The 143,889-nt window shown below is 42.1% G+C and overlaps 3 protein-coding genes and 1 non-coding gene across 7 annotated transcripts; 3 read left to right on the forward strand and 1 right to left on the reverse strand.

Annotated features, from left to right (window-relative positions):
* Positions 1-4,834: 4,834 nt before the first annotated feature.
* On the reverse strand, positions 4,835-32,881 carry GPALPP1 (GPALPP motifs containing 1). 4 transcript variants are annotated; one of them, XM_030311112.1, is made up of 9 exons: positions 32,746-32,881; positions 29,170-29,302; positions 28,297-28,395; positions 25,821-25,929; positions 22,188-22,319; positions 21,576-21,740; positions 13,119-13,217; positions 9,771-9,989; positions 4,835-4,852 (listed from the first exon to the last, which is right to left on the reverse strand). In XM_030311112.1, the coding sequence occupies exons 1-8, from the start codon at positions 32,831-32,833 to the stop codon at positions 9,771-9,773; spliced, it is 1,044 nt and encodes a 347-aa protein (XP_030166972.1). In that variant the 5' UTR covers positions 32,834-32,881; the 3' UTR covers positions 4,835-4,852. The 4 variants fall into 4 exon arrangements, with proteins under 4 accessions (XP_030166972.1, XP_030166951.1, XP_030166944.1 ...); XM_030311091.1 differs by lacking the exon at positions 4,835-4,852 and adding an exon at positions 7,339-8,368; XM_030311084.1 differs by lacking the exon at positions 4,835-4,852 and adding an exon at positions 9,396-9,489 and having other exon boundaries at positions 9,735-9,989.
* A 140-nt stretch (positions 32,882-33,021) lies between these two features.
* NUFIP1 (nuclear FMR1 interacting protein 1) lies at positions 33,022-72,881 on the forward strand. Its single transcript, XM_030311153.2, has 10 exons — positions 33,022-33,458; positions 35,479-35,561; positions 37,356-37,454; positions 38,196-38,258; positions 39,051-39,127; positions 51,984-52,076; positions 57,888-58,081; positions 66,191-66,307; positions 71,063-71,280; positions 72,600-72,881. Exons 1-10 carry the CDS (start codon positions 33,056-33,058, stop codon positions 72,714-72,716), a joined length of 1,464 nt encoding a protein of 487 aa, XP_030167013.1. The 5' UTR covers positions 33,022-33,055; the 3' UTR covers positions 72,717-72,881.
* A 14,365-nt stretch (positions 72,882-87,246) lies between these two features.
* Positions 87,247-88,071, forward strand: LOC115519330 (60S ribosomal protein L37a-like). The gene is made up of 2 exons (XM_030323535.1): positions 87,247-87,267; positions 87,723-88,071. Exons 1-2 carry the CDS (start codon positions 87,247-87,249, stop codon positions 88,011-88,013), a joined length of 312 nt encoding a protein of 103 aa, XP_030179395.1. The 3' UTR covers positions 88,014-88,071.
* Positions 88,072-101,384: 13,313 nt separating this feature from the next.
* TRNAE-UUC lies at positions 101,385-101,456 on the forward strand. The gene has a single exon. It is a non-coding gene; the product is annotated as a tRNA-Glu (tRNA).
* The last annotated feature ends 42,433 nt before the right edge of the window (positions 101,457-143,889 follow it).

Below are 143,889 nucleotides of genomic sequence, written 5' to 3' on the forward strand. Positions count from 1 at the left end.
GTCCCATACATCACCCTTTCACTCCAGCCTTTCTGCCGGATTATTTTCTCTGAGTTACTCTTCCTTCCCCTCCCCTCCACGCCTCCTGCCTTTCACACTGGCCTCTCTCGCTCCTAGGCCCACACAGGACAGCAGCAACACCACACTCCGGCACCCTGGTGCCCCCTCCCTTGCTCTCAGCAGGTCGGGGGCCTCTCCTCTGTGGTCTCGCAGTATCCCGTGCATTTCTGACCTGTGCCCCCCGCCCTGCACTATTACAGCTGTGCTGTCTCTCCTGTGAGACTGTGAAATCGAGGACCACATCTTACTTATCTTTATATCTCTAGACCAATGTCTCACACACCATGGGAAGCTCGATCAATATTTGTAGTCAGGAGTTAATCGATTCAGTTCTTCTCTAGACCCTCTTCTCTCCTGTCTTTTCTTGAGGCCTAGAAATTAGAACAAGAAACCGTTTTCTGGGTAGGCACACGGCGGGTTTGTCCAAATGTAGCACCTCTTTTTTTTTTTTTCTTGTATCTCTTTTCTCTCTTACGTCATGCAGTACTCCACGAGCTTTAAAAAAAAAAAAATGTGTCCTTTTGGCTACAGCTACACAGTGCATCGGTCTAAACGACTCCTGAACCCTCTTCTGCTTTATAACGGGGAATTCAAAGCTCATACTCTAATAAAGTATAATTTGTATTATTAACACCTAAATTGATGTGATTACTGCCCCCATCGAAGTGCAACTGCTCGGGAGGCAGTACAAATACAGCTCATTGAGAAATCGTTACCTACATAAGAAAAAGAAAACCTAGGCCAGAAGTCCGAAATCAAGGTGTCAGCAGGGCCACGCTTCCTCTGTAGTCTCCAGGAGAGAATTGTTCCTCGCCCCTTACAACTTCTGGTGGCTTGTACAGTTCCTTTGGCTTGTGGAGAGTATCACTTCCCCTAAGAAGGATACCTGTCGTTGGATGGAACCCACCCTAAATCCAGGATGATCTCATCTTGAGATCCCGAGTTTAATTACATCTGCAAAGACCCTTATTCCAAACCAGTCACATTCTGATGCTCTGGGTAGATGTGACTTTTGGGGGCTGCGATGCAGCCACTACCCCTGGCACTTCTCCAGACCCAGGCCTCCAGTGCTCAGGAGAGGAATGTGAGACTCTCCCATCTCCCTTCTTGACTCCACCTCGTTTTATGATTTGGGGGTTTGTGGCCCCAACTTTGGTTAACCCCTCTCACAAGCTGCCCCAGACACTGAACACCTTCTATCCAAGATACATGATTAATTAGCAATGTCAGGCAAGCTTCCTTGTTATTGATTGGGTTGAAGCTGGCAATTCCTCACATTTTTTCATTTCTTTTTTCTCATCTTGTTTGTAAATAGAAAAGGCTAAATGAATCATTTTGAATTGTATTGTGTATTGAATTGTTATTATCCAGAGGATTCGATGGAAGCCAGTAAGTAGGAGACACGCAGAGCGGTCTTACCGGGTGGAACCTTACCTGTCTCAGGCATCTCTAAAGCACTTCAGTGCATGGATGCGCCCTCCCCACGCTTCCCCCAACACAGACTCATAACCCTGAGACCTGGACTAGACGATAACTGATGAAAAGGAGATTCACAATGGCCAGACACTAATACTGATAACCTGGGGAGAACTGACAGGTAGGTGGTGATATCCCATTATGGCAGACCACTGGTTTTCTCATTAGAAAATTGGTGGGGATGAAAACAGATGAGGGCTAAAGCAAGCATCAGATGTTTCTGCCTTTGTAGCGTGTGCTACCTTGTTTCCAGCTACAGCACCTCCATTCTCTTTTAGGGAACTGCCCTCCCAACTTTGAAGTCTGTGTGGTTGGGGAGGGTTTAGCTCCACAAGAGGGGGTGCGAACCAGCCTGGGTCATTGGGGATTGTGTCTCCTGACCATATGATCGATTCAGGGATGAGCAAATGACCATAGCTTGTCCTTACAGCCAGTTGGCATCAGTCCTTGGGCTTTGGCTGGATTTAATAAGTTTTCTTCTCATTGGGTTGCCAAGATGGTAGGATGTCACGTTAGAGGTGCCGCTATCCACATCTGTCATCGACTAGGAAGCCCACCTAATGAAGTCCACACAAAGGAAAGCTGGCTGAGGGACAGGGACAGAATCCTGATGGCATAGTTTAGGCATTCAGATCCAGTTGTCTCTAAAGCCAGGGCTACCCTCTGGACTTTGTATTACACGAAGGGATAAATTATCCTTTTTTGCTTAAGCCAGTTTGAATTAGGCTTCTCTCACTTGTTGCCAAGAGTCCTGGTAAATATAGGACTATTCTGAGATCGTAAGAAGTAAGCAGATCTGTCGCCAAAAGTTGTGTGAGTGGGCTTATTATCCAGGGGTCTACAGTGATAACCATCATTTATTGCTGGATTTTGTGCTGTTTCTATGTATCATCTTCTGTAATCCTCGTAACACCCTGTGAGGTATTATTGGTTTCATCTTAAGACCAATTACTGCTGAGACAGCTTAAGGAACTTTCTCGAGTCTATACAGCCAGTGGCAGGGCCAGGATTGGATTCCAGGCTGCTGTTTCCAATGTTTATGCTCTTAATTAGCATAACTTGTTAGTGAGGGCATTTGTGCCCAGTGATAAAAGGAGCACATTTGTTTTTGTCTCAGCACATGGACGGTACGAAGAGAAAACTTTACAACTAAATACCTTATCTTATGGCCTGTTTGTCCAACCTGACCTCATCCTAAAGAAACCAAATGGAAGGGCTGGACAGGAAAAAAGGTGCTTATCAGAGAGACTTGGAAATGAGTTTTGAAGTTCTTTTTAATATTTTAGCCTAAGTTCTTGAAAATTTTGTCTTAAAAAAATTTTTTTTTAATGTTTATTTACTTTTGAGAGGAAGACATAGAATGTGAGGAGGGGGGCAGAGAGAGAGAGAGGGAGACACAGAATCTGAAGCAGGCTCCAGACTCTGAACTGTCAGCACAGAGCCTCAAACTCATGAGCGGTGAGATCATGACCTGGGCTGAAGTTGGATGCCCAACCAACTGAACTACCCAGGCTCCCCACCATGCCTTTTAAGTTTATTTATTCATCTTTTGAGAGAGAGAAGGAAAGAGAGAGAGCCAGGGCGAGCATGAGCAGGGGAGGGGTAGAGAGGGAGGGAGAGAAATCCCAAGCAGGCTCCTTGCTGTCAGCGCAGAGCCCAACGTGGGGCTTGAACTTGAACTCTCCAATGACTGTGAGATCATGCCCTGAGCCAAAACCAAGAGTCTGAGGCTTAACCGACTAAGCCACCCACGCGGCCCCCCAACCTCAGGTGATTTTGATGGTGGCTCAAGGATTACAAATTAAGAAATAGATGGATTTACTGTATTCTTGTCCCTAAATGAAAATGTTCTTCCATGTCCTGGAACTCTAAAGATTAATTACTCAATTGGTATCTGTTGCATTCCTCTGGTGCTATTGAGCTCTTTAAAAGAATGTACATAATCCTTAATAATTAGGCCTAGGAGAAGGAAATGAATAATAATTTATAACACATTTTGACAAAAGAGAAAAACACAGATCTGCTTAAAATAATTACAGTTTCGGTGACAGGTGTGGGCACGAGTTCAATGCACTGATTTTCTGCTGATGACCATTATTAATGGAGTACATACAGTCTTCAGAACAAGGGCCTAAAGGGTGAACTCAGGCATGTTTGGGAAATTCTAGAAGGCCAGGTGGGCAGATTTTTGGTATTAGAATCCATCTAGGTAACTCCTCTCTGGTGTTTATGACTTGGCTAAAGTATATTCTCCTCTGGGAGGCTTCCTTCGATCTACTAAAAGTGGGTTGGATGCCCTTATGTGGGATTCCTAGCACCGGTAGCAAGGGCCAACCCTAAGCCCCCATAGTTCTTACATACCACCCACACTGGTGCGGTTCTTCAAACACCTCAGAATTAACACTTCAAGGCCTTTGCCTGTGCGGTCAGTCACTTTTCACACTGTTAGCACCTTTTCCTTTCTTTCTTTTTTTTAAAGTTTACTTATCTTGAGAGAGTGTGAGTGGGGGAGGGGCAGAGAGAGAGGAGAAGAGAGAGAATCCTAAGCAGGTGCCATGCTCTCAGTGCGGAGCCTGACTCGGGGCTCGATCTCATGAACTGTGAGATCAGGACTTGAGTCGGTCACTGAACCAACTGAGCCAGCCGGGTGCCCCAAACCTTTGTCATTTTTTGGGTTTCAGCTTCAATGATATCTCAGAGAGACTTTCCTTATTGCTTTCCCTAAAGAGGCATATGTAATACAAAATTAGGACTTGAAAAAAGGGGGGATAATGCCCCACTCCAAATTATAAAAGAATACATGCTTTTGCAAAGCATTTGGAAAGGAGAGAAAGAAAAAACAATCTGCTAATAAAACACTCCTGAAAACACCACCAACTGTTATAGAACCTTACAACATGCAGAACAATGGAATCTTAGTTATAACCCAGGATGACCCCTCTTGTGCCACGGTGCTCTTAAAAGCATTTCCAATTTGTCTTAAATGTCTAAGGAATATTACTATTTGTAGTTATGTTGGGATAAGGAAAACCTGGTAAGTGAGCCATCTTCCTAAAATGTTCTGGTTGGCCACAGTAGATTTTTGTGAAATAGTCTCTTTACTAATATTGCCTGCTCCAGATGAATTAATAATATTTAAGCAAAACAAAAATTGGGGCACCTGGGTGGCTCCGTCAGTTGAGCAACCAACTTCAACTCAGGTCATGATCTTGTGTTCGTGAGTTCAAGCCCCACATCGGGGCTCCCTGCTGTCAATGTGGAGCCTGCTTCGGATCCTTTGTCTTCCTCTCTCTGCCTTCCCCTGCGCGTGCTCTCTCTCAAAAATAAAAGAAACATTAAAACAAAACAGAACAAAAATAGAAGACCACAACTCCTGAGATATAGATGAAACTTTATTTGTACATAAAAAATTATACATCAGGAATTCTTTTCTAAAAAGTCTTTTATTGTAAAGCTCAAAATGAAAAGATTCAAAGAGGCAGTGGATAGCTCTTTGATTTTGTACATAATACAGTCACAGTTAAACAATTTTTTAAGCCACAAAAACATACACCTATCCTATAATAGGAAATACATGACCTCTAACTGCATACTTAAATCTCATGATGCCATTCAAGGCCAAAGTAAAATTACTATCATGATAGAGGAGATTTGGCATTGATGTTAGCACAGGCACTATCTCTGACCACTTCTCTCTATGTTAATTCTTCTTCTCAGATACATTAACAGCGAATTGTTTTCTAACAATACTTAGTACCATGGAAGAAGTGAAAGAGACATGACAAGGACTCTTGTAAATAGTTAGAAAACTATCTCCCAAGATCACACATTTCTGAGTAATAATATTAACATTATCCACCCTATGTAAGAAATATAAAGCGTCATAATGTTTGGGGACCAAATAATTTATAGAATAAGTATTAATCTATTCTGGAGCATGTAAGCCTCAGTACCAGGTAAATCTCAACCTCACTTCTAAAACAAGTCGTTAATTCATAGAACCATTAAAATTTCAAGAGATAAATTAAATGTCAAATGGTTGCTACATCCAAACACGATTAAAAACTCTTAGTAAGACCATGGCTTTTTTTTTTTTTTTTTTTTGTGGTTACTAGTGGAAGCAACTAAATCTATCTGAGATGACAATTTATACAGGCAGACAAAAATCATATAATTTCAGATACACTGAACTTAGATATCACCTTCAACAATAAAGAAAGCTGGAGTATCTGCTTCACCTTTTGAACTTAGTATTGCTTTTTTCTTCTTCATCTTTTTTAAAGTTTATTTATTTATTTTCAGAGAGCTTGTGAGAGAAGAGAGAGGAGAGAGCGAGAGAGAGCGAGCGTGTGTACATGTGCGTGAAAGCAGGGGACAGGCAGAGAGAGGGAGAGAGAGGATCCCAAACAGGCTCTGTGCTGTCAGCGCAGAGCCCAACTCAGGGCTCAATCTCATGAACCCGTGAGATCATGACCTGAGCCAAAGTCAAGAGTCAGACGTTTAACCAACTGAGCCACCCAAGCGCCCCTCTTCATTTTTAAGTTTCAAAAGACGTCATGGTTCTATAAAACTTGACCAAGAAATGTAGGTAATTAAAAAGTTCTTACTAGAAGATGTCAACAATGCCAATTTCCCTCCAGATGGATGGAGACTTGATTTAATTAGGCTTTTTACCATTTTGGAAGGGGGAGGGGCTGACATGAGCACCTTTGTATCCTGTGTAAATAGCAACTCTGTTCTTTTATTATCAGTGTTGTTATATTGGGCTTAATCTCTCACAGGGACAAAAAACCCTCTGGTATGGCCTTATATTTTATTAAAATTGTCCTCAGGTGGCATGAAAGAGCATTACATCTAAAGCGGCAGTAAGCTGGCAACTTATGGAAGGCATTATGCAGAAAGAAAAGGTTTTTCTTACTTTTGCTAAGGACAAAGACACTTCAAGGGTGAGAGAAAAAAATAGTAAATATGCGATACAGAAACATCCTATCCCTTTAAGATGAATAAAGCAAGGAAAAATAAGTAACCAATGGTGACATTTTTACTTTAAAAAATACCAAGTTTCCCTAAGACATAATGTTAGAAATTTATTTAAGGATGAGGAACTGGAAAACATTTCTTCATTTCACCAAGGAAAAAAATATAACCAAATTAAATGAGAGCAATGGATGCTTTTACACAAAGTTTTGTGTTCAGAAGGCATTACCCACTAAAAATGACATGTTTAGTTCAATTTTGCTTAGACAAGAAGCTTTTTCAATCTCCTTAGGAGAATAATTCATCTTTTTTTTTTTTTAAGTTTATTTATCTTTGAGAGAGAGCGAGAGCACGCGTGTGTGACCAGGGAAGGAGCAGAGAGAGAGGGAGAGAGAGAATCCCAAGCAGGCTCTGCACCGTCAGCACAGAGCCCAAATGTGGGGCTCAATCTCATGAACTGCGAGATCATGACCTGAGCCAAAGCCCAATCCTTAACTGATTGAGCCACGCAGGCACCCTTAATTCATCTATTTAATAGCAACACTCCTCGAGTAGGCTATAATATCTTACACTGGTATTAGAAGAGAGTAAAGAAGACTGATTTGTGCCATAATCTGAACAGTTCGCTCAATTTTCATAACGCCTAAAAAAACCCTAGGAATCAGAATTTTTTCCATTAAAACCCCACACTTCCCACCTAGTCTCTGGTTTGTGTTCTTTTTCCCCACAGAAAACAAAACTCCTCATACTTCATCAAAACTAGGACACAGAACTAGTGAACAATCAGAATTACTCTGTAAGAAAACATAATTTAGAGGACTTGGATTTAGGCTTTAACTATTTAGAATGCTCTATTTGACATTTTAAGAAACAGTACCTAAAGCATTACAAACTAATATACTTTCATTAGAGTGGTTATGATTAGAGTTTCCATTTATATTTTTGTATTCAGGGCTAATTTTGATTTTTAAAAAAAAAATATTCATGATTGATATAAAAGATCAGTCCCCAATAAATTAGCTAAAATCTGTTAAATACAAATGGGTTAAGTTAGATCATCTCAAAGCAAAGTTCAAAGACTTAGAAAGCTTTGATTGAGACCATAGAGACCAAGTCCTAGGCTTCACACTGTTAATGGTTAATGGCACATTTTGTCCCTCAGATTGCCTCCCCTAGAAATACTTATTAAAGTTGGAAAAATCGAAATAGTTTTTCCTTAGCACATGAGACAATGCAGAGGTCCCTCTTTCTGACTTAAAAACCAACCAACCAACCAACCAACCAACCAACGAAAAAACAAAAACCCAAACAACAGACAAAAAGCCCCGTTTGCCCAAACAAGCAAAATGTTAACAGGACAAAACCTCCAAACCCTCTATTTGTAAATGTGCATTCACTGGCTGAAGTTTAGAGGGAAAACCCAAATAACTTCCAATTCATGGATTTACTGCAAGGACCCGACACACTTACTCCAGGGCATGTTAATAGTGTCTCACGAGGAAGTCTAAGTTCTTGTGGAGATTTAGCGGATAGTCCTGACCAGACCTTAGAGGGTACTTAAGAGACGTCACACAAATTAGGAGATGGGGGGGAAGTCCTCAAAATAATTACTTGAAGAAAAGCCCACACTTCATCAGAAGCCAAAAGCACATGAAATTCTATTCCACGTAAGAAATACTGACTTTAGGTTTCCACGTGACTTTAAAGGACAAGGTAAAGGACAACACAAGGTAAGTTTGTATGGTTTTTAAGACTAAAATAATCTCCAATCTTAAACTCAAAACAAAGGAATGAAGGTGGACAGACAGATAATAGAGTATTCTTCAACTTTTCTTCATTGCACAGGGAAATCCCCCTGCAGTAAGAATAAGAAAGTTCAGTAAGTTGGAAAATATTTCTAACTTTAACTATATTTTCCTTTATTATTTTTAAGATTTTATTATTATTTTTTAAAGTTTATTTATTTTGAGAGAGAGAGAGAGAGCAGGGGAGGGGCAGACAGAGGGAAAGAGAGAACCCCAAGCAGGATCTGCGTGACCAGTGCAGAGCCCAACACGGGGCTTAAACCCACAAACTTTGAGATCATGACCTGAGCCCAAATCAAGAGTAAGAGGCTTAACTGCCTGAGCCACCCAGGCACACCAAGATTTTATTTTTAGGTAACCTCTACACCCAGTGTAGAGCTCAAACTCACAACCCTGAGATCAAGAGTCGCATACTCCACTGACTGAGCCAGCCGGGCACTCCTGTATTTTCCTTTAAAGCCACAATTCAATATTGATGTAGGTTTCATACAATTAAAAATGATAAAGGTTTTAAGAAGCAACCTCAGCTTTTACATAATTCCTTAATCACCATTATGAGCCCTTGTCAGATTGGGCTATGGATGAAGGATGTAATCATTTTGAACCTTAACTCATAGAGAAGCTTTCAAAGCACTAAACACGTTCTATGATCGTATTTAACACAGAGACTGCAAACACATTTCCTTTGTCCATTCTTTAAAAAAGCATGCATATTGGGGTGCCTGGGTGGCTAAGCAGGTTAAGCATCTGACTCTTGATTTTGGCTCAGGTAGTGATCTCGTGGTTTATGGGTTCGAGCCCTGTGTCACCGCAGAGCCTACCTGGGATCCTCTCTCTGTCTCTCAAAATAAATAAACTTAAAAAAAAACAAAAAAAGCATGCACATTTACCCCAGCCTCAAACCACTCTTTCCTTTGCCATTTCTTCTAAACTAAACTTAAATTTTAGTGTCTTTAATGGCAATGCCTGGTTAGGTTATTATGAGGACAAGGCTACTTTTCCAGTAAACTACATTTTTTATCACACAAGGCTGAATATTAAAAAAAAAAAAAATCACCGTTTACTTATAGAAAAAGATTTTAAGGTTTATAATCTACTTTATTATAAAAGGGAATTGATTTTTACATGCAATCATTCGCGGATAACAGATTATATAGAAAAGTTCAAGTTCGGGGCGCCTGGGTGGCGCAGTCGGTTAAGCGTCCGACTTCAGCCAGGTCACGATCTCGCGGTCCGTGAGTTCGAGCCCCGCGTCAGGCTCTGGGCTGATGGCTCGGAGCCTGGAGGCTGTTTCCGATTCTGTGTCTCCCTCTCTCTCTGCCCCTCCCCCGTTCATGCTCTGTCTCTCTCTGTCCCAAAAATAAATAAAAACGTTGAAAAAAAAATTAAAAAAAAAAAAAAAAAAAAGAAAAGTTCATCAGTTTGAAACTTACCTCACTGAAGTATACTTACTTATAAAAACATACTGCCTTTGCCGTGTGAAAATCTGGTGTTTAGTTCTCTAGATTTCTTTATCAGGGCTTTTTTCTGAGCTTCATCAAACTGATTAACTTTGAGATCCTTATCACGATCAAATGGTATTCGTTCTTGGGGCTTATTTTTCTCTTCAGCGGCCTTAGTCTTTAATTTCTTATGATGAATGTCCATAAGAGATTCTGATCTTTTTGATTCCTGGGGAGAGCAGGAGAGTAGAAGTGAAAATCTTTGTTGGTATAGACTACGGACCGAATACGATCACGAACAAAATGGTTAAGCAGTGATGACGAACACTACAGAGGGCTTTTCACAAACCCTAACAATTTTTGCCAAAACCAATACAGCATCTCTGAAACAAATACGTAACAGGGGCAAATTCAATCAGCCAAAATGAAGGTTATCTACTAACTACTGCCACACACACTCACAGGCAAGACAGAGGGGGAACACATGTTTAAATAACCATAATGAGAAGCATCCTGCGACGTGCCACAAAGTCCAAACCAAGAACACGGCTGAGAGAGGAAGAGCAAGTCCATCGTGGCCTAGGAGCCTGGTTAGAGTTTCACGGATGCGTGGGTCTGTGAAACCCGAACGAGCGGACGGGAATAGGAAGGGCCCTGCCAGGCTGAAGCGAGAACAAGGGCGAACCAGAAAAGTAATGGCACGGAAGCGATCAAATTCAAGGCCTGTTCGGGATATACAGTGGCATATTCCATACGCTAAGAGAGTTCTGTTCCTTCCGGTTTTGTTCTTTCTCCGACATCCCTTATTTTCTTTCTTCTTAGCTGGGACAGGTGCTCACATTTTCAAATATATCTAGTAGGATGAGGTCTGGGCAAAAGCAACTGGCTTCATCAATTAGAGATTCATTGTAGACTTCTCAGTATTGACCGAAGTACAAGACAGAAGGGCCCTAGACTGAAGAAGCAGGGAGTGGAAAGCAGCAGCAGAGGTAGGCAGTGTAGACCGGCAGCTTGCAAAGTGGGGCACGGGGCATATGTGGGCCCGGGGGCTACAGAGAGTGGATTACACATGGTGGGAAGGTATGGCTAATTTTAAGATTATCCACCCACAACTCTCAACTTCTTCATGTAATCTCACTTCAAATTGATTTGGTTGATGATGCATCTTTTTATCTCTCTAAAAAAATTTTTTTTAACGTTTATTCATTTTTGAGAGAGAGAGACAGAGCACAAGTGGGGGAGCAGCAGAGAGAGAGGGAGACACAGAATCCAAAGCAGGCTCCTGGTTCTGAGCTGTCAGCACAGAGCCTAATGCAGGGCTCGAACTCACTGATTGAGTGATCGTGACCTGAGCTGAAGTCAGATGCCCAATGGACCGAGCCCCCCAGGCACCCCTCTTTTTATCTTGATCTCTCCCCTTTTATTATAGCTCTCTGCCATTTAACAAGGGAGAGGCCTCTCAGAATCTCCCTGTAAGAATACTGCCTAGGAGAGCAAGTCTCCATGGTTTCAAACAAAAAATGTGAAATACTGGCACGAGGGAACTTCCTCTGACTGAGGAACTGTAAGCCCAGGACGGCTCTGTGTTCTGTATCTGAAACAAATTTCTCTTAAGTGTGTGGTGTCCCTCGGAAATTGATGTTTTGCTTTTTGTTGGAATGATCTGTGTGCAGACACTGAATAGACGGGCAATGGAAGAAAGGGCAAGTTTTGCTTAGCAACCACATCTCTTCCAGGCCCTACCTTGTTAAAAAATGTGAGAGCAAAGAAGTAAAAAGAGCTCTGTGAAAGCAACAGAAAAAGGCGTTGGTAAGAAACGTTAAAAATGGTAGCATCTTATTTCATCCAGGAGACAAACTCATGATATCTATCTACTTTAGAACTCAGAAGTGCCACTGGAATAATCAGGAACACATCTATTTGAATGGAAAAATGAAGTGAGAGTTTCTGATAGAAAGTAAGTCTTACTTGGCTGATTTGACAAATCAGAACTGACTTTGTCAATTAGGTTATATGGTAGTTATTCCCTATCCACTGAATAAGCTCAATCTGGAGCTGCAGGTTTTAGCAGAATGTACAAAAGATATTATGTTAGTTGAGTATTTATTTGAATTACCACTATTTCCATCTTCTTAATCCCTCTCACTCATTTCATAAATCTTGGTCAAATCTTTTAGAAAAAAATAGATATGCAAGTCAAATGCTTTCTAATTCTTTATTTTCAGGAAAATTGAAGGAAATTTAAAACATTCATTAGTTATTGCTAAGAAAAAATAAGCTCTCAATACATAGAGCGTGGAGAAATAGGAACTTAAGTTCTGGATTCAGAAAAATCTGGGTTGCAATGGTGGTCCTGCTAGTTTCAACACTGGTAACCTTGGGCAAACAATTTGAACTTCATTTTATCAGCTGTAAAATGGTAGTAATCATTTTCCAATATTTGGGTGGGGAGGAGTTAAATGACGTAATTAAAAAGGATTTAGTAGTGTCAGGTATATAAGAATCACTCATAAATGCCATGTGTCAGATTTACTGATCATTTACTATAATGTAATCTTCACATTACCTCCGCAAACTAAAAGTTATTCTCATTATATAGATCCAGAAAGAAAAATTAAGAAAATAAAGTAACTGGACCAGTGTGAAAAATAGTGAAGGACGTCCTAATGAGTTGACAGTTGAGAGATCATTAATAATTTCTGTTAATAGATCTCTATGAGGTTTAAGTAAATAACTCAGAAATTGTTTAAAGAATTGAATGGAGGGGCACCTGAGTGGCTCAGTCAGTTAAGCGTCTGACTTCAGCTCAGGTCATGATCTCACAGTTTGTGAGTTCGAGCCCCGCGTCAGGCTCTGTGCTGACAGCTTGGAGCCTGGAGCCTGCTTCAGATTCTAGGTCTACTCCTCTCTCTGCCCCTCCCCTGCTCATGCTCTGTGTCTCTCTGTCTCTCAACAATAAATAAGTGTTAAAAATTAAAAAAAAAAAAAAAAAAAAAGAATTGAATGGATCGCTATAATGAACTGCATTCCATTCTCATCCACTTCTTTATGTAAACATGATTCCTTCCTTCCTTCCTTCCTTCCTTCCTTCCTTCCTTCCTTCCTTCCTTCCTTCATTAAACTACAAACTGAAAACATTACATGAATACATGAAAAAATCCTACAAAAAGCCTATAAAAAGGATTTTATATAACTATACATTATACAACAGAATGGAATATTTCTAAGGGCAGATGTACAGAAAAACACTGAGGTAAAAAGGAAGACATATAAAAGAATGAGAAACAAGAAAGAAAATATAAGAAGAGCATTGAAGGATACAAAAAAAGAAAAGCTTATATATTTTATTCTTACTCACATTGTATGAGGACACCTGCTCAGCCAATCTCTTTTCCCTTCCTGACAATATATGTTCTTCATCCTTCTTATTGAATGACTTCCTTGCTTCTTGTGTTTCCTGAAGAATGAACACAGGTTAACACATTACTGAACCATATAGTTAAGTAAAAAAAAAAAAAAAAAAAAAAAAAAAGAAATACTATTATTTTTACTCAGATTGACTAAATAAGAGACTAGAGTAAGTTTGTTGAATCTTTTCCACTATGAATATGAATAGAGTTGGTAAGGGATCAGTTCATGTTCTACTCAGTGATTTTCTTGAAAACAAGAAGAAAACCTATTCAGATCAATAGAAAAACCTATTTACTTAGTTGTGTGTGTCAAATTCACAAAGGAGTTTGACAAATAATGATGAATTGTAGGAGAGGAAATTAGGCTTTAAAAGAAATCTGAGAGGGGCACCTGGCTGGCTCAGTGGGTAGAGCATGTGACTTTTTGAGCTCAGGGTTGTAGGTCTGAGCCCCACCTTGGATATACAGATTACTTAAAAATAAAGCCTTAAAAAAATAGAAAAGAAATCTTACATTATCTGTTTTTAAAAGTAGTAATATCATTCTTGAGGGAAAAAAATAATGAAAAAGAAAAGGTTTACAGTTTGGAAAAGAAATAATAAAACTATCTTTATTCACAGATGACATGACTATGTAGAAAACTCCAAAGCATCCATGAAAATACTCCTGGAACTAATAAGAAAGTACACTAGATCAAAGCTGCAGGATACAAGGTCAATATACAAAATATACCAACAACGAACAACTGGAATTCGAAATTAAAAAAAAAAATTAACAATAGTGTATACACAAGATGAAGTACTTAGATAGATTTCCAACAAATTTTAATTAGAAAAAAAAAATTCTAGAGAATACAGTCCCAACCAGGGATGAGAAAAGCCCACATAAAAACAATTTAAAAGCACTGTCACAAAGCATTTAAAAAAAATTTTTTTTTTAACCTTTATTTATTTTTGAGACAGAGAGAGACAGAGCATGAACGGGGGAGGGTCAGAGAGAGGGAGACACAGAATCCAAAACAGGCTCCAGGCTCTGAGCTGTCAGCACAGAGCCCGACGCGGGGCTCGAACTCATGGACTACAAGATCACGACCTGAGGTGAAGTCGGACGCTCAACTGACTGAGCCACCCAGGCGCCCCTCTCAAAGCATATTTTAATATTGTTGTTATCTGCTTAAGAAAACCAAAAAGGTCATCTATAATGTTTATCTTAATAATATACAAAACAGGGGCTCCTAGCGGGCTCAGTTGGTAGAACACATGACTCTTGATCTTAGGGTTTGAGTTCAAGCCCCACATTGGGTGTGGAGCCTACTTAAAACACATGTACAAAACAACACTGCATTTGCTAAAGTATGTTAAAAACATAGGCATAGCTCAGTTCTTATTTTCTCATAAAAATTTTCCTAGAAAACATGCTTTCGTTTATTAATATTAAGGGGAAAATGATATGGTAAAATGGCGATAAAAACCTGACCATTTAATATTTAAGAGTTAACAGATCTAATCAAGACTGGGAGGTAAGGTAATAATAGATGTCAGCGAATTTTATTTATTTATTTATTTTAAAACAATGTTTATTTATTTTGAGAGAAAAAGTGTCCGAGCGGGGAAGGGACAGTGAGAGAGGGACAGAGAGAATTCCAAATGGACTGTGCTGTCAGGAAGGAGCCCAACATGGGGCTTAATCTCACAAACCATGAGATCATGGCCTGAACTGAAATCAAGAGGCAGAGGCTTAACTGAGCCACCCAGGTTAGCCACCCTCTACCTAACATTTAAAGAAGAACTAATACCTATTCTCAAACTATTCCAAAAAACAGAAAAGAAAACTTCCAAATTCATTCCATGAAGCCAACATTACCCTGATACCAAAACCAAATAAAGACACCACTAAACAAGAGAACTATAAGCCAATATCCCTGATGAACATAGATGTAAAAATTCTCAATAAAATACTAGCAAACTGAATCCAACAATACATGAGAAAAATCATTCACTATGATCAAGTGAGATTTATTCCTAGGTTGCAAAGATGGCTCAGTATTTGCAAATCAATCAGGGTGAGACATCACATTAATAAAAGAAAGGGTAAGAACCATCTGATCATTTCAATAGATGCAGAAAAAGCATCTGAGAAAGTACAACATCCATTCGTGATAAAAATCCTCAAGAAGGTGGGTTTAGAGGGAACATAACCTCAACGTAATAAAGGCCATCTATGAAAAACCCACAGCTAAGATCACCCTAAATGGGGAAAACAGAGATTTTCCTCTACCATCAGGAGTAAGACAGGGTTGTCCACTCTCACCACTGTTGTTCAACACAGTACTGGAAGTCCTAGCCACAGCAATCAGACAGCAAAAAGAAGTAAAAGGTATCCAAATCGGCAAGGAAGAAGTGAAATTTTCACTCTTTGCAGATGACATGATATTCTATATAGAAAACCCAAAAGACTCCACCAAAAAACTGAACTGATAAATGAATTTAGTAAAGTCGCATAGTACAAGATCAATGTGTAGAAATCTGTTGCATTTGTATACACCAATAATGAAGCAAGAAAAAGAGGAATTAAGGAATTAATCCCATGTGCAACTGCAGCCAAAAAAGTAAGATACCTAGGAATAAACCTAACCAAAGAGGTGAAAAGCTTGTGCTCTGAAAACTATAGAACACTGATGAAAAAAATTCAAGATGACACAAAGAAATGGAAAGACATTCCAGGCTCCTAGATTGGAAGAACAGATATTACTATCCAAAGTAATCTACACATTTAATGCAATCCCTATCACAATACCAACGCATTTTTCATGGAGCTCGAACAAACATTCCTAAAATTTGTACGGAACCACAGAAGACTCTGAAGAGCCAGAGCAACCTTGAAACAAAAACAAAAACAAAAACAAAAACAAAAACAAAAACAAAAACAAAAACAAAGTTGGAGGCATCACAACTCCAGACTTCAAGTTATACTACAAAGCTGTAGTAATCAAAACAGTATGGTACTGGCACAAACATAGACACCTAGATCAATGGAACAGAACAGAAATCACAGAAATGAACCCACAAATATATGGTCAATTAATCTTCGACAAAGCAAGAAAGAATATCCAATGGGAAAAGGAATGTCTCTTTAACAAATGGTGCTGAGAAAACTGGATAGCCACATGAAATAGAATTAGCCTGAACCACTGTCTTGCATCAAACACAAACATAAATCCAACATGGATTAAAGACCTAAATGGGAGACCTGAAGCCATAAAAATCCTAGGAGAGGGGTGCCTGGGTGGCTCAGCCGGTTGAGCGTCCAATTCTTGATTTTGTCTCAGGTCAAGATCCTAAGGGTAGTGGGATTGAGCCCACTATGGTGAGTATGGAGCCTACTTAAGATTCTCTCTCTTTCTTTGCCCCATTTCCTTGCTCTCATGCTCTCTCTAAAAATAAATAAATGAAATGAAATGAAATGAAATAAAAATAAAATAAAATAAAATAAAATAAAATAAAATTAAATTAAATTAAAACACTCTAGAAGAGAACACAAGCAGTAACTTCTTAGACACTGGCCTTAGCAACTTCTTCTAGATATGTTGCAAGGGAAACAAAATAAAAAATAAACTACCGGAACGACATCAAAATAAAAAGCTTCTGCACAGCGAAGGAAACAATCAACAAAACTAAAAGGCAACCTATGGAATGGGAGAAGATATTTGAAAATGGCATATTGGATAAAGAGTTAGTATCCAAAACCTATAAAGAAATTATCAAACGCAACACCCCAAAACTAAATAATCCAATTAAAAAATGGGCAGAAGACATACAGATGGCCGGCCAACAGATACACGAAAACATGCTCACCATCACTTATCATCAGGGAGATACAAATCAAATCCACGTGATATTCCACACCTGTAAGAATGGCTAAAATCAACAACACAAGAAACAACAAATGTTGGTGAGGATGTGGAGAAAGGGGAACTCTCTTACACCACTGGTGGCCCATTGGTGGGAATGCAAACTGGTGCAGCCACTGTGGAAAACAGTATGAAGGTTCCTCAGAAAGGTAAAAATAGAACTACCCTATAATCTGGCAATTGCACTAGATATTTATCCAAAGAATACAAAAATAATAATTTGAAGGGATACATACACCCTGATGTTTATAGGAGCCAAACTATAGAAACAGTCCAAGTGTCCATCAATTGATGAATGGATAAAGAAGATGTGGTATATATATAAATGGAATATTGCCCAGCCATAAAAAAAGAATGAAATCTTGCCATTTGCAACAACATGGACGGAGCTAGAGAGTATTATGCTAAGCGAAATAGGTCTGGGAAAGACAAACACCATTATGATTTCACTCATAATGCAATTTTTTTTTAACGTTTATTTATTTTTGAGACAGAGAGAGACAAAGCATGAACGGGGGAGGGGCAGAGAGAGAGGGAGACACAGAATCAGAAGCAGGCTCCAGGCTCCGAGCCATCAGCCCAGAGCCCGACGCGGGGCTCGAACTCACAGACCGCGAGATCGTGACCTGAGCTGAAGTCAGATGCCTAACTGACTGAGCCACCCAGGCGCCCCACTCATAATGCAATTTAAGAAATAAATGAGTTGGGGCGCCTGGGTGGCGCAGTCGGTTAAGCGTCCGACTTCAGCCAGGTCATGATCTCGCGGTCCGTGAGTTCGAGCCCCGCGTCGGGCTCTGGGCTGATGGCTCAGAGCCTGGAGCCTGTTTCCGATTCTGTGTCTCCCTCTCTCTCTCTGCCCCTCCCCTGTTCATGCTCTGTCTCTCTCTGTCCCAAAAATAAATAAATGTTGAAAAAAAAAATTTAAAAAAAAGAAATAAATGAGCAAATGAGGAAAAAAAAAAAAAGAGAGGCAAACTAAGAAACAGACTTTTAACTATAGAGAACAAACTGATGTTACCAGAAGGGAAGTGGGTGTTGGGATGGGTTAAATAGGTGATGGGGATTAAGGAGGGCACTTGTGAGCACCAGGCATTGTATGGAAGTGTTGAATCACTATATTGTATACACTGTATGGTTAACTAACTAGAATTTAAATAAAATAAAAGCTTAAAAAAAAGATGGCATCATAAGAAAAAAATGGAAAGATGGAGAAAGTCTGTCAAAAAGGAAATTTAGCTAAGATCTGTGACAAAAACTAGTCATAAACTTTACACAGAATGAAATACACAAGAAAATGAATGGCTCTCCAATACTGTATAGTTTATACCATAAATATGAGTCTGTGGTACTATACGCTACTTTTTAAAGTTTTTATTTATTTATTTTGAGAGAGAGAGAGAGAGAGAGAGAGAAAGAGGAAGAACAAGGCTTCGACAGAGAAGGAAAGAAAGAATCCCAAGCAGGCTCCGCACTGTCAGTGCAGAGCCCGATGTGGGGCCTGAACTCACAAACCATGAGATCATGACCTGAGCCAAAATCAAGAGTCGGATGCTTAACTGACTGAGCCAGCTAGGCACCTCTGTGGTACTATATGCTAAATATAGTATCCCATAAAATTTAAGGAGTATTAATAATCCCTTTATGAATTTGCTGTAGAACTGAACAAAACACTTTTAAGTACTGAAAAGAAAAAGATCTGAAGAACTTAATCATAGGTCCTAAAATCACTGGGTTGTCTAATTTCCATTTGCTCCATTTTTCTGATATTTTCCTTGGAAGAAGAGTCCCTCCATATCTGGCTGTAGGCTAGACATCTATTTACCTATAGTGAGGAACAGAGGGAGAGAGAAAAGCACTACTAACATAGACATGAATAAATTCACGTAAACAAGGGAATGTCTTTTCTGGAAACAATCTTAAAGGCTAAATTACAAAAATGCCAATATATTATTTTTATAAAACACCAGTTAAGAAAGAGTAGACAGGCACCGCAACACTAGTCATTCAAAGCATGCAGCTTACTTCCACACCACCTCTTTTTAAAAAAAAAAAAAAAAAAATTTTTTTTTAAGGTTGATTCATTTTTTAGAGGCAGAGACAGAGCACGAGTGGGGGAGGGGCAGAGATAGGGAGAGACAGAATCCGAAGCAGGCTCCAGGCTCTGAGCTGTCAGCACAGAGCCCAATGCGGGGCTCGAACCCATGAACTGTGAGATCACGACCTGAGCTGAAGTCGGATGCTCAACCAGCTGAGCCACCCAGGTGCCCCCACAACACCTTTTCTGTTGCCTCTTCTGCCTCAGGTGTGTTGGTTCACCTCAACTTTCTATTACAACTCTTAGATTTCCCTTAATCTTCTGGACCAAAGAGAATTTACAATTTTGCCACATGTGCAAGGTAGGGTGCTAAAATCTGGAGACATTACATCCACATTTTAAGAATAACACGGGGGGCGCCTGGGTGGCTCAGTCGGTTAGGCATCCGACTTCAGCTCAGGTCATGATCTCACAGTTTGTAGGTCTGAACCCTACATCGGGCTCTGTGCTGACAGCTCAGAGCCTGAAGCCTGCTTCGAATTCTGTGTCTCTCTCTCTGGGCCTTCCCTGCACGTGCTCTGTCCTTCTCTCTCTCTCAAAAATAAATAAACATTAAAAAAAAAAAAAAAAGGGTAACATGGGGTATTTTATAACCAATTCTCCACTAAAATGAAAACTCCATAAGAAGCTTTTCCAGGGCACCAGGGTGGTTCAGTTAGTTAGGTGTCTGACTCTTGATTTCGGCTCAGGTCATGATCTCATGGTTTTTAAGATCGAGCCTGCATAGGGCTCTGGGTGCCAGCCTGGATCCTATTTGGGATTCTCTCTCTCTCTCTCTCTCTCTCTCTCTCTCTCTCCTCCTCCCCTACTTGTGTGCACATGTGTTCTCTCATTCTCTCTCTCTCTCAAAATAAATAAGCTTGAGAAAAAAAACAAAGCTTTTCCATTTTGCTATTACCTACAACCAAACTGAATGCCTGGCAGAGAAGGTATTCAATTTATAGTTACAGAATGAAAAGAGAAGGTCTCATAATTCTTGGTACTGATGGAGAAGATAAACAGAGTAGAGGAATGAATGAAGTGTGGAACTATGGAAGTCAAAACTGGAAAGCTGTAGCCTTCAGGTGCTAATTACTCAAGCATTCAAATTTGAATTAAAGGGAGTAAAAACCTTCGGATGGGGTAAATTTAAGAAGTAGTGCTGGGGGTATTTCTAATTTACAATGGTTCAATTCCTTTTTTTAATTTTTTTTTTAACGTTTATTTATTTTTGAGACAGAGAGAGACAGAGCATGAACAGGGGAGGGTCAGAGAGAGAGGAAGACACAGAATCTGAAACAGGCTCCAGGCTCTGAGCTGTCAGCACAGAGCTTGACGTGGGGCTCAAACTCACGAACCGCGAGATCATGACCTGAGCCGAAGTCGGACGCTTAACCGACTGAGCCACCCAGGTGCCCCACAGTGGTTCAATTCCTAATTTATAATGGAAGATTTTGTAAAAAGCAGAGTCAATAATGCATTCTATCCAAACTTCTTTTCTTTTTTAGCAAATTATTTAACGCACTAATGAAAGCATTTCTTTTTTTAAAAACTGAGGTTTAACTGATGAAACATTTTATTAGTCTCAGGTGTACAACATGATTCAATATTTGTTATATATTGTAAAATAATCAAAATAAGTCAACATCCATCACCATATACAGCTACCAACATTTATTCCATTTGTGATGAGGACTTTCAAGATCCACTCTCCTAGCTCATTTCAAGTACGCGATACAGTATTACTAAGTATAGTTACCATGCTGTACATATGTCCCCATGAGTTTTATTTACTTCCTCCATTTTGCCCCCCCTACCTCCAGGCAACCACCAGTCTATTCTCTATATCCATGACTTTTTTTTTTTTTTTCTGGTTTGTTTTTTTAGATTCTGCACAGAAGGGAGATCATATAGTATTCAGCACTATCGATGAAAGCATTTCTTGCCTATTTTGACAGTAACACAAAACATAGTGCACCTGAAGTAAGGTCATTTTGTGGGAGAATCTCTACGTATCATTTAACCTAGGTGAACCCGTGGCTTTAGTTTCATGGAGACAGTATGATGGTGTATAAGGACTAGAGAATTTAGAATTATAGAAAGGTCTAGAATAGAATTATTATTCATTACTAATCAGCCCTCTAATTCCAGAAAAGTGGACCTCATAAAAGTTAGTTTCTCCCTCTATAAAATGAAGTCAGTAAGTCCAGATCTCTGGGTTTTCTTGAGATTTAAATGAGATAATTCATTGGGAAATCGCAAGCAATTGGTGTCACTGTCCTTATTTTCTTTCAGGGAGAAATCTGTATTTTCCCTTTGGAATCATAATTTAAAAATAGTACCTTTAAATCATCATGCCTTCTATGTTTTCAAAATACAGCCAACATGGGCAGAAATACATGCACAAACAAGCTCTCTCACCTTAGCTCTCCTCTCCCTGTCAGCTGGGGTGTCTGTCCAGACCGATCGATCCCCAGATTTCTCATCGGCTCGTCTCTTAAAAGTTCTGGGCCCGAGACCAAAGTCTTTCATTTCTGGAGGAAGCTCAGTCATCCATGACTCTCTTGTAATTGGTTTGGATGAATTCTTTAACAGAAGTAAAAAATCAAACAGTCAAAAAAAAAAAAGAAAAGTAGCCCAGAAAGTGTTTGTAAGATACTGTATAAGTGGTCATGTTTCTCAATTGAGGCTTTAAGAGAAAGAATTTAATATAAAGGATTATATTTTGTCATATATGTTACAATTACCTCATCCAATTTATTGTTCTTTTGACTTTGTTATCTTTTGCCACACAGAAATTTTTAAATAGGCAAATTTGCCAGTCTTTTCCTTTTACAGCTTCTAGATTACCTTGCTCCTAAGTTTTCTTTATATACGTATTGCATATATTTTATTTATATTATTATATTATATTATTATTTATTTATATTACTTATACACATAATGTATATATTTTCTTTCATCTCGATTTTAAAATTTAGATTTTTAATCCATTTAGCCAATTTCTCAGAGTATAGTATATTTAAAACTTACATCATCTCCTCTGGTCAGTTTTTCTTTCATTCTCTGGGCCCTTTTTTCAAACTCTGTCGTGACGTTGTAGTTAACTGGTCCTTTTGCAGGCATGGGTCCAACAATGTCCTCATCTTCACTGCTATCTGTTTCCTTTTGAAATAAGACATTGCCTTTAAACCAGGAGCAGAGCCATAGGTTATAGAAAATGATCCTAAAATACTTAAAATTTCACTGCAACGGATTACTTAGAGACAATAAGACAAAAACGCAAACAATGTATTGCTGGCTAATCACTGAGCAACGAGGACCTTTTCCTCACCTAAAATCATTGTTGCACCATGTGCTAACTAACTTGGATGTGAATTATAAAAAAATAAATTATAGAAAAAAATACTCTCATGGTATCAGTAGTGAAGGTGTGAAGAATAACAACAATGACGAGAGCTATTATAAGTTGAAAATGTTCTGACTTAATCCTCACCAACAACCCTCTAAGACAAGGATAACAACCTGCATGATACTGACATGAAACTAAGCTCACCCAGGCGCCAATGGCTCTTGCCTTCTCTCTCCTGTTCTCTTCCCTCCAACCACACTGGACTTCTTTTAAAAAAAAAAATTTTTTTTAATGTTTATATTTTTGGAGAGTGAGTCGGGGAGGGGCAGAGAGAGAGACAGACACAGGATCTGAAGCAGGCTCCAGGCTCTGAGCTTTTAGTACAGAGCCCAACACGAGGCTCAAACCCACGAACTGCGAGATCATGACCTGAGCCGAAGTCGGGTGCTTAACTGACTGAGCCACCCGGGTACCCTCACAATGAACTTCTAAAGCCCTAACTTTCCTCCTCTCTACATTGCTTTCTCTTCAAATAAGCTATCTATGCTTTCTGGAACAATCTCTCCTGCCCTCTTTGCTGAGACATCTCCAACTCATCAGTCTTCAGTTTAGACATTTTCTCAGAGACAAAGACTTTTTCTCATTTCTTTAGGTTAGTTTAGATTCCCCTGTCATGGTTCCATAGTATTTTGTCTCAACCTTTTTTTAAAAAAATTTTTTTTAACATTTATTTATTTTTGAGACAGAGAGAGCATGAATGGGGGAGGGTCAGAGAGAGAGGGAGACACAGAATCTGAAACAGGCTCCAGACTCTGAGCTATCAGCGCAGAGCCCGATGCGGGGCTCAAACTCATGGATGGTGAGATCATGACCTGAGTCGAAGTCGGATGATCAACCAACTGAGCCACCCAGGTGCCCCTGGTCTCACCTTTTGAATCACTCATAATGTTAGATGTTTGTGTAATGTCCATATTCCCCACTACCCTGCAGGTTGATTAGTGTGATTATCTGGGACTATGTCTGACAAACGTGCTCATTCATTCAACAAATACTTCCGAATGTCCCCTAGGGAGAAGACAAAATCTCCGTCCTCAACATTCTAGTGGGGAGAGGTCAACAATAAACAGAAAGAAGCAGTAACAGATGGTATCTGAGGTGCTGACAGATGCTATGGAGAGAATTAAAGGCCAGAAGGAGAGACGAGTAAAGGGAAGAGGAGATAGTAATTTTGAGCTAGAAGGTCAGAAACGACCTCACTAAGGTGACATTCCAGCCCAACACTGAAGCTCTGAGAGGCAAGCCACATAGATATCTAGGGGAAGACCACTCTGGGGAGACTTTGCAGGAATGAACAGTCAGGGGCAGGAGCCTACTGGGCGTAAGTGAGGAGGTACAGCAAGGAGCACAGTGTGGTCAGATTGACGTTAAGAGAGAAAATCATGGAGCTCAAGGAGACATTACAATGTGTAGGGCTCTAGTTTTAATTAAAAAAAATTTTTAATATTTATTTAATTAAAAAAATATTTATTTACTTTTGAAGGAGAGACAGAGCATGAGTGGGGGAAGAGCAGAGAGAGAGGGAGACACAGAATCCGAAGCAGGCTCCAGGCTCTGAGCTGTCAGCACAGTGTAATGGCTCTGTTTTTTTATTGTTTTTATTTTTCATTTTTCTTAAGTAATCTCTACGTTTCACATGGGGCTCAAGCTCATGACACCACAATCAAGAGTCGCATGCTCTACGGAGCCAGCCAGGTGCCCCAGGGTTTGGCTTTTATGTAGAGAGAGGAGGAGCAGTGTGATAGTTCTGAGTGTGAGTGACACAATCTGACTTCATTTTACCCAGGCTGCTCTAGCTGCCGTGTTGAGAGGAGGTAACAGAAAAACAAGGTTTAAAATATCAAGACCAATAAACAGATGAACTATGATTTGACTTAGACTACGGGAGGAGCAGAAATGGTTGGACTGTGGATGTCCTTTGAAGGTGGGAGGAACTAGACTTGTTGACAGACTCATTCCTGTGACCATGTGCCTCATACACTGTAGTAGGTACTCTCTAAGTAGCTGTTGAAGGAAGGAGTAAATCACTCTGAAGTTCATGGTCTTAACCACTGCATTATATTTTCCTTGGTAACAGCCACAGTGTAACTGCTCAGTTCTCAATAGAGATGAACATCCAGGAAGTTACTACAGAATAACAGACTGAACAGGTGATCTAAAGCATTAAGAACTAGGCGTAAGGGGCACCTGGCTGGCTCGGTCAGGAGAGCAAGCGACTCTTTTTTTTTATTAAAAAAAAAAACAACACTTTTTTAATGTTTTTTTTTTTTTTTTTTTAATTTATTTTTGAGACAGAGCATGAGCACCGGAGGGGCAGAGAGACAGGGAGACACAGAATCCGAAGCAGGCTCCAGGCTCTGAGCTGTCAGCACAGAGCCTGATGCGGGGCTCGAACTCACGGACTGTGAGATCACGACCTGAGCTGAAGTCGGTTGCTTAACTGACTGAGACACCCAGGCGCCCCGAGAGCAAGCAACTTTTGATCTTGGGGTTGTGAGTTTGAGTCCCTTGTAGAGTGTAGAGATTACTTAAAAGTAAATCTTTAAAAATAAAAAACTTAAAAAGAAAAAAAAAAAGAACTGGGTTTAAGCTTTGGCTTTGATTAGTGCAAAGTGTGCAATCTTGGGTAAGTTACCAAATTTCTCTGGTTTTTAGTATCTGTCAGATGGCGGATAATATCTATTTCATAAGGTTGCAGAGAAAATAATATCCATATATGGGGAAAAAGCATTACAAATTATAAAGTACTCTACAAATCTCAGCTATTGGTAAGGACCAGGCCTCTAACAAGAAAACAGCTTTCATACTTGACTCTGTAATCATTGACCAATTTTTTCATAAAATCATTTAACCACCAGCTTTGTTAAATACAGGCACCAGAGATGGATGGATAAGAACTAATTTCAAGGTAGACCATTATCAAAAAATTCCTCAGCTGTCTTTTTTTCAGGTCAAATCACCATGATTCCTTAAACTTTTCATCATGTTGTATTTTCTGGCACTGTAAACATTGCCTTCAAGGATGAGAAGCATGAATAGATCACATTCTGTCAACATGTAACTGCCTTGTTATTTTTTTATAACATCTCAGTTCTGTGACAAGCTTCTGATTTAGTATACCTTACAATCCTAGATTAATGTGGATGCAACTGTGTGACTGTGTATTAGTTACATTTGAGCCAAATGATTACATAGTTATTACTCTGCAAAGTCTTGAGTTTGTTACATCTTATGCTTTAATCAAAAAATTTCCAAACCTCATAGTTGAAATATGATGATACTTGTTGTCCTGGATCATCTCGGCCTTTGTCACTTTTCTGAGTAGATTTAATAAAACCAGGTGGTAATGCAGGACCTATTATAGGCCTGAAAAATAAAATGTACCTTTAACATTCTCCCTGATTTTCAAAAGCAGTTTTTAGAATAAGCGTTCACAAAAAAGAAAAAAAAAAAAAACCAAATACTAACAAATGTTGAAGATGAGAATTTCATGTAACATATTATTTGTATTTTATAACCTAGTATTTTTCTATAGTATCTTAAAAAAATACAATTTTCTCATTTTTATTTTCTATTTGTTTGTCAATGCTAAGATACTAAACCAGTAATTCTCAATGGCAGTGATGTATATCACTTCCTAAAAGAACTCCATTAAATAAAAATAATATTTTTTAAAAATTCCTTATTAAGAATTAAAGCCTGTGAAGATATTTTTCTATTTTGTGCCTTGGCTTTCAGTTTTGATATTCACTGACCATTGACAGGTGCATTAGGCGTGTTATAGTTACAGTCAGAACTCCTTAAGTATAAATTGAGTTCTAAGAACATAAACGGTGCATGCATACAGAGATGTCGGCAATTTATGGTTACACGTGCCACGGGAGTATACAAATCTGAACGCTGTCCTCACTATGGAAGTGCACAAGAATGAAAAGTCATTTGAGACCTACAGACAAAGGAAAAGGTGCTGTGCTAGCCACATTTCAACCAGAGCACTTTTCTGTTTCCTTCAAACAACCCCTAAGTCGTTCCATTTTCTGGGTGAGCAAAATAAGGCCCAAGGACACCACAAACTAGCAAGTGTCAGTGGTGGCGTTTGAACCCTGGTCTCCTCGATGCCAAAGTTCATTTTCTTTCAAGGTGACCTATTGCTACGTTTCTGAGGGAACTGACATCAGTCCAAATGGGAGAAGTGCCTAAAATCTGGGGCTTACAAAGAGAAAGCCTTACTTCAGGGAAAAAATAACAGAGACAAGATATTTTCTACTCTCTTTCATACTTTACGTTTCTTAATTCTTTCTTTCATACCAATGTTTTCCCCAGAGATGTCGCTGTACCAGTTATTAACAAGCAAGATGGCAATGAAGTCCTAGGCTGACTTTTCCAGGTTGCACTGTGTTCAATCAGAGCCTCACAGACAGGCTTCCTAGCAGAGGAAAATTGGTACTGACTCAGAAGGTCTGGGTTCTGATCCTGGCCATTGAATAGCCAAATACAACTCTCAAGAAAGACATTGCTGTACTTCTAATAATGTGCTTTCTTGAAAGGAATGTTATGACCCAGGGGTTAGCAAATTTTCTGTAAAAGGCCAGAGAGGACATTTTAGGCTTTGAGGGCCATATATGGGTCTCTTAGGCATGCCGGTCTTCGTTTTTTAGATGACCCTTTAAAGATTATTCTTGGCTTGGTGGCACACAAAATCAGGCAGCAGAGAGTCTAGCCTTATTTCCAAAAGGTCCAAAGTTAACATGAAAATTGGAGCTGATAGATAGGATTGTAAAGTTTGAATATAAAATATACAATAGTTGGGGCGCCTGGGTGGCTCAGTCTGTTAAGCATCCAACGTCGGCTCGGTCACGATCATGCAGTTCGTGAGTTCGAGCCCTGCGTTGGGCTCTGTGCTGTCAGTTCGGAGCCTGGAGCCTGCTTTGGATTCTGTGTCTCCCTCTCTCTCTGCCCCTCCCCCACTCATGCTCTCTCTCTGTCTCAAAAATAAATTAAAAACCACATTAAAATATACAAAAGTCTTTTTGACTTGTTCTTGCATACTGGTAACAGTGCTCTGAATTATAAACAAGGTGGTGTGCAATTACATATTCAGCATTAAAAACTTTGTAATTCTGAGAAGATAGGAATTAAAACTTACTATATGCTTACCTGGGGTCAGGCATCATGTAAGAGGCGCGCGCGCGCGCACACACACACACACGTATGTGCATGTACGTAAATATGAAATCTCAATCATTGCAATAATTTTGAAAGGTACGTGTTGTTATCCTATTTTTCAGATGGCAATTCTGAGGTACAGAGAAGTTAGTCAAATTGTTTAACGTGGCACACAGGAATTGTTCTTTCTGTCACCAAATAACTAAGAAAGCATCTAATTTTAAAGGTAAATACCAGGATTCCAGCCCCAGGCCTACTGCTTACTCTGTGTGCAACCTTATCTATTTAAGAAAAGGGCGAAGAGGGATAATGCTGCACTCAGTCTATCACAGAGCACACTTGTGAGCATCAACTAGGGGATGTGGGGGTTTTTTATAAACTACAGAAGTGTTTATAGGCATGTAAGTAATCATTTTTGTTAGAGGAAACAGTTACTTTCCCCTATGCGTTTCAAGTGTTCTATAAATCTGTAAGTTAAAAAACAACTTTGGACAGCGCTTTATCGAATCAACAAACACCTACTGAAATAGTTGGAAAAGACTGGCCTGCAACACTACACATTGTCACCTTGGAGGAGAATCATCCTGCTTTTTAAATCCGGGAGGAAGAGCTGGTCCAAAAAACCCTTCATCATCGTCGTCATCATCCTGAGTTCTCCTCTGTTTTCTAAAAACACAGTAGTACAACGTTACGCAAATTTTTTTCACAGAGAATCTTAAGTTTTGAAGGAAGCATTAACTCCAACTAGTTGTATAAACACTGAAACAATAAATTCATCTTGCCCAATGAGAACAAATGGACACCACAGTTGATCTTATATCAACCTTTTCCTGGAATTTATTTTTGGCCTAAAATGGTGCCATATTTTCTATGGCAGTAGTTTTCTATATTTCCTATAGCGTTAAAGATTCCACTTTATTGAGGTTTCAAAGAGTCTACTTGCTGAATGTTTTTGAGCAAAAGGTTTGACGCTAGCTTTTTATCTCATGCAGGAAGGTTTTAAGTTGCTAGTTCTGTCTTATCTTTAAAACGCATCAAAAAACCCTTGCTACCCAATACTAAACAAAAATTCCACTTTTCTTTACATGGACCCATGGCAAGGAAGGGTAGTTAGAAGGAAATCATTCATTTACTTAAGCAAAAACCGTACACTGCATAAATAATTTCTAAAAGAAATCCTATGGCTCATCTAGAATATGTATTTAGACACTTCAGTAATACCTTAAGAAAAAATGTTTTAGATAAGAATTTAATTGAAATCCTAGATGTCTCCACAACTATCTACTACAATAAATTTCCTTCTAGAAGGTGTAGTTCCTGACGAAATGCCATATGAAACGATTTCTTCCTGTGCTGTAAAAATACAGATATGGCATTCCTGACTATCTGTTCCAGCCAAAGTATACTAGGTTTGAAGCTTGGTTTATTTAAGTGACTGACCTTGCACTTGGACCAGTGTCATCTTCTTCAGATTCTTGATTTCCTTCTTCGTACAATGAACTACTGTCCTCATCACTGTCTGATGACTCTGAGCTACTGCTTTTATAATTAGGGGGTAAAGCTGGTCCTGCAACTATAGGAAATTTCTTGTTTAAGTCACAATTGGTCATAATTGTTGCAATTATGCATAACTGTGCAATTATGCATAAAATGTTTCAATGAACCCCTTAGCCAACACTTTATACTTTATTTTATATTTTTATAAAAGTATACATTTTATATTTTCTTACACTATACATCTTCCCAGCACTCGCTGGCTATTACTTATTATGAACTTTTATCTCATTTGTGCACAAAACAAATAGGGGAAGGGATTCAGATTAAAAATGGAAGGACTAGCCTTAGAAGAAGGTAGTGCACCTTTTCTATTGTAATCACAGGGAAGACAAAAAAGTTGAGCAAAGATTCAGGGAACTTTTCAGGCATAGTGCAGAAAATAGAGTTAGCTCTTTTAAGATGGCATTTACTCTTCCAGTGAAGTAGAGGGAAAGACAGTCTGAGGAAGAAAAAGAGGCTTTTAAAAAACCATGGTTGAGATTAGGGAGAGAACTGCATGGGGAAACTGTCCGAGGACTGCTGGGCACAGCTGAGAACCCAATTAGGGAGGAGACTGTAATTTTTCGTAACATTAGCCTGTGGAGCTGTGAAGTTTTTTCTGGCAGCATTTGGAAGGCTGGATGTAGGCTCATGAGAAGGTAAACATTTGGAATGATCTAGAGCTGGGTTTTTGCCAGATGAGTTTAACAGAATACTGAATGGGTAAGGCAGCTGAAAACATTGCAAGAGAATGGATGAATTGATGGACTGTGAGGTCTAAGTCAAATAGGGGCAGAAGCAATTAAAAGGAGGAGGCCAAAAAGGATAGAAGGCAGGGTCTGCAGAGCTCAATGAGGTTAAACAACAACAACAACAACAACAACAACAACAACAACAACAAAGTCTAACAAGAATAACTGAATGAGAATGATAAGGGGTTCTTGCTGAGAAAGAAACTTAAATTTAAGTTTTCAGAGATAGAACAGAGTCCAGTGTGTGATTAGAAATGCAGCTGAAATTCGTGGAGGTGATGGTCATTGCAGAGTCTGAAGTTGGAGTCAAAATAGCAAAGGCTCCACCTATTTTCCACAAGGCAGCATCTGGAGTACATGGACTGGTCTTGAGAAAACATCTCCACACCCCTCTCCCCGAGTTTTCTTTTCTTTTTTTTTTTTTTTTTTAAATTTTTTTTTTCAACATTTATTTATTTTTGGGACAGAGAGAGACAGAGCATGAACTGGGGAGGGGCAGAAAGAGAGGGAGACACAGAATCGGAAACAGGCTCCAGGCTCTGAGCCATCAGCCCAGAGCCCAACGTGGGGCTCGAACTCACGGACCGCGAGATCGTGACCTGGCTGAAGTCGGACGCTTAACCGACTGCGCCACCCAGGCGCCCCTCCCCGAGTTTTCTAATGACATGATCTCAGGGGACATTTCCCAGCATTCAATATTCCAAGGTATTTGAGTAAAGTCAATTTGTTCCATCTCAGACCTGTGTGCTCACTCCCTCTTCCAAACTCAGTAATCTCTTTCAGGAGGGTAGCTGAGTGTGAGGAACACAGGACAGATATCAGACTGGGTTCAAGAATCCCCCACCTGAGAGCAATTCTGGTGCATGCTACAACATGGATGAACTCCAAAGACATTATGTTAAGTGAAAATGCCAGTCACAAGAAGATAGGTACTGTATGATTCCACTTATCTGAGAGACCTAGAGTAGTTAAATTTACAGAGACAGAAAGTAGAATGGTGGCTTTCAGGAACTGGGGGAAATGGGAACGGGAACAGGGACTTACTGTTTAATGAGTACAGAATTTCAATTTTGCAAGAAGAAAAGCATTCTGGAAATGGATAGTGGTGATGGTTGCACAATGTCAATGTACTTAGTGATGAACTGTACGCTTAAAGGTGGTTAAGATGGTAAATGTTATGTGTATTCTACCAGAATGAAAAAGAAAAAAACTAGATGCACATTTGTGGTCACATGATTTACAAAGAAAGTGACATTACAGTGCAGTATGGAAGGGAGGGTGATGGATCAATTAGAAACCTGTGAGGAAAAAAATAAATCTTCACCCCTACCTCACACCATATACAAGTATCAACTCCAGATGGACTGCAAATATAAACGTGAAAGATAAAACAGTAATGCTTGCAGGATAAAACAAAGGAGAGTAACTCTGTAACCTCAGAAGAGGCAAAGACTACTTAAATAGGGTACAAAAAGCTCTAACCATAAAAGAAGAAAAACTAAAAATCAGAATTACTGAAATAAAAAACTTCTGTTCATCAACACATACAAATGAGAGGGAAAAGGCAAGCCACAGAATTAGAGGAGATATTTGCAACATGCATAACTGAAAAAATGACTTGTCCAGACTACATAAAGAACTCAACAACAACAAAAACAACAAAGAACTCAACAGGCCAGTAAGGAAAGACAGATCAGTGGAAAAATGAACAAAAGACTGATTTAGCAGTATGTACTAAAGCTGAATGTAGACATATCCAGTGATCCAAAAATTTCAAAAGGAATGCAACATGTATTCACTAAAAGGTAGAGCAAACATTAAAGGAGATAGAAATGCATGAAGAGTCTATAAAGCATTTATTTGGCAAATACAAAGTGCCCACTCTGTATTAAGGCTAGAAGACCATACCATAATGGTGCAAGCAGATATGCTGACAAGTTATTCAAAAAAGTGTATTAAATATATGATGTAATTAAGTGGAAGAAAACCCTGTGGGGGAAAAAGAGGGCGTGACAATGCTTGGGAGAGTTTGGAAATGCTTCACTGAAGCCTTCGCTGACACTGAAGTTGGGCCTCGGAGGATGGGGCAGGAATTCGTCAGGTATGTCAAAAAATGCAGAGTGGGGCCAGAAAGCTCTTAGAGAATTTAGAAACTGCGCAGTACTGAACTAGTTCAATACTGGGCTGTGTGTGTCAGGTACAATGACAGGAGGAGAGGCTAGGAAGGCAGGTCGGGGGCTAAGGAGCAAAGCATCCCCTGCAAGAGCCATGAGCACTGCTCGTCAGAAGGCAATATGGCACAGAGGTTAGGAGCACTGGCTGTGTTCTAAATTGGGCTCCACCATTTACCAGCCGTGTGATACGGGCAACAGCCTGGGCTTCAGTGTTCCCGTTTATAACATGGAAATGATCATCTTTACTTCATACGGTTTCTAGGAGGATTAAATGACAATGTGTATCGATCGTTTAGCACAGGGTCCGGCCCGTTAACCGTTAAATGGGAAACATCTTCATTACAGTGATTACCATTCCCCCCCCCCCCCCCACGCTCGCCCCGTTCCAGCGCCACCTCCCCGCTACCGCTAGAAAAGCAAAGTTAGCTCCGGTCCTCCTCGCCCACTTGCCACTGCTCCACCGTTTCAGGCCTTAGATCTCAATTTCGAGAGTGGGACCGGGCCAGAAAAGGGGCGGACAGGCCTGGCGGGCAGCGTACACGCCGGCCGCTTACCAGGGCTGGGGTCTCGCTCCTCGTCCTCTGCTGTCCCGCGAGCCTTGAAGCCGGGCGGCAGCGCCGGCCCGATCAGATCCCTCGCCATCCGCGGTGGCGGACACCGGTCTAGCCTACAACCCTATCCACGCAGCGTCAAACCTACCCAAAAGGCAGCCCGGGCTCCGCCGCAAACGGCAGGAAGTTTTTCCGGCGCCGACCAATGACGTAGCAGCCCGTGGTTGGCAGAGTCCTGTAATTCACGAGACCGGAAGTGACGCATAAAGCTTGCTCCATATTCGCATGCTAGGTTCTCTACCTGGCTGGAGGCATGGCTGAGCCTGCTGGTGATTTCGTGACTTCTAACGGGTGGCTTCCAGCATCCGAGCTGACCCCCACGTTGGGGCCTCTGAGAGACACTGCTTCACTGTCCGACAACTGGATGTTCTGGGCAATGCTGCCGCCGCCACCACCGCCTTCGTCGTCGCCTCCCGTACGAGGGTCAGAGCCTTCCTCAGGGGAGCAGCACCCCCAGGAAGCCCAGGCTCTCCCCGAGGCGCCTCCTCCCTTCGACGCCCAGATTCTTCCCGGGGCGCAGCCTCCCTTCGACGCCCAGTCCCCCCTTGATTCTCAGCCTCAACTCAACGGCCAGCCTTCCTGGAATTTCCAGGCTTCTACATCGTGGTACTGGAGACAGTCTCCTGGTGTTTTTCCTGGATATCAGAACACTCCGGGTAGGCTATTACTCTTTTCCTTACCGCCCCTTTACTTTTCTTCTTCCCTTCTTCCCTTTCCCACTTTTCCCTTTCTCTACTTTTGATTCTGCCCTGCACTCTTGGGGGTCTGGTCAGTTAAGGTCTCACAATTTGACCGGAATGTTTGCTCTGATTGTTCAGTCTGTTTAGCCGCTGAGGAACTGGGAATATAGCAGTGAACGAAACATAGAAAAATCCCTATTTTTATGTAGCTTAACATTTCCTGGTGGAGACAGAATTAAAAAAAAAAAAGCAGTGTGTGTTAGAAGACAGTGAGCTACCTAGAGAGAGAAAGCAAAGAAGGTGATAGGTAGTTCTGGTGTAATTGTCAGTGTCAGTCATAATGAAGGTGACATTTGAGCGGAGACTTCAAGGAGGTGAGTGATCAGAGCTATGGGGACCGCTGGGGGAATACGGATGCAGGCAGAATGAACTGCAAGTGCAAAGAGCTTGAGGCAGGTGCTATAGATCAGAATGGAAGCCACTGTGGCTAGAGGCGAGCAATCCTGGGGTCGAATTGTAGAAGACTGGGGAAGAGGACAGACCTGCTAGGGCCTTGTAGACGATGGGATTTTGACTTTTTACTCTTGTGATAAGGATAGTGCGGGGGAGTGGCATAATTTATGTTTTAGAAGGATTAATGTGGCTACTCATGGGAATTGACTTAAAAGGAGATGAGTTAGGAAGCTATTGCAGTTATCCAAGTGAGAGATACTGGGGACTTGGACCAGGGCGGAGCTCTGGAGGTGATGAGAAGTGTTGGATTCTGGATCTGTTTTGAAGGTAGGTTTGGGCCAACACGATTTGCAGGCTGTGAGGTAAACTCAAGACAAGAATAACTTAGTTTTTTGCCAGTCAAGCAGAAAGATGTGGATTGAAGAGATTTGGAAGAAAGACCAGGAGTTCAGTTTGGAATACGTGTCAAGAAGATATATCAAATAAGCTGTTAGTTTGTGCTTTCAGGGGAGATTTGTGGCTAGAGCTGTGAATTTGGGTGTCATCTGCATACAGATCATATTTAAAGCCATGAGATTGTTTACTTAAAAGCTTCTCCAACTCTGCCTAAGATTATTTTACATTAACTTGATGCCAAATCAGCCCTTACTGTGTGCCAAATGCTGGGAATATGAATGCGCCTGAGACGGTCCCGAGACAGGTGAGATGGGTTCATAAATAATAACCACAACACAGCATGACTGGTGCTAGAGGCATATGAAAGGTGATTTCAGAGTGTGGAGGAAGTTGGGGAAAGTTTTTGGAAGAAGTGTCTTGGGACATGTTTAGGATTTTGGAAGAGATACTTTTGTAAGTCGGGGCAAAGAGGTGTGAGTACAAGGTGAGTTCTAAAGATTGCACTTTCTGTTGCGACTGAAGCCGAGTAAGTGGAGGGTATGGGGGAAGAGTAGCATGAGAAAAGATACCGGCATCTCATTGAAGGATTCTGGGAAGTCATTCGTAGATTTTCCAGCAAGCTTGTGACCATTGGAGGATTATTTTTCGGTGGTGTCAGTGCACAGTGTCTATTGGAAGAGAGGGCTTAGGAACTGGAAGACAGTCTGGGAGGCTGTCTAAGTAATCTAGGTGAAGGATCAGGGTTTCATAGCTGGATCACAGCCATAAGAAAGGAAAGAATTTGAGAGAAAATGTATTTCACAAGGTTGTTTTCCTGGTATAAAATTGATGCTGAAAAGCTGTATTGGGATAGTATTGTTTACATTTCTAATGTTTGAAATAACAAGAAATGTCATCAAGGTTAGAGTAGCCATTCCTTTCTTTGATGCCTTTGAAGCGTTGTATGGACATCTAATCTTACCAATTATGTGTTCATTTGAAAAATATTTATTTGGTAGACTAGTCTTAATCTTTGTTAGTTTGCTTGAACTACTTTTCTTCCTAGAAGAGGTAGTTTCTACCCAAGTATTTGTGACATCATAGAGCAAATACAAATTTAAAAAATTGTATAGTCGCAAATATTTATGGATTTCTTTTTGTTTCTTAGTTAAGCGTTCTTATTTTCCACGAAAATATGATGCAAAGTTCACTGACGTCAACTTCCCTCCCAGTAGAAAACAGAAGAAAAAGGTATTTTTAAAGATATTCTTGAATGGGACACTTCGGTCCCTATGTCACTGTTTCATGCCTTGCGTTTCTAACGTAACTGTTTCAGTGTTTTGCATCCATTATTGACACAGTGGGGCCTTGCTATAATAGGATCTTTAAAGACCTTAGCCTTAAGTAAAAACTTGAAGCAAAATCTTTTTGAGAAGTAAATGGAGAAATTGTAGAAAGAGAAAACATTGAATTCATTTCAATGTATTTTCAAAAATAAATATAACAGAATTGTGATTATGAGTAAATATAAATGTTATTAAACCTTGGTGAACTAAATATTTATATATTAGCAAATTGGAAGGGGAAGGATGGAATTTAGGGAGAAGAACAGAAGTCCAAACTTTCTCTTATAAAATTGAAAGTATGGAGTTAAGAACAAATTATAATGACATAAACTCTTTATTTTTCATTATCTTTTTCTTTTTGACACAGGGATCTTTTAGGAAAAAATACTTCTGTGATTGAAAAAAGAGCAGTTTCTTCTTCTTGTGTCAAAATCAATTAAAATTAAATTCAATGTTAATTTAAAATAGTTTATATTTAGTTTATCCTCTGTGCCTGAAATCATGTCTGAAATTGTTCAGGCAAGATTTTTTTGTGTTATTATTGTTACCTTATTTATTTGTTTATTTTAATTCATTGTACTGCTTCAGTTCTTTTCAGTAGTAGATATTTATCATTTTTAGGAACAAAGTTATTGTTTTTTAAAAATCAAGATCAACTCTTTGTTGTGCTTCAGGGACCAAATCTTAAAATAGGCTGCTTTCTGAGGAAATTTATAAATCTGGTCTGTTTTAAAGATGTGCATTAATTAGTGTCAGGGCATCTGACTGGCTCAGTTGGTAGAGCATGTGACTCTTGATCTTGGGGTTGTAAATTTGAACCCCGTGTTGGGTGTGGTGATTACTTAAAAATAAAATCTGGAAAACAAATAATGTCATTAGTTTAGAATGAGTCGAATAAAGTCTACAGCATGAAATTAGTATTCCTCATTTTGACATGAAAACTGTATAGCTAATACAAAATATTGTACAAGTATATTAACATAATCCCAATGTTAAACAATAGAAGGCCATTTCCTAGTCTCATTGTAAATAATTTTTTTGTTTTAAATTTAAGAATAAAAATAGCAAATTGGGAATAAGTAACTGACCTTTACTAAGTGATTCTTTTTTGGGGTTAAAAAAATCTGATATAGTTGTTTTTCCTAAAAGTTGAAATGCTGTTTTGTTTTTAATTTTTTTATTTTTAACATTTATTCATCTTTGAGAGACAGAGCTAGAGTGTGAGTGGGGGAGGGGCAGAGAGGGAGGGAGACAAAGAATCTGAAGCAGGCTCTAGGGTCTGAGTTGTCAGCACAGAATCCGATGCAGGGCTCGAACCCATGAACCTCAAAATCGTGACCTGAGCTGAAGTCAGACGTTTAACCAACTGAGCCACCCAGGTGCCCCAAAATGCTGTTTTACCATGAGTATTGATTAGACCATTTTGACATATGCTGTGCCCTTAATTAGATTACCAATTTGATCTACTCGCAGTTTATATTCTACTCAGATTTAACAATTTTTTTATAGTGCTTGTTTTTCCTAATATATTTCCTATAGAAAACAAAACAGAATTATCCTTTCATTAGAAACGTATTCAGAAGTTTTCCCCACATACAGGGATTATGTGAGAAAGTACATACTACTGAGAGGATAGTTATATTTTCATCATTGAGTAAACATTTTTTATCAAAAATCTAATGCTTGTTTTTGTTTGCAGAAAAGAAAGGAACCAGTTTTTCACTGTTTTTGTGATACCTGTGATCGTGGTTTTAAAAATCAAGAGAAGTATGATAAACACATGTCTGAACATACAAAAGTAGGTTTTTCTTGGTTGCCCTGAAGTGTCTTTAACACAATGAGTCTATTTGGTAGAAATTCTGAGCTTTTTTTCCTTAAAAGTTTATAGTTTTCATAGAAATGTCATTTGATGTCTTGACACATTGAGATAGGGACCCTGGGATTTGCAGTTGGAGGGTGGGGAGCCTACCGCTTCAGGAAGAGGCAAGATGGCAGTAAAGAAAGGAGGTCTGACAACTGTGAGTGCTCACCTCCTCTGCTTGGTAAGAGTGCTGGGCCTCACCCCAGTTGCTCTTTGTACCTTTGTGTGTTTTTTTCCCCTTTAAGGCTGCCCTTGACCATTTAATCACACTGTGTAATTTGCCATGGCCCATCACTCTCTAAGGTTGGTCTGGACCTTATTAAGTACTTTAAAAAAAATGCTCTTAATTTGGAAAGGTTCTTTTTCAGTTTATAGGAATGCCCCTTCAACTTTAGGAGTTAAGAAAATTTTGTAACATTGCCGATGTCATGTATATACTAAGTAGAGAAGTAAATGATATGTGTTACTGTACTATATGCTTTGAGAATGTCATTCCTTTTTAAATACAACCTGGTTTGGAGTGCTCTTTATTTTGCTATTGACATAGTTTGGGATGCTGTCTATCCCACATAGATGGGATAACTATGTAGTTCAGTGAGATTATGTTTGAATATGCAGTAGTAGGGTAAAATTAACACAGAAAACATTGAATAGTCTTTTTCTTTAAACTCTTGGCAGTGTCCTGAGGTAGATTGTTCTTTTAGTGCACATGAGAAGATTGTCCAGTTTCATTGGAGAAATGTAAGTTCTTGTGTGAATTTTTGTTTTGTTTTTTTAATTCATGTTCTTTTTAATTCACTGATTTGTTATCTTCACAGCTCTTCATTTACATAGCCTAGTAATAAGTAACATGGAGTACTTTGTATTATTCAGTTTTATCTTCACAGACCACTGTGTGAAATAGATAAATATTGGCCAGAATTAACATTTAAAAAAAAAAAAAAAGATTTACCGAGCGCTTTAGAACTGATTCCTGCACTTGAGTTTCTTGACCACAAATTCTTTGCTTGCTTTATTACGCCATGCTGCTCCAAATCGTTCTGTGTATTCATTATTTCTTTAGCTACCTCACTCAATTTTGGGTGATGGGTCATTCATTTGGGTACATGACGTTAGTTGAGATATGGGTGACATACCTACTTTGTAACCAAAAGTGCATTACTCCTTTTTTCCTTATCAGTTGCACTAATCTGAACACATGAGAAATTATCCCTTTTTCTTTAAAGGGAAAGTCACGATATGGATGGATAAAACCTGCTTACTTAGTTTTAAATTTGTCTCTGCTAGTAAATTTAATGTTGAATACAGAGTCTCCGTTATCCCCCATAATTGAAATTTAGTCAGAAACATACGATATGAGGAGGCCTGGCTGGCTCAGTCAGTACTGAGTGTGTGACTCTTGATCTTAGAATTGTGAGTTCAAGCCCCACGTGGGCGTGGAGCCTGCTTAAAGATAAAAAAAGATTAAAAAAACCCCAAAACCCAAACATGTACAATATGCTTCCTGATGTTCATCAGGCTTTTTCTCCCTAGATGCATGCTCCTGGTATGAAGAAGATCAAGTTAGACACTCCAGAGGAGATTGCAAGATGGAGGGAAGAAAGAAGGAAGTGAGTCAAGAGTTCAGAACTAGTGACGTAATTTTTTCTTCTGGGTCAAGGCTGAGTACTTCCAAATAATGGCCATTCTGGCTCTAATGAGTAATTTGAAAAAGGAGATTTGGCGTTTTTTAACATTGCAGATATTCCTCTGAAAATGACTAGTACTGACTAATTTTGCTGTTCTTCCGAGTTGGTATACAATGACTTTGAGATTGTTACTTGATGTTTCAAATATAAGCATTACAAATTTATTAGGGCAGTTTTGATTCATTGAATTCCCTTATGATGTTGGTGCTAGGGGATAGGACAGTAAGCTATATTATATGAGGCTATTATTGAATAAGTTTTTAGAAAACCTAATAGGAGTTCTTTGTAAATGACTGGTTACATAATGGGACTGTAGTCTACTCTTTGAGGGGAGCTACTACATGCCCCCTGTGTCAGAAGTTCAATGTCGAGGCAGTAATGAGTGGGTACTCTTACTAAAAAAATATATAATGCTTTGCTGTGTTTTTCCTTTGTTTTTTTTTTTTTTTTTTCCCCAGCAAAAATTTGTTGACTGACTGCAGCATGCTAGGTAGAGGGAGTACAACAATGATACATGGGTTTATCCTTAATTATAAAAGGCCAGGAATTCTTTCCTTTAAGTAACGTCTAAGAAATTTGGCCATGTGACTTAGGGCTTTATGCTTATTAAGGAAGAACATTTGCTAGATGTCTAGCTAGGATATTCTATGAAAAACCCCAGTGGGACACTGTTTTATCGTCCTCTCAGGAAGGACTATAATATCATCCTGAAGCTGAAGCTAAGGCAGAACTCTTAGAATGGTCAGACGCATTTTTAAGTCAAACAGTGTTTTTCTGGCATTAAAAAATGAAGAGAGCCTGAGATGAAAAAGGGGATAGTTCTCTTCTAAGGTCAAGAAAGATACTTGAGGGGCGCCTGGGTGGCGCAGTCGGTTAAGCGTCCGACTTCAGCCAGGTCACGATCTCGCGGTCCGTGAGTTCGAGCCCCGCGTCGGGCTCTGGGCTGATGGCTCAGAGCCTGGAGCCTGTTTCCGATTCTGTGTCTCCCTCTCTCTCTGCCCCTCCCCCATTCATGCTCTGTCTCTCTCTGTCCCAAAAATAAATAAACGTTGAAAAAAAAAATTAAAAAAAAAAAAAAAGAAAGATACTTGAAACTTTTGACTGGCGGGTCAAATTTTTACTTTGTTCAGCTTAATTTAAGGTTTTAGTTTATTTTTAAATTCAACATTTTTATGTGTAATGAATTATTTGAGACGGTGTACTTTATGAAAAAAAGAATGTTAGTCAAATTATAGGTATTTGTTATCTTCACTACCATCATCCTTAAAGCTGCCTTGAGTACGGTGTGAGGTTGAGTAAATGTCCCAGTGAAACACACCCCAGAATTACCTTACGCTTTATATAGCACTCACTGTCGCGCTTTTAAACTTCTTAAAATACGTGTTTTTGGGTTTTTTTTTTTTTTTATTATTTGAGCATAGTTAACATACAATGTTATATTAGTTTCAGGTATACAGCGTAGTGATTAAACAGGTTTATATGTTTTGCTCACCAGAGTGTAGTTGCCACCTGTCGCCATGCAATGCCGTCACAGTGCCATTGGCTGTATTCCTGTGCTGTACCTTTTAGCCCTGTGACTTAGTCATTGCATACTTGGAAGCCTGCATCTCCCACGCCCCTTCACTCATTTTACCCATCCCTCCACCCACCTCCCCTCTGGCAACCATCAGTTTATCATCTGTATGTGTATAGGGAACTTTTTGTTTATTATTTAATTTGCTTAATTTTTCAGATTCCACATATAAGTGAGATCATATGGTATTTGTCTTTCTCTTTCTGACTTACTTCACTTACCATAATCCCCTTCAGGTCTTAAGTTTTTAGTTTAAATCCACTTACTTGTAGTATTGTGCCAGACGTTATACTATTAGGTGAAAAAGTTAGTTACTGCCCGTTAAAGCTTCGGAGGTAATTCTGAGGGAAGCCTGCTAAACATAAAGATTTGGAGCCAACTGAGAGCAAATAGAATTTAGTAGATGTGTGTAGTTGTGTCGGTTATTAATATAGTGTGCAGAGATGGAGAGGGTGAAGGGATAATCAGAAGAATTGAATCTTTAAGCAAGTAGAGTGTAGCCATGGGTTAATACATGCCTTGGGTACGGTGTGAGGTTGTGACTAAATGTTCTAATGAAATACACCCCAGAGTTATCTTATGCTCTATACAGCGCTCACTGTCTCACTTTTAAACTTCAGCATGGACTTGGATTGAATAGAATTTCAGTCTCATCTTTGGCTCACAAACGAAGGAGTTTAGGCCTCTCGGAGAGAGTATACTAGAATGCCTTTTTCTCTTTATCTCCTTAGCAGAATCTTACTATCTTGAAAGACTGTCTTAAATGTCACTTGGTTTGTCACTCTTTCTCAGTCTTCATTTCCTTTATCTCGGTGCTGCCAGAGTGCTAGTCTGTAACAAGTTAAGGAACTTGTACCAGAATGTGAATTTATTCGTTACTTTTATTATTCAGAAAATCTTGCTAGGGAAAAGATGGCAGCTGATCTAAACATTTTGCTGAGCGACAGAGTTGACGTATACTCTGGCATCAGTGTGTGGACTGGCTGCCAGTCCCTGGCCTGCCCTAACGTAAAGCACTATTTGCTACCTCGTTTGTGAATACGTAGCTTAGTAATACGACCACAGTAGCGCGTGTTGCCTTCTATTATAGTTGGCCCTAGTCTTGGACATCTTTGATTCTGCTGCACTTCGCACTGTGCCTGGAGCTTAGTATGTGGAGGATAAATGCTTGTTGATCAAATTTCTTTTTGTTGTTGTTGTTGTTGATTGAATTCCTGTTACGTGGTGCAGAGTAGGAAGACCCAGTCTTGGCATGAGGGAGCCAGTTGCATTGTCAAAGTAGTCAGGACCATGATGTAGTTTGAGTTGGTGAAGAATTTTGAAGCATTTTATCAAGTATATGGTTTTTTTGTTGGTTTTTTTTTTTGTTTTGTTTTGTTTTGCTTCTTCGTTTTAATCACCTGGTTTAATGTTTTTCTGATTATTTTACACAGAGGAATAGTAAAACAAGAGGAGTTAACTCCGCTTTCTGTCTGATATTTAGTTTTTCAGGAGCTGATGCTACCAGTGTTGAAGATTGTATCCTGCTAGATGGGGTGGAAATGGCCTGACTGCTAAAACACTAACATAGTCCCCTTACTACTTAGCCCTGACTTTGATCATTTGCAAGTTAGTGTAGCTCAGTGGTGCCAGCCCCTTTCATAAATGTTTAATTCTTTTGAGAAGAGTAACAATGAATCTCTCAAGTTTTGAGTTCACTTAAGTCAGTAGGAAAAGTCTGATGAGTTTCTGATTTGTCAGCTTTGGTTCTCTTATCTGTAGTCAGTGTATAAACGGAGTCATTATATGAACTTTGGGAATATTAGACCACTATTATATTAATGGTCACCACCTTCGTTGACTCTCTGCTACAAGTCTAGCTATTTTACTCTCTCACAATCCTCCCTTCCTTCTCAGCCTGTAAGAGAAGGACCTCAATCTAGTCTGGAGGAGTGCAGTGTTCCTTGACAAAGGGAAGTTGAGCTAAACTCAGATCTAACTAGGAGAAGATGAGGGGAGGCAGAGAGTAGTGTCCAGAATGACTGGCATGTTCAAGGGACTTGACTATAGGTAAGAGATGATAGAAGCTCTTGAAAGATGGCAGTGTTACAGACAGAGAGAACTAGGTGGGTACAGAACATTTGGGAGATAAATGGGCACTATTTGGTGATAGAATGTGAGGTAGAGGAGGAAACAGGTTTTGAGGAGACTTCCAAGTTCCTGACAGGAACTTGGTGAATCTGAGAGGCGAATCCTGGAAGAGGGTGTGGAGATACTGATTTTGGACATTGTTCAGTATGAGGAGATTCTGAGATAACTTACTTGAAGATGTTGCGTAGATATTGGGACTTGGACTGGACGGGGCTGGAGATAGATATTTTTAAATCATGAAATTACAAATGTAAAGACATTCTCCCCAGAGAGGACAGAGAGGACAGAGTGAAAGGAGAAGGCAGCCTAAGAGGATAAAAACCAACAAGACTGCTGAGTTGAGAGCCAGAGAGGTAGAAGAGAGCTAAGAACATGACATGTCACAGAAGCCAGTGGACAGGAGAATTTTAAGAAGGAAGATGTGGTTAGTAGTAGCAGTGTAGTTTGCTGTGGAAAGGTCAGATAAAGCAAGAACAAAAAGTGAGTATTTGATTTTGTGACATGTAGGGCCTCCTTGATGTGGACACAGGTGATTGATTGCTCCTTCGCTCTCCTTTTGAGTTTCCTGCCATCTGTCTACACAGATCTCTGCAGTTCTGACACCCTCCCCAGTGATTCCTAACAAGATGGTTGCAGCTGCCTTTGCCACCTGCCCTTGACATATTTGATGCTCCAACAGAAGTGTGTATACTTTGAATACCCCTGAGTTTTTGAGACTCAGATTGTAATAGTTCATTCAGTACCTTTTCATATTTGGATTTCCAGTGTCCTTCACCTCTGTGCGTGCAATTTTAGCCTCTTTTGTGGTCATTCTCTGGACTTTTTGTCCTGAAAATCTTAAAGTTGGGCATACTCCTCTTTTCTAATTTTTTTAAAGTGTTTTTTTTTTTTTTTTTTTAAGTAATCTCTACACCCAATGTAGGGCTTGAACTCACAACCCCCAAATCAGGAGTCACATGCTCTACTGACTGAGCCAGCCAGGCTCCCCTGGGCATACTCCTCTTTGATCATAACCTCCATTCTATCCAGCTCTGTTACCTCTGCCTGGTCTGGGACTAGTTGAGACCTCCCATCCCTTACCCCTTTTACTTTCTTCTTCCATCATCCTCTCTGTCTTCCCTTCGCTTCAGCTCCTCTGGTTAATATCTCAGCTCCTTATTCCTTCATCCTTCGTTGTAGCCACCTGGCAAAAATGTCAGCTCTGGCTCAGGTGCTGAGCGCTGTTCAAGAAAATCACACCGTTGAAGTGTTCTCTGCAAGGAACTGACTTAACTGATGAGAAGGCTGGGTCATCTTCTTAGTATTTGTTCCTTGTTGTGCAAAATTAGATGTTCAATAGGCATACATTTCTTGGTTATATAGGTGACTATGTAGAATAAAATTTCAATAAATTTGTTAAACTGATTTTATTTAGTTTAGCCAACAAAGATGCCAGTAAAAACAGCTCCTTAAAAGTGGCAGTCAGGATTCTGTAATGTGGGCTTAACATGCATTTTCTGATTATTTCCACATTTCTTGCTCCTAGGAGCTCTTTGTCCCGGCAAGACCTGTTACTAAGCGTCTCCCAAACAGGTTTTCTGGCCTTTCAGCTTCAGTTTTGCTCATGTGGTTACTTCTAGAAAAATCTTACCTACTCTATCTTTGAGTTTTGCCCTTAGACCAGCTAAATCCTGCCTCTTGAGGGCTCCCCCCCCCCCCCCCAATCTGGCTAGAGGACTATCTTGTCCTTCTTTTCTGTCTGCCACTTTAATACAGATGTCCCTTATGATCCTATTAATGAACTTCTTTGCATATGTGTCTTTTTTTAAAAAAAAACCTAAATTATAGTCTTTAGAAATATAAATATGTGGCTGTTTTCCTCCTGGTGCCATAGATCTAAGGGATGTTTGTAAATGTTGGTATATGTTTATGGGACTGGAAAATGTTTTTATTATGGGTGTAGTTCTCTTATGGTATATCCAAGTAAGTGTTTGTAGAAATTTTGCTGAGATTCATATTTTTGGTTCCTGTTTTAAACCATACCTTTGTCGTTTTTATTTATTTTTTTACCTTTGTCGTTTTTAAAGAAATTGGGCAGAAATGTGTTGATCTGATTAATAATTGTGGTTGGAAAACAGTAATAATAGCTAATAGTACTTAAACTGCTGTGGTTTTGAACATTAAATTCTCACCACATAGGACAGACCATCACTAGACCAGCCAAATCGATGTGTGTCTGAATGCATTTCTTTTCTAAAGTAGCTTTCCCCACATGCATATGAACTCTGCCCCCTTGTGGTTTTGTGTAAGAAATGCTTTAGCCTTTAAAGATGAAAACCAGCTTAGGTAGCATGTGTAAAATCCCTAGTAGAAGGCTAGTTTGACACTCTAATGGTAGCAAGAAATCCTAGTAACCTTTGAATTTATGTTAACGTATGTTTGACTAACTTCTTGACAATCGGTTAGCTTAAAAATTAGAGAGAAACATTCAGTATTTCAAAAGACAAACATCGTATGTGGCTGAGGTCACCAAAAACTTAAAGCAGTAGACACTTGCCTTTCAGACTCTTAACCTAATATGAGCTCTAAGATAAATATATGTGAGGTGGCCATGAGACCACAGGCAACTAAAGGCTGAATTTTAGCCACGTAGGGATAATAATGACTGGTTAAGGTGTACTTGGAATCTTTGGAAGGCAGGCAGGGTTACTAATTTGTTTTACAAAACTTCTTATAGGAGGTATAGTGCCCACTCACCTCTCCTCCCCATTTATTTTAAGGTATGTTGTCTACACAGTGAAATTCATCCTTTTTTTTTTTTTTTAATTTTTTTTTTTTTCAACGTTTATTTATTTTGGGGACAGAGAGAGACAGAGCATGAATGAGGGAGGGGCAGAGAGAGAGGGAGACACAGAACCGGAAACAGGCTCCAGGCTCTGAGCCGTCAGCACAGAGCCCGACGCGGGGCTCGAACTCGTGGACCGCGAGATCGTGACCTGGCCGAAGTCGGACGCTCAACCGACTGCGCCACCCAGGCGCCCCTGAAATTCATCCTTTTTTAATGCATAGTTCTGACAGATGTATATAGTCGTGTGATCACCACCACAGTCAAGGTATAGAACTATTCCATTATCCCCCCACATCCCCTCATGCCCGATGTAGTCAACTTCTAGCCCACCTGTAGCCCCTGACAACCACTGATACGTTTCCCGTTGATGTGTTTGTGCCTTTGCAGAATATCATGTCGATGGAATCATACGGTGTGTGACTTTTTGAGTCTGACTCTTGCTTATTAGCACAGTGCCTTTGAGATTCATTTATATTGTTGTATGTGGTAGTGGTTCGTCCCTTTCTGTTGCTGTGCTGTTCCACTGTATGGATGTACCACAATTTGTTCATTTACTTCTCAACTGAGGGACATTGGGATGTTACCAGTATTTGGCAATTATGAGTAAAGCTTTTGTAAACATTGATGTACAGGTCTTTGTTTTGTTTAGACTTTTTTTTTTTTTTTTTTTTTTTGACTCGGGTAAATACCTGAGAGTGGGATTGATTTGTCATAGGAGGAGCATATGTATAACTTTATAAGAAGCGTATGTTTAAGTTTTTAAGGAACTGCTTTTAGGAGGCAGGTTTTTAAATCCAGATATGCCTAGTTGGGCATGGACAGCATTCGGATCAAAGAGGATGGCTGGGATGCACTGGTGATTACATCAGTTAGGATCCTGTTTCAGTAAATGGACCAGCAACCTTACTACCTTGGCTTAGCACAAAGAGGTCTGTTTTTCCCAAGTGGAAAAAAAAGTCTGGGGCTACTGCTGCTTAGCAGCACCATCAGGCACATTTTCTTCCTTGTTGCCCTTAGTAGGTGGCTTTCTTCATGTCCGCTAGAAGGTTCCTGCATATCCAAATATTAAGCCCTCATTCTAGGCAAGACGACAAGAGAAAGGCAAGAGACACACAAAGCCGAGTTTGTCTCTTTTCGTTGGCAGAACAGTAGCTCTGTTTTTAGACCCGACCAAGAGACTCCCACGTAGCGCTCATTGGCTATGAGCGGGTTGCTTGACCACTTTTAGTGACGACAGAGTTGGTGGAGCATCCCCAAATGAAATTGTTAAGGAAGAGGGGAGAACAGGCAGTTCGTAGTGTTCGCCTCGGTGCTTGGTGGCCAAGTTTAAAGCTCCTTGATTTCAAAACTCTTTTTTTTTAAAATTTCAAACCTCTTAAGTGGTATTTGGAAGCAGCTCTGTCCTGAATAAAGGATGGACTTGAACAAGTGTTTAATATGCTTATTGGTGATGATTTTTATGTAAGATAGGTGGGGGCAGAGGGGATAGAGTATAGTTCTAGTTTTTAGAATGTAGGCTGAAAGTATCCCATGACAGTGGACAGAAATGCCTTGGGAAAGGAATGGGTCAACCTGTGGAGTGAATAAATGACGTTACAGATTTGTGAAATTTAGAGATGTTGAAAGAGAATGAGGATATTGGGTGAGGATGACAACTTGGGATGAAGTTTATACCTGTGATGTTGCCTTATTAATAAAGTGCTCTGTGGGGCGCCTGGGTGTCTCAGTCGGTTAAGCGTCCGACTTCGGCTCAGGTCACGATCTCACGGTTCGTGGGTTCAAGCCCCGCGTCGGGCTCTGGGCTGACGGCTCAGAGCCTGGAGCCTGCTTCCGATTCTGTGTCTCCCTCTCTCTCTGCCCCTCCCCTGCTCATGCTCTGTCTCTCTCTGTCGCAAAAATAAATAAAAACATTAAAAAAAATAAATAAAGTGCTCTGAGATGATCCCTTCGCACTTGCTGATTCATCTGAGGTTATTCCATATCTTGTTCCTCAAGTTCTTTCTCTGAAAATATTCATACGTTGTTTCTCTAAGTGTACTTTATTAATAAAAAGCATGGGAAACATTTCTTTTTTGGTACATTTGATAGATCTCTTAAGAATATGTGAATATTCTTTCCACTAGCAGTTTTTAAAAAACCAATTATAAAAATATATTTACGTTTTAAAATCCTATCATTCTCTATTAAAAAATGTTATTTGAAGGCCTAAAAAGAATAAATTTCACATCAATGTGGCAGAATAATCCTTAGGTCTTGAATTTTATCTTTTGAGTGCTACCTTCTCTCTGAGGAAGGCATTGTATTCTTTGACATACAGGGAAGGTAAAGCCTTTATGTAATTGCTATGTTAAAAAAACGTTGTAAAAGATTTTCGTACAGTAAGAATTTTGGAGTTGGAAGAAAATGCTAAAGATTTGGTTTATCTTTAAAGGAAGTACATCTTTACGTTTATTCCTTTATCCAGCCAAACGTGGAGATGCCCACTGTGTTTAAAAACTTTAAGGCCTTCTGGGGTGCGTGGGTGGCTCAGTCGGTGGAGTGTCCAATTCTTGATTTCAGCCCGGGTCATGATCTCCCGGTTCATGGGATCGAGTCCCATGTTAGGCTCTGTGCTGACAGCGTGGAGCCTGCCTGGGATGCTCTCTCTCCTTCTCTCTCTGCCCCTCCCCTGCTTGCACGCGCATGCTGCACACACTGTCTCTCAAAATAAAAAACCAAAAAACAACTTTAAGGCTTTCTGCTAATAGTCTGCAACCCCCCCCTGCCAGAAGCAATTCTTTCTTAATTCCTGACCTTTGAGGTATAAATGCTGTGATTTGGCATTCGAGAACACAGACTCTATCTGAAAACAGCGGTGGAAGTTTGCTAGAAACGTTGGAACATATTTTACAGTAGACCGGGAGTCCACTAGGTGGAGTAGTTATGTGATATATGTATCACTAGTTACTGTGGTGCTGAGGAAATTCTTTTAAATTGTAACCCCAGTTCTTTCAGAATTCCAACAGAGGGGGTCTGCTTCTAAAACATACTACGTCTTTTTGAAGTCCAGAAAGACTTTGAAATAAAAATATGGTAGTATGGCTTGTGTGGAAGCAGTTGTGGGTCAGTGCCAGTAAAGAAGGGTTGTGTTTATATAGAGAATAAGCTTAGGGGAAAAGTCAACAAATGGGTGGTGATTTGAGATGGAAAGAGTCAGAGTATAACCAGAATGATGTGTGCCGAGATCACGGTTGGCATAGTTTTGACCATTTATCGACCTCAGTGCTTAAGGATCATCACTGCAGGCTAAAGGCTGAGGCAAGGGGAAGACAGAGTAGGGAAGACAGGAAAGAAGGAGGAGAAGGAAAAAGGGCATATGGCTTTTTTAATCAAAGCTGCAAACTCTTCCTTATTCTTGTGTTTCAGTATTAATGTTGCTCTATATGTAACAAGGTCTTGTGTTTCTGGTTTTCCTTTTTTTTGGATAATTTGCTTTCTAGTGCCCTTGCTTTTCCTAGTTTTTAGTCTTCGGGAATGTGTAAATAGGAATAGCATAAGTTTGGAAGAGGGTTTTATTAATTCAAGCACTGAAAAATGGCATCTTATAGCTTTTTTTTTTTTTTTTTTTTTTTTAAATTTTTTTTTTTTTTTCAACGTTTATTTATTTTTGCGACAGAGAGAGACAGAGCATGAACGGGGGAGGGGCAGAGAGAGAGGGAGACACAGAATCGGAAACAGGCTCCAGGCTCTGAGCCATCAGCCCAGAGCCCGACGCGGGGCTCGAACTCACGGACCGCGAGATCGTGACCTGGCTGAAGTCGGACGCTTAACCGACTGCGCCACCCAGGCGCCCCATGCTTTTCAAGGGATATTAAAAGAGCCCTTACCTTTAGGAAAGTGTTACTTTAGTATCGGCTAGAAGCAAAGTGAGCTGTTTTAAAAGACTTCCACCATCGGAGTTTGCGCAACCTCCTTGATGTCTTAAGGAGTTCTTTCTTAGATCTCACCTAAAATCCCCTTGCTATCACATTTACACCTTTGGGAAGCACGTAGGTAGCCTCTGTTTGCTTGTTCGTGGCCCACTGTAGCACCAAGTCTTTAGTGCTTGGCGTATGGCTCAACATGGTCAGGGTCTGCAGTACTCAGAAGAAAAGTGTTGAAGAGACATTCATAGTAAGAAGAAGTGAATTTCGGAGATGTGAAGGGTGTTGAGTGGCTGTGAGTCACTTGCCTAGACACTGTGGGGCCTGTGAACGTCATCACCGTTTTTTTTTTTTTTTTTTTTTTTTTAATGTTTTTATTTATTTTTGGGACAGAGAGAGACAGAGCATGAACGGGGGAGGGGCAGAGAGAGAGGGAGACACAGAATCGGAAACAGGCTCCAGGCTCTGAGCCATCAGCCCAGAGCCCGACGCGGGGCTCGAACTCACGGACGGCGAGATCGTGACCTGGCTGAAGTCGGACGCTTAACCGACTGCGCCACCCAGGCGCCCCATCCGTTTTTCTTACCATTTCTGCGTCTGCGTATTTCTGTCTTCAGATTGGGACCAGCTGGCTGCCATCCTTTCTGTAAGAGCGTTTATTGTCATTTCTCTTCCTCTTTTAAAGGCTGCAAATAGTTCCAGTTCCTTTCATCTTTCTTCAGAGGTTTTCTTTTTCATCTTGTTAATCATCTTTGAATCTCTTCTGAATCCCTTCCAAGTTTTATTTTTCCTCAACATTCCTTTTCAGTGTAGGGGCACAAAACTGAACACAGTGCCCTGAGAGTTTCTGACCACTTTTGAATATCATGAGAGGAAGATTTCACACTTGTACATATGCCAGACTCCATTTCACATAACCTTAGATTATGTTTGCTTTCCAAAAGTCCAGTCATATGGTGCTGACTGGCTGTCAGATTTTTGTCTCCTATGACCTTGATCTTCTCCTCTTATGTTTATTTATAGCTTGTACATTCATCATCTTTTATTTATGGAGTTTACTTTCCTTGGCTGAATAGATTGCTTTGCACGGTCCTCATTGAAATTCATTGCCTTTTTTCTGATTATTTCACCACTTACTCAATGTCATTTCCATTCTTATCTTCCAATGTGGCCAACCCAAAGGCTTCATATTGTCTGTGCCATTCAAATCAGTGATGCAGGTGTTAAAAAACAAAAAAAACAAAAAAAAAAAGGGAAGTTGGGGGTGGAAACAATGTCCCAGAAACAATGGCAGAACACAATTTGTTGATATTTCTTAAAATATTTACTCTGATGACCAGCCAAGCTGAGTGGTAGAGAGCTGTGTTCCCCCTCTGTCTGTGCTTTTTTTATACTCCTAAGATCTGTTCCCCTCACCACCAGAGTTTGCATCTCCACACGACTGTGCCAAGGAACAAAGAAAGCTTTGTCAGAGCAATTCATCTTGCACATTGCTGTCAGATTTAATCTTAATCACTGCCTTACACATAGCTCTCCCTGTTCATAACTTTCCGTGGCTCCCTATTGTCACTGAAATAAATATAAACTTTCTAGTCTGGTTTCAAGGCACATTTAATGGCCTCAGCCTCCCTTTCTGTCTGATTGCTTGTAACTGTTTCGTACAAAATGAACCACTTGCCATTCCCTGGATATCTTGCACACCTTCTGAGGCTTTGGTTTGTTTGTATTGTTTATTCTGCTTAGAACACTGAAGCTTTTCCATCTGATTTCTGTTTATTAACACCATGTAAGACTAATTTCTTTCATCTTTCTTCCGGATTTCTCCTGCTGGATATGATCATTTCCTCCCACCCAGTCTTTGTACCTCTTTGGGGTACTTTTATTATATTTTGCCCTTTGTAATAGCTATTTGTGTGCTTTTCTTATCTTTTTTTGAGAACTGTTTCTTCCTCATTTTGGTAACTTTGGGTGTACCTAGTATGTATTTGCATAAGTAATTGCATAGACTTACATTTTTTAAATAGTATTTATGGATAAATGGCAAATAAATGAACTATATCAGTTTGAGCACATTTTATGATATATTTAATTCAAATTCTAGTATAAGCTCCTTATCTACTCATTGACTGGTGGCAGTTTGTGGACTGACAGCTGGTCTACTTGAGTAGCATTGTCACAGTCTACTTTTTTTCTCTTAAAAAATTCTAGAAAGAATTAAAGGTTTAAAATGATTTATTGTATTAGTTATTAAATAAACAGAAATTGCTAAATGCAGTAATTGCTTGATTAGATAATTAAATTTGTACTCTAAAAGCCCTTTTATAATTGATTTTTATTGTTTTCTAGAAACTACCCGACTCTGGCCAATATCGAAAGAAAGAAAAAGTTAAAACTTGAAAAGGAAAAGAGAGGAGCAGTTTTGACAACAACACAGTATGGGTAAGTTCCTTAAAATCGCTTGCATTCTCAATGCTTATTTTATTTTATTTTTTTAAATGTTTATTTCTTTATTTTGAGAGAGAGAGCGTGCCCGCATATGCACAAGCCAGGGAGGGGCAGGGGGAGGAGAGAATCCCAAGCAGACTCCATGCTCTCAGTACAGAGCCAGACACGGGGCTTGAACTCACAAACCATGAGGTCATAACCTATGCCAAAATCAAGAGTCGGGGGCTCAACAGACTGAGCCACCCAGGCACCTCAACTCAGTGCTTATTTTAAACGAGTATGCTGAAAATTAATAAATGAGCATACACCAAAATCTGAAAATTTCTATATTTCTGATTCTGAAATCTTTGCTTTTATAAATTTTTAACTTCAGGATTTCTTTAAATTATATTTTTAAACAGATAATACCCCATATTCGCGTTGTTTTCACAAAGACTCGTTAATAAGTATTTTCTGTCTTTGTCTCCTAGCTAAACAGTTGTCCTTCTCAGAGACAACCCATTTTTCCTTCCAGAGATACTTCATATAGCACATAAGATAGTAGTCTTTTTTTTTTCTTTCTCCTTTTTTGACACTATTTCTATATCTTGCTTTTTTAGCCAAATGATATATTTGGAGATTGTCCCATATTAGTAAATAACAAGCCTCCTCATTCTTCAAGGATGTATAGAACCCTAAGGGTAACCCACAGGGTTTTTTTTTTCTTTTCTAAAACTAATTTCCCGTTGACAGATACTTAAGTTTTTACCAATCTTTTACAAATAAAAATTTGCCATGCTTGGCCTGCACATACATTTTACACATGTACAAATATTTCTAAGGATGGATTCCTAGAAGTGGATTTGCCGAGTCAAAAGATAAAATGTGTATTTGCAGTATTAATGGTTAACTGCCAAATAACTGTCATAGCTTGCTCTCCCACCAGCGGCCTGTGAGACGCCCTGTTTTCCCCAGTCCCCCACCTTCATAGAAGTTTGTTCAAAATTGTTTCCATTTTGGGGCCCCTGGGTGGCTCGGTCGGTTGGACCGCTGACTACAGCTCAGGTCATGATCTCGCGGTCAGTGAGTTCGAGCCCCACGTCAGGCTGTGTGCTAACAGTTCGGAGCCCGGAGCCTGCTTCCGATTCTGTGTCTCCCCCTCTCTCTGCCCCTTCCCTGCTGCTCTCTGTCTCTCTCTCAAAAATAATAAACATTAAAAAAAAAAAATCAAAAAAAAATTGTTTCCATTTTATTTTTTTGCTAAAGTTTATTTTTAATATAAATAAAATCTGTAAATCTCAAGTGTACAACTCGGATTTATACACATACACACATACATCCGTGCAACCTCCACACAGATTAATATACAAAATGTCTTCGTCTCATAAATCTCTCTTAAGCTCTCCCTAGTTCGATGCCTTTCTGCAAAGATGACCTCTTTTCTGATTTCTATCATCACAGATTTATTTTGCCTGCTCTTGGAACCTTATATAAAAATCATATAATATATGTTCTTTGGTGTAAGATTTCTATGGTTCAGAATTATTTTGTGCTATTCATTCATTTTATGTGTAGCTGTAAACTGTTCATTCTTGTGTAGAACTCATTTGTAAGAATATCCATTCTACTGTTGGACATTAGGATTGTTTCCAGTGTGGATTATTATGAATAAGCTGTTACTAATGAACATCCTTTTTTTTTTTTTTTTTAAAGTTTATTTATTTTGAGAGAGAGAAAATCCCAAGCATGCTTTGCACTGTCAGTGCAGAGCCCAACGCAGGGCTCAAACTCACGAACTGTGAGATTATGACCTGAGTGGAAGTCAGACTTAACCAACTGAGCCACCCAGGCACCCCGAACATTCCTTTACATGTCTTTTGGGAACATAAGTACTCATTTTCACTGGTCATATATATGCTGGATCATTGGGCATCTGTATGTTTAGCTTTGATAGGTAAAGCCAAACAGTTTTCCATAATGGTTGTACCAATTTACTCTCGTACTGATTATGTATCTAATTGCCCTTGTTTCCTGACTAATGCTTAGTTATGCCTTTTCCTCATGTCATACCATTTCCCTCTTGACTAATGATGTTGTACACCTTTTTTAAAAGTTAAGAAAAAATTTTTTTAAGTTTATTTATTTTGAGAGGGACAGAGCAAGAGAGAGTGTGTGTGAGTGGGGGAGGGGCAGAGAGAGAGAGAGAGAGAGAGAGAGAGAGAGAGAGAGAGAATCCCAAGCAGGCTTTCATGCTGTTAGCATGGAGCCTGACGTGGGCTCAATCCAGTGAACCATGCGATCATGACCTGAGTCGAAATCAAGTCAGATGCCCAACCAAATGAGCCACCCATGTTGCCCCTATTTTTATTTTTATTTTATTTTACTTTTTATTTTTAAAAAAAGTTGATTTATTTTGAGAGAGTGTGAGTAGGGGAGGGGCGGAGAGGGGTTGGAGAGAGAATCCCAAGCAGACTCCATGCTGGCTGTGCAGAGACCGACACGGGGCTTGAACTCACAAACCGTGAGTGAGCCAGAATCAAGAGTCTGGACGCTTAACTGACTGAGCCACTCAGGCATCACTGCCCCCCCCCCACCCACCATTTTTATTTTAGGTAGAGAGAGCAAGAGCAAGAGTGCGTGAGCAGGGAAGAGGGGTGGGGCGGGGAGAGAGAATCTCAAGCAGGCTCCATGCTCAGTGCAGAGCCTGACACAGGGCTCAGTTCCACAACCCTAGGATCATGACCTGAGCCCAGATCAAAAGTTGGACGTTCAACTGACCAAACCACCCAGGTGCCGCTGATGTTGGACACCTTTTTATTTGCTTATCAGCCATTTTGCTATTTTCTTGTGAAGTGCCAGTTCAAGTTTTCGACCAGTTTTTAACTGGGTTGCTTTTCTTGATTTGTAGGAGTTATTTACTTAGATACAAATCCTATTTTGAGTAGAGTGTATATATGCAAATATACCCTCACAACTTGTGACTTGCCTTTTTACTCTCTTAATGAGTGTCCTTTTTTCCCGCCAATAAAATAGCAAGTATTAATTGCTCAGACATCTGGAGTCAGTTGGGGTTCAGTTAGATCTTGACAAAGTTCAGTCACAGCTGGGGTTTGGTAGGCTGATGGCTGATCTAGCCTGGCTGATGGCTGGGGTACCTACATATTTACCATTTCTGGTACTCTTCATTCGTTAATGGTGATCCAACTTTTCGTCTAATAGCATTTTCCTTTTGCTAAAACACTTTCTTTGACATTTCTTGTAATAAAGAACCGCTGGAGGTGACTTCTTTCAGCTTTTGTGTGTCTGAAAAGGTTTTTCTTTGCCTTTCTTTTTGTATCCTTTTTTTTTTTTTTTCTGAGAGAGAGAGAGAGAGAGAGAGAGAGAGAGAGAGACAGTATGCATGTGGGAGAGAGGGGCAGAAGGAGAGAGAGAGAGAATCATAAGTGGAGGCTCCATCCTCAGCACAGAGCCTGATGAGGGGCTCAATCCCACAACCTTGGCTGGGATCGTGACCTGAGCTGAAATCAAGAATTGGACACTTAACTGACTGAGCCACCCAGGCGCCCTAATTTTTTTTGTTACATGTCCCATTTTTTTGGTTGTTGTTTCCTTCCTTGCCTCCTTTTGGAATAATTGAATAATTTGTTAATATTCTGCTCCCCCTCTATTAGCTTTTTAGTTGTAATTGTTCCTTTATCTCTCCACTTCATGTGCATCTACACTTTAACTTATGTTATGCTTTAAGTGTTTTAAAGTGTTGATTAAATAAACTTTTTATTTAATTAATTATTTATGTTTAATGTTTTATTTACTTTTTGAGAGAGTGCAAGTGGGGGAGGTACAGAGAGAGGGGGACAGAGGATCCCAAGCAGGCTCTGCACTGACAGCAGCGAGCTCGATGGGCTTGAACTCACCAACTGTGAGATCACGACCTGAGCTGAACTCAGATGCTCAACCAACTGAGCCACCCAGGCGCCCCTAAACTTTTCCCTGTAAATGATTGTTAGGCAACTGTGTAAAGGAACTACTCCCTCAAAGGTGGGGCAGTGTAACTTCCAGATACATCACTTTTCAGTGAAGTCTTATTGATCTCATCAACTAAAGGTCATTCCAGGGGCACTTGGCTGGCTCAGTCAGTAGATCATGAGACTCTTGATCTTGGGGTTGTGAGTTCGAACCCCATGTTGGGTATAGAGATTACTGAAAAAAAAAATCTTTAAAAAAAAGTCATTCTAATTCATTGCTTATTACTGAATACCTTAAAAATGATCATTTAGAAGTCATCTGTGGTGAGGTGCTGTAGGAGCAGAATGCAGGGAAGGCTTCTGTGAATGGGAGCCTATGGAAAGTGGCATCTCTTCATCATCCTCATGGGGACTGTGAGCCAGAGGCAAGACTCTTAACTTGTTTTACCTGTGATGAAACTGTTGAGGCCTGACGTCTGCGGTTGCACATTAGAAATTGGTCCATGGTTTTCTGCAAAATTTGGAGCCTATATATGATTTTTTGGAATGAGACTTTGTAAGGATTATGGTAACCCTAAAAGAATTAAGAACCTTTGGATTACAGAAATATTAACCGAATATGTTGGCTTAGCAAGTTATTTAGAAAATGTTATGGTAATAACTACCATTTATTAAGGGCTCAGTGTGGCACTTTATATTAATTCTATGTGTCTATGATTCCCTTTCTACAAACAAGGGATTAAGCAGACTTAGGGATATTAATATTGTCCAAGAGGCACAGCTAGTAAGTGGCAGAATTGGGATTTGAACCCAAATTTCTAATTTCTATATTCCTAACTGCAGCCTCCATTATTAATGAAAAACAAACAAACAAAAAAAAAACAACAAAAAAAGAATTCTGGTAAATGACAAATTAGAAAAAAAAAATGTATTTTTTGTGAAAATTCATCCCCACCAAAGGATACTTTGTATTTTCTATTGAGAATGTGTAACAAACCTTTTTTTGAAATTTTTCCCTATACATAGCTTACATTAGAATATGCTTGTATAAGCATTGTTTTTCCTTCTAAGATGAGTAATTGTAGTCGTTGAGAGGGCACTTGATTTGAGATAGCTGTGAAACTGTGCTCAGTTTATGATCTTTAAGCTTATCCTCTTACAAAGTGAAGAGAGTAGTACCTGTCTAGCCAATTTCAAAGAGTTGTCATGAAGATCAAACAAGGCAGCATATTTGTAAGTGCGTCAGAAACTTTAAGACGCCTGTAGAATGAATAGACAAGAGTCAACACACTTTGTAAGTTTAAGAAACACTTTTATGCACAATCAGAATGAAAATTCTGCCAGTTAAATTCACCTCCTGTTGATCATACAACATAGACCCTTTTCAGAGGGGTTAAAATACGGGAGGAAATGTGCATCTTGGAATTCATAAAGTGGTATTTATTGTCGTGTGTTATTTTATTAAAGTTCTGCCATAAAGTTCCCTGTCCTTGGAAGCCATTGAGTTTATTTCTTTTATCTCTTGAATGTAGTAGGCTACAAATGATTGATTTGGTGGCTAGGTTTCTTTTGCGTTCAGTGCTCTCCTTTAAATTTTTCTTGGGGGGAGGACACCTGGGTGGCTCAGTGTGTTAAGCGTCAGACTCTTGGTTTTGGCTCAGGTCATAATTTCATGGCCCTGAGATCGAGCTCTGCATTGGGCTCCCCACTGGGCAGGAGCCTGCTTGAGATTCTCTCTTTCTCTCTCCCTCTGCCCTTCCCCCACTGGTGCTTTCTTGTGGTCTCTCAAAAAAATTTTTTTTTTCTTTTTCTTGGGGGGTCAGTGCCTTTTACATTAAGAATTGCATTTTTCTCACTCCAGCAAGATGAAAGGGATGTCCAGACATTCACATATGGCAAAGATCAGAAGTCCTGGCAGGCATCGCAAATGGAAAAATGACTGTGTTGGACAGACAGCAGCCACTGGATCTGGTAGTAGCTTGCGTGATTCGAAGCCTGAAGATCCGCCCAAGGCAAATGCAGACCCTCTGGGTGTTTTGGTAAACACGGACTCTGGTAAGCTAAACAGGAAAGCAGCATGTTGATAAGCTTACAGGCCATGGTGCTGAACTTGATTCTTCACAGTGTTATTTGTGGAGAGTTTGATGGCAAATATGTACAAAAGTAGAATGATGCTTTTCTTTTTCTTCGTAATGGGAGTGTCTTGTCAAAACCCTCATTTCAGGTCATCTTTTCTGAATCTTGGGGAGTGGGTGCATGAGGCAGACAGATATGAAAGGAAGGTTGTATTTATTGGATAATTTTCTTAGTATGGTGTAATCTTGGGAACTTTCTTAAGATTGTTCTGAATGTGTCAATGCTATAGATTCAAAATCTTTCAGTTATGTTAATTTTTCCCCCACCAGTGAAGTGGGTAATTCCAGCGGAAGCCAGTATTATTTATGCAGCTAAGCATGAACATAATCTCTTTGGGTAAATGATATTATTTCGTTGTATTTGATACTGTTCTTCCTCAGCCCATAGAATGTATTTATATTAGCCTTAAATTCCCTTATTCTTGCTTAATAAGTTGAAAAATTAAAGGACCAGAATGCTGCTAACCACATAGAGATACCCTCCAGCCTCTGAGGCTCCATTTTCCCTTCTGAAAAATAAAAATGTAGATGTAAGTGTCTTGAAAAACAAAAATGTAGGTGTAAATACTTCTACCATCTTTCCTTCCAATAACGTATGTATGTTCTCTTCTGCAAAGGAGTGTTATTAGTGAGTGGACTGATTTTACATTAGAAGTTTGCTAGCAAGCTCTGTTCCGCTTGGAAGACAATGGCTTCTGTGATAATCACATGGCAAATTATTAAACTTATGGATGGCAAGAGATGGGGTCACTCATTCCGTGACTGAATCAGGATGAAAGGGATCTTGGTATAAGAGAGTATTGGGCTAAGAATAAGATAGAATTTAGTTAGAATCATAGTAATTATTTTAACACCAACTAACACTTATTGAGTAAGGTACTTACCGTGCTGTATGTGCTTTGTACGTGTTAACTCGTTTTCTCATCGCAAACCTTTTCTAATGCATAGGTACTGTTGCTACTTCCATTTTAGAACTGAGGGACGCAGGGTAAGGAATTTACCTTAGTGCAGCTGCTAGCTAATGCCAGAGCCAAAGTTTGAATTTAAGAGTCTGACTCGACCAGACACTATACTTCCTCTAAATGTGAAGTCTGAATTTATCTAAAAAAAAATTGTACAAGCCTAGGATAGTTGAGATGTAGGAGAGAGTTTAGAAAAGGCAACTTTTTATCCTTGTTGATAGCAAGGAAAATGCAGATGACATCTGGGCCAGGGCTGTTTACTCTTGGGCACTGATTTTTTCCGTTCAAAGATATTAGAGCCCACACACACTTCATCAGATTCACAATGTGTGACCTTGATGATAAAAACCATCTGTATTCAAGTATAAACTTTCATGTCATTAAAATACTTGAAACACAAAGACTACTGTTAAAATTAGTAAGTTACTAATTTGAAAATTATGTAATTCTTCATGCACTTTTCTAAATGAACATTTGAAGGACTTTGTAATGTTGCATAGTCTTCATCCTGTTAGCTTTGGTAGATGGGTAATTCTGTTTTCTTTCTCTTTTTTGAAGTAATCTCTATACACAATGTGGGGTTCAAACTCACAACCCTGAGATCAAGAGTTTCATGCTCTATTGACTGAGCCAGAAAGAACCCCTTCTGTTTTCTCATTTTTAAAGAAGTAGTTTAGTATGTGGTGATCTGGTGAAATACCAACAAAAAGGTGATTATATATTTTGCTCTATTAAACCTGTATGTAGGTATTCAGGAGATACTTTAGATGTGAGAACAGTGTAAATACCTTCATCTTCATGGTAGAAAGCATTTAGTCAGATTCCTAGCAGCAGTTAAATGAGGGATCTCAAGTAATTTTTTTGGTTTAAATGTTGAAACCTTTACCTATACTGAGGATGAAAGATAGCAATGTACCTATATTGAGGGTCAAAGATGATTATGTAAGTCTTGAATATAAAACTCTTACAAGTAAGTTTTAAGTTTATGATAATGTTCTTTAAGGAAATTAAAAAAAAAAAACAATGATCAAATTAGGGCAGCTTTATTTTGTGGGAGAGATTCCATTTAAATTTATGTTATCCTTTACCTGGGATTTCTTCTGGACTTTTATATTTTCCAAAACAATGTTTAGAGCATTGGTTCTTCAACTTTTCACTCCAGTTGTAGCTACAAAAAGCTATGTGTACCATATTTTCACATGCCCAGATATTGTCAGCATGTCTGCTCTCCAATCTGTCAGTCCTACACTTGTTTGCAGGCAGCTTCCTTCTCCATGGGCCTGAGCCGGCCTACCTTATGATCGGTTGTCATGCTCATTATCCAGGTTATTGTTGGCAGGGCACCATTGTAATAATATGGCCCTGTTCATGCTCTCAGGTGGCAGTTTTCATCACTAATTTCACTTTTACAATGAAGATTTCTCAATGCTTTACTTTTTTTTTTTCTCCTTTTTTAGGCTCACAACCTTATGTAGACATCAGCATTCACATCTTAAACAAGAACAGTTTTTAAGGATCTTTATAGACTTCAGATCATGCTTAGAAAACCAGTGTTTTTTGTGATAGTTGGCAGTATGTGAACGCTCATTAATTGCGCAGGTGCTTTAACTGGGGATTGATACTGTTACACAGGGAAAACCTATCATTTGGAGTCTCCCAGTTTATCAATTTTGAATATGGCCTGTTGTTACTAGATGTCCTTAATGGTGCTGTATTTTTTTTTTTTTTAATAGTTCCTTGCATATTCTGCTAACCTGTCTCTCAAGGTGTTGTTGCAAATCTGTTTTTGGTGTCTCATTCGTTGGGACCATGTTTATTTGTTGTTTAAGTATATATACAACATGTTTTATGGCTTTCCTGACATGTGGTTTTAGTAAGCGTTGTCTGAGCTAGAAAGAAAAGAGCTGGGCAATGATGTGTGTCAAGCATCGCCGACTGAAGTGCCTCAGCATCCACAAAACAAAAAAGATCCAAGTTGTCAGTTGTATAGTATAAATATAGCTATTGTCATAGAACACTGGGGGACATCAGTCTCTACACTGACATTAAGGTAGGTGGGCTTCTGGCGTTTAAAAGGTAGATGTGAAAATAAGAAAATAAACTAGCATGTCAGTTGCCATGAATGCTTGTTGTTAATACTTGTTTTTGAGAGTTGGAAACTGTAAAGCAAGGTTTCCATTTTTTAGGGTGACTTTTTCAACATACTGTGTTTTCTTTAGAGTACGTAATCGATAAATCTTCACGGAGCTAGAGTGTGTAATTGTGTTTTGCTTCATAAAGGCTATAGGAAATAGGAGGGGGACGAAGGCGAGAGACACGTAAAGAAAGAAGTTGTAGGAAGAAGCCAGATGGGAAGCGTTTACACCTAGGGTTTATACTTACAAAGTCTGCAAGACTTACAGAGGGCATTTTTTTCCCACTTTTCATTTCAGTAAGGATTTACTTGAGGTCCCACATTCTGCTTGTTCAGGATTGTAATTTAGAGAAGTTTCTCCCTGCTTTCAAGAAATTCATAGTCCAGTGATAAATTTTAGATTATTATATATATATGTATTTTGGTCAGAGGGCATATGATATGTATTGTGAAAGATGAGGTGAGATTTACCCTAAGGAAAGTATTGCTAGGGTTTTAACAGTAAGAGAAATTATTTGAGCTAGTATTTTGTAATCATTTTAAAGTTTGATTTTATCATCTTCATTGCTCCTATCTTTATACTGGCATTTTTGGTTTAGAGAGGTGTTTCGGCTGCTTTTGTTAAAAAGTGAGTGAATTTTCATTGAGTATTATTTTGTCAGCCAGTACAATGCCTTCAGCACACTCTTTGCAGTTGCTAAAAATGCCTGTGTTTGAACTGCTGGTAGATCCAAGGGACTTCGGGAATGGCTTTTTATTTATTTATTTTTTTAGATGAAAAGTCACGGTCGAGGACTTTTGATAGGGGCAAAAAGACGATCCCCCTTTTCAAAGTGTTATTGCATATCATGGATTCCCAAAACATGCCTGAGGGAGAACGAAAGCGGGGAGCAATTGTTCACTTGTGTGGACTCCTAGCTCTTACCCATGGGGAGGGTACTCAAGTACAGCGAACTATGTGACAGTCCTGGTAGTGAGTTCACCAGGCATCCATATTGTGGTTTTACCGTTGTCAAACTGAAGAAACCAGGGCCTTTTGGAGAAATGATTGACCGTAGAGCTGGGACAGAGAAGATACAAAGTGAACCTAGAGCACCTTAATAATGCCAGAAGGGAAGAAAGTGCTCAGAAAAATGTGAGGATGCAGACGTGTCCAAAGGATGTAGGGACCAACTGGAAAATGCTCCCAAGAGCCAAAGTTGGAACAATTCTACCCACAAAATAAAGAATAATAGATTAGAACCCAAAGAACAAATATCCATGAGTCCATACAGATAGAAATAAAAAATGAGGAAGGAAGAACAGATTTTACAGACAAATTCTAATTGATAAAAGTAGGAGAAATGAAGGAAATAGAAAGTTACCATTAAAACACAACAGCAGTAATTGTTTCAGGCAAGACCCACTGAGGAATGGTAAAATTAGTGGCAAAACTTTAATGTAAAACTTTAATATAGTTTCAAAATATCTCCCCCTTATTAATTATTAGTAAAATAATACTGTGGTGGTTTTAACATATGTCCAAGTTTCTTTGATATTCCTCATCTAAGAGGGAGGAGCTTAATTCCCTTTCCCTTGAATGTGGGCTGGACTTAATGATTTGAAAAAACAGAATAATAAAAGAGAGAAATAGTAACTTTATTGCAGAGAAACCAGTCAGACCACCAAGAGATCAAGGTTAATGTCACCAGTAATAAGTGATGTTGATGTCATGGATCCTTGAAATGATGTGATGAGAACGGCACTGCCTAAAATCCGTAGCTTCCGTGTGATCATCAGAAAACATCAGGCAGACCCTAGCTGAGGGGCCTTCTATAATGACCAGTAGTCTTTAGAATCTTCAAGTTCATGAAAGACCAGGAAATCCTGACAAATTGTCACAAATTTGGAGAAGACACAGATAAGGAGTCATAATGACTAAATGCATTGTGACATGATGGATTGGATCCTGAAACAAGAAAAGGGCATTAGTGGGAAAAGTGGTGAAATTACTATATAATCTGTAGATTAGGTAGTATTATACCAATGTTAATGTGGTAGCTATGAGAATTGTGCCATGGTTATATAAGGTGTTAACAGTAGGGGAAGCTAGGTGAAGAGTATGTGGAAGTTCTTTGTACTATCTTTGCAACATTTGTGTAAATCTAAAATTGTTTCAAATACAAAGTTTTTTATTAAAAAAAAAAAAAAGGCAGGAAAAGGTGTGATATGTAGGCCAATCAAAGCCTTGCCCTCCACTTCTTGAATTGAGTTGTGAGGAAACACTATCCTCCAGGGTTTATTTCCCTGTGCTTTTCTATTATGTTCTGATTATAAAAACAGAAAAAACTGAAAAGCATTAAAAAAAAAAAAAACCACCCTACTTTTTCTTAACTTACAGAGACAGCCACTGCTCACATTTTGTTGTATATCCTTGTAATGTTTTTCTTATCACGTGTATATGATTTTTAAAAATAAAAATGAAACCGGGGTGCCTGGGTGGCGCAGTCGGTTAAGCGTCCGACTTCAGCCAGGTCACGATCTCGCGGTCCGTGAGTTCGAGCCCCGCGTCGGGCTCTGGGCTGATGGCTCAGAGCCTGGAGCCTGTTTCCGATTCTGTGTCTCCCTCTCTCTCTGCCCCTCGCCCGTTCATGCTCTGTCTCTCTCTGTCCCAAAAATAAATAAACGTTGGAAAAAAAAAAATAAAAAAAAAAATAAAATAAAATAAAAATGGAATCATGTTATTAAAGAAAAGAAAGAAGGGCCCCTGGGTGGTTCATTTCAGGTCTTAATCTCAGGGTCGTGAGTTCAAGCCCCAGGTTGGGCTCCACCCCATGGAGACTACTTTAAAAAAAAAAAAAAAGAGCTTTGAATCCAGACAGAACTAGGTTTGTGTTGAGGCTCTACCTTTTCCTAACCCTATTGTTCTGTACTAGTTAGCCTTTTTTGAACTTGTCGTTATTCATTCATGCAACAGTTTGTTCTTCAAATATTTGTTGAACATTTATGTATTGTTTTAGGCTCTGAAGATACAGTACTGAACAAAGCCGAACCCTTTCCCCCCTGTAACTTGTGCTTGTTGACCTCCAAGTAGATCAGGTAGCTGTTTGGAGTTTTGCTAGAACAGGGAACAGAGAAATGGAACCATAGCTGGAAGAAGATATTTTTTAGCATTATTACTGACTATAGAGACATTTTTTAAAACTTTTTTATGTTTTTTATTATTATTATTTTTCTTTTTTTGAGAGAAAGAGAGCGAGAGCAAGCTGCAGAGGGGCAGAGAGAGAGAAGGACAGAGAGAATCCCAAGCAGGTTCTGCACTGTCAGTGCAGAGCCCAATGCAGGGCTCCAACTCACAAACTGTGAGGTCATGACCTGAGCCAAAACCAAGAATTGGACATTCAACCGACTGAGCCACCCAGGTGCCCCGTCCATGGAGACATTTTGGTAGGATGGCTTCATTTTAAGAAGAGGACTTTATGTATCTATAGGAGATATTCTAGCCCACTAATTAAGAATTGGGATTTAGAGTCAAATAGCCTGGATTTAAATTTGATCCAACTGTTGTATAATTTTGTTACCTGAAGGAAAAGTAATTTAGATTCTCTGAATTTTGATTTCATCACCTGTAATGAATAGTGAAAACATATGACACCTCCTGAGAATTAAACAAGCTTATACTTTTAGAGAGCATTATAGTCAACTGTGTTGTGCTTTTCAGTACCTCTCTTTGGGTCTTAGAAGGAAATAATAGTTTGGCATCTCATCATTCAAACAATGAGGTGAACAGTCTCCATACTAATATTGCTGTAGATTTCTCTTTAGTCCACTAGTAATTTGTATATAAAACTGTGTATTTTTCTTTTCCCTTATTTAATTCATGAGAAAGGATAATAAAATGGCTTAAAATTGACAAGGAGCCGTTTTGGGGGCTGTGGTGCTGATTAGTATGGATGGGTGGAGGAGAGGGGATTTAACTTCATACACCAGCAGGTGGTAGTTCCGTGTTCACGTAGACGTATACCCCATATCCTACTAGCATGTTTCATTTTCCCCTGGGCTGACTTGGTGAATGTTAAATGCTGTCTTGAAACATTTCATATTGGTTGTGGGTTGAGCTGGTTCATTATTACATAGACAGGTTACTTCCTGTTTTCATTCTTCAGTCAGGCTTTCTTTTTATTGGTTGGTTAGAAGAGATTTAATACACTTTTAGAGCTGCCAAAAACACATGTAATAGGCAGTGTCCTGAGGCTACTGCCAGGTTCACTGGGCTATGATCAAACACTTTACCTTTGGCAGGCTCTTTGAGACTTGCTCAATTCTCTGGTTTAACTTGTTTACTTAAGTTCTTAGAAGTTCTAAATAATAAAAACTTCGGGTGAATTCATTTCAGTGTAACTCTTTGAGTAATCCTTTATGTATAAAGTGTTTTAAATATTACTTGTGCCCTCAAAACCAGTCTTAAAAACAAAAGAGGTAGATTTTTTTTCATAGTTTACTTATTCCTAAATCTAATTTTTACAGTCAACCATCCCAATCTAGTGAAGTTAAATAAATTTCTGGCCTTGGTCTTTCCACTGCCTTAATGAAATTAATTATTAGCACAGTAGCATAAATGAAGTAAAATAATTAATAGCAAAGACTGTATAATTAATTTAGAGAAGGCCCAAATTCCATAACCTGTGAAGCATGGTAAGTAACTGAGCTCTTTGTAGCTTCCATTGACCCTCTGTCTTCTCTTTGGGGCAGATAGCTTCTTTGACCATGAAGGTTTCAAACCAAGGGACATTTTTAGGTTTCCTGAATTTTGTTTTTGGGGAAGATTAGGGAAATGATCAGAAATTGCTTCCTTTTTATTAACATCTGAGGGAGTGGGGGGCTGTCAGCTTTCTTAAATATGGTGGTGGATGTTTCTGGTTGACTGTTTCCCTTCTTTCCTGTTCTGTTTCAGAGTCTGATAAAGAGGAGAAACCACAGAGTACCATCATACCCAAGGAAGTAACACCAGCCCTGTGCTCACTAATGAGCAGCTATGGCAGTCTCTCAGGGTCAGAGAGTGAGCCAGAAGGTAAGTTGTGGCTTCAGTTGTTACAGGCGGTTTGTTTTGTTTTGGTGCTTTTTGAATTTGGTGTATACTGTGCATCAGTAGCATCCTTTCATGTGTGTGTTTCTGAGGGCAAGATGTGTCAAGTATATTCTTTATTTAATCTTCACTTTTTTCATCTGATTCAGAAGTGAAGTTAGCAGAGGATAAAGGAAAACTGGAGAAATGAGGAAATGTATTGTTGGCCTGGGAGAAAAAGGCAAAAATAATATAATGACAGAAGAGAAAGAGAAATATTCCATTAAGGAAATAAAAATTCTAAAAGATATGACAAAGAAAGTTAATTTCTTTTTTTTTACTCTCAAGAACACTTGTCTTAACATGCTTATTCAGGGATGCCTGGGTAGGTCAGTCAGTTAAGCATCCGACTCTTGGTTTCGGCTCAGGTCATGATCTCACAGTTTGTGAGTTTGAGCTCTGTTTCGGGCTCTGCCTGGAGCCTGCCTGGGTTTCTCTCACCTTCTCTCTCTGCCCCTCCCTGGTGTGCATGCTCGCTTGCTCGCTCTTTCTCTCTCAAAATAAATAAACTTTAAAAAGAAAAAAAAAATTATTTAGCACCTTTGGTAGGTAGAGAGAGGTCATTTGTGACCAAACGGATAATAGAATTCCTTAGATGTATATGGAGCATTGTTCTTTACAGAGCGCATTTATGTAAACTGCTCATTTGAGGAACACAGTAACTCTGTACTTGTGGTTGAATTAGCCTATGTGTTTTAAAGACTGGACGAAATGGAATCCTTGAATGTTCTTTCTGAGAAGTCAGTGATGTACAGGATACATGTCTAACCTTTAAAGATGTTGACAAACCAGCTTAATCTAGCATCCTTTTTTAGGGCCACCTAAAAGAGTTGTGAGTAGGTTATTCATCGTCATAGTGTTGCAGTTCTAAACCCAGGGTTCATATATAGATAATCAGCATATGCTTACTGAGTAAGCCCGTGTCCTTCTGTTGTGGAACCCTGGCTCTGCATGGTAAATTTATTTGGGCTTTACCATCCGTGAGAGAATTCATTTGTGTGTGTCTCTGGACAAGATGTGTAATCACAGTAGGAGCTATACCGAAGATGAGAATATAGGGTCTACAAGTGAGTGTGTAGAAAGAAGGGAGGATTTGAGTGTAATTGGATGAAGAAGGCAGCACTTTTAATATTAATTAGGTTACAGGTAATCACTGTTTGTATAGTTGGAAGATGTTGAAGGAGAAAGAGTTGGGCTTTAATATGAAGGATAATGTTTAGATGTATCCGTAACATAGGGACTTTTTCTTCTTTTTTAATGGACCACGATTTACTATGGTAGCTGGTTAAAAGCTACTTGAATTTTGATATATAAACTACTTTGGCTTTATCAGAGTATTTCTTAACAGATGGTTGCCTCTTCTTATTTTTATTTTTACTTTAAGAAAAAGTATTTATTTCTTTACTCTTGTTTCCAATACACTGATACGATTATGGAGTTATTCTTTAAACACATATTATATTTCCTGCTTATCGCTTTTATTTATGACAGGTGATAGCAATGAAAGCTGTTACCAGATTACTGAATCTCATAAAAACAAGCTGCACTAATGCTCTCTTCTCTCTCTCTCTTAAGATAAAACATTTGATACTTTCATTCTCATGTCTTCATTTTGAGGCTGCCACCATCTTCCAGTTAGAAGGAAGAAAGGAAACTGGGAGGTCCCACTCCTTCATTTATAGAAACTTAAATTTAAAGAAGACAAATTTGTGAAGTTAGTATGTGTCAGAGCTGATATAAAGCCTAGGTTTAGGGACTTAAAAATCTAAAAAAGTCAACTATATTGCCTTTCATTATAGTCATGCTCTGTGTTCCTGAACAGAAATGCATAGCCTTTTCTTATAGATAATAGAAGATATCATCTATTAAAAGATACATTTGATTTTATATGAACTTATTTTTACTAATTGTCTAAAATTCCCTGCCTAAAGGAAAAAGACCTTGCTTCACATTCCTAAGGCTTAAGAATTATTTTCTGTAGTTTGAATTCAGCTTTATTGTACATAGTCGCCCAGGTCACTAGCAAGTTTCCAACGTTCATGGTTAATTCTGGGCCACAGGATAGAATATTGACACAGAGGGACTTCGGAAGAAGTAAACCAAAGAAATAAAGGGGGCTTTCGCTGAACCATGAAATAGCATCTAGAAGGCTGCTTATTCAAGTGGATTCTAAATAGAGAGGAATAGTCTGATTCATCACAGATTTTAACAATTGTATCATCATAATTAAGATCGGTCTCAACTTAGGAATTAATACAAAGGTGTGGAGAGGATCTTAAACATGAATAGTGCTTTTCCAGAAAGAGTTTTAAACAAGGAAAGGGTCCCTCAAGAAACATTGAAGCAAAACAAGAGGCTGTGCTTGGCTCCGAATCATTAAGGCTGTCCGAATCATTAAGATATACATAGGAAAGAAAATTTCAATGAGTAATGTTTCCAAGTGGGTTAGTTTGATATCTGTCCTGGGTTTTGCATGTTAGCTTTTTGTTTTTGTTTTGCCATGTTAGAAGTTAAGTGCAGTTTTATAGCTCTTCAAAATTGTTTTTTCAAACTGGTTTGGGCTATGACCGGTGGTCCTCTAAACTGAAAACTCATTTTAAAAGGCCACAAACCAAAAAAGTATGATTTATAGGTTTGAAAAACTTGAACGGTTATGTTTTAAATTCATTTGGATTGATAAATATTGCATTAAAATATGACACTAAGCTGGGAAATGTTGTGAGCCTCAAGAAAAACATAACTGGTCCCAGTTCCTCATTCCTTAGCAGAAGATTGACAGTGTGAGCTCTGGTCCATTTGACTTTCATGTTCCTGAATTGGAAGAGCAATACTTGGAGGGGAAGGAAATAATAGAAAATCGTGCCCTTTCTGCCATTTGTTATTATTCCCATAGTTTTGAACTCTATAAACCACTTTGAATTCTTTTTTTAAAAGTTATTTATATATTTATTTATTTTTAATGTTTATTTATTTATTTAAAAAATTTTTTTAATGTTTATTTATCTTTTTTTTTTAACGTTTATTTATTTTGGGGACAGAGAGAGACAGAGCATGAATGGGGGAGGGGCAGAGAGAGAGGGAGACACAGAATCGGAAGCAGGCTCCAGGCTCTGAGCCATCAGCCCAGAGCCCGACGCGGGGCTCGAACTCACGGTCTGTGAGATCGTGACCTGAGCTGAAGTCGGACGCTTAACCGACTGAGCCACCCAGGCGCCCCTGTTTATTTATCTTTGAGAGAGGGAGAGACAGAGTGCAAGCTGGGGAGGGGCAGAGAGGGAGACGCAGAATCCGAAGCAGGCTGTAGGCTCCAGGCTCCTAGCTGTCCACACAGAGCCCGACGCGGGGCTCAAACTCACTAACGGTGAGCTCATGACCTGAGCCGAAGTCGGATGCTCAACCAATTGAGCCACCCACGCGCCCCAAATGTTTATTTATTTTTGAGAGAGAGAGAAAGCAGAGCATGAGCAGGGGCAGGGAGGGGCAGAGAGAGAGAGGGAGACAGAGAACTCGAAGCAGGCTCCAGGCTCTGAGCTGTCAGCAGAGAGCCTCATGTGGGGCTCAAACTCACAAACTGTGAGATCATGACCTGAGCCGAAATCGGATGCTCAATCGACTAAGCCACCCAGGTGCCCCTACTTATTTATTTTTAGAGAGAGAGAGAAAGAGAGCAAGTGAGCATGCAAGTGGGGGTGGAGCAGAGAGAGAGGGAGAGAGACTCTCAAACAGGCTCTGTGCTGTCAGTGGGGAGCCTGACACGGGGCTCAAACCCACACACCATGAAATTGTGACCTGAGCCAAAATCAAGGTGCCAACACCTTGGGGCAAGTACTTCCTTGGTAACTGAGATTTAATGTCATTCCTGTTTGTGCAAGGCAAGGACTGGCTACAGTTTAAGGTTGGTTTCTCGTAGACATTATGTAATTGGTCTTGTGTTTTTCTCCCCAGTCTGACCACTCACCCTTTTAAGTGTGATGTTTAAATTATTTATATATATGGTAATTGATTTGGCTTGTTTCTTTTTGTCTCAGTTGTTTTTTGTTCTCTTTTCCTTCTTTTCCTGCCTTTGCATTTATCTTATCTTATTTTTAGGGTAGTGCAAATATGGGTTTATTAGTTGAACCTCTTTTTTATTTTTTAGGAATTGGTCTAGAGTTTATAGTGTGCATCTTCATTCAACTTGTTGTAATATAGTTTCAATGATATTGCACCACTTCATAGATAGTTTAAGAATTTTATAGCAATATACTTACACTTTCCTCTTCCCTTCTTTAGTGCTGTTGTTATGGGTTTTCCGAGAGATGTTATAAATCCCCCATACATTGTTATTATTTTGGCTTTGAATAAACAGTTATCTTTAAAACCTTTTGCAAATGAGAAAACATGTCTTTTGTATTTATCCACATATTGACGATTTCTGACACTCTTCATTTCTTTGTGTAGATCCAGGTTTCCATCTGGTATTATTTCCTCATAGGGATCACTTTCTGTAGCTCTTTATGGTAATCTCTTCAATTCTTGGCAAATTATATTCCTAACTTGAAAAATATTGTGCTATATTATAAATGCCTAGTTTTTATTACTAAGTAGCCAGTTATGGCTGCTGGGGGGGGGATTATTGACTTTTTTTTTTTTTAAATTATTGGAAGTTTACCAGGTTGTTTTTTGTTATTTATTTTTGTATTTTTTGTTCATCACATTTAGAAGCTCCCATTAAGACTGAAGCAGACATTCTGGTGGAAGATGAGGTTCTTCATAGTGAAATTCCTAAGAAACCAAGTCAAGATGTTAAAGTGACTGTTAGAAAGTATGAGAGCCAAAAGAAAAGTTTTAAAAAGACAAACGCTAAGAGGAGAAAAGATTATCACAACTATCAAACATTATTTGAACCAAGAACACACCATCCGTATCTCCTGGAAATGGTAAATGACTGTTCTTTACATTGTAATCTTTGTGTTTTTCTCAGATGATGAAGACAGAGCCACTGGGTCTGTGTGTGGGTTCACGATGCGTGTTTTTTAAGGTCACCAACAACATTTGCTCCCTGACGACTCAACTGTGTATCTTAACTTTGAAGCTTCATTTCACATATAGCTGACGTCTGATAAATGTGTAGAATAGTTACACTTTTTCAAAACTGCTTAAAATAAAAGAATCTAGATTTAACTGATTGGCAAGGAAATATGTATTGAGGTGTGCTGACATTGTTAAAGTTTTCATTGAAAGCACAGATAAATGCAGTGGCAGACTAAAGGGAGAAAGAGGTTTTTATGCGTTTATTTTGTGCGTTATTGACTTTATTCTCAGCGTGATATGCTGAAAAATCTTATGTCTTCAACAAATTTTAAAAGAGGAAGCATCACATCTTTTGATTCTAAGTAATGGACATGAAGCTGTTCAGTGACCCAGGACTTTCATGCTAAGAGTGATAGAAAATATTCCAAATTTTTTACTAGAGTTGTAGAACTGTTGACATTGTGTGAAAGTCTGTTTTTGCCCCGTCAGGTAAGTGCTTATGCTGTAGCTAAAGTGTTCTGTGCCTGCACTCTTTGAGGTGTTACATGTAGACACTGTTGCTTCTTCTTAAAGTTGATCTGAAATGTAAATTTCAGTGTTGATATAAATTGCATTTTTAAAATACTTACCTTATAAGTAGTAAATTAAATCCTTTCTCCACTGAACATTTGTTCCTCTGTGATGTTTCTAGACTACACTAATGACATCAGAAAAGAAATTGAGTGATCTTACTCTTTTCTACAAATCACATATGATTCCTTGGTTATGTGTTTCTTCTAAAAATCAGGGATTTTTAGATTTCTTTTGATTACAATAAGCACAAAAATGAAAAGTTGTAACATTCCAGGAATGTTGGGATTTTTTACTGCTGGTTTCATTATTACTGTATTTATATATCTGCTTATCAGTTTCTATACTGTTTGTAAGTTTGGTTTTAGGAAGGTCCTCTTTGACAGGATTTGTAGATTAAAGAATTGCAGACTTTTAAACCTATATTTCCTGTCCTTTGTTAGATACTCCTAGAGAGGACCCCAAATGTGAACATTTGTGCTGTTTAAAAAGCTAGATAGTCTTGGTATAAGTTAAAAGGAGATGTTCCTACATTATTTTTTTAACAAATAATTTAAATATAATAATATTTTAGATTGTATTTCTTGGATATGTTTTATTTACCAGCTAATCATTTTATTGTTTTTGTTTTGTTTTGTTTTGTTTTTTGTTTTAGCTTTTAGCTCCAGACATTCGACATGAAAGAAATGTTATTTTGCAGTGTGTTCGGTACATCATCAAAAATGACTTTTTTGGACTTAATACTAATTCTGCAAAAACTAAAGATGTATAGGTACCTGATGTTTCAGCGCTCATGTAACTCCTAAAGTTAGTAGAGGAAAACATTTTTAAAAGAAAACTGGATTAATAATTAAATTGTCAGCCTCATGGGATATTATGTTGGATTTTTAATTCTTTCCTTTGAATCTATGCAAATAAATACATAACTGATTTTTAAGAGTGTGTCTGTATTGTTGGGGTTGTGCATAATAATTGCTGGCAGAATTCTACTTTTTATTTTTATTTATTTGTATGTATTGCTGTCATATAAGGTAGTTTGCTCTTGGACCAGTTAAGAATGGAAGATACTGGCGTAGTAGTAGAGAAAAAAGCTTTAAAAATGTTGAATTCATCTGAGCCAAGCTGTAGGTTAGGGAGAGAAATACAGTCATTTGCAGGAGAGCAAGAATCATTCTTTAACTATAGCAAGGGGGATTATTTTAAAAATAAACCCTATCAATTAATTCAACTCGAAGGTCTTGAAATTTAAAATTTCCCTCTTTATTTCAAAGGACATTTTGAAATTCACCTACTGGCACTGCTTAAGTAACTCAAATATTGAATGTTTGGTATATTAATACAGATATGTCCTCCATGTGTGTTTGGAGTCACTGAAAGTACTTCTTTTTGGTATAGTTCAGAATTGTACCTTTTTAATTTTTCTGTTGAAAACTATGTAAAGCATGGTACTGGATGAGGTCCAACTAATTTATGGCCAAAACAGTAGTTTGTGAAATAACGGAAAGCCTCAGTTTTAAGATTTAATTAAAATTCATCCTATGAACATATTAATTGAACCCTTTTAAAATGTCTTAAATAAATAGATCTTTTTGAGTCCTGTCCTACCAGAGATTTTGATTTTATGTTGTAGTCACCTGTGTTAGCTAGAGCAGGAACTTTCCCTTTTTGACTGGGTTTTTAAAAATCAGTCTGTTGTAGTTGAAAAACTGATTTTATCTGACATGGTGATTATGGAAGTCTATGAATCTTGCCTGCAAGAAAAAGGCAAGAAAGCTGATGGGAGCCTTGAAGGAAGACCTCATCTTATCCAGCATCCTGGAACACCTGGCATGTAACATTATTTGATTACAGAGCTGAGATTGAAATTCATATTAGGTCTGTGTTTCCCAACTTTGTAACCACCATATAGACCGTTTTAGTCTCTTTTATTCTCCTCTTCCAGTGAATCCAACGCTTTCGAAAATCATCTATCCAGTACACTACTTAATTCAGGTTATACAGTACTGTTGAGTGCTTGCTTATGTGCCACCACTATACATGGATTAAAGGTATCCACATGAACGAGGCCTTGCCTGACTTTAAGGAACTCAGTTTAATTTTTGTATTATTCATAGTTGTGACTCTTAACCCGTCATCTCATCGTGATGAAGTAACCAGGGTTACAAATGGGGTTGATGTTGTAAAACATGACTTAGTCTGCAGTTTTATCACAGGTTGGCATGCACATTCCATAGGCTGTAAGTACATAAATGATTCCAGACTCCGGGGCTACTTTCACAGACCCCTGGGTCTCCAGGGATGTGCACAACCGCTGCCTTAAAGTGTATTGTGCAACGTTTGATTTTCAATTTCTCTTGTTTTCTAATAAATGTATTTAAGACTGAAAATGCTCTTCTGAGTACTACCTTGACTGTGTCTGGCAGTCTTGAGCTCTGGTGACTGCTGTTTATTTCTAGTGGATAATTTCAGATTCAGTTCCCTTTATACTTAACCCAGGAATTATTCAAGTGCATTTAAAATTTCCAGGCACCTAGAAGACAGCCCATACTGCTTCTCCTTTATGGAATACATGGTCAATATTTATAAATGTTCTATGAGTTTTTTTGAGGGGAGGGGTGCCTGTTCTTGGATAGAAGGATTTTTGGATTTAGCTTGTTAATTGCTCATACAGTCTACATTTCTCTCTCTCTTTTAAACAAATTTTTTTTAATGTTCATTTATTTTTGAGTGACAGAGAGAGACAGACGCAGAATCCGAAGCAGACTCCAGGCTCTGAGCTGTCAGCACAGAGCCAGACGTGGGGCTCAAACTCCTGGACTGTGAGATCATGATCTGAGCTGAAGTCAGATGTTTAACTGACTGCGCCACTCAGGCACCTCTACATTCCTCTCCTATTCATATAGTATATTGATTTCTGAGACGTGAAATCATTCTATGATGACTCTTGCTGAGTTGTGCCTTTTATAACTATGCAGTGCTCTTTTTTTTTGTCCTCAGTCCTGCACTGGCTTCTATTTTCCCTAATTACTCTAGTCAAAACAGCTTTTTGGGAGTTCAGTCTAATAGTCTCTGGGGAATTTAATCCATTTAATGGAAATTGTTGAAATGTTTGGACTGTCCCTGCCATTTTATTTCAGCTTTTCAGTGGCACGATTGAGTGTTGTTTTTTTCTCTTCGTTTTTCTTTCTAGTGCTTTGGAAATAATTAACCATATTGCTGTTCCTTTAGTGGTTACCCTTTTCTCTGTGTTTGCAGTTACAGTGGCCATGTCCTCCACCCCTCTCCCTTAGCATTCTTGCACTTGCCCACCTGGACCTTTTCTCCTGGTGTGATCACGTATTTGTTTCAGATTAATCTCTATTATCTTGGTGTGTGTGTTTGTGTGTGTTTAACAGTATGCGTCATTATTTAGACAACTAAGTTTTATTGTGTCCTTTTCACTGCTTTTTCTTGCATCCCGGGGTGAGGTTTTTGGTGTACTGAAGCATATCTTCAGGTCATTAAACGTTGAATCCTCCATTTGAATTTTTTTAAAATTGAGTTTAGGGTGTTAGGTTCAACATCATTTCCCTTGAGAATTGTAAAGCCTTAACATGATTGTTTGCTAGCATCTAGTATTGCTGATTTAAAACCCAGACACCAATCTGATTCTCTCACCTTCTCTTTTTATTTATTGGTAGAAACCTGCTTTTCTGTCACTGAAAAACTTTTAGGATTTTCTTTTCACGGTTTGAGTCCTAAAATTTCACCCTTATGTGTCTGGGTATGCGGAACATTTCCCATACCCCATGGTCCTTTCACTTTGCAGAATTGGACCATTCTTGCACTGAGGGAAGCTTCTAGAAAGACATCTTTAATGATTTTCTTTCCATTTTATCTGTTTTATTTTTCTGCACCTCTTACTGGGTAACTGTGGGACCTCCTGCCTTCATCTTCTGTCACTGGACATTTATATTTTGTCTTGGTTTTTTTGCTCCATTCTGGAAGACTTCTTCAGATGTTATTTTCCAGATCACTGATTCTCTCTTCAGGTGTGTCCATGACATTAGTATTTTAGCTTTTCTATTTCATCTTAAGTTTAGTAATTTGTTTTTATTTTATTTTTTTTTTAATTTTTTTTCAACGTTTTTATTTATTTTTGGGACAGAGAGAGACAGAGCATGAACGGGGGAGGGGCAGAGAGAGAGGGAGACACAGAATCGGAAACAGGCTCCAGGCTCCGAGCCATCAGCCCAGAGCCTGACGCGGGGCTCGAACTCACGGACCGCGAGATCGTGACCTGGCTGAAGTCGGACGCTTAACCGACTGCGCCACCCAGGCGCCCCTAGTAATTTGTTTTTAAATATTCAAGATTTCTTGTTCTAATTGCTGTTTTCATAGCTGGAGTACCCTTCTGTTTCTGAGGATAGCAATTGGAATTTTCACTTTATTTTCTATTCCTCTAATTACTTTTGTTCCTACTGCCAACTTTTAATTTGTTCAGTTTATTAATTATCTTTACCACTATTTGTTGTCTTTAAAGGATCACTCTTACATATGAAAGATTTACTTGATGAATGTATTGGTAGTTGGGTGTGGACTTTCCCCACATTGGTATAAGCCTTCTTGTCTCCAAAAGACTTTTGACCTAGAAAGGGGGGCTTGTTCATGCAGACTTTTTAGAATACATGGATGGGGAATGGGCAGGAGATCTAGGTTCTTGTCCCATCATCACCCCCGTCTCTTTGCCAAAATATACCAGGCTTTCTTCTGAGGATATAGCTCTTCTATGTGGGGCAGAGCTCTCACACTGTACCCACCACTTGGTTTTGGAGGTGGGCAAGGTTAGGACTTGACAGTTGCAGCTAGCTGGAGGCCTCCACCTTCTGTCCTTTGTTGACTCAGCTTAGAGTATCCTTGGAATTGCTTTTACCTTTTCTGTTGGTGTCTCCAAGGCTGATTTGGGCTGAGGCTCTCCACTCTTGTTTTTTGTCAGTCTGATCAGCTTTATAGTGGTTCTCAAACTTCGGTGGGCATCCAGATTGCAGGTCCCCACCTCTGAAGATTATAATTAAGGAGGTTGGGATGTGGCCTGTGAATTTGCATTTCTCTCTCCCCCCTTTATTTATTTTTTAAATTTACATCCAGTTAGCATATAGTGCAACAATGATTTCAGGGGTAGATTCCTTAATGCCCCTTACCCATTTAGTCCATCCCCCCTCCCGCAACCCCTCCAGTAACCCTCTGTTTGTTCTCCATATTTAGAGTCTCTTATGTTTTGTCCCCCTCCCTGTTTTTCTATTATTTTTGCTTCCCTTCCCTTGTGTGCATCTGTTCTGTGTCTTAAAGTCCTCATATGAGTGAAGTCATATATTTGTCTTTCTCTGACTGATTTCACTTAGCATAATACCCTCTGGTTCCATTCACATAGTTGCAAATGGCAAGATTTCATTCTTTTTGATTGCTGAGTAATACTCCATCGTATATATATATATATACACCACATTTTCTTTATCCATTCATCCATTGATGGACATTTGGGCTCTTTCCATACCTTGGCTATTGCTGATAGTGCTGCTATAAACAGTGGGGTGCATGTGCCCCTTCGAAACAGCACACCTGTATCCCTTGGATAAATGCATAGTAGTGTAACTGCTGGGTCGTAGGGTAGTTCTATTTTTAATTTTTTGAGGAACCTCCATACTGTTTTCCAGAGTGATGGTCAGTTTTTGTTGAATCTAATGGGAGTCCTCTGTGCTTCTTGGATTTTGATGTCTGTGTCTCTCCCCAGGTTAGGAAAGTTTTCCGCTATGATTTGCTCACATAACCCTTCTACCCCTTTTTCTCTCTCTTCATCTTCTGGAACTCCTATGATTCTGATGTTGTTCCTTTTTAATGAGTTGCTGATTTCTCTAATTCTTAAATCGTGCTCTTTTGCCTTAATCTCCCTCTTTTTTCCTGCCTCATTATTCTCCATAAGTTTGTCTTCTGTATTGCTCATTTGCTGCTCTGCCTTATCCATCCTTGCCGTGGCATCCATTTGAGATTGGAGCTCAGTTACAGCATTTTTTATTTCATCCTGACTAGCTTTTACTTCTTTTACCTCTGCAGAAAGGGATTCTAATGTATTTTCAACCCCAGCTAGTATTCTTAATATCGTGATTGTAAATTCTGGTTCAGACATCTTGCTGGCTTGCTTAAGTCCCTGGCTGTTGTTTCTTCCTGCTCTTTCTTTGGGGGGAATTCCTTCATTTCATCATTTTGAAGGAAGAAAAGGAATAAGGTAAAAAAAAACAAACAAACCTAAAATTAAAAAATGTTTAAAAATCAAATAAATGATGCTATATCCTAGGTGTATTTTGGTCTGGTTGTTGAAAGGAGCTCGATAGATTAGAGAAAAAAGGGAAAGATAAGAAAAGAAAAAAAAAGTTTGAAAATTTGAAAAAATGAATACAATGAAATAGAACAAAATGAAAAGATGGAAGTAAAATAGAGTTTGGAAAATTTACAAAAAAGTAAAAAATATAGTAAAAAATTAAAAAATATTTTTAATAATTGAAAATAAAAATACATTTTTTCTTTCTGTATTCAAGAAAAAGAAAAGAAAAAGAAAAAAAATTGAATAGATGGACCAGCAAACAGACTGAAGTGTAATTGAAATTACATCGTTTTCCCCTAGAGGTCAAACTATGAAGCACGTTATAGTCTGTAAACTAAGCAGGCAGAGAGACTTGCGGTGTTCCTGAAGAGCGAGGGTGGCCCAGTTGGGCGGGGCTTAGTGTAATGGCTCCATTCTCCACTAGGTGGCGCTGCTTAGCTTATTGAGGTGGATTGTTGCGGCGCTTGTCGGTCCCTATGCGCGCGCGAGGAGGGAAAATGGCGTGACCCAACTACCCAGTCTCCAGTATGGGAACTCTGTTCTCTGGGCTCAGCCATCCGCACCCGTCCTTTGTCTCCGGCTTCCATCCACTCCCGCCTTTACACTGTCTGTGGCCCAGCCGTCAGGCTGCCAGGCGGCACCTCCCTCCTGAGCTTTATCTCCCATGCGGCTGTTTCCCGACCCCTCACTTCCGAGGGACTGTGGCTTTGACCTGCTCAGACCTTCTGGGGGAGGGTCTCACCAAGCAACCGGCTGGGTGCCGGCCGTACCCAGGAACATTCGAAGGACGTGTGGCACGGCCTCTACCAGATGTCCTCCCAGCAGGTGAACCGCCTCTGCCCGTGGCCTGAGAACCCTTGAACTTCACTCTGCTGCTGGGGATTCGCTCTTCCCACCAGAGCTCCACCAGGTAAAGAGCTGCAGAGTTTCAGCCTCCGCGCTCCCCCTGTTTATAGGGTCTTAGTGGAGTTTAAACCCTCTCCTTTCTCCGTTTTTTGTTCAGTCCCTGCGGCTGTTTCCACTTTTCCACTTTCTCTCCAGCTGCCTTTGTGTGTGTGTGGGGGGGGGGGGGTTGCTTTTCCCGTACTCTCCCCCCCCCCCCCACCCGTCTCCGTCCTCTCTCCACAAGCAAAAACAGTTCCCTGACCTCCGTGGCTTCACTCTCCCCCAGTTCACCTCTCCGCGCCATGTACCTGCTGAGTTCTGTGGTTCACTTGTGCAGGTTGTTGTGTTAATCCTCGAATCAGCTTTCTAGGTGTGCAGGATGGTTTAGTGTTGATCTGGCTGTATTTCAGGGACTGGAGCTGCAAAAAAGACTTCTATGCTGTTCCGCCATTTGGGACCCTCCCCTCTGAATTTGCATTTCTAAAAACTAGTTTATAGGCGATGCTGATGAGGTTTGTCTGGAGGACCACATTTGAGAATCATTTTGCGGAACTTAGGAGTTTCTCAAAACCCCTGGCACCCCAGTATTGCCCTCTATCTTGTATTCCTTCCCTGTTGTAAATCTCCAGTTCTTTTTAAAAATATCATCTCAAGGAATTTGGAGCATGAGGAGAGGGCTAGTCCACTGCTTTAACCTAGACTTTTAACTTAATTTCTTCATTCGTTGTGTTCCTCAGTTTTAGAGTAAGCATCTTTATTTAAAAATTCTTCTTTTTATGGCTTTTTAAAAAGCATTTTATTTTGGAAAATGTCAAACATGTAAAAGTATAGAGAGTAATGTAATGACACCCCTCTTCCCAGCTGTCGTGCAGCTTCAATACTTTATCAATCTGTGGCCAATCTTATTTTCATCCCTACCTCACTCATTCCTCCCCACCCTGCCAGAAATTATTTTGAAGCAAATGCCCAGGCATCTTATTTTTATTCATATGTATTTCAGTATGTATCTCTAGAAGGTAAAGACTTAACCCCCCCATATCTTTATTTTTTTTAAGTTTGTTTGTTTGTTTGTTTATAGAGTATGAGTGGGGGAGGGGCAGAGAGAGAGGGAGAATCTCAAGCAGTTTCTGTGCATGCAGAGCCCTATGTGGAGCTCGAACTCACAAAACTGAGATCATGACCTGAGCCGAAACCGAGTCGGACACTCAACCGACTGGGCCACTCAGGTGCCCTCTCCCCGATGTCTTTAAAATCAATAAATCCTTAATAATAATCAACTGCCCAGTCAGATGAATTTTCTATAACTTGTTAAGATAACATAGTTGAGGGGCCCCTGGGGGGCTCAGTTAGTTAAGCCTCTGACTCTTGATTTTGGCTCATGTCATGATCTCATGAGTCGTGAGTTAGAGCCCCACGTCTGACAGTGTGGAGCCTGCTTGGGATTCTCGCTCTCCCCTTCTCTTTCTCTTTCTCTCTCAAAATAAATAAACTGAAAAATAAATTAAAAAAAGATAACATAGTTGAGATTGTTCTGTATATTTCATTTTGTATCTTATTGCAAGTGCAGTAGAGCTCGGCGTTACTATTGTTCCCAGGGGAGAGGAAGATAGGAAAGTCCTGCTGAAGGTACAGACCAGGGCAGGGGGGTTTTGCCACATATTTAATAAGCATTTGAAAGTTGCCCTGTGGACGGACTTTGTCCAGTAACTATTTCCCTGATACACAAGGCTGCAATGGACTGAATGGTCATTCTGGGAGAGGAGAAGCCACTTCAACTGTGATGGAAGCGGGAGCTTCAGAGGGCGAACTTGTTCCAGAACCTTATCAGAGGGCAGACTTGTTCCAGAACCTTCTCCTGTTAGCATAGCTGGAGGCTTCTTGGGAGTGGCGTAGGAAACGATGATTATTTCAAAATTGAGAGAGGAGAAAATCAGTACATGTGAGTATATGGAGGAGTAAAGAAGACAGATATTAAGAGCATATAGAAAAAAAAAAAACCTAAAAAAAAAGACCCTAAATTGAAATTTCTGTTCTTTACAGCTGTTGCCCTAGACTATGCCCTGCAATGCAGTGCATCCTATGAAACACCAGCTGTGGCTGGTGTTTGGAACACTTTCTCAGTCTTCTATTGATCTTCTGTACCGGCTGACTTAAATGTCTCTTTGTACACCCCAAGGACAACCTACGGTGTCCACTTGAGAACTTTTCTTAGGGGGTGTGGTTTCCAATTAGTGGTTTCTGGCAGTCTTTGTCTCTGGCTATTGGAGGACAATGCCACCATCTCCTGGGTCAAATATTTGCAGTTTAATGTGTGTATATATATACACATATATATAATATATATATGTATATATATATTTTAATGTTTTTATTTAATTTGTACAACTAAACTAGAGGCTTTATTTGGATTTTGCCAGTTTTCCATCATGTCCTTTTTGATGATTCAGTTTGGGATACCACATTGCATTTAGTCACTATGTCTCTTGGTTACCTTGTTTTTCATTTTTTTTTAATGACAAAAGTGATATGCTCATTGTAAAAATTCAAATAATCTAGTAGTATATAAAATTTTAAAAATGAGGTTTGTTTTGCCCTATACTATTCTCTTACTACCCAGAGATACCACCGTTACCAGTTTGGTGTATATTTCCAGACTTTTAAGTTACACATATTTACAAATATCTAAATATGCTCATATAAATTGTTTTTAAATAGGAAAAGCATCATAGATCTTGCTTTGTAAATTTTTTCACTTGGCAGTGTGTTATGAATGTTTGTGCATACATATGTAAATATATGCATGTATGCATATATATGCTTTCACTTTTTAAATCATTCCTCTGTGAGGAAACTTGTTTCCAATTTGTCTCTAATGTTAATGAGACTACAGTGAACACTGCTGAATTTACAGGGATTCACACTGTGTGTGTGTGTGTGTGTGTGTGTGTGTGTGTGTGTGTATCTATGAATATTTCTGTAGGAGTCTTGGGCTCAAAGGTCAAATTGCCTTTAAAAGGCTGTTTATCAGATTACATTCTTATTAAAAATATGGTTAGAAAACATATCAAAACTTGAAAGAAGGAAAATAGATTACTGCATCCTCTTTCAGTGTCACACAAAGGCAGTGGTTCTCAAAGTGTGGCATCAGACCTCTGGGAGTGTCTAAGACCCTTTTGAGGGTGTGTGAAATGGAAACTTTTCATAATTCTAGGACATTAGTTGCCTTTACCATGCTCATTCTTTTATGAATGTGTAGAGTTTTCCAAAGCTATATGATATGTGAGGCTGTCACTACTGTGACAGCTACTGGGAGGTGTCCTTGGCAATTCTTGTGTTGTCTAGAATTTTCTGAAGTGGTAGTTTGAGAATAAACATACATGAGTTTTTAGAGCTTAACTCAGGTTGTTCTCAGTACTCTTACTAAGCTATCTTTGGTTATGCCTGTTAATAGTCTTTGTAACCTTGTAATTATTGAATTAATGTCATCAATAAATTGTTATTTTGAAATGCTAATGATTTGGAAAACTTTAAAAATGATGCCACTCAGCTCACTCATAGTTGTTTTGCAGTAGAAAATAGAGATTAAAAAATGTTATTTATGTTAGTATGTAGTTTATTGTTTTTAATTGAATTAACGTTTAAATTTTAATTTCTAATGCTATGTTTATTAATAAATATAACCCATTTGTATATGTTTAAATTTTAATTTCTGATGCATATAGCATTATATTAATAAATATAAACCCATATTGGAGATCTTAATTATTTTTAAAAGTGTGAAGGAGTCCTTAGACCAAATGTTTGGGAAGTCACTGAACTAGAGCAGTGCCTAAAAATCCACCTAATGGTTAACTGACCCTTTCTGTTTTACTGATTGATTGGGGCCCAGACTCTGTAAGGCCTGATGTTAACTTGTACAATATTGATAAGCTGCAAATGATTTATTTTTGGTAGAGTGACTTGTTCGTTTTCTCTGGTAGAAAGGAGGGTATAGTTGTTTAGCCTCGTAGGACGTTAATTGTCTGACTTGTTTGTAATCTTATTCTCCCACATTCTTTTCTAGTATCTTCTTTTGTCATCCTTTGGGGTCCTCTGGTAATAAGTTAAAGAAATCTTTTGACCTGTGCTTACTATGTAATGTTTCAACTTCTTGAAAATTATTCTTTGACCACTACATGAGAATTTCTTTTTACTCATGTTCTCACCAATGTATTATACATCTTTTTACTGGTTTTCCTGGTGCATGAGATGTGCCAGGGTGTTTGTAAGACTTAAAGTTAAAAAAAAAAACTGTAAACATTTCCGCAGAGTTCAATGGGTCTTTCCGTTCAGGTGCTTGAAGAGGGATCTAGATTCTAAGAAGGACTAGGTGATTCCCGGGCTTCCCCTTCCATATCCCAGGTAGCACCTTGTGGAGGAGGTGTGTGTTTCCTTTGAATGCTCCTACCCGTGAGTTGGGCCTGTCAGCAGCTGCCTGTCCAGAGCAGGAGTAGGTCCCTGGTGTCGGACCTTTCACATGTAACACAGGTTATATGCAGACAACCTTGTGTAGGGACAAAAACATCTCAAAATAGCACTCTGTCAGGTGAGAGAATGCTATCTTGTTTTGCATTTTCCCGATGCTAGTGAGGCTAACCATTTTTCCTATGTTTTTTTTGGCCATTGCACTCTGTGACTTGTGTGTTCCGATTCTTTATTTTCCTGTTGGGTGCTTGTTTTTTTCTTTTTGGTTTGTACAAATGCTTTGTTATGGATCTCGATCTTTTGTTAAATATTGCAGTCTCCTGCAAGTGTTTTAATTTGGGGGGAAGTTCATTCTGTTACTTTTTCTTCGATGGCTTTGTGGCTTTGTGTCATCCTCATACATAGATATATTCTAAAACTTTTGTGATGCTATATTTTGATTTAATCTATTTTGCATATAGTATGAGATATAGGGATCTGTTACTTTTATGTCCTTATTCGATAAAACTGTAGAAGAGGAGCTTAGACCTTTTTTTGCTGTTGTTCTAATCCTATTATTTTTACAGGTAAAGTGTCAATCTTGATGCTGTCTTCTAGGCCCTGTGCTCTATAGAAGGATTTCTGTTTTGTTTTGTTTTCCTCTTTGAAGATGATACCGTATAATAGGAAACAATCCATGTTTATTATGTAATTCCACAGTGATTTTTTTGTAATGTCATAAGAGGCAGAGATATTTAATCAAGGCTGCATTTTCTTCCCATGCTCTTTTCTATGTTTTTTTTTAAAATTTTTTAACGTTTATTTATTTATTTATTTATTTATTTATTTTTTAATTTTTTTTTCAACGTTTTTTATTTATTTTTGGGACAGAGAGAGACAGAGCATGAACGGGGGAGGGGCAGAGAGAGAGGGAGACACAGAATCGGAAACAGGCTCCAGGCTCCGAGCCATCAGCCCAGAGCCTGACTCGGGGCTCGAACTCACGGACCGCGAGATCGTGACCTGGCTGAAGTCGGATGCTTAACCGACTTTTTTGAGACAGAGAGAGAGACAGAGCATGAGCAGGGGAGGGGCAGAGAGAGAGGGAGACACAGAATCTGAAACAGGCTCCAGGCTCTGAGCAGTCAGCACAGAGCCTGATGCGGGGCTCGAACTCACGGACCACGAGATCATGACCTGGGCCAAAGTCAGACGCTTAACTGACCAAGCCACCCAGGCGCCCCTCTTTTCTATGTTTTAAAAACTACTGTAATTGCTTCCTTGTGTTATTGGAATGGTAGCAGCAACCACTTCACGAGTTTTGATTTTACACAATCAAAGACTGCTGGCCCCAGACACCAGACTATCTGAAGATAACCAATAACTGGGGCCTTTTTTAATGTCACAATGACCACTGATTTTTTTTTTTTTTTTTGGTCTTTCTCACTAGACTGTGGCCTTTTTATATCTTGAAGGAAGTAGGTCATATATTATTATTTTGTCTAAAAACACACAAAATTAGCTACCGTAGACCAGTCAATATGATTTGCAGATGAGCCGCATAAATCCCAAAATATGAAAGGATTCCAAAATGGGAAAATTCTTGAAAATGTTACTGCTTGAAAATGAATCTATGGTATCTGTTCTTTCAGCTTGGAAAGTATTTTTGGATTTTGCTTTTAGACATAATATTGGCTCGGTTCCTCCCATATTTGTTTGTATATATATTTAAAACAATGCTGAATCACTATATTAGAACATCTACTTCCTTACAGAAGCAGGAAAAAGAAAAAGTTCTGAATTAGATACATATTTGTATTACAAGGCTGGGTGCTTTCTTTTGGATATTTTGAAACTTGGGGACATTTTCAAGGACAGATTTTTAGACTACAATTAAAATAACAAGGTTTGAATTTAGTAGGCACTTATTAGATCTCATACTATTTTTGGTGGATATGATGATATAAAACTGAGACGGGAGACGTTCATCAAAAAACATCAAAATAAGAAAAAAGGTATCAAGTCAAAATAAGGTATCAGTCAAATTATGTACCAAGTCAGACTCGTAGAGCCTGTGGTATTTATTACCGTTAATCGCGTAGAAAGGGAAAATGGCATTTGAAAATTAATTGTTCACCATGTGAGACTCTATTATTTGATATCAACCAGTGGCTCCCAAACCAGGCTGATGATCTGAATACAGGTTCCTACCCTAAGATTCTGGTTTTTGTACATATTAGGAGGAATATTTTAACAAGTTCCGCAGGTGATGAAATGTGGACGGACAGGTTTGGGAACCACTGATGTAGACCCCCATGTGTGTGGGCATCTTGCTTGTTAAAATACAGATTGCTGGGTCTCCCTCCTCCCAAGTGTGTGACTCCTAGGTCTCTGATTGGGCCTGAGAATTTGCGATTCTATTAAGTTCCCTGCTGCTGCTTTTGCTGGTCCAGAAACCACACTTTGAGTACTACTGACATGGATCTTTCCCAAGACTTCCCAGTCCCAGACTGGGAAACAACAAACCGAATTCTGTGGCAAGGTCTTGGGTTTCTTTGGTTCAAGCCTTTGCGTTTCTTTGTCATGTACCACTTGGTGATTTTCTTCCTCTGGAGTGAGCATTAATTGATAGACCTCTATCCCTGAGAAAAGTTTCTAGTGGAAAGAAGATAATGTTCGCTGGTTAGGGTGGCTGGGCAGGGGAATGAAAATAGCTGAGGAGTTGTGCAGATCTGGGCTGAGATTTCTGTGCTTGACCCTGGTTTTATTGTGATCTTGGGCAGGTTACCTAATCTGCTTTCCAGCCATGGAGCTCCAGTCCTGGTTGCTTGCCATGCTTCCCTCCTGCCAGGATGCCTTTTCTCTCCTCCATACCTGGGGAGTGCTTCCCTTTCCCCTGCGTCTCGTTATTGCTTGCTTAAACTTGGATCTCTGCTCAGCAATCACTTCCTGAGGAAAGCCTTTCCCGACCTCCCTCAGTAGGTCAGGCCCTCCCTTTTTACACACTCAGCACCACGTGCCTGCAGTTTTATATCTACTTGTGTGATAACTTGATTTGTGTCTCTCTACTAGACTATAAACCCTGGGACTCAAGCTGTGAAAAAGTCGATCAGTTTGTGTTCCCTTTGTGTTCTGGCCACAACACAAACACTGTGCCTGACACACAGTAGCTGCATGAGTAGCAGTGAATGGGGTCACATATACAAACAACAGTAAGGGCAGGGTAGGCATTCCAAAATTGGCTGCATTCCTGCCTGTGGGTTTCCAGAAGACAGTTATTCTTATAATAAATTCCCTGTTTTGTGCAACTGGACTTACTGGTTTCTGTTATTTGCCAGAGCCCTTACAGTACGCTATTTATTGAGTGCTTCATACATATGTGAAGCACCAGCTATGTAGTCTCATGTTGGGCACCGATCTAGGAAGTCAAGAATCTCAGCCTGCTAATATCTTGGGTGTTACTTTTTCCTATGATTCTGCAAGCCAATGTGTATTATAAAGATAGGATCTATAGATAGAAGATATATTTCCTTAATGCTATATTAAGGAAGAGCAGCAGAAAGCAATTTTATGCTCAAGCCACTATCTCTGAAGTGGTTTTTGGGATTGGGGATAGATGGTACCAAGGGAGAGTAAGGTAATTTTTAACTACTTGCAAATGTGACTGCTCTCTCCATAGAGTGGAATCTTATAATGGGTAACATCTGGAAAGTGCATTCATTTTGTAGAGACAGGATGCTTTAGTTACTGGCCAGAACAGGACCTGAGTAACAATATATATCCCGATTACATCTATGTCAATAAGAAAAGGGATTGATAGGCTATAATTTAGAAAAATAGATTCAAAGAGACATATGAACACTAAATAAGAAAGGAGAGACGCTGGCCCAAAGACTCAACCATTCTAGGTCCTAGAGATAAATTGCTGGTGTGGAAACATAAGCAATTCAATTATACAATTAATTATTCTTATGTAAATATATGTTTACATGCAAGTTTCAGATGAATGCTGAGTTCTCCCAGGGTCTCTAGTGTTTCCTTTTTTCTGGACTGTCTTTTCAAGAATGTTTAGCTCTCTGGGCTCGGACCTAGTTTGTGGCAACATGGCTAAACACAACCAAGGAGGTCAGAATTGCCAATAAATACTGGACCCGTTATGGTACCTCCTTCAGGAAAATGGTGAAGAAGATTGAAATAAGCCAGCACGCCAAGTGCACTTGCTCCTTCTGTGGCAAAACCAAGATGAAAAGACGAGCTCTGGGGATCTGGCGTTGTGGTTCCTGCATGAAAACCGTAGCAGGTGGTACCTGGACCTACAACACCACTTCTACTGTCACAGTAAAGCCGGCTATCAGGAGACTGAAGGAGTTGAAGGACCAGTAGAAGCTCCACCATTTGAAACATTGCTTACTTATAATAAATGGGTTAATTGATATAACAATAAACAAAACAACAACAAAAAGAATATATAGCAACTGGCCTTGAAAGACATACCAGCTCTCTGGAGCACAGGGCATGCAAACTTACTGCACATTATAAAAAAATTAGATTCCCTAAGCTTAGACTTCCTGTCCTCTAACTCAACTCACTGCATGTGCAGGTGTCACCTAGCCCTCTTCTCAGGGTCACCTGAGAACTGGGGCTGACGCCCTGCTGACACTCTGGCTACTACTATTGCCATGAGTAGAAACCGTTTGTCTCTGATCCAGGAGTTTTGTGTCTTCTGGCATCCATGAAACTGGCTGACCCAAAGCTGGCTCGCTTATGGTCACGGTGACTTGCGTGTCTCTTCCCTTATGACAGTGAACTGACGGACTGATTTGCTTTTACCTGCTGGCATTGTCAATTCTGATTCTACCAAGCTGAGGACCAGTTCCTGGCCTTGGGGAATGAATTAATAGAGACAAACAAAGACCTTCTGGAAGACAGAACCAACAACGGTGTTCTTAGAGAATTTATATGAAATCAGATTGAAAGGGTTCCTTCTCTGGCCTTGCATCAGTCAGAATCCGATCAGGAGGCAAAGACCACAGCAGGCATTTTTGTGAAGAACTTAATATAAAGGATTATAAGCCAGGTTATTAGAGAAGAGAAAAGGCAAAGAGGGGGCACCGGGGTTTCATAGAGGTAAGAATCATGGCAGTCACGCCTAGGGCTGGGGTAACAAAAGTAAGAGGCTGGGAGTTTTTGAAACTTAGAAGCTTAGAGGAGGGCTCTGCTGAGCTGGTACTCAGACCTCTGAGGAGGGGATGCTGGCCAGTTAATGTGGGGGTCTCTGAACAGGGAGGGGTGGTAGTGATCAGGCTGTTCAGGAAGCGTTGGGAACAGTTGCTGCTGCTAGGATGAAGAGTGTTTCGTGGTCACGGTCACACTCGGGAACTGGAAGTAAACAACTTCCAAGTGTCGTCCTGCTGCCTCCTACCGACGGAACCAAACAGGAAGCCAGCTGGCAAAGAGGCGTGGCTACAGAGTGATGCCCCAGCATCACAGAACAGAGGAGGATGGAAAGAACCAGCACAAGATTTTTAAAAGCCTGTTTTGACCAAAGGTTGCAAAATGAGAGAAGGAAATAATTTATTACCTGGGGGCAGTTGGGAAATTGCCTGAAGAGTCTCCAGCATTAACTTGAACTTAGTATCTTTCTCTAGGTCAGGGAAGGGAGTAGCCATGGATGGCTGACTTGGATGTCCTGTATTATTACTTGGTACTGTGGGCAATTACCTGGCCTATTTTGTGGAGTACGCTGGATGGAACATGTTCATATGATCCAGGGAGATAGGCCCACTGGCAACTGTATTAGATTGCATACAATTTTATGGGCTTGTGCAAATTCCCATATCTGCCCACACCTTGATAAAGACTCATACCTTTTTAAGAGATAGAAAACCACAGATGTTTGATTATATTTCACCCATAATTTGTGGTCCACATGACTTCATTGTATATGAGCTGATTTATAAGCAGTAAAGCATAATGCAGACGACAAGTGGTATTTATTATTTGTATTCTTTCTGGTCCTTGGCGGAGTTCCAGAGAGGTTTCTGTATCCCAGGGAGGATTTCAGAGGAAATAAATAGAACAGAGAGCAAAAGCTCAGAACTTAACAAAATTAACAGAGCAGTTTTACAGTTTTAAGATTTGGTGTTTATAAATAATGGCCCTCCTGACCATTCTTTTTTGAAGTCAGAATTTGGACCCAGATAACTTAGACATACATCTCCATAGAGGGCATTAGTCCATGTATTTAAAACAGCAGTGACTGACTTTGACTATGTCAGTATTTGAAAGTTTAATAATAGACATGCTTTTCAAACTCCATTTATTTTTTATTTTTTTAAACAATTTTTAATGTTTATTTATTTTTGAGAGAGAGAGAGAGAGACAGAGCGTGAGGAGGGGAGGAACAGAGAGAGGGAGACACAGAATCTGAAGCAGGCTCTAGGCTCTGAGCTGTCAGCACAGATCCTGACGCGGGGCTCAAACCCACAAATGCGAGATCATGACCTGAGCCAAAGTAGGACACTCAACCAACTGAGCCAACCAGGCGCCCCATCAAACTCCATTTTATTTTAATTGAATGGAATGTATTTAGAGTCTGGTACCAGAAGCTGGACAATAGCTCATGCCACATCAGACTTTCCTGGTGGATAGTGGTGAGGTCTGAGGTGTTTTATGTGATAGGCATGGTTACAACGGGGTGCTGCTATATCAGCCTTTACTATATTTACCCAGTTTATTTTGTTGTTTAGATTATGAATGTGGGGAGGCCTATTTCATTCTTATTGCCTTATGACTTTTAGTTTAATAGTTATCACAAGTGGGGTGCCTGGGTGGCTCAGTCAGTTGAGTGTCCGACTCTTGATTTCAACTCAGGTCATGATCCCAGGGTCGTGGGATCAAGCCCCATGTCAGGCTCCACACTGAGCCGTGGAGCCTCCTTGAGATTCTCTTTCCCTCTCTACCCCTTTCCCCTGCTTTTGCTCTTTCTCTCCCCCTCTCTCTCTAAAAACAACAACAACAACAACAACAAAATGTTATCATAAGTGAAAATTTCATTGAATCAGTAGCTGGATAAGATATGTATACATAATAAGTACTCCTCAAACAGAGCCGGGAAACTTTTCTCCCCCAAACATAGAGGATGTATACACTTCTGGAATGCCTTTGCTGCGTTTGTAAATTTAACAAGAGGGCCTGAGGAGAGAAAGATACCAGCTGAAGTTGAACAGGTTACTGGAAACTCTCCTGACTGCTGGACTGGAATTGCTTCCCACCCTCCTAATGCATCAGAGCCATTCCTCTGCTATACGCCTGTCTGATAGTGGCACTATCCCAGCCCCCTGACAGTCTTGGAAAAAGGACACAGTCACTGTTGTTTATGTTAATACTATATGATAAGTATGAGTGCCTGTAAATAAGTGAATGACGTGTGAACACTTCAGCAAGAAGGGGAACCGGAGCCTTCCGGGGAAGCCTGTCATCAGGTGCTTTCAAAGTGGTTTTGAGTGTAAAGGAGAGCTCTTGCCCATGTAGACAAGGTGGGAGGGATGGTTCCGACAGAATGAAGGAAGAATCCACATTGCCGAGCCACAGGTGAGGGGCAAGTCTGGAAAGCAGAAGGAAGGCGTAAGGAGAAGCTGGATTATGTGTCTTGGCCTGAAGAGGTGTTTTGAAACTGCCAGAGATGCTAACTCTCTGGGTAATCAGAGACCGTGTGGCCAGACCATATATAGACATAGAACTCTGACCCACACCCTACAGCTTCCAAGGGAAGCTTCCCTACAGGTTCCAGGGAAGCAACCCATGCTCTCCAAGAAAACACCCAGCAAGGCAGCCTGCTACAGGTCAGGCTTGTAGGAAGTCCGACTGTTATCTCTAGTAACAATCCAGGAAGCTAAACACCTACCCCTGTAACAATCAGCCCCAAATGGCCAGAACTTGATTAATAACTGACAGCTGCCCTATTTTATCTCCACTTCCAACTAGGGACCAATCAGAGAAAGCCAAATATGCACCCTCTACCCAACCCCGTGGGACGACCTGCTTCTAGTTAGCCTGCCTCTAGCTTCCCCAACAGCCTGCAACCAGGGCGCACCTGCAGCCTTCCCTTTGTTGCACTGTAAAACTCACCCTCTCCTCTGCCTGCCTTTGAGTCCCTGCCAGAACGCAAGCGACAGAGGCTGACAACCTTGCTCCAGCGAGCTCTGAGCAAAATAGCCTTTGCTTTTCTCATTTGGTTGGTCTTTCTTTATTTCCACAGGAATATCCTGCTGCTGCTGGTCGGGATTCATGTGCTGCACAGCTTCCCCCTTGTGTTTCTATTTCTACTTTAACAAGCATCGTTTGTCTTTTGCTTGGCATTTTGCCCAAAGAAAATAATAGAAAAAGTTAGATTAACAGCGATGCCGAGGCAAGTCTGCTTTTTTAGGGTCACTAGGAAATGCTGTTGAGTGTCTCCTTTTAGGTAGGGTGGCAAGAACATGGGCTCACATGGAACGGGCAATGGGAGACAGCGCTGTTCTGATGTGGTCTGAATAGCTTTATAATTTTAAAGGATTGCTAAGGGGACATTCAACTCCTCTTGACTTACCCTGTACTTAGTAGCACATCCCAGTCCTCCTTATAAAAGTTTTATTGTTCTAAGAGTGGCTCCAAAGAAATATATTGTGGTTCCGCAGTGTCTAATTGTTGGGAACTGTCTTTCAGCTGCATGAAAGTTAATTATATGTTCTACTGAACGCCCCCTCTGAAAATCACATTTGCTTAAAGATTTGGGGCAATACTTACTTAGCCTGCTTTCTAATTTGCTGAGTCTCAGCCATCTATGCCTAATGGTAGTAAACGAAAATAATATATACAGTCAAAATATATTGACTGTAAGAAGAATTCCAATTTGTCCTTGAGTTTTCTGTTTATAATGCTGATCTGTGCATTGCTAAAAGTCCTAGTCCCAGCCTCCAGATGTTTGGGTTGAAGCTGCCACTCTGTGCTTGGGAACAGGAAGTGAACAGCACAGGTTCTGAGGACAGTGAATGGTCAATAAACATGGCTATCTGACTGACAAGAGATCGGGATATCTACTCTTCTTGTGCCCTATGATCACATCAGGTGTTTGACACGCTGCGGCTGCAGAGCCAGCTATGACTACAGCGGGGACAAATGAAGTGGGAAGTAAGGCTTGATGTGGAAGCCCACGCTCCTTGGCTTGCACACGAAGCTTCCTCAGTCGCCTCAGCTTAACTCTCGGCATTCCCTTCCTCAGGAACCTCCATTCCAGGCACCTTGCGTGCACACGCGTGTCTTGTAGGTACTTGCTTCCAGGCTTTTGCTCGTGTTACAATCTCACACGCCATGCTCTCCCCACCACCTACACCTGCCCAAAGGTTCCTCATGTTTAGAAGCCCAGCTCAGATTCTATGTCCTTTTTGTTTCTGTGATTGCCCTTACAAGAAGTGATCTTTTACCTCTTAATTCTTGTAGTGGTTATTGTCCACACCACCCAGAGTGCCCTTCAATGGACACATCTGTCTAACTGTCTTCCTTTGTTCATTTGCCCAACGAATATTTACTGAATGCCCACTAAAGTCCCAGTTTTGTTCGAGGCAGGGGATATATCAGTGATCAAAACAGCAGAAATGTTTGTATTCTGGTAGGAAAGGCAGGTGATGAACAAGATAAATACATACATACATACATAAAACACATAGTATATCAAGTGCCAGTAGGTGCTCATGAGAAAAGGCAAAGCAGGAAAAGGCAGGTAACTGAAATTTGGGGTAGGGTAGGCAGAAAATGTCTCACTAAGATAATCTCTAAAGGATTTGAGAAGGGTCAGGGAGCAAGCTTATGAAGATGTTCCCCTGCTATGGAAAGCGCTTTTCTCCCCACACAGGTGCAAAGGCCCTGAGGTGGCAGCATATCTAGAGGACGTGAAGATGATAAGAGAGTAGTGTGTCTGAAGCCCAATGCACTTGGCTGAGGGGAGGGGATAAGAGAGGGGAGGGGGTGGTGGCCTTGTAGGGCCTTGTAGATCATAGTCGGGATTTTGGCTTCTGTTCTGTGTGAGATGGAAAGCCACTGGAGAGTTGTGGGGAGAGAAGTGACATGATCTGATTTGTTTTAATTCTTTTTTTTCAACGTTTATTTATTTTTTTGGGACAGAGAGAGACAGAGCATGAACGGGGGAGGGGCAGAGAGAGAGGGAGACACAGAATCGGAAACAGGCTCCAGGCTCTGAGCCGTCAGCCCAGAGCCCGACGCGGGGCTCGAACTCACGGACCTCGAACTCACGGACCGCGAGATCGTGACCTGGCTGAAGTCGGACGCTTAACCGACTGCGCCACCCAGGCGCCCCGATCTGATTTGTTTTAAAAGAAGCCTTCAGACTGCAGTGTTGAGAATAGTCTGCCGGGGTGGGGAGCTTGTGGGCTGAAGCAGGAGTAAGGCTATTTCAGTGATCCAGGTGAGAGTGGATGGGGACTCGGGCCAGAGGAATGGGGAGAAGTGATCAAATTCTGGATATATTTTCGTGATTGGGCCAATAAGATTTCCTGAGGGATTGGATGGAGAGGAAGAGAGAATGGAATCCGGGGTGATTCCGGATTTCTGGCCAGAGCAACTTGGAGGATGTTGCTGCCATTAATGCAAATGGGGAAGGTGGCAAAAGAAGCTGGCTGGGGGGAATGCAGGTGCTGGATGCTCAGGAGCTCAGTTTTAAACATGTCCATTTGGGGGGCACCTGGGTGGCTTAGTTGGTTGAGCGTCTGACTCTTGATTTCGGCTCAGGTCATGATCCCAGGGGCGTGGGAGGCTGCTTAAGATTCTCTCTCTTGGGGCACCTGGGTGGCTCAGTAGGTTAAGCCTCCGACTTCGGCTCAGGTCACGATCTCGCAGTTCGTGAGTTCAAGCCCCGCGTCAGGCTCTGTGCTGACAGCTCAGAGCCTGGAGCCTGCTTCAGATTCTGTGTCTCCCTCTCTCTCTGCCCCTCCCCTGCTTATGCTCTGTCTCTCTCTGTCTCAAAAATAAATAAAACATTAAAAAAATTAAAAAAATTGTCTCACTTCGGCTCAGGTCATGATGCCATGGTTTGTGAGTTTGAGCCCCTGCATCAGGCTCTCTGCCCCTCCCCCCGCTCATGCTTGCTCTCTCTCCGTCTCTCTCTGTCTGTCTCTCTCTCAAAAACAAATAAACATTAAAAAAATTCTCTCTCTCTCACTCTGCCCCTCTCCCCTACTCGTGTGCTGTCTTTTTCTAAGATAAAAAAATAAACATGTTCAGTTTGAGATGCTCAGTAGCCTTCCACGTGCAGATCGCAAAGGAGGTTGTGGCTTCAGAAGGGCAGGCAGAATGTCCTCTCATGAATCTGTGCCTAGGCTGCTGATTGCATGAATCAACTAAGTAATCAACAGGAAACAATATCTCTGAATAGAGGTTAGGGGAAAGGGTTTTGAGATTTTTCATCCTAGACTGTGAGAGAGGGAGAACATCAATTTGTTTTTGGATAACCGTGAAGGCGGTATTTCTGAAAATGGGAAGCTGATTAGAGACAAGGGGCCAGGGTGCCATCTCTGTGCCAAGGTCAGCATCTATGAAGCCTTAGGTCATGATATGCTTATTTTCACTGGTTTAAAAAGAGCCTATAACATCTTTCCTCTCCCCTGAAGATGCCTTCAGGCCTCGGAATGCATGTTGTCATTGTTGAAGGCACTGTGGTTATTATTGTCAATGACAGCCCCCGGTTCTAGGCACTCTGTATAATAGTAGGGGCAGTTAGTATGAGTTCACATTCTGGAATTCTTGAATTCTGCTTCTACTATTTCTAAGTTGTGAGACTTCTAGCAAGTTGCTTAACCTTCCTGTGTTCCAGTTTTCTAATCTGTAAAATGGGAGTACTATTAGTCCCTATCACATGGAGTCGTGAGAATCAAAACGTTAATATATTAAAGTGTTTAGAATTATCTGGCACGTGGTGAATCCTATATGTGATAGCTATTATTTTTATATCAAGCACTGTCAGATATATACCGGGTGCCATGATGAACATTGGACTTGACATAATTCCTGGCTGTGGACCTACTGATGGTAATTGAGACAGAGTATCTCAAGGGGAAAGAAGAAAATGACTTTAGAAAGCTCACTCCATCCAGAACTGCTGGTGGGAAGTTCAGAAATGAACCAGAAATGGTTTTAACCTCCTATGCAGCTTGATTTCCACCTAGCACTCGAGTGGCAGAGTAAATGAACTGAAGGTCTCAGAGGGCCATAAATTCAATAGTTGAACAATTGCCACATGGAAGGGAAACTACAATGCTGAGCACGGTTTCTAGATGCCAGGCTATGGGGTCCCTGGACTCACACCACCCCGGAGTGTGGTTCTCCAGAAAAATGAAAAAAACTCTGTCTCTCCCCAGGGCTCATCCGGGGTAGGAACACACATACAGGGTGAGTATGAGGATGGTCTGCCAGAGCGCTCCCTGTCTTGTGGGAGCAAAGCAGAGGAGAGGAGGGCATTAGGAAGAAGTGTCTACAAGGTAGAGAAGGATATTAGCAGACAGCGCTGTGGTTTCTTGTTCTATGTTGTAGTTGATCAGATATTGAAATTATGGTCCACTGAGACTCTTCGTTGGCTCACCACTCACATGCTAACTGAAGACCAAGACTATTCCTCTGGGACTGATTGATTGACTGATTCCTGAATGAATGAATGAATCAAGTATGCAACCACTCAAACATTTACTGAGTGTTGCTGATCTGCCAGGGAAGGTACCATGCTGTGGAGATGTTTTTACCTGATTGAGTAGTTTCTTCCTGTGATCTGTTGATTTAAGGAAAAAAGTAACCCTTATATGAGGGTCCCCAAGGAACCGAAGATATTTTAGGAGATTGATTCATTCAGTAAATGGTTATGTGGGCCAAGCGCTGTGCCAGAAGCTGGGGATACAACAGAGTAAGAACCAGACCCAACCATCCGGAGTTTACAGGCCACCATACAGAGGGAAGCAGGGAGTTCGTCCAGCCCAGTGATTAATGGGATGTGTGCACAGAATAGCACCTAACCCATTTCCAGGAGTTCAAGGGTATTTGCCCTGAGTCATAGGACAACTAGGAGTTGCTAGATTTGGGGTAGAGGTGAAGGGCAGAGTTATATAATCTAAACCAGCCCTGAGGAAATTGTCATCCCGGTGGCCTCCTGAGCTTGGATCCAATTTTAGAAACTGAACCTAGTGTTAGGCCACAAAGATTAACTCACCCCAACTGGTCAGCAGGGGCAGGTGCTGTTACCCAAAAGAGCTTTGAGGTTAACTGTGTGCCATAGCTGGATCTGTGCTGGCCAGAGCTCTCCCCGGGGAGAGCGGAGTTTAATTGGTGCTGATTTCCAATGCCCTTAGAAAGGGTGACTCCTGGGCCCACTGAAATGGAAACCATCCTAACTCCTAAGTGATTGCAGGCAGGGACCTGAATCGCACCCAGCACGTTGGCTAATATGGATGCCCAGCAAGTACAAGATGTTTGGGGCTTTTTCCCAGTATCAATGAGGCTGGGGCGAGGCAGCCTTAGACGCATGGGAACAGGAAGAGCTGTTCCTATGTCAACAAGGAGGCTTGTTTTGTGTGTGCAGAGCTAAAGAAACACAGCTCACTCACTGGTCTGGCTAAACTTCAAAAATTTGTGCGTTTTTTTTTTTTTTTTTTTTCTCCTCCCAGGAACATTTTGTTCACGCTGGTGGTTAAAAGGGGGAAGCTTTCACATTGAAGTGCAGCAGGAAGTATTTAAGTTGGTTACAAGGAAGGACTATTTGGTAGAATGATTGAGCGCGGGGCTGGGTTCCCAGGGGGATTATGGAGTCCAATTTTTATTCATGGACTTTCCTATTAAATAACTCAATAAGGCATTTTAGCCCACGTCACCATTTTAGAAAGTCCTGCACTTTGGGATTCAGAGGAAACAGGAGTGACTTGTGACCAGGAGGACCCAAGGCGGCTTCACGGGAGTGAGCTGGCCTTGGAGTTGGGGTCAGATGTGGAGAGAAAAGAGGGGAGGGCAGTACACAGATGGAGTGAAGGGGTCAGGGCGGGAAAGCACGAGGTACACGTGGGACAGAGCACGGAGGGTGATTTGGAATGTGCTCACTGAAGGGGGACATGGGAGAATAATATTAGCCGGGTATGGGAGGGCTGGATTGTGGACAGCGTGAAAGCCTTGGTCAGGGAATTTAGATTTTACCTGTCAGCCTAAAATTGTCAGGAGGCAATAATTAAGCAAGACTGTGCCTTCACAGGGATCAGAGACTTGCAATTCAGGGTATACAGACTTTCGTAGCAACCTAAGTAGTGTCCCACTAGGGAGCAAAAGTCGGGATTTTTAAAGCAAAAAGGGAATGCTTGTATCCATTGTTTTTTTTTTTTTTAATGTTTATTTATTTTTGAGAGAGACAGAGACAGAATGCAAGTGGGTTAGGGGCAGAGAGAAAGGGGGACACAGAATCTGAAGCAGGCTCCAGGCTCTGAGCTGTCAGCACAGAGCCCCATGTGGGGCTTGAACTCACGAGCTGTGAGATCATGACCTGAGCCAAAGTCAGATGCTCAACTGACTGAGCCACCCAGGTGCTCCATTCTTGTATCTGTTGTTTACAAAGAATTTTTTTTTTTTAAGTTTATTTAGAGAGACAGAGAGAGAGAGAGAGACCACAAGTGGCAGAGAACAGAGAAAGAGAGAATCCCAAGCATCCTCTGCACTGCCAGTGCAGGGCTCAAACCACAAACTGAGATCATGACCTGCGCCGGAGTTGGACACGTGACTGAGCCACCCTTTGCCCCTACAGAGGGTTTTTGATTGGTGTTGGTGGCAGGAAGCTAGTCTTCACTGAATATAATTGGTTGCTAAGGCTCTCACCAAGCAAGCTCTCTTACTGGAGCAAGGTGCAGGTGCTGGGGCTCAGCCCTTGGAATATTTGCAGTTTGGCCCAATTCAAAAGTTCATGGTTCCACTAGAGAGGACGTGCATAAGGCCTATCTCCTTAATGGCCTCCTGGCTCCATTTTAAAACCCCTTGACATAAGTGAACCCAATTCATTTCACCTTTCACATACTCAATAGTCAACTGGAAGCCAGTTTTTTCAGGTTTTTGAGCAGAAAAGGGAAATGATGGACATTGTGCTTTAGGGATCATGGTCTTTTAAAGACTTTAGCAGTTTTAGGGAACTTAGTTATGCAGTTCAGTGTTTCTCAAACTCCAGTGGCATCAGAGTCACTGCAGGGGGGAGTGCTGGTTAAAATTCAGACTCCCAGGTCCCCACTCCCAGAGGTTCTTGTTCTGGGTAGAGTTGTGAATCTGCAGTTAAATTCTGCCACTGGTGATGCTGGTGTAACTGGTGTAAGACCCACACTGGGAGAACACTGTTGGCTTCCTGGGAGACACTGTCTAAAGGCCCCAAGCAGGGAAGCCTCTGATGAAGCCACAGAGAGCCACTGAGAAAGAGTCAGCCCTAGAACACATGCAGGCCCAGAAAGCAGGAAGCGGACTTTTGATAGCACCAGTCCAGTAGGAACTTTCAGTTCCCTAGTCTCTTGCCCTCCCTACACTCCAATCTTGGAGGGCCTTGGAGCCTCAGAAGGAAGGGCATGGAGTGAGATAAGAAGTGGATCACACCCTGTTCCCCCGACAGTAGACCTTGGCCCAGTGTGGTGCTGGTAAATATTTAACCAGTACACCACTATTTTTTAACCAGCACACCAGCTCCCCAGGTAAAAAGCCCTGCCTTGGTGCATTTGCCGATTTCTGTGGTGCAATATTCCCAGCATGGCTATCTCAGGATACCGATGTGATGTCACTGAACGCAGAGCTGAGAGAAGCCCGCAGTTGGATCATATGAGCTGATCGGACCCTGAGCCAGCTCACACCAGTGTTCCCAGCCTGAAATTGTGCTCAAGCTGGGATGGTGGGGCAGAACTGTCTAGAATGAAGATTGAGTTGTTGAAAAGCATATTGTCCTGGGCTGTGCTTTATTATTTAAAGCGACTATAGGGCTTTCTATTAGTGCCCAAGTTTTCACCCAGTGGCACGGAGAAAAACTGAATAAATTTCAGCTTGGGGATAGTCAGAGACAAAAATAAAATTGCATTTTGGTTATATCCTGAAGATGGTGCCTGTCCGACATATGGGCTACAGTGGGAAATTTTATCTTAAAAACTTGCAAGATATTTTTTAAAAAGATTATCATCAAATGGAAATACAAAACTGAAAGGTACATGAGAAATCTTGGCCCTAAATTGAGAACCACATGATGTAAGGGATTCTGTTAATTGATGAGGTTCGTTTGGAGACTTTTCTTTAGTGTTCCCAAACAGATGTCCCCAAAAGGAAGACAACTGTGTCACTGATTAAAAAACGAACCAATGAAACTGCTCAAAGATAGTACAGGAAGAACCACCAAAGACTGGGATAAGACCTCTCTCATCGGTATAATGTGACGATTACGAGAGCAGACGTATTTGAACGTGTCTAACACACATAGTAGGTCTGCAGTCAGTAGGTTCTAGTTTTTCTTCCGAGCTTCATTAAGTTCCGGTGGTGTTGGGTTAGGCTCCCTCCCTGTTAAGGAGCTTCATCTGTGTTAATAAATGCTAGGCAGAATAGTTTCTATTTCGGGTCCCTCGTCGCCCCTCCCCTCTTGCTGATGAATGTCACAATCGAAGCCTTAGAGAGCCTCATTAGGTAGGGGGATGGCCAGGGCCTTCCACGTTCCTTTGGCAGGTGGGGAGTGGGTTTTTAAATGGGCTCCAAAGTGTCCGCCGCTTGCAAAAACAATTTCTGTGTAGCTTAAGCCACAACGAGGACACCAGAACCATAGCTCCCCCACCCTGGCTGTTCCGAATAACTGACTCTTTGTACTTGCCTAATCCAAACAGTAGATCGGTAATGCATAAACTGCTCCGCATGAAATGCTCCTTCAACCCGAGGACGGGTTGGAAACCACAAAGAATTTCCATCGACCAGGACTGCTTGCAGGAGGGGCTTTCTCCAGGTTTATAAGCTACTTTTGCAAACCACCATCGCCTACTTTTGGTGACACAAATCTGCCATTGGCGGTTGAATCAACAGAGCCTGGAATGTTCCGGGCTTGCAGGCAGCCCTTGTTCCCATTTCTTGAGAGGAAAGATCAACTTTCCGCGTCGGGGCGGGGGGCAGCCGCGAGCAGCGCGGCGAGGAGGGGGGCTGCCGGCCCGCAAGTCCAGCGGGGAGGGTGGGGGGCGCCGGCGCGCAGCGTCTTCCGAGGCGGAGGCCCGGAGCCAGGGGTGGCGGGCTCGGAGCGGCTGGTCAGCGGCTGGGACGCAAAGGCAGCGGCCCTCGGGGTCAGCGCCGCCCGCTCCAGTCTGGCCTCCGCAGTGGCGGTACGACGACTCCACGCGGCAGTGGTTTCTTATTCCCGAGTCTAAACACCAGTCCTTCTGCACCCTGCGGGATTTCCTGTGCGGAACTAGGAACAATGACTCATCCAATCTGGGGTGTACTTGGGTGTAGACGTGCTGTCTAGAACCAGGAGACTGGATGAGATCACAAAGGACGCGAGAGTGGAAAGATTTCAGTTGTCTAACGCGAGGAGCGGAGTAGAGCGCGGGCTGGAAAGGGTTAAGGAGTTTCAGGCTCTCCGCAGGCGCAGAAACAGCTCTGACTCCGGAGGCCGGGTGTGTCGGGGCGGGCGGAAGCCGCCGTGAACGACTCAATTTATCTAGATGTACAGCAACGCTCGTCGTCTCCCACATGGTCTAGCGGTTAGGATTCCTGGTTTTCACCCAGGCGGCCCGGGTTCGACTCCCGGTGTGGGAACGCCAAGACTTTTAGGAAAAAGAAAAATCGATTTAGGCCCTCCTAAACCAGGAGAAGGCTGATGTTTTTAGAAAATGCTATAACCCAGAAAGCTTGGGGCTGAAGGGAAATCAGGCTTCCCACCCCAAACCCGGTGCCGCTGGCGGGAAGGCAGTAGCTGCCCGCAGTGAGAAGTCAGCATTTGAACCCAGGTGAAGAAAATCGGTCGTGTTCCAGTTGGTACTTCTGATGTAATTGCTCCTTGTACTGTGGATATGGAGCAAATGACCAAAAAAGTACTCTTCTTTGAAAGCAAAAGAAAAGATGCATTTTGGGACATTATAAGGCTTTTAAGTTGCCTAAAACTATTCCATTAAGGACAGCAAGATTGCCAGAAAAGACACACTATTAAGGGCAGATGTAGTTTAGCATACAGCCTGTAGCCTTTGCGATTCGAAGAGCTCGCTAAACCAATTGTGTGGGGAGGGAGAGGGAAGGGAAAAGAAACTTAGTTTCCTATCGATATTGAGGAGTGAGGCGACGGCAAAAAAAAAAACAAAAAAACCAAAAAACCCTCAAAAAACAAAACAAAAAACAAAACAAAAACAAAAAACCACTTACTTCTCATGCCCTAACATTTCTCTGGCACATTCTGTTTTAAAAACTTTTGGAACTCATGATATGCTGAGCTAGAATTAGGAATCTTGGCGTTGGTGTGTCACAAGACAGCTTCCAACTGTTACCCAAAGAAGTGTTTCCTCTGCTTTAATCGTTTATCATGCTTATTTTTCCAAACATTTGCCATTCGGAAAATACTCAAGGCGTTCAGAAGCCACACCCCTTTCCTACTGGTGTCCAGTTTTTTGAAGCTTCCCCAGTTGTTCCCAGACTGCCACTAACACTGAGGAATGACTGTGAAAATAACTTGGTGTCCATGTGACTTTGAAATTTGCTCTCTTTTTAAAGTCCTTTGGGATTCTAAGGGACGCAAAAACAAATGTCATCCCTCACAAGAAAATTACTAGGTGAAATTATACATTCGTTCAAAGTTCCTAACAAAGGGCTTGGAGGAGAGATTTATCATCAATAGGTAATTGACATTAATGGAATCAAGTAGGAGAGAATTGATAGGCAAATAAAAAGCCCAATCATCATAATAGGTAATATTTATTGAGCACTTGCTATTGAGCACTTGCTATGAATGAGGCTAAATGCTTTATATACCTTTTTCTATTGAATTCTTATTTTGTTATTAATATTATTATGCCTCCATCAGCCAGGGGCCCTGTAGGAAACTGATGACAAATTCTGAGCAGAGAATTTAATAAAGGGACTATTGAAAGTTTATTTAGAGTTTAGGGAAACAAAGGATAATGCATCAGTCCTCAGGGTGAGGGGAGGGAGGGCTGCTGGTGGAGAGGGCTGCGGGTGGGGTGGGGAGGGCATGGGGGGGAAGCTGTGCTTTTTCATTTGTTTTTGAAATTTGCCTTTATCTAGCAGGTGAGTTCCATTCACACGAAGGCTGTCAAATGTACTCATCCTATGAATAAATCATTTTCATAAAATAGATTTGGGGGATCTCGGATTTGACAAAACCTTTCTTTTTAAATACATAATTTACTTGTTTAAATTCAAGTTAGTTAACATACTGTGTAATATTGATTTCAGGAGCAGAACCCAGTGATTCATCACTTACATACTTAGATGCCTATGATCCTTGAGACTCAGTCCATAGGTGATACTTCTAAAGACATGCCTAATAAAATGAAGGAGTTTAACTTTGTGGAGAGATGGTTGTTTGAGTTATATTTGGCATTTTTATAGCCTTGCATTTTTGCAAAACACTTTGCCATAATTTTCATTAATCATCCTCATAACCAGTCTTTAGATTCATAGCTTATTTAAGCTCCAAAGTTCCTTAACAGTGCCTTAATTGAGCCCCTTATTTTAGTCGTGAAGCACTGGGTCTGGGATTTTATTCCTCTGATTCCTTGGTACTGGACTTTAGATTTATCCATAAAAAAATGGAATCTCTGTATGGTGTCCTGACCAGACACCATTCTCTCCTAATCCTGTCGTCAGGGAGGGGGATTGGGTGCAAGAAACATGAATTTTTAAATTTTGTATCAGGCTTTTTGGTCAGTGTTCCCAGAGTAGCTATGTGAGCATGGTCATAACACTTTTTGAGTTTTTAAAAAATTCATTATATAAACATTTCTAGAAAGTGAGGATCTTTATTTGGATATTTGAACTAGTCACAGGTTCTCAATATGCTTCCATTTCTGCATATGGTCATAAACTCTGAGGGAGTCTGCATAAAGATTGCCGTATGCCCATCCACACGTGTATTTATAGTCATATAGGTTTGTATGTATCTTCCCTCAGAGATCTGTGCTGCATGCAAAAAGTATCTTAATCACAACATTAAAACTTCATATTAATACAGGAAAGGGAAGGCAAATATAAAATTTTACTCACCCACATTTTAAAGCTGAATAACTTGGAAAAACACTGAATACTTGGAAAATCACTGGAACAAATAATCAAAAAATCAATTTGCAAACACCTAGAAGACCACAGGGTACTGGGTAATCATCACACATAGCTTTGTGAAGAACAAAGCTTATCGGATAAATCTAATTTCCTTCTGTCCCAGAGTGACAGGCACAGTGGAAGGGGGTGGGGGGAGCAGCCAAGATAATCTCTCCTGATTTAAGAAACCCTAGGATTCTGCACTTTGTTGTGTCCTCATGAAGAAAACATAGGGAAGGCTATTGTTGTCTGGCAGGGACATGTCAAACCCAAGTTCAGAGCTGGGCTCCGCCCAGGTTGGGCAATTTATACTCAGTCTGTGCAAAAATGACCTTGCTCTTCCCAGGCCTCTGCTTGGATTCCTTAAAGTGTCATTCAGGTGTTGTTTACGTAAATGACTTCATCGGTTGTTCTTCAGGTTCCTGGACTCTAGAATGGGGGTAATAATAGGACCCACCTCATGGCGTTGTGAAGATTGGATCAGGTAAAGGGCTTGGCCCAGGTCGGGGCCGGTGGCCACGGGTTGCCCTCGCCATCAGCACGAACGTCACCAACATCACCACATTTGGTTCCTTTTTCTCCTCTATTTCCAATCACAATGTTAAATCTGACCATTTCTATCTCTTCAGTGGTGCCCACGTATGTCGGCACCTATTTCCCCTGCCGCTCTGCTGGGTCAGATTGTCTTGCTCCTTGGACTGTTGGAATAAACGCTGAACTGGTTCCTCTGTCCCCGTCTCACCCATGTCTTCATCTCTCATTCTACCGCTTTGTCTGCTGTGAGCTCCCCACCTACCTTTGCGGCCTAATTCCTACGTCTTCCCTCCGTGCATCACAGATTCTGGTTAATTTCTCTGCTTTTACTCAGTGTTTCCTCTACTGAAATGCTCTGGTGCCCTTTCTCCAAATATCTGCATCTTACCCATCCTTTCAAGCTTACTTCACATGTCCCGTCCTTCACGGAACTTCCCCTACCTTTCCTGCCACTGGGAACCTCTTCTGATTCCTTTTAGTATCCTGTGTGCCTCCCCTCTGACACTTATTCCTGTCTAACTTCGGGTCTTCGCTTAGATGTCATTTCCTCCGCAGGTCAGCCTTGCCCCACCAAGAGTAGGTGAGATGCTCCACTCTGCACGTTTCTCTCTCACTGCATTTACCGCACTTGCCACGGCCCCACTAGATGACAGGCTCCAAGGCCAGTGCACAGTAAATACTTAAGAAACGTGTTGAGGGAACGTGGGAGCCAGACAAGGACTGTATTGTCCTAAGGAACACCTTAGGTTCTAAGTTACAGAAAGCCACTGGAACTAGTTAGGGCCCCAGGGAATCACTGGCTTATATAACAGAACTGTGGGAGAGGGGTAGGGAGGCTGGCCCTGAGAACAACCGGAGCCAGTGTTCTCTGTCTCCCTCTCCCTCAGTCTCTCTGTCAGATTTGCTCTCATCTCTTATGGAGCAACCCCTCCCCCTGGCAAGGGATCTGGACACTGCCAGCTCTATATTCGTTCCTTGCGTCTTTCCCAGCAGAGAAGGAAGGCATTTCTTGGTTTCTGTTGGAAAGTGCTGGGGAGGAATTCGGCCTCACCCGGGCCTGTGCTCTCTGATGGCTGATGCACGTGGGGTATTATGGTTGGCAGCCCTCTCTGGAATCACATGGTGGAGAGGAAGGAGGAATAGGTATCAAAATGAAGCCAGAGAAATTAAATAGTGGTGATGGTGGCACCACTTTGTGAATGTACTAAAAATCTCTCTTTTGTGAAAGACTGAATTTCGTGAAATGTGAATTATTTCTCAATAAAAAAGAATAGAAAAAAGTAAGCCAGAGATAAAAATCTTGCTGGAAAAGAAACATTTTTATATTTCTTTTATTCGAGCCATTCATTTATTCAGCCAACATTTATAGTGTGCCTATGATGTGCCAGCACTGACCTAGGTTTACATTTTAGTTGGGGGAATCACACACACACACACACACACACACACACACACACGCACACAAATCAGACAAGAAGTTTGGGTTTCAGGGACATCTGTGTGGCTCAGTTGGTTGAACGTCTGACTTCAGCTCAGGTTGTGATTGCACAGTTGGGGGGTTCGAGGCCTGCATCGGGCTAGCTGCTGTCGGCATAGAGCCTGCTTTGGATCCTCTGTCCCCCTCCTCTCTCTGCCCCTCCCCCACTTGCGTGCTCCCCAAAATAAATAAATATTAAAAAAAGCATTTAAAGACTATTTTAAAAAAGAAGTTTGGATTTCATTCTCAATGTGGTGAGAAATCTCTGGGGGTTTAAGTATGGAAAAAGTTCCACCCCAGGATGAGGAGACTCCCTGGCTTTGAGAATTTTCTTGCCTGGCCCTATGCTTGTGGTCAGCACCAACCACACTTTTGTAGGAAGATGAGAATGTTTTAACAAGTCTCTCGAGATGGCGTCGATAACCTCATTTTCAGAATTTGGCAATTTGTCATAAAATAAAGTTTCCTTTTGGGCTAACCTAGATAACATTACACTTTGCTTTCAACCCATTTGCCCAAAATCAGCCAAATTGGAAAGTTAGAAGGCACAGTCCCCAAGACTGCCATCACTTTTTTTCTTTTAATTTAAATTATTTATTTTTGAGAGAGAGAGAGAGTGAGCACAGGTGGGGGAGGGCAGAGAGAGGGAGAAACAGAATCTAAAGCAAGTTCCAGGCTCCGAGCTGTCAGCACAGAGCCCCACGCAGGGCTTGAACCCACGAACTGGGAGATGATGACCTAAGCCTGAGTTGTACAACTAACCGACTGAGCCACCCAGGTGCTCCAAGACTGCCCTTACTTTGGACTGCAAGTTTGCGGGGCTTGCCAAAACCACCCTCAGGTTTTTGATGCTATGCTAGAAGGACCCACAGAACTCACTGAAATCTGTAGTACTCATGGTTGTGGTTAATTACAGGGAAAGGATACAGAATGAAGTCATCCAAAGGAAGAGACACACAGGGCAGAGTCTGGAAGGGTTCCAAATGCCAAACTTCCATTGCCTTCTCTCTCCATGGAATCAGGATGCATTACCCTCCCAGTATCGATGTGTGACAATGTGCATTGAATATTGCCAATCAGAGAAGTTCATCCTAGTTTTTATTGGGGCTTTATTGTGTCGTGTGATTGATGGATCACCCACGTGGTTGAATCAGTCTCTAGGTTGACTGATAACAAATGATCCAGAGCCTTGACCCTAAGTCACATGGTCTTTCTGGCACGGTGAGCTCCCTGCTAAAATTATCAGGTGTTTCCAGCACCTGCTCCTAAAGAAAGACACTCCTATCAGGTATGACATAGATTACATCCCAGAAGCTGAGGGTAAAGGCCAGACCTCTTTCTGGGCAAGTCCAAATTCTTTACTACGTAGCATGTTTTCTCCCTAAGTGTCTCTTCATTAGAGATAGAGAAGATTGGTTATTGCCATGGACTGTTTGCCAAAAACATCAGTAAGTGCTCAGGACAGCAGCTCATTCTGGTTCTGGCCTCCCTCCCAGCTTCTCACTAGACTTCCCAGAGGGAAGTTGCAAAAAGAGGGGTTTGGAGGGGCTGTGGGGAATAGCAGGTTTTCTCTGAGGCCCACGCTCTTCAGCTGGCTGCCTTACAACCCCATGTTCTGATTTTTAAATGGGAACAGTGGGCCCTTGGGGTGTGCCTAATGCCTCATTAGAACCACAGGTTAGTTTGAGGAATGTCACCTGCATTAGGACTTCCACTGGAAGCTCGAAAGCAAACAGATTTGCATGCGGCATTTGGAGGCCTGTAAGGATTTTGTCCAGGTCTGGCACCTGGGGAGTTCACCCCACCCCCACCCCTGCCACTGTGGGTCTTGGGTACGTCAGCCAACATCTGCAGCAGTCTGGTTGCATCACCTTCTACCCTGGTCTTCTCACGGTGTATAAACTTCCCACATCTATCTGCCAAAGGCAATGGCCCCTATCATTTATTTCTTGCCTCTGGGTGCTTCTTGGTCTAGTGCTGTTTTCCATTCTAAGCTCTAATATAGAGAGATTGGAAGCGGGGGAGTGGAGAGGAAGGCAGGAGATTCTGTAAGCATCAAATGTGTTCATTGAGTGGAGGTGGAAACAGTGAACCTGACAGTTATCAGAAGCTGGAGTAATTTTCCATAACCTGTGCTCGTTAATGTCCTGATTGGGGTTAATGGATTCAAGGGAGACAGAGAAAGTGGCGCACGAAGGGAAGGAAAGGAGGAACGATCAGAAGCTGGCAACAGCTCAGCGGTGGGGTGTGAAGGGAAGGGATGATTTGTTGACAACCCCGAGATGATAAGCATCCCCAGAGAGACAGAGAAGTGGGGCAGAGAGAATGAGATTTGTCTCCTCTGACAAATTTGAGGCACTGCCGGGACATCTAAATGGAGCAACCTAAGAGCGCAGGAAATCCAGGCTGGAACACCTGTGAAAGCTGAGACACCTACGGGGGCAATTGTCATTTTCAGGCAAATAGGAGGCTTAGGAGTTTCTCACTGAATGGTGCCTGGCTGTTGCAAGCGGTGGGTGGTGGAAAAGGGGGAGAGGGACGAGTGTGTGCAAAGGAAGGTGGTAGAGGTTGTGCTGTGTATATCTGACCCGCAGTGACAGACATCTCAAGAGCTCCATGGGCCTCTGGTCCCATTGCAGCCAGCATAGATTTGATGTTTCTTTCTTTCTTTTTTTTTTTTTTTTTTAACATTTATTCATTTTTTGAGAGACAGAGACAGAGTGTGAGTGGGGGAGGGGCAGAGAGAGAGGGAGGCACAGAATCCGATGCAGGCTCCGGGCTCTGGACTGACAGCACAGAACCCGACATGGGGCTCGAACTCAAGGACCGTGAGATTTTGACCTGAGCCGAAGTCGGATACTTCACCGACTGAGCCACCCAGGCGCCCCATAGATTTGATGTTTCTTATGACGATTTCCTGGCAGATGGCAGCAAAGCGTCTTGAGGAAGGTGTGACTTTTTCTAATTTGTGCAGAGGTACTGTATGAGCTAGCAGAGGCTCTGGGGTGCTTGTTAGGTTTTTTTTATAAGTCTTGCAAATTTTCCAGTCCCTTCCGACCTTGCTACATTATGTGAGGAGTCACAGACCCTCTGCTACTAATTATTTTGTAAATTGGGCACTTCAACATCTGCACATAGCTTCTTGCATGTGCTGTGTGTGTAATTGTGCGACACCCTGGAAAGGTGAGTTGTACAAATTTCATGGAATACCGCTTAGCATATAATATACCCCAAGAGCCAAAAGCATGTTTCTTCCCCTTACCTGGTAATTCTATTTCCAGAAATCAGCATCAAAGGAAGAATCAGAGAAGAGCAAAGAAACGGATTTATGAACAGGGACAGATTTATGAGCAAGGGTATTTTTCCTTACAGCATCATCTATCACTAAAAATATGTGAGGGGCACCTGGGTAGCTCAGTCAGTTGAGTGTCTGATTTTGGTTCTGGTCATAATCTCATGGTTCATGAGTTCGAGCCTCTTATCTGGCTCACTGCTCCCAGTGCAGAGCCCCCTTTGGATCCTCTGTCCCCCTCTCTCTGCCCCTCCCCTACTTGCACTCTCTCAAAAATAAATAAAACATTTAAAAAATTTTACCAAAAAATGTGTAAAACGATAAAATGATAAAAATAGGAGAATGAATGAACAAGTGGTGTATCCATATGATGGAATATTGTACAGCTGTTGTTATTTATTGTCAAGATGATTTTATGATACAGAAGAAAGCAGAATCCCAAACTATATGCATAGTGTGGGTCCAACTTTGTATCACGTATTAATATGTTTATGTAAGTAAACACATGTAAAAACTGGAAAGAAATATGCTAAAAAGTTAACAGTGGCTATTTCTAGATGGCAGAATTACAAGTGATATTTTTTCCCTTTACACTTATTTTAATTTTCCAACTTCTTTGAAGTGAGTATATAATTGCTTTTATAATCACAAACTTTTCCCCCTGAAGTAAATCCAGATGGCCCGGGTTCGACTCCTGGTGTGGGAACGCCAAGACTTTTAGGAAAAAGAAAAATCAATTTAGGCCCTCCTTAACCAGGAGAAGGCTGATGTTTTTAGAAAATGCTATAACCCAGAAATCTGTGTTGAGTAGTATGAAAGGTGCTTTCATAGGCTCTCAGAAACCCTGCAGAAGGGGATTTCAGAGCTCTCCAGCCTTCTGTCAGCCTTTACTGACTGTTCTCACCCTTCAGATTTGGGGTTCTGGGCTGACCCCTGCGGTGGGTGGGGCCGGCAGCGAAGGGACAAGGTTCCAGGCCCACTATACCAGTCCCTTGTGTCCTCACCCAGGGAGGAATGGTTAGTCCATCTTCTTATCCAGAAACAAAACTTGGATTGCCCTAGGCCTTGCACGGGAAATGCCAGGATGGTGAGTGGTATGTGACATTCTTTAAAAAAAAAATTTTTTTTAACGTTTTATTTTATTATTGAGAGACAGAGGGAGACAGAGCATGAGCATGGGAGGGGCAGAGGGAGGGGGAGACACAGAATCCGAAGTAGGCTCCAGGCTCTGAGTTGTCAGCACAGAGCCCGACGCGGGGCTTGAACTCACAAACCACGAGATCATGACCTGAAGTCAGACACTTAACCGACTGAGCCACCCAGACGCCCCTTATGTGACCTTCTTTTAATAAACCAAGATTATCTGGTAACCCTTCAGTAAGAGCCTTCCTCCAGAGTTGAGAGAATTTTAAGTGCCTGACTGAGATCTGATTGGATTTTCTTCATCTGGAAACTTCTTTTCAGGGCACTGCCTTGCCTTAGTGCTCAGTCACAAATGAAAAAGTCGGGTTTTTTCCTTTTAAAATTATTTTCATGTTGAGTTTTGATCCATTACTCCTTAGCTGGATGTGGAAGGCCCTGGGGAGTTTTATCAAAATGAATTTCTATATTGGGAGTCACAATAATTTGAGTTCTTATTTGAGGGTTAGCAGAAACAACTGGTACTTTCACAAGTTGTAAAGAGGCCAATGTCAGATATTACAAATAAGACAATAAAAGGGGAAAATAGAATTCATTCCATATTAGGGTCCGCAGTGATGACAAGACAGTGAAAAACTTGGATATTCAGAAAGAGCTCTCTACCTTTTAAACATGATCTTTGAGACACCTCAGTGGTGCAGTCGGTGAAGCATCGGACTTTTGATTTCGGCTCAGGTCATGATCTCTTGGTTTGTGAGTTTGAGCCCCGCATCAGGCTCTGTGCTGGGATTCTCTCTCTGCCCCTACCCCACTTGCTGTCTCTCTCTCTCTCTCTCTCAGAATAAATACGTAAGCTTAAAAAAAAATAAACATGGGGCGCCTGGGTGGCTCACTCGGTTAAGCGTCCGACTTCAACTCAGGTCATGATCTCACAGTCTGTGGGTTCAAGCCCCGCGTCGGGCTCTGTGCTGACAGCTTAGAGCCTGGAGCCTGCTTCCGATTCTGTGTCTCCCTCTCTCTCTGCCCCTCCCCCGTTCATGCTCTGTCTCTGTCTCAAAAATAAATAAACGTTAAAAAAAAATAAACATGATCTTCTGAGGGCATGATATAAATACAGCTACATACATATACATATATACATAGATAATCACCCTTCTTCCAAGAAAGTTAGATCCCAAGAGTTCGTACATTTCCAGTCTCCTATCCAACGAATCCTTTCCTCAGCTTGTATCCACCACAGGGTCAAGAGACTTCTAGGGAAGGGAGACATAGTGAACAAGGCTACAGCTCTTCCCTCAGGTAAATTACTGTTAAAATTTAAATGTTTTGCCACTCCTTGTGAGTCTGTAACTATTTCAAAACAAAAAGTTACAAGAAGTTAAGTGACGAGGGTCAACATAAGGAGCCAGGGGATTATGTAGATTCAAGGTACCAGTTACAACTTTGCTGCGGTCCTCAGGTGTGTGACCAAGAGGTCAAGGTAGATGCTGGTGGGTGGAGGGTAATGGGCTTGGCAGTAGACGGTGGAGAGCATACGGAGACACTGGAAGAGAAAACCTAGGGTTCCACTCTTCCACCAGGAGACAGAGGAAGCAACACTTGTATTTCCTTGAACATCTTCAGGGTGAGGTGTGGTTGGGGAGGAGGGGCGGCAGTTGAGTTGGTTGTGTGGGGTTATGTTTTGTTTTGTTGTTTACTGTTAGAGGACGAGGTGTCGATGCCTGTCCCTGGCATTGCAGCGGAATTCCACTGTGGACACTCGAGGTCCTCTGTTCCTTTCCTTACCCACTGACTTGCCCAACGCCCAGTGCCGAGTCGGGTCAAACAAGTATAACGACTCCCGGGGGTGTTCTGAGGGATCAAGTGTGCAGCCAACGAAAGATTCTTTCTTAAGTTCATGTCGTGGATTCGTTCGCCAGCTTCTGCTTGGGCCACAAGCCACTGGCGAGGAAAATGACCTCAGTGACCAGATGCTGAGCAGAAGGCATTGCCCGCGGGACAATGTCGCTTCACGGTTTCTGCCTGCCCTGGATGCTGTAGCTAGACGAGACTTTTTTTTTGGCAAAATTCTCAACCAGTCTAAACTTGGAAAAAGCCAGCATTTCTGGTCAGGGAGCCTTGGCTACTTACACGAAGCTTTTGGAGCACAAAAGCTGGTCCCACACAGCGAGTGGTTGCCCAGCACACAGCTCTGAATGGAGCCCTTGGCAAATCCTTTTTGCTTCACCCTGTAACTCGAGCTCAGGCTCCCTTTCTGGCAAGGACACTGTGGAAAATTCCCCGGACATAGAGAGCTGGCTCTATTTCCTAGCAATTCTACGAAGTTCTCTCTCTGTGATGGCAAAAATGGAGCAGCCTAAACATCTTCAGATCACTGGGATCTAAAACAAAGAGTCCCTGGGGCACTCGTGACAAGAAACAGGGCCCAACTTTTCAGCACGGAGCTTTCAGACTTTAGATCTGGCATCAAAGGTTTGGTCACAGTGATTGCTTCCACTTGGGGCCTGCTGGGACTTTAGTGGGTCCCCAAATATTTTGAATTTCTTGGCAAAGCTGTCCCAGACTGTGTAACCTTTCTTTTGTCATCTGTAATAATAGGCAAACAGCTACTAGTTTTATAGAGAAATAAAGCTGGAGTGAATCAAATAGCCTGGGGTGGGTGGGTGGGGGGGAGCACAGCTTCAACTTTGACAGGGACTTGGAAGAGATCTGCCAATGTGTAACCTTAGGGAAAATTCTGTATTTTCTTCAAATCTGACTTCTTCATCTAAAAAGCAGTAAAAACACAATACCTGTGTGAGAAGGTCAATGTGAGGATGAATGAATAAACACGGAAGGTGCCCAGGAGGCACTCCAAGAGTCTTAGCCTTCCCTCTCTCTCCTCCTGATCTCCACCCCCTTCTCCTCTCTCTAGAGCTATGATTTTCAAACTGTTTTAACTGCTGGAACTATCTATCTATCTATCTATCTATCTATCTATCTATCTATCTATCTAAATGTTTATTTATGTAGAGGGTGAGAGAGCCTGAGTAGGGGAGGGGCAGAGAGAGAAGGAGAGAAAGGACCTCAAGCAGGCAGCGCAGAGCCTGATGCAGGGCTGGAACCCATGAGCTGTGGAATCGTGACTTGAGCCGGAAGCAAGAGTCAGACGCTTAACTGACTGAGCCACCCAGGCTCCCCACTGCTGGAACTTTTTAAAAATTCAAATAAATGTGTATGTAGAAGCCCAACATAGAAAACAGATAAAAATCCCAAGCTGCTACCAAGGAAGCACCTGCTCTGTCCCCTCTTCTCCTTGGTAGAAGCTTCCTGCAATTTCAGTGCCATCGGGGTGGGCTTTCTCATGTGCTGGGAGACCCTGTGGAATAGGGGCACCTTTGATTGGTGCCCCCCCGTGCTGCTCCCCACTCTTCCCAGATCCTGACAACTGAAATCTTCCCATGGAGGGCTCTGGTGTGTTTTGGGTTTAAATGAAAGCACTTTGAGTCAGAGTTCTTTCTATTCTGGTGTTTTGTCTGATGAACTCACTTTTCTGAGGAACAGTGAGACTAGCTGCCTGGGAGCTCTTGCTGAGCCTGAGGTGCGAATGTTCTCGTGCAGGAGCTGGACGAGAGCAGTGAGGGTTCTTGTTTTGTGCTCCTGCGTCAGAAACGGGGGAAATACTTGGACTGCACAGCCCTTTCTTTACTCAAGTTGGTGTGCCTACCAGATCTTATTGGCACATGAAAAAGACATAGGATTAGGCACGCTGGTGCAAGGAGGGGGTCACAGGGTCGATCACAAGACACTTGGCTGTGCACTAAGGTCTAGTGTGAACTGGCCTCTGTGTGCGCCTCTACCTCAGGGGGTGAGGGCTCCAGCAGGTGCACTTCCACCACACCCCCACGACTCACCCCATCTCTGCCTTCTTCTCATGTTGGCCACCATTTCCTTTCCTGCGGGATCATCTCGAGGCTTGTGAGAAGGGGCACATTCCTCCCTCCCAGGGAGGAGGAACATTTGAGGGCTGGGCAAAGGGCTTCTCTTCCTTTCTGTGTCTCTGATTATAGATTGCTGGGTCTGGAGGATGAGGATGGGCCGGAGTCCTGCCTGAGCCGGGAGTTGGGATGTACAGTATTGCTTTCAAGACCTTAGTCATCAGTAAACAGCTATTATGCTCGGGCTCTAATGTGCTCTCTCTTCTGCTGGGTCGCCTGTGGTTGCCATGGATATGGCTTTGTCTTTGGAGGCCCATAACCAAGGAGGATTTAAGTAAATCCTCATGGGTCAATATTACCATAGCCCACCCCACCCCACCCCACTGACCCCTCCCCCAAAAAAAGAGAGAAAGAAAAAGAGAAAATGAGGCCACACTTAAACAACTCCAAGAAATCCTTAAACAGTTCTGCACTCATCACCAAAACAACAACAAAAACCCCGGGCTTTAATGGCCGGAACTTACAGGGCACACATTTTAAAAGTGTACTCAGAATTAGAAAGATGAGGTCCATTAATGGCTCTGATTGCAGCGAGTGTAAAATGATGGTATTTCCTGGTCTGGTGTTTTGGACAATATAAAGTTACATTTTGTTTTCTTGCCAGTGCCTAGTTTTTAGAATGCTTCTTGATTTGCCGTTTCTAAGATGTGTCATATTCCAGCATATAAACGAAGCTGTGTTTCACGCAAACAGTAGTTGTTTCTGGCCACAGAGGATTCGGTGACATTTGGTAATGACTATGGAAGATGGGTAGATTGATTTAAGAAGGCTGAAAAAAGAAAGAAGACTGGGTCCTGAGCAGTGACCAAAGAGCTCCAGTGTCTTTGTTTGAAAACACATGCACGCTCCCCCCGGGATTGCTCATAAGTCACCCCAGAGAAAGGTGCTGTCCCCTGGTAAAGCAGAGGTCAGAGGCTGAGAGCCCATGTGTGGCCACAGCCCCTCCATGCTTTGGTTCTTTGCTCGAGAGTTGCATCCTTTTAATGGGCTGCCCTTTGTGTATGTTTCTTTGTGTGTGTTTCCTGGGACCACACGGCTCAGGCAGAGAGGCAGGCTGTGGATGCCGGGATGAGGACCCCAGCCGAGGTACCCACGCACAGAAAGGGCTGTTTCCGTAGCAGTGTTCATGCCGGCATCGCCAGGCTGCCCCCTTCCCTCCTGGTAACAACCCGAAGTTTTGTCACCCATCTTACTGGCTTCCGTGTTCACTGTCATTGGCAGCAGGACACTTCCAGTGAAGAAGTTGGGTCTGAGTTGCAATTACCCAGAGATCTCTTCCACTGAAGTGGGAAAAAGTGATGTCAATTTCCTCTCTGTGGGCTTTTCCTCTCTTGAGTTTTCGCGTGTTTGTGTCAAACTCCGGATTAATCCACAGCCTCTCTTTGCTTGCCTTCTGAAACTCTCCCTAGTCCCTGCCTATCGTGTTACCCGGCAACCGTTGGGACTTCCCGAGTGGAGGATTATGACACTCTTGCTTTGATGCCAGGCGACCCAGTGCAAAGCCCCCTGTGATTGTCAGGAGCAGGGAAGGTGATAATGCTGCTGGCTGGTGGCCACCAGGGTCAGTGCTGGCCTGTCTGGACGAAAAAGGGAAGCTCACGCCTGAGCTGCCTCTGGAGGGTGCTGGGAGAAATGGCCTGCCTCCTACATCAGGTAGGAGTTGGCTCCCACCTTGCCCCCATCCTGCCTTGAGCTGCCTGGGAGGCCGAGGCCACGTTCTAGAGTGGCGGGTCGGCAAACAGAGGCCCAGCTTCCGGGTTCGATGAGGTCTGTTGGGACGGGTGTCTTGGAGGCCTAACACAGCTTCAGGATGTGAGAGGAGTCCCCAGATAAACCGCTGCTAGGTTGTCTGAGCCGCCTTATCAGACTCTTGAGGAAATTCTGGTCCTCACGGCTTCCATGTAGTTCTTCCGGGACCACCACCAAACAGGATAGATTTCATGGAAAAGCTGAGGGCTGTGCTAATCCTTAGTTGGCATCAGGCCAAGAGAGATAATTTTGATGTGGGTTAAAAGGAGTTTTCTGATTTTCCAAGCTGGTAGATGGAAAGGAAAAGGGGATGTCTGGGGTTTGGATTTGTGGATGACGGAAAGGACCTGGGAAGGTTATGAACCTCTAAATAGCATCCTTTCTGTACCGTTACCAAAGATCCCAAGAAAGAAAAGGCAGAAGCAGGCAATGTGGTGTAGAGGGAAAGCCGCCATAGCTCTGATTTTAAATGAACACAAACAAAAGATGGAAGGAGGGGCACGACATGAAGGGTGTCACAAAAGAATAGCAGGAATCTGTATATTAGTGTCAGAAAAACTGAAGTCCAGAATACGCTAAGACTCGTGAAATAGCAGCTGACATGAGAATAATGCTCTGTCATTTGCAAAGCATTTTCATGTAAATGATCACATGGATGCTCACAGTAAGCCTGTGGGGGTGGGGGTGGGGCTGGGGGTGGGGTAGTTATTATCCTCAGAGTGTGTGGGGACTTCTCAGAGGCAAAGCTGGGATTTGAGCCCAGATCATCTTGGGCCAAATGCTGGGTCTTTCTACCACACCACATCACTTTTTGTTACATCGTTTAGAAGTATATTTAGAGAAAGATGGGCAGGCCCATGGTTCCAGAGACAGTGTGATAGTAAGAAAAACTAGGTGCTCCTATATTTCCTTCATTTCATCACGAAGCAACACAATCTTCAAAGGATAGAACCAAATTTCTTAAAGTGGATGAGACCTTCAAGGAGAATCGAGTTCTGTAAGCGCAGGCCTGGACATCGTAGAAGGCTGTTTCCAAAGGGACCTGACTTTCTCTTGCATGGCACTTACTTCAGAAATTGCTTGCTCAGTATCTGTGTTCCCCACTAGCCTTAGCATCTTGAAGGCAGGATCTATGGCCATCCTGTCCATCACGGTGTCCCCTTTGGCTGCCCAGGCAATGAATAAAAAACTAACCACAGAACAACGAGCAGTAATTTTGGTGAAATTATAGAGAATGGGAGGTATGCCACAGAGAGAGGCAGAAGTCATCATGATTTACCAAAAAAAAAAAAAGATTCTAGAGTCTACTTGCCAATTAACTAACATTAGTCTCTAAGGTATTTGTATTCATTTCAACGATAAAAATGAGGCCCAGATATAGAAAGTGACTCCCATGAACTCTTTTCAGTCATCCCAGAGATCCAACCAGAACCTCTGTTTTGGGTCAGTCAAGGCTGAGATTGGGCCATCTGGGCTGTAATGTCAGGAATAAATGCAGGAAAGAAAGGATTTCAAGGCAAGAATCTTTTGTTTTAGAGTCTAGGCTCTGGTTTCAGAATGAATTGTTCTATTAAGTACTCAGGCTTAGTAGAAGCAGCTTTACTTTCAGCTTGTGCTAGAAGGTACATATTTTAGAGACGGCGGGAGAGGATACATTCAACACCAAAGCCAAGCGGTGCTATCAGTTATCAATACTCAACCATCATGACCATAGGCACCAGATGTGCAAATGTGAACACAGGCAGAATGTTCTCTAGAAGACATTGACTGGATTCAACTGAAGCCAGATTTCCAGAGATTTCTGAAGCTCCACTCTTCTCAGGAAGGACACTAGTTAAAGGGAAGCTTCTCGGGGTGCCTGGGTGGCTCAGTCGGTTGAGCGTCCGACTTTGGCTCAGGTCAGGATCTCACGGTCCATGAGTTCGAGCCCCGCGTCGGGCTCTGTGCTGACAGCTCAGAGCCTGGAGCCGTTTCGGATTCTGTGTCTCCCTCTCTCTCTGCCCCTCCCCCATTCATGCTCTGTCTCGCTCTGTCTCAAAAATAAATAAATATTTTAAAAAAATTAAAAAAATAAAATAAAGGGAAGCTTCTCATCTCTTTTCCTGTACTCCAGGCACACCTTTCCAACTCCACGTGTGAACTTTCATGGGGCTGGAAGGACTTCGAGCTAAGTCCATCTCATGCCTTTATCCTCCTCATTCACTTCACGGTAGTCACAGCGGTCTTGTCTTCTCTTGGCTCCTCAACACACTCAGGTGTTCCTACCCCAGGGCGCTGGCACCTGCCATTCTGTCTTCCAGAACCCTTCCCTAGATCATCATCCCCACCACTGGCTTGGTGTCATTCAGGCCTCAGCTCAGAATCTCCTGGGAGAGGCCTGCCTGACCCATTTCCTGTTGTATTTTCCTCATGGTGCTTTCATCACAATACAAAATTGTTTAATTTCTCTTCTCCCCCTTCTCCCTCCCCTTCTCCTCTCTCTCTCCTTCCTTGTGCCTCTTCTTCCTTGTTTGTCTTCCCCACTAAAATGGGAGCTCCGTGAGGCTGCTCCTTATCGGTCTTGCTTGCAGACGTATCTTCAGTGCCCGGGACGGCACCTGAGCAGGTGCTCAATATACATTTGTTGTGTGACTATGTTGACTCGCCCCACCTTCTTCCTTGGCTGCTTCCATTTAGAACACTTACGGACACTACAGTCGTCTATTTTCAACACATGGTAAATGAGGAAAGGTAAATGGAGACCATTTGAAAGCCCTTTGATATTCCGTAAATAGTCTTAATTTTTGAGGTGTTTCTGATAACCTGAAAACAATCTGCAGTGACAGGCTCAGATCACCAGTTCTGGAGGCATCCAGAGGCTGAAGGAACTGTCCTGCAGTACAGGAAACCTCAGGGAAAGCTGAGGAAAGGGAACCCAGTGAGTCTATCTGGGAATGCAAAAAGCACTGCTGGCAGGAGATAAGCCTGCTTGGGGTCTCTCAAAATATCCTTTATTCAGATTATGTTGTGCCACCTGATCAGTGCCCGTGGGCAAGCTCAGGGTTGGAAGGGGCTAGGAGCAGGCCAAGGATAGGCAGTAAAAGAGAAGCTTGGGTGGCAGAGGAAGCTGAGGAAAACACGTCCCAGGAGGTACTGGCTCCACGTTAGCATTTCTGCTGATCTTACTGAACGATGTGGGCATGCCCCCTCCCCTGCCCTTTACCTCGGTTTGAAGAAACAGGGGTGTTAGTGGGGAAGGTAGGAAGGGGTGAGGCTATCAGACCGTCTTGTGGAACAATACCCCCCATAACAGTCAATTAAATAAAATTCTGAGCTTAAGCAATACAGGTCTGCACAGCAGCTATGATGTCATTGATCCAATTGCCTTTTCCTCATTGTTCTGCCGTCTTTGGACTTCGCCCTCATGTGGACTACCACATCCACATTTCAGCCAGAAGAGGAAAAGAAGGGGAAGGAGCTCAACTTTCAAGCTTACCACGAGGAAGGTGCACGGGTACTCTCCATTCTTATCCCATTGGCCAGAACTTTGTCCGTGGACATACCTCAGTCCAAAGGAGTCTGGGAAATGAGGTCTTGAACTGGGTGGCCGTGTCCCACCTAAAAATTCCACAACCGTGAAAAAGAAGGAAGAGATGTATCAGGAAACGGCATTTCTGTCACAGGTGAGCGGAAGAAATTGCCTTGTGAATACGATGATGATTATCCTTTGCAACTGGCCCCGGGAAGAAGTAACTTCCCCGGGAGGAAAATCATTCGGCTGTCTGCCAGGTCTTTGCACGGCAAACTATAGATTTTGATAAACAGACCACTGCACATTTCTCCCTGGCAAGAATATAAAGCCCAGCGATAATAAGGCATATGAGTGCCATAAACCCTAAGTAGCTGTTTTGAAGTTGTCAGAATGCAGCGCCTACCAGATAATTTACCCAATCTGTCAGAATGCTGCTTCCTGCTTCCACCATCAACCATTTGGAATTAACTATAAAGCAGGTCTGCTGTGGAGTCTAAATCTAGAAACAGTAGAATGTAAGCTCTGGAGATATTAAATTTGTGGCAGGCACTTATTCACTTGATGTGTAACTACTAGGTACCCACTGCACCAAGCTGGCCTATGGGGTGGGGCAGCTGTGATATTGAGAATGACAGAGATGTATGTTCACGAGTTCGGTGACAGAACATCTGCTTATGAATGAGGGCATTCACTCATTTGTTCATTTGTTCAACGACTATTTAGTGAACCCCTACTTTGAATCAGACCCATGGTACTGGGACACATTGATGAACAAGCAGGACAAGGTTCTTGCCTCAGAGCATATATTCTAGTGTGAGGAAAAAGGCAGGAAAGAAGAAAGCAAGCCTGTGAACAGACAGGATACTATAGAGTGATAAATACTGAAGGAACTAAATAGAGCGGTGATGGAGAACTTGGGCAGTGAATAGGAGGGTCAGTGAGGGCCTTTCTGAAGTGATGGTTGAATCCTGAAGGATGAGAAGCCAGCCACGTGGGAAGCCAGGAGCAGGGAGGTGGCAAAGAGCTTGTGTGTTAGTGTGTCTGGTGTGGCCGGAGTGTTTTGAGTGAGGGGACATGATGCAAGATGAGACTGACTGGACAAGGCTGGTCCCAGAGAGTTTTCTGGAAAGGGTGGAACTTGAGCCGATCCTTGCAGGACAGGTAAGGTTCGAGTCTGCGAGAGGGGAAACATTTGCAAAGTAGGGTGAGCTGTGAGGGGCTTGAGCCAGGACTGTGCCGACCCAAGATGGTGGGTGAGAAGGGTTCCTGATGGGAGGAGTGAGAGAAAAGGCTGGAAAGGCAACGTCAGGAAACTTCTGGAAGGCAAAGGGACTTGAATTCTCAAAGATCATGTACAGCCATTTGATCAGGAGAGAGGCATGATCGAAGCGTGGTTTTAGAAAGATTTTCTACAAACTAGGTAGTAGCCTCTCAGTCTTGGCACTATTGATGCTTTGGGCCAGATCACTCTTTGTTGTGAAGGATCCTGTACACTGCAGGATGTTTAGCAGCACCCCTGATCTCTAAATGCCAGGAGCACCCACCCTTCCTAGTCCTGATGATCAAAAATGTCTCCAGATATGGCCAAATGTCCTAGGGGGTGGGGGAAGGGAAAATCACTTCTGGTTGAAACCACTACTTTAAAAAAAAAAAAAAAAGGTTTTGTTTATCTTTATGTTTTTGTTTTTGAAATCAGATTTTGGACCTGAAATATCTTGATCATTGGCTGTTTTCTCTCACTGTGATTGTATGGACGTAGGAACTCCAGATTTAAATAGGAAGGCAACCTTAAGTTGTAGTTACTGAATATTTTTGACTTAAAGAAAAGCTTATACAAATAAGTTTCAATTCACTCTAAAATGAAGTTTTGCAAGCTTTGAGGGATCTTTCCTCTGCTGTGCCATCCCTTGATGTTTTCAGTCTTCTTACAGTGTGTCCCCCTCTACTCGGGTGGATGAGCTCCTTAAGGCCACCCCTAGAGGGAGTAGGGGAGGTGGGGCACAGAAGGAAAGGCCCTTTTCCAGCGAGGAGATGTGTACGCTGAGCTGAAAAAACATTAAGGAGGATTGTTTTGAGATTTTTTTTCAGGCCCCTAAATTGTTTTTTGTTTAAAAAAAATTTTTTTTAATCTTTATTTATTTTTGAGAGAGTGAGAGAGAGACAGAGTGAGGGCAGGGGAGGAACAGAGAGAGAGGGAGACACAGAATCCGAGGCAGGCTCCAGGTTCTGAGCCGTCAGCACAGAGCCCGACGTGGGGCTTGAACCCACGAACCGTGAGATCATGACCTGAGCCGAAGTCGGACACTTAACCGACTGAGCCACCCAGGTGCCTCCAGGCCCCTAAATTTAAATTAGCTTTGTGGGAACTCTTTGGGATTAACTCCCCCTCAAAACACCCCCTGAAATATATCCCTTCGTGGCTTCCCTTCTCTAGATGATATTTGAAAGATATGCAAGAGAATATGAAGAACTCCAGAGAAAATGTATTTTTTAAAACATTTTTTTTTAAGTTTATTTATTTTTAAGAGAGAGATAGAATGTGAGCTGGGGAGGGGCAGAGAGAGAGGGGGACACAGAATCCGAAGCAGGCTCCAGGCTCTGAGCCGTCAGCACAGAGCCCGACGCAGAGCTTGGGCTCACAAACCGTGAGATCATGACCTGAGCTGAGGTCAGACATTTAACCGACTGAGCCACCCAGGTGCCCCATGGAGAAAATGTATTTTTAAAACCTATCTTCCTATGTCTTTAAAAAAAAAAATTAATGTTTATTTATTTTTTGAGAGAGAAATCCTGAGCAGGGGAGGGGCAGAGAGGGAGGGAACAGAGGATCCGAAGCAGGCTCCATGCTGTCAGCAGTGAGCCCCCTGTGAGGCCCAAACTCACAAACCGTGAGATCATGACCTGAGCTAAATGAAGTTGGATGCTCAAGCCACCAAGCCACCTAGGTGCCCCTCTTCCTAAGTCTTTTAAATAGTATACTGGGTTGAGTCGCAAATTCACCCACCCTCCCACCCCAATTCATGTGGGCTTGGAACCTCAGATTTGGAAATAGTCTTTGCAGGCGTAATTAGTTATGATGAGATGACACTGGATGAAAGTGGATCCTACACCCAGTGAATGGTGTGCTTAAAAGAAGGGGGGACCCACAGAGACACAGTGGGAAGGGGGCCATGTGAAGAAGGGGGCAGAGGTTGGAGTGACACAGTACAAGCCAGGGAACACCAGGATTGCCCGGAGCCAGAGAAGTGGAGAAGAGGCAAGGAGGCATCTTCCCCTCGGGAGCTACAACAGCCACGGACACCTTGACTTTGGACGCGTAGCCTCCAGACCTCCGACAGAATGGATTGCTGTTGTCTTAAGCCCTGCCGTTTGTGGTTAATTTGCGGTAATTGCAGCCCTAGGAAATGAATACAAATGGTTATGTTATAATCGGGTTTAGTTTTTTTGTTGACACGTGGGCTTGCTGGTTTCTGCTTCAGACTCCTTGCTTTACAGAGCTGGCCATTAACTTGCAGCAGAAGGCTAACCTTCGGCCACATGCTTCACCAATCCGTTCTAAACGAGACCGCTTCATTCCCGTGCCACCGAAACCACAGCCCGCAATCCTGGGCGACGCACAGGTCTCCCCTCGGAAGCCTGCACGTGGCAGAAACGCTTCCTTCAAAGCAAATTCCAAGAAGCGAGGCCTGGGTAGTCCTCTGGGGTGGGCGTTGGTGGGTCATGACTCCCGGTGTCCTAACTAAAGGAGAGGATGCAGCGACTCTAAATTAAAGGGGAAAAGGGGAGGCTTCTGGTCAGATCCCAGAGAGGAACAGTGGGGAGGTGAGTCAATGGTTGGTGGGTGTGGGAATGGGAGGGAGAAGCAAAGGGGGGGGGGCGGGCAGAAGGCTGGAATATCAGGGGATGGGGAATGGGAGTGGGGGGAGAGAAAGAGAAGGACAGCTGAATCCTTTCAAGAGGGGAGGAAAATGGTCTTAATTTACCATAGGCGAAAACAAAAAAGGAAGATTACACAACAGTTTTAATGACAGGGTTTCTGTCACTCACCCTGATAGTAGTAATTATGTTTATTATGCGGATTTGGTGGTGAAGGTGCTGTCCTGCTCAGCCCGTGCTGCCGAGGGGATCAATGGAGGCGGTTGATAGCATCCACCAAATAAAGCCTGGGAGGTCTGGACATCCTCAGTTATAATTCTGCAAACACACAGTTGCTTAGGAAATCAGCACTTCAAATTAACTAAAGCAGGTAGACATATTCTCCTCCTTTATGCTGTATCCTTACTATGTCCTGTGTTTATTTCTCTGCTGTTGGAGGGGGTAGACACTTGCCTAAAAGAAATAATTTGCACACATGTCTTTAGAAGAGAAATAAGTGACTATATTGCTTGTCTAGAAAACAACTCAGAAATTCACCTCACCTTTAGGTGAGGAATGAGGGGAGGTGTGGGGAGTGTTGGGTGGGAGCAGACTGTTCCCCCGGCAGCCAGAGAGCAAACATTGTCTGCTGTTGGCTTTGGATAATTTTACCTCATTCAGAAACACCTATTCAGCAACTGTTGTATGACAGGCACTGGTATAGGCTCTTTGGATAGAGAAATTTTTTTTTTTAATTTTTTGGTAATGTTTATTTTAAGAGAGAGAGAGAGTGAGAGCGCGCGTGCACCCAAGTGGGGGAGGTGCAGAGAGAGAGACAGAGAGAGAGAGACAGAATCTGAAGCAGGCTCCAGGCTCTGAGCTGTCAGCACAGAGCCTGAAGCAGGGTTCAAACCCATGAAGTCTGAGATCATGACCTGAGCTGAAGTTGGACACGTAACCAACGGAGCACCCAGGCTCCTGGAAATGGTTTTTAAAAAGGGTTTGAGTGTTTAGTAGAAAGATTGATGATTAAATCATTAATTCATTCATAAAACAGTTATTGACTCCCTTCCATGTGCCCCAGAGATTGTTCTGGCACTTGCGATACAAGGATAAACTGAGCAGATGAAGGCTTGAAATCAAAGACGTATGTGTTGAGTGGATGAAGGAAGCCCCCTTTGGGCCTGGGGGAGTCAGGGAAGCTTCCCAGCATATCTGTCAAAGCTTGGAAGGTGCTGAGGAATGCCTGCTGGCTCTTCTTTTAACTGAGACTTTAAAGTTGTTGCAAAGTTTATATGTGATAATCATCACCATTGCCCTTCCTAAAAACTGGAAAGTGACCTGGCAGAGAAAACCTAGCATCTCAACAAAGGATGTTTTAGGATGAGGCTTTTTGTTATTCATCTACTCACTCTGTACAGACTCATCCACCCTCCAAACGTTAACTCCCTGGTGGCTGATGACCCTAAAATGCTCAGTGATCTCGGAGTTCCAGGTTCTCCACCTCCCAACCTGGGTGACTGGCCTGGCATCTTCCAGATACCTCGCCAGCCCGGGGCCGTTCCTCTCCCTGCTTTCCTCGGGCGAAATCATTCTCTGAACTGTCTCCTCGCAGCCACTGCTTGGGACTGACTTTCCCTGTGCATATGACCAGGGCCTGTGGATTTGTCCAGGACTCCAGGGGCCAGGGAGGGCCTGGGTAATTTCCCAACACCCTCTGGGTCTTCTCCCTCCAGGTGGGGCTCACAGTCCGGGGCCCACAGCACAACAGAAAGAGGAAGACGCTCCTTTCTCTGATTACTCCCTGGAGGGTTTCTTGAACCCTCCCCTACCACCTTTACTCCGAAAAGCAGGTGGGTTCCCTCCAGCTCTGGTGGGTTTCAAATTCTTGGACTGTGACAGATCCATTGGAGACTCCCTCTAAGGACTCAGAACGGAAGAATCATTTTGCCAGTAGCTGTGCTAGGGCCTGGGAGTGCCAGGGACAGGTAGGAAGGGGTGTGTGTTTGTGTGTGTGCCCACTTTACAAACTCCTCCCCTGCTTCCAGAGGTCGTGGGCTCCTGGCAGGGGTTGGGGGGGGGGGCGTCCGACTACTCTGTCATCTCTGTAGGGTTCCTGCTCCTGCTGCGAGGCTCCCCTTTTTGACAGCAGGGTTGGTATTTTCTCTGTAGCCAGCAGGCTGCGAGACGAGATGTGTGCCCTGGTGGTGTGGGAGGCACGGAGTTTGCCTCCTGCTCCTGCTAAATGAATCATGTTAACCTAATACTCAGAGGCAGGCTCCTTCTGCACCGTGGCTACACCCAAAACCGGGTGAGGAAGGCCTCCTGAGCCAGGCGCTCGGTTACACAGTTCCTTGGTGGGGTCTCACTCCGGGTCCTACCTCGTGCCTTCTGTACCCATGCTGTCACCCCTGAAATGTAGACATCCGAGGGCCATCACTAATTCACTAGGTGTCCTCCTTCAGCCTGGGCATGCATTTTTAATTAACTTTTATATCAAGACTCAGGTGACACGGCCCTACCCCCTTCTCTGTCCTCTTGGAACACAGCTAAAGTCAGCTGTGAGCTGTTATTCCACACAGAGGAGCTCTTGCCAGTGTCTTCCCTGCAAAGCGGCAGTTGCTACTTATTTGCAGACTATTTTAAATATTTCATGGAATTAATTTCAGACTTAGTGTCTTCATCAGATTGCTAGGAGGGTACTTGTAGATTAATACGTCCAGGCCTCCTATTTTATAGTTGAAAAAAAAAGTGAGGCTCAGAGACGTTAAATCATTTTCCCAAGGTCACACAGCAAGTTTGTAGGAGAGCCCACATGAAAGCCTAGGTCTTCTGAGTCCCAAGCCTACGCCCCTTCATTATACTATGAATTCTCTAAGATGATAAATTTAAATCCAGGCAGTGGCCTGAACCACCACCCCCCAACCCCGAATTCCAAATGAAATCATGAAACAAAATCTTGAAAGTGACCCAGTCTTCAAGAGAAAGAGGGAAGTATGGTCATTCACAGAGGCTGAGCAAAAGGCATTATTGTTATTTGGTTCTTTGTTGTTTGAGGTCCACAGTGATAAAGGCATTAAACTCTCGAAGCAGAAACCAAAAAGTGCCAGGAGAAAAAAAAAGAAAATCTAAAATAAGACCTCAAAGAAAATAGAAACTGGCATATAAATCGTAAGTTATGGTAGGTTGCATGCAAAGAGCCATCTGAAGTGGAAACAGGCTGCAGGGCGCATCAGAAAAGGTGAGGACTCTGGTCTGATAGCCAAGGTTCCGAATCTCGGTTTGAGCGTTTACTAAGGGTGGTTTGGGGGCAGTTCCTTTCTCAGAGCTTCGGTTTGCCCCTTCGTAAAAGGAAGCTGACATCTGTGGCAGAGCGGTGATGTGAGGAAGGGCCGGCAGGCGCCCGGTGGTGCCTCGTCTGCAGCTGGCGCTCAGTAAGTGGTAAAATGTGTGACTGCCTGTACCTTGAATTGCAGGGGAGACCCTGGCAGGCTGACGCCAGCCCCAGCCCCCAGCAAAGGGCTGAAGGGGGGGGCCGCCTGGACCAGGGGACTCGGGTTTGTTCCTGGTGAGGATGTAGAATGCTTCCTCTCTGTTCTTGTGCCTTCTAATGGGTGGTTTTTACCCCGGGGGGACGGTTCTGCCCTGAGGGGGCATTTGGCAAGCAGACAGCGTTTATCCTCTTAGACTAACATTCAGGTCTGACTTGTGGATGCAAAGCTAAGCTTCACAGAAGATGGGAGGAAGTTCTGATTTAGGGGGGCTTCTTTATTTGGTTTGTATTGTGTGATGATGTTTTTCTTCAACCTCTTTAGCAACCCGTAGGGCCCTAGGCTAGATGTCAATTCAACCCTTTGACAGACATCTCTTGTTTCCTTTCCTCCTTCCTCTGGTGGTCGTATCCTGATTTTCTCTGAGAAAACTGCCCTGCTGCACTCACTGTCCCTGTGGGGAAGCAGATACGGGAATGTGACCATTGTACCACAGGCCCACAGTGGCTGGTCAGCAAGGGACATGGACCAATTAGTGCCAGAGCTTCTATAAACTGTGGGGGAGAGGCTCTCATTTTTCTCTGGGTACACTGAGGAGAGAGGATATGATAGGCAAAGACAGGATTCAGTAGGCAGAGAGGGAAACGTTAGGACCCGAGGTCCCTGGGTGGGGACAAACACATATTTTGGAACAATGCTGGGAATATCTGACTATGGCAAACTCCCTCAGGCTTAAGGTTCCTTTTAAGAATGTAACGGACCCCACCTACTCCCCCTCAAGTTTCCCTCAGAAATTTAACTAAAAAGAAGTAGCAGCCCATGAAATGTATGACCCACAAGGAACGTATGGCCATAGACCGGCCCCCATACAATAGAAATGAGCCGATCAACAAGGAACGACTAGACATTTAGAGTTACCTACCCAATGAGGGTAGAACCTGAGAAGAAACAGGGGAGAAGGACAGGAGGCCGACCCAAACCCTGTAAAACATTGTCCCTTGCCTATAGTCCACGGGCACTCACTTTTGGATGCCCCCTCTCTGTAAAGGGTTTTTATACTATTCTTACTTTCTGATCTTATACTCTAATAAACTTTTGCCTGCTGCTCATTTTATTTTGTGTCCACCTCTTCGTTCTTTGAGCGGTGAGACAACAAACGCCAGGTCTGAGGTAAAAAAGCCTGCAACAGGATACAGGCGTCAGGATGCAGAAGGTATCTCGTACACAGGGAGGTGTGTGGGGATGATGGGCCTTCCAGGGAAAGCAGAACAGAGAAAAGAGTGAGCCCCAGTGACACCTTTCAGGCCTCAAACCCCAACATGTCTGTACTTTTTACTTATTTGAGCCAATAACTCTCCTCCTTTTTAAAAAGCATAACATAGTTTTAATTATGTTTCAGTCATTTGTCACTGAGAGTCCCGGTGAAGACAAACCAGGAGGTTGGATATAATGAGCTGGGAGGAAGCACGCGCCCTCTGAGAGCACTTTTCAAACTGAGGAGTTTCTACAGAACCATATTGCTGTAGAAGCATTTTTCCTCTGGGAGGACGCTTTGCAGCTTTTATTATTATTATTATTATTATTTTAACTTATTTTTTTGCCTGCCCAACATCTGAACCTCTTTCCAAAGGAGTTGTAGTGGGCCTAGAATTGCTGGAAAAGCCAGATATATACCCCGAAGGCAAGGCTTTGGGTACTTCATCTAGGTGTGGCCAATTAGATCGTCTGGCTTGGATTTAGAATCTGGAAGGAGTCACCTGGATGGCTCCGTCAGTTAAGTGTCTGACTCTCGGTTTCAGCTCAAGTTGTAATCTCACAGTTTGTGAGTTCGAGCCCAACATCGGGCTTTGCACTGACAGCACAGGGCCTGCCTGGGACTCTCTCCCTCCCTCTCTCTCTGCCCCTCCCCTGCTCGCTCACGCTTTCTCTCTCTCTCAAAGGGAATAGGGGATGGTGGGGGAGTTTGTTCTGGCAGCAACAACAGTGGATTCCAGGGCAGCAGTGGCCATGGTGACCCCAGTGGGGTCCAGTCCCCAGTGTCATTTCTGGTCAGTGTCCAGCAGTGGCCACAGGAGTGTGACTCCGAGTGGTTCCTCCGAGGTGTACGTTTGGGCCATGAGTTCAGTTGCCCAAGGGCCCTTTTCCCTGCCTGTTTTCCCGAGGCAGCCTCTCCGGCCTTCCCTTGATTATGTAAACTACTCACTATTCTCTTAATAGATTATTTCCTGCTTCAACTGGTCAGTCACTTCCTGTTGCCAGAACCATGAAAAGGCCTCCTGAGAGAGGTCCCATCTGCTACTTGCATCAGCAGATATTGCTGTGTGACAGTATAACTCAGTGGCTTGAAACAATGGGTATTATTGTTCAACGATTTGGTGGCTTGAAGAGGACAGAATTTCATTTCTGTCTCAGATAATAGTATGAGGTAGGTGTCCCAGATTGGCATGTGGGTCTGCTCCATACATTCACTTCTTCTCCATTTCTTCCATTGCATGTCTCCTCCCTCTCCTAGGGTGTTGTCCTTGTCCGCATAGGTGACGTTTCCTTCACTCCATGCCAACACGCAGCCATCAAGAAAGGGAAAGTGTGCCCAGGAGGCACAGCCGTGGTCTTGGGGCTCAGGCCAGAATGGTATGGGTCCACTTCTCACAGTCCACTGCTTACTGCAAGTTGGGCTAAGGAATGTGGAGGGAAAGTGGAAGCCGAGGGACAATTAGCCTTCTCTTCCATAATATCATGATTTTGAAAGAATGAATCACATAGTGGATCTTGGAAGCACAGGGGTAGGTAGGCGGAATTTTTTTGTTTTTTTTTGATGATGATGATAAAGGCAAATTCAACTCTTTTTTTTATTAATGTTTATTTTTGAGAGAGTGCAGAGAGGGGCAGAGAGAAGCAGGCTCTCCGCTGACAGCAGAGAGCCTGAGGCGGGGCTCGAACTCATGAACCGTGCAAAATCATGACCTGAGCCTAAGCCAGATGGTCAACCGACTGAGCCATCCAGGCACCCCGGTGACGAAGGCAAATTCAGTCTTTCAAAAAAAAATTGGGGTGGTACGTATTTTGATCTAGATAAAGGGAACAAGCCAGCAGTAGGGAGACTCGGCCCTGTGTTTAGGTTCTGGCATATTCTAACTTTCCAATCTTTGTGAGTTTCTTTATTTGTAAGATGGGTATTGTGATGACTGCCCTGTGAGATTATTGCAAGGATTCAGTGAGGTAAGTTAGCACCCAGATCTGTCCCTGGCATACACTGGGTGCTTGGTAATAACTGAGGTTACCTTAGAGGCCAGTGTGCTAGAGTGTGAATAAGAAACGAATAGTTTATTCTTCTGCTACTTACCAGCTCTGGGAGTTTGGGAAACAGTCCCTTAACTTCTCCAGGTCTTGGGACGTTTGTCTGTGAAAGGGACGACCCCTTTTTATCTGACGTTTGTGGTTTCTTTCAGAACAAGGCTATGCAATTTGTCCGTATCGTATTTCATATTTTGAATATCTCATTGCCTCTTCCAGCTCTCTTGGAGGAAGGGCCAGCGTTGCCACTCACCGTCCGTAACAACGCTAGGCAATTTAGTTAAGCTTTCTAACTGCTTTTCCGTTGTGGTGAATTGTGCATAATTTCTCTTTTGAAAGATTGTTGCATAGGTTAATTGGGGTCACATACGTGACAGGGGATTCACCAAGAGCCTCAAGAGATGTTAGGCGTTATTGTTTTTATTAAATGTGAGGATCAAGTGGCTGCTGTGTTTTGTGTCTTCTTTAAGAACAAATTTTCCAGAAACACTGATACGGAAACAGGATCTTGCCTCTCCGCTGCTTATTCCTCAAGTAGTTATAATCCTTTGTTTGTGACACCACAGTCAGTTGCCACTGGAGAGGATTCTAACGTTGTGAATAGAAGATTAGGTCTTGCAGTGACAGCCTGTTAAAGACAGTAGTCTGAAGGTCTTGTAAAAAGAGTCTGGAGAAACTTCTAGTCTCCGGTCTTCACAAATGTTATGCCATAGTGAATGCTGAGTAGCAACAGTGGCGTATACGGTATGGAAATGAAAGGTATTCCACGCAATGCTGTGATGAGTCCTCAACTTGTGCTTCTGTTTGGGTATTAGTCCCTCTGAGGCATTATTCAAATCCTATGTGACAGGAATAGCTTAGGGCAAAGTACTCTAGGTTTATAGATAAAACTCAGTCTGAGAGGAAAACTTGTGTGTAGTTCAAGGATGAAAGGCCTGAGAGCCTGGGAACTGGGGTCTAATCTCAGCTCTGCCATTAACTAGCTGTGTCCTTGGACAAGTTTTGGAAATAGTCTCTGTATTTGTTCCGTTGCTGGTAAGACAGAGGCGGGACTAGACTCCGGCCATCACCGGATGATCTCCTATATCCCTCTGGTTCTGAATTCTGTGTTGCTAGGGCTGACTTTTCAGATCCCAGCAGACCTGGTTTGTTTGGGGCTTGGTTAGGCTAAGTGCCCTGCTTACTAACCTTGGAAACCTTTATTCCAACACTGGCATAAAAACAGCCCTGTGAGAACATGTTGTGCAAAGGAACGACAGGGATCAGGGAGAAGAAAACAAATTGTTTTTCCCTACAGGCAGTACATTTGTGCTCAGAGGTCAGACATGAATGCTTAGCCTCTGGAACAGGGGAGAAAATTCAGTTCAACGCGTGTTGATTGAGTGACTTAACATGTTAGAGACATAATGGAGATCTGATGACAAGGAACCCAAGGTCCTGTCCAGCCCCTGTTCTCGAGCAGTTTGATCAGGTTAGGGAGACCAGGCAGGGCCACATGTGCACGCCTGCACACAGAAGCACACACGCTCACACTCATAATAGTGAACAGGCACGATACTTCCACAGGCACTGACTGAGTACAATGCAGGACACCAGCCAGGCCACTCAGGGCCACCAAGGTGAAAAATGTCCCCATCCTCAAGAGATGTAGGTAAGGCGAGTACCTAGAAGATGGTCTTAGAAAAAGGCAGAGAGAGGAGAGCCAGAGATGATAATAATAAAACATATTTACATAGTGCTTTACTAAGTCCTTTTGCGCATAGTCCACATTCTCTCTCCTGGGTGGCGTTTACACCATCCCTTCTGGTTTTTCTCACATTTCTCTGGCCACCTTCTCAGTTTCCTTTGTGCGACCTTTTCCATGGCTTGCCCAAGACAATGTTCCTGGGTGACTTCCTGCACAGCCATGACCTCAGCCATCAACTTATCTGCCGATGGTTTTTGCTAGAATGTCAGCTCCACGAGGACAGAAATCTTGCCTCTTTTTCATATCGAGTTAGCCCCAGTAATTGACACAGTGCCTTGTCCATCATAAATCTTAAAAAATGTTTCTTGTAAACTACATTTGCATCTGTAGTTCAGAGCCAGTCCTCATTTGTTATCGTAGAAAACCAACTGTCCATTTGCATCTCTGCTTGCAAACTCATGGTACCTTACACTCAAAATGTCTGAAAAGAACTGCTTACCTCCAAGTAAACCCCATAAAACTCATACTTCATTGAGATAGCCCTATCTCAGTGAGTTGTACTTCTGTCTGCCCCAATCATCCAAGCCAGAAACCTAAGAACCTTTTTGGACTTGTGCTATATCCTACTCTTTCCTTTAGTCTTCACGTTTAGTCAGTCAACAAACCCTAATGAATCCATCTGCTCACGTCCCTTCTCACCTTCACCTGGGTTGTTTCTACAGTATCTCAGCTGGTCTCCCCTCCTTCTCGTAAGTGTTCCTGGTCTTCCAGCATGAGCGGTGAGTTCCAATCTCATCCTTATTTTAACTAAAATTTTTTCTATTGTTGTTTTCTCTTGGTCTTAAAATTCCTCTCATTTTAAAGACATTTTTTGGGGGGTGCCTGGGTGGCTCAGTCGATTAAGTATCCAACACCAGCCCAGGTTACGATCTCGTGGTTCATGAGTTTGAGCCCCGGGTCAGGCTCTGTGCTGACAACTCAGAGCCTGGAGCCTGCTTTGGCTTCTGTGTCCTCTTCTTTCTCTGCCCCTCTCCTCATATTCTGTCTCTCAAAAATAAATAAGTGTTAAAGAAATTTAAAAATTAAATAAAAGACATTTTTTTCTTGCTGCATGGTATGTGTGTATTTTTAGAAGAAGCCTAAAATATCACCAAAGTGGTAAATAATATATACGCACTATGTTAATTTGAAATCTTTTGATTCCAAGTGAAAGAAAACTCAAACCAACTTAAATAAAAAAGGAGGACATTTTTGGTTCATGCAGTTGGGCAGCAGGAGAATGATTTTGGCTTCGAACATAGCCAAATATAGTCAGTTGAGCATCCGACTTTGGCTCAGGTCAGGATCTCATGGTTCACAAGTTCAAGCCCTGCATTGGGCTGTGTGCTGACAGTTCAGAGCGGGGAGCCTGCTTCGGCTTCTGTGTCTCCCTCTCTCTCTCTGTACCACCCCCTGGCTCGCTTGTGCTCTCTCTCAAAAATAAAGAAATATTTAAACAAAACAAAACAAACAAAAAACATAGCCAAAAAATAGAGCACAAACACCAGCAACGTGGCTCTCTCTGGTTCATCACCTTTTGGCCCTGATTTCCTCTGTCAGATCAGCAATCTTACCTTTGTGAGTGATCTTTACTAGTGATGTCAAAAATATAATCAAACCGCATAAGTAGATTGCATTTTTCCAAGAAGGCCATAACTGGATCTCCCATTTTACATGCTGCTCTTATGATGTGACATTGTTACTTTTCCCCTCAAGAGGTGGGGTCTAGATTCCCTTTTACTGCATCTGCGCAGGTTTGTAACCATTGCAAAGTGACCCCGCGTGACTTTTGGGTCTGGGTCTATAAAAGGTGACATGGCTTCATTCTGTTCCTCTTGGGACCCTTTCTCTTGGAACCCAGCCATCGTGCCATGAGGAAGCCGAATAAGCTGTGGAGTGGAACCCTCCTTGGCGACGGCTGATTCCCCAGGCAGCACCGACCTTCAGATATGTGAGTGAATGAGGCTTCAGGTGATTGCAGCGTCAGCCACTTTCAAGTCCTCCCAGCTGTGCTGTGCACCCCGCGTCCCACAGGACGTTATGGAGCAGAAACATGTTGACCCTGCTGTGCCCTGTCAACTTCCTGGCCCATAGAGACCGTAAGAGATGATGAGATGATGTTTTAAACCACTAAATCTTGGGGGAATTTGTTGCATAGCACTAGATAGGTGAATACCCAGAAAAGTGTGGGACATCCCATGTGGCTCACCAGGCCCTTCCTTCCTGCTTAAGCACGCTTTTAATAAAATGAGGTCGAAAGTAATAATTACACTCATCTTACCCAGCAAGAAGGGTTTACGTTTGAATACCTCCATTTTACAGCAAGATTATTATTGAGCTTACGTGACATTTTTCAGGGAACCGTGCCTCAGACAGGCATAGATTCTAGAGTTGTTTACCACAAACAATCCAAACCCACAGACATCCTGCTAAAAGCATTCTGTAGATAAAGACTTTCCTTCTTGAAATGTTGACTATTATCAGGTCCGTTATCACACTTACAAAGAGACTAGGCAGCGTCACTTGCCTTCTCTTGCAGGGATCCCTCTAGTAATTGGGGAAGAAATGGGTCACGGGCCAGTTGTTTTAACTCCTTCCACCTCAACCCTTCCACTCAACAATTTTTCCCCTGATAGAGGCAAGATGTCTGCCTTGAGCCCTAGTCCCACAATTCACCCCCCTCTCAGTAACCCAACCAAAAAAGAGAATGCCTTTCTGTCATTCTTCTAGAATAAGTCTCAGTATATCTCTACCTGGCTCTGATGTCCAAACCAACCTTTAGAACACTTAAACTACATGGATCGAGGAAAATTAGGGTGTTGTTATAAGAAGAGAGAAATGCTGGGCCTGAAACAATGAAAAAAATAGCTGATACACACACAATATAATTATAAAAATACATTAACATGCATTAAAAACATTTATTATATACCAGACTTTTTCTTAATTGGTCCCACTTCAGTCTATTCTCCCTCCCATTGCTAAAGATTTCTTTTCTCTTTTCTTTTCTTTTTTCTTTCTTTTCTTTTCTTTTCTTTTCTTTTCTTTTCTTTTCTTTTCTTTTCTTTTCTTTTCTTCTGTCTTTTCTTTTGAGATAGAGAGGGCACAAGTGAGTGAGAGACAGAAAGAGAGAGTGAAGGAGAGAGAGAAAAGTGGGGTTCACCCGGGGCTCATGTTTTATCCAAAGTGGGGCTGGAGCTCACCCGATGTGGGACTTGAACTCACAAACTGTGAGGTCATGACCTGAGCCGAAGTCAGATGCTTAATGACTGAGCTGCCCAAGTGCTCTGGAAAGAGATTTTTAAAATGCAAGTCAAATATTCTGGTATATTAGCATCTTGGGGGTAGAGACTTTATTTGTTCATTGTAAAAGTTAGAATAATGTCACCTGCTGTAACAACGTCCCATGTTTCAGCAGCTTAACACAGCAGAAATTCATTTCTCAGTCTCATAAAATAGATATTCCTGGTTGATGGGGGGTTTTCCTCTATATGGTCATACAGGGACCCTGACTCTTTCCCTTTTGTGGATTTTCCATGACTTAAGTCTTGGGAATCCTGTATTCAGTAGTGGATAAGGGAAGAGAAGCCACACTTCTTAACATTTTGGCTCAGAAATGACACGTATTAGTTCTGCTCATCTTCCATTGTTGAGAATGGTCACATAGTCCCATCTAAATGCAGGGGGCACTGGGAAACGTTGTTCTTGGTTGGGATGTCAGTTCTCTGTGACAACTTTATGAAGGGGGTGGGGGATACGAAATTTGTGGGTCAGCTAGCCGTCCCAGACACATTTATCTTTGTATTCCTGGCTCCTAACCCAGTATCTGATGCCAGCGTTGATGTCTAGGATGGCTGTGGAGTGAATTACTTTTTCTGAATCTTGGATGGCCATCAAGTGCCACGTCAAGTGTGATGCTATGGCATGTGAAAAAGTAGATGACAAATATCAAGTGAGGCCCTTGGAGTGGGCACAAAAAGCTGACCAGAGATGGGAGTTTAGCTGATTGTGGAGCTCCCTGTCCTTGGCCTTGTGCTGGGAAGGAGCATCCTTCTTTCAGAGCCCTCTGTGGGGGAAGTGGAATTTAATGTTAGTTCTTTGACACCTTGTTGGGAGTGGTAAAAGATGTGGAAAAGATCACTTCCTCACTCTCAATAGTTTTCGGTTATACAACAGGTAGGGCCTTGAATATACCTTTGATGGAAACTTCTCTTTTCAGGGAAGTACACCTGAACTGGCTATTAAATTATGAAGCTAGAGCCGAGGCAGTTAATTGCTGCTCTGTGTAATGATTCAAAGGCTGTCTTTGTGGGAGGCAGAGATGTCTCTCCACAGCCAGTGTTGCCTTTGGGAAATGACTTCTCTTCCATGATGGATCCAAACCGTGCTGTGCCTACAGACTGTTGCTCTGGGGAGCTCTGATGCTCGCAGGGCATGACCGAGGAAGAGGATGCCGGCATTACCTTGGCCTCGTGCTGGAGAAGGAGCCATAACAAAGACTTGGCCTGGGTTTGGTGAATCTCAACTCTAGGTCTAGGAATAACCTAAGCATTGAGACGTAAGAAAACTGAAAACAGGGGCGCCTGGGTGGCTCAGTCAGTTGGGCCTCTGACTTGGAGTCAGGTCATGATCTCACAGTTCGTGAGTTCAAGTCCCATGTCAGGCTCTGTGCTGACAGCTTAGAGCCTGGAGCCTGCTTCGGATTCTGTGTCTCCGTCTTTCTCTGCCCCTCCCCAGTTCATGTTCTGTCTCTCTCTCAAGAATAAATAAACATTAAATTTAAAAAAAAATTTAAAAACTGAAAACATAACTGCTGACCTAGGTAGTTGTCATGGGAGGGAGGTGTTCCTTTGAGATAATTCATCCAGACATGCTTTATGAGTTATGCAATTTTTCTATATGTATGGTATGTATCAATAAAGAATTTATAAAATTTAAAAAGAAAGGACCTGTCCACTTTTGGGTGACTTTTGGTAATTTAGGGGAGATAGAGATACATCTCTTACCACAGCTGCTGCATGGGTATTAATTAGACTGAGAAAGGCTTGGCAGGGAGGAGGGGTCTCCACTGAAGGGAGTGGACTTTTCCCCTGTCATCACAGGGGAAGAGGCAGTCTAGGGCCTGGAAATGGGAATTTGTTAGGCAGGTCTTTTACAGGGTGAGAAACTTTCTCCCTCTCTTATGCCTAGGGCTCTGAGACAGTTTGGTTAATCCAGATTGGTGGCTTTTAGCCAGGCAGAAAGTATCTTGTAGAGGAATATTTATCAACCTCTTTTAAATATTTTTATGTATTTATTTTGAGACAGAGAGAGTGCCAGTGGGGAAGGGGCAGAGAGAGAGGGAGAGAGAATCCCAAACAGAATTCCCAAGAGAGAATCTCAGTGCAGAGCCCAGTGTGGGGCTTGAACCCATGAACTGTGAGATCATGACCTGAGCCAAAGTCGGATGATTAACCAACTGAGCCATCCAGGTGCCCTTGTTTATCAACCCTTAAAAAACATCTTTGCCCTCTTTGATAAACATAAAAATCTTATTCAAGAGAGAAGAAGGGTCTGAACCAATACCCAGAGACTGAAAGATTGAGATGTGCCGGAGATTTGAGTGTGGAGTGGCTCAGCCACAGTGCAGTCTGGTGCGGATTCCTGGAATAGATATCTAGAAGGGGCGCAATGGCACGTTCCCCCAGGCACACTGTCCATCTCCTTGTACTGTAATCATCTGTTATTAGTCAGTCTCTTCCTCTAGCTCACAAGCTCCCTGAGGGCAGGCACCACGTCTATGGCTTTTATCACAGTGCTTGGGCTTGATAAGTGCTCAGTGAGTATCTATTGAACACACACCTGAGCCTCTGGGCTCACCTGTTGTGCCATATGTTTCCCCATCTAGGCTGTTTTCCCCTAAAGACTCACCTCCGTATCCCCAAGGGCCTGGCATGAATTCAGGGCTCTGTAGACATCTGGGGGATGCTAATGAAGTGATAAACTCATCACTGAGATCTCATCAGTGGTGAGTGATAAAGGTCACTCATCTATCCCTGAAAGCAAGAAAAAAGCTGTAACAAGAGTCTCACGCACTCCAAAAACAAAGCAGAGGGGGACCACTGAGTGTCACGGAGTAGATATCTCTGTTTATGGAAAGTTACACATGTGGGGCCAAGTCCTAAGCCTATGTAGTCATTCACAAGCAGCCTCCTTAAGGCTGAAACACGGAGTCTGAAAGAAAAGGATTAGTGGGGTAAAGAAGAAGAGATTCTCATTCAGGATGCATTCATTTCTCTTCTGCCAGAACTGACTCACTCCTGGGGGGTTGGCGAGCACTTGTGCCCTGGAGCGAAGATGGAAAAATGTGATGCTAATTTTACTACTTGATTATATTTTTGTTTCAGGTGATTTTGCCAAGTTTTTTTTTATTTGCTCACAGCGGTGTTAAAATAGCAGCAGTTGATATATTTCAGGCTTTAGAACCCTCTCTGAGTGCCATGCCAGCCTAATTTCTTCCCAGAGAAACACGATACTCCTGGAGGCACAGTATTTGGTGCCATAATAACCACAGTGGCTTCTGTTTATGGCGAATTTATGGTAGGCCAGGCAATGGGCTAAATGTTACACTGAATGATCTCAGTGGATGTATCAGTTTCCCCTTTTGTAGATGAAGACGGTGGAGGCTGAGGTTTAGGAAGGTCACAGAAGGTTGCAGAAGGTCACAAAGCCAGTAGATGGCAGACCTGGGACTGGAACACAGGCTGCCGGCAAACTTCCTTGTTGCCTTCCCAGGGGGAGGGAACTGGGATTGTGCTGGGTCCCCAAATGGTGGAGGACACGGACTATGAGTCAGAGCAAAGCACATTTTGAGAAGACCCTGGAGGCCTGTGAAATGCCATTCGCTCCGCAGACTTAGAATGTCCTTATTGTCCCTTCCATCTGTCTCAGAGAGTCTGGCCCCTTCACGCTGTGCTGGCTGTGGCAGAGACACTTAGCCCTAGACGTCCTAGTGTGGACCTGCGACAGCTGCTACAGTCCTGTCCCTCTAACTCTTCCCATGGCTGGTGTTTCCCATCCTCTTGGCCTTACCTGTTTCTTGTCCCAGTGGACAAGCCCGTGGCACCTGGGTTCCAGTTGACTTCACGTGGGTACAGCGGTGCTTTGCCTACGTGCATGCTGGTCACCTCTCATCTCCCTGCTCCAGGCACCTCTATTGACGCCTCCATGAGACTTGCCTCATGCCCACCATATGCAAACTGGAAGTGGCCAGGGGCGGGGGGGAGTCCTGTGGGGAGAACCTTCAGCCAATGGGAGGTAAGAGCTGATGGGTAAATTACTCCCTCCCCACCCACCAGGGGCTGAGGACGGGCACCGACTCTATAGCTTTTCGCGTAATACCTAGGGTTTAATGAGTGTTAAAGAAAAACATTTTGAATGGATGCCCACATATGTAGCCAGCATTTGCACGTAGTAGAGGTAGGCAGCTCTGTGATTGGCATCCTTGAATCGGTTCTCTTTCCTTCTCTGCCTCCCTCCCCTTCTTCCTCACTCCTGCTTCCTAGAATTCTTAGGCGATTATATTCCCTAAGAAAGTTTTGAATCATGTGAGCCCTCTGCCTCAGATTCTACTTTCTGGGGCATCCAGGCTAAGACAGGTGGCAAGGTCTGAATAATCTTATATTCATTCATCGTCTTCTGGAACGGCCAGCATACCTGGTGCCTGCATTTTGCTTTTTTGGCTCATTTGTTTTGTTTTTGTTTTTTAAAAATTTGTTGATTTTTGAGGGGAGGGTGAGGGGCAGAAAGAGAGGGAGACAGAGGATCCAAAGTGGGCTGTGTGCTGCAACAGAGAACCTGATGTGGGACTTGAACCCATGCACTGTGAGATCATGACCTGAGCCAAAGTCAGATGCTTAACCGAATGAGGCACCCAGGTGCCCTCTGCGTTTTTGAGTTAAGGACGGGACACACTGAAATGGAGTGGAAAGCTGCAGATCTGTGACCTGAGGCTGGGGGGCAAATTGTAGAGTGTTGCCTTCATCTTACTTCAAATAGCTTTTCATTTAATTTGCCAGATCCATTTCCTTCTCCCCATTTAAAACTCACCTTTAAGTGGTGTCTCTGCATAACTGAGAAATATAAAAACACCAAAGGCTAGCCCAGCCCCCTTGGTCTCTTCTTGGGCACGTTCTGTCACTTTAGGGAAGAAAGGTGATGACATTTGTCTTCATGCTTGTCTGATTGATACCCGATTTCCTGGTCCCCAAGTGAACCAGGAGCAGCTTCCCTCTCTGCACAGGCTCACAACGTCCTGGGAAGATGCTAGAAAGCTGCAAAAGGCATCTGTAGTGCTCCTGAGACCCTGTGGAATGAGAACCTCCAGCCAAGAGTAGACTCAGGGGTCACAGTTTTGTGTCGCTGCAGGCCATGTAGATGGTCACGGGGCTGAAGAGAAGAGGTTTAATATTACCTAGCAGCCAGTGGGCTCCTGGCTGTATTGGGTCCCTTTGCCACCCAGTCAGGGGAGGGACTGTACTTTTCCAGCAGTGTGTACCCCGTTGCTGCTGGCTGCCCTCAAGAGACTGCCATGAGAACTTCTCTGAAATTGGGGCCATTTAAGGGTAGCCCTGACATTTACTGAAAAGCCAGAAATTCAGCACAAGTAACCCACAAACCGGTACAGCTAAAAGCTATTTATGTGCTTATACACACAGCAATTGTGAGAGCGATGGAAATGAATGTAACTGATGTGAGCTTCTGCACAAGCTTGAGGCACAGGGTTGAAGAGAGCCTAGGCAGACACGCTCACAGTTGCACATCACTGCCACACGGTGTCGCTGTTGGAGACGAGTCTTGCATGGTTTGCTCCTCGACGAAGATGGTTCCCCTGCTGGTCCTCATCCTCAGTGGTTATTGGAAAGACGGCAGTGCCACTCTTCATTCGGTGCCGTGCTCGGTCAAGGTGTACTACATGGGCCGCCTACGTTCTTCAACGCACCTGTCTGTGCTCACCCACATGTCCCAAGCAGGGTTGACTGGGTCCTGGGAGGGTTTGCTCCAGACTACCGCCAGCCTGACCGAACGCCTTTCCATCCTTGGGCTGAGCCTATGTCCTCACCCACACTTCCCTGGCTTTCCTGCTGAGTGCCATTTTGAAGCATGCTGTCATACTTGACATTTTGCCTGCTGTTTTGAAACACAAAAGTTGGCCCGTTGTGTCCCTAGAGCATTGCTGGCCTTATCCTTTGGTATTTGTTGTTCAGAGCCCTGTGTCGGACTGACTACATATGGTGCCACTGTCCCCTTCTCTCTGGGCAGCAGATGCTCTCCGGCTCTCTCTATATTATGTATACCTTCTATAACTAAGAAAAGACCCCAGATGTGATTCTTAGGGGGGGATGATGATTCCCCTTGCAGTGACGTGGAGCTCTGTCCAGGCATGGGATGGCTGCCATAATTTATACCTAGGCAGGTATATCAATTTATGCCTACTTAATCTCTGCCTCTAAAGGGACCATACTGCATTAAGAAGAACCACATCCAGCAGAAGAGGAACCATCAAACTCCTACTGAAATTACACCATTTGGAGAACAAATTCCTATTTCTTATCATCTATATCAAACATTTAAAACTACTCTGACAAAAGTCAGCGAAGTGCCTCTTCACAATGTTTCTCTGCTGTTCGTGTTTACAAAGAGCTCCTTGCTAGTCTAGTTGTAAGGAGTAGACTCGTTGTCCTGGAGTTCTTGAAAATGTGCAGAAGAGAAGAAACTGTTGTCCCCGAGTGGCAGGGAAAGTCTGAGGTCTCATGTCGTCCTTTCTAATTTGACTTACTGGGCTATTTCTACCTTGAGGCATCTCTTCCATAGCACTAGCAATGTGACAAAGGAGAGTTTAGTTTGAAGTTGCTAACTTTTTTTGTGGACTGAGGCTATGGGCTGAAGACCCACAGAATTGAAGATATCTGAGGATGCTGGCTCTGATCCTCATTAGAGAGTCCTGGTTAGTTCACATCTATTCTTGAGGTCACAACTGTCCAGCTGTGAACGGAGAGACTCTCTCTTCTTGGCCTTCCTTTCAAGGCTGGCAACAATAAGACTTTGAACAAAACTCTCAGTGCCAAGGGCATCAACCTCTTTCACACCCCCTTCTGCTCCATAGTGTCAGAGAAATCCCCTCAAGGACATGGAAGAAAAATGAGGACCAGTCTTGAATCGATGATGTGTTATATGGATATTCTAAGGCTGGCTTCTCTAGCAAGAAACTTTCACTCAGCTGGGTTCCACATGTAGGAAAGAAGGGCCCTTTTATAAAATACCCGATACAAGATGTTGACCTTTCGAAATCCTTTGGGCAGACCATTTCAAAGGGTGGATATTGTCAAAGGTCGCCTAAAAGTAGAAAATGGTAAATAGAATTTAATCAAAAAGGGCTGGAAGGACACACTCTAACCAAGTCGAAGTGATAGACAAGGCCATGGTCACATCTCAAGTCCTCACCTCTGACTCACACCACCCAGGGAAGTAACTGTTCCCTTGAGTCCTGGGGGGGGGTCAAGGGTATCTTACGTTCATGCATTCTGCCCAAGCTCTGACATTTTGAGCACTAGCCCAGGCTCTCGTCAGCTACCCGACCCTAACCACGAACCGCACACCAATGGTCTTTGGGTTTTTAGCTGAGGTCAAGTTGCCCAAACGCTGCCCCTCAACGTTTATTTCTGGGATTGTTTTGCCAGCCCCTCCCCTAGTACATGTTCACCCTCAGAAGCAGGCGGGTGACTAAGAGCTACAGGATACTTTGCAATTTCCTTTCAATTCAATTCAACAATTATTTACCAAACACCTACTATGCATCAGAGACCAGGTTCCAGGAATACAGATATTCCTTGGACTGGGAAGCTGAGACACAGTTTAGTTTCAGAGCAGTGTTGGCAACAAACAAAATGAAATAAATCACCACAGCAAAAGCCACATTCCAGCCACCAAAAAGGTAGTTTCAAGCAAATATGTCTATGTGATTCTCGAACGTCCCTAAGTGGGATTCCGGTCCTTATCTCAGAACACCCTCTTCTCTCCCTTCCACACCCCACAGTTGTCCCATGCCTCCTCCTCCAGACTCCTTGAAAACCTCTTCCTTGGGACTAGCCTTCAGGCTTCTTCTGCTCATCCCTGTCCCTGCTCTCAGCTCAGTGGCTCAAGAATCCCAAGGGCCAGCTAGGCCAAGGCAGAGGACCAGTGTATAGAGTCAGAGCTCTCTTCAGCAGAGACAGGACAGGCATGAGCTGAGGCAGGATGTTCTGAGCTTTGGTCCTGCCCCACACAAATGAAAGAGATCTAGCCCTTGCCCCAGGGAAGGTCACCGTAACTGGAGACATCAGCACCAAAGAGGCCATCACAATTCCGCGTTAGTGGTGAGGGCCTATGGGATCCTGGGGAGATCCAAGATGGCCCAGGAAGAGAGCTCTGGCTAAAGCTTGAAGGGTGAATCTGGATTTGAACCCAACGTCTGAGTTTTGGACAAGTTACTTACAGGAACAGGGAACTGTGCCAGTTCCCTCATCTGTAACATGGGGATTAGACATTATACGGTTGTTGTCAGACTGAAACAACTTAATAAAAGTGAATGCTTGAAATAGTGTTCAGCACTGCTCAACAAACATATAATTAGAACATTGATGCACTGAATCACAAATTCCTGGGGTGTAGTCACAAAGCAGCTTTGACTTTCCCCCCCACTGCCCTGTGCATCTGGAGGAAACATCTCCGACTTCCCTGCATGCTCTAGGAAATACAAAGTTGTAGAGTCATTTTCACATCTAAATCAGAATGTGTGCTCTCATATCCTTGTGAATACTCCAGTCTTTCTGTCTCTGCTGGGGTGGGCGAGGAGAGGG

Source organism: Lynx canadensis, chromosome A1, assembly GCF_007474595.2.
Source record: "Lynx canadensis isolate LIC74 chromosome A1, mLynCan4.pri.v2, whole genome shotgun sequence".
NCBI classification, from domain to species: domain Eukaryota; kingdom Metazoa; phylum Chordata; class Mammalia; order Carnivora; family Felidae; genus Lynx; species Lynx canadensis.

Bases quoted from the DNA above. Each gene is read 5' to 3' on its own strand.
- NUFIP1 (XM_030311153.2), top strand. From the start codon at position 33,056: ATGGCTGAGCCTGCTGGTGATTTCGTGACTTCTAACGGGTGGCTTCCA. The intron at 33,459-35,478 runs GTAGGCTATTAC...TTTGTTTCTTAG, and splicing joins TGGATATCAGAACACTCCGG to TTAAGCGTTCTTATTTTCCA. The intron at 38,259-39,050 runs GTAAGTTCTTGT...TTTTCTCCCTAG, and splicing joins TCCAGTTTCATTGGAGAAAT to ATGCATGCTCCTGGTATGAA.
- GPALPP1 (XM_030311112.1), bottom strand. From the start codon at position 32,833: ATGGCGAGGGATCTGATCGGGCCGGCGCTGCCGCCCGGCTTCAAGGCT. The intron at 29,303-32,745 runs GTAAGCGGCCGG...AATTTCCTATAG, and splicing joins GGAGCGAGACCCCAGCCCTG to TTGCAGGACCAGCTTTACCC. The intron at 13,218-21,575 runs GTGAGAGAGCTT...TTCATTCTTCAG, and splicing joins ACAGGGAGAGGAGAGCTAAG to GAAACACAAGAAGCAAGGAA.
- LOC115519330 (XM_030323535.1), top strand. From the start codon at position 87,247: ATGGTACCAAGGGAGAGTAAG. The intron at 87,268-87,722 runs GTAATTTTTAAC...GCTCGGACCTAG, and splicing joins TGGTACCAAGGGAGAGTAAG to TTTGTGGCAACATGGCTAAA.